At 45.8% G+C, this 144,179-nt stretch overlaps 2 protein-coding genes across 2 annotated transcripts; both read right to left on the reverse strand.

Annotated features, from left to right (window-relative positions):
- Positions 1-1,103: 1,103 nt before the first annotated feature.
- On the reverse strand, positions 1,104-58,632 carry TEX26 (testis expressed 26). The gene is made up of 9 exons (XM_040426160.1): positions 58,538-58,632; positions 55,751-55,952; positions 47,644-47,725; positions 44,914-45,076; positions 37,267-37,423; positions 24,601-24,777; positions 8,281-8,442; positions 6,990-8,192; positions 1,104-1,114 (listed from the first exon to the last, which is right to left on the reverse strand). The coding sequence occupies exons 1-8, from the start codon at positions 58,550-58,552 to the stop codon at positions 8,101-8,103; spliced, it is 1,050 nt and encodes a 349-aa protein (XP_040282094.1). The 5' UTR covers positions 58,553-58,632; the 3' UTR covers positions 1,104-1,114; positions 6,990-8,100.
- Positions 58,633-87,873: 29,241 nt separating this feature from the next.
- MEDAG (mesenteric estrogen dependent adipogenesis) lies at positions 87,874-114,698 on the reverse strand. Its single transcript, XM_040426162.1, has 5 exons — positions 114,320-114,698; positions 101,841-101,953; positions 100,670-100,782; positions 98,995-99,286; positions 87,874-89,121 (listed from the first exon to the last, which is right to left on the reverse strand). Exons 1-5 carry the CDS (start codon positions 114,607-114,609, stop codon positions 89,027-89,029), a joined length of 903 nt encoding a protein of 300 aa, XP_040282096.1. The 5' UTR covers positions 114,610-114,698; the 3' UTR covers positions 87,874-89,026.
- Between the last annotated feature and the right edge of the window lie 29,481 nt (positions 114,699-144,179).

Raw genomic sequence — 144,179 nt, forward strand, 5'->3', positions numbered from 1 at the left:
GAAGACATTAGTCTTATCTTTGTGCTCGCATGTAGGAATATTTAGCAAAGAATTTTTTTTATTTGTGTCGATAAAATAAAGCATCCATTCGGGTTCCTGTATAGCACTGGACTTCTTCCCAGTCCCTTCATTATAGCTGTATGCAGCTTTTTCTAGGAAGAACCCAATCTATTACTATTTTGAGCAGTCTGAGACCCTGTGTGTGGACATCGATTTAAAGGCGTACTCCAAATTCCAAGTGTTTTTTTTTTTTTAATTGTCCCCCACCTACCCAGTGGCACCTAATAAGGGAAGCATCCCTAACACTAGGTTCTAGCTTTGTGGGTGCACCACTGTCTTCACTATGTTTCAGGAAAACGTATCTCAGCTTGTCACTAAGAAGTGATCCAGCTGATAGACGATATAATATATAATATATAATAATACATTTTGATGTATCCTGTACCGGGTTGTGGTAATTGCGCCTTATGATCGTCTATCAGCTGGATCACTTCTTAGTGACAAGCTGAGATACGTTTTCCTATATATATACCCGAGTGGCGACCTGGCCTTCGCCCCAAGGGGTCTCCTGACGCATCTGGCAGCACCGACCTGCGACTTTTATACCTTACAGCCCACCTGCAATACGGTTGCACTCAACTCCGGTGCAACCAAAAAGGTGAGTCTATCGTATCCACCAGCTCTTTGAAGGAAGCTGTTGTACCTCGATTTACTTACCCTATGAGCGCCTCTCTCACCCGAGTGGGCTCGGCCTGCATGTTGGTAGCTGCATCCCCTGGAAATAATGGAGGCCTTTATGGCACCAAAAAAGGCAGAGTGGACCCAGCATGCATGTGGATCCAAAACTTCCTGAACTTTATGGCGGCCATTATGGCACATAACAGGTAGTATTTAGTGTTAGGTTCCCGTCTTACAGAGATCGCCTTGACGTTTGGCAAACGAGCTCAAATGGTTTTGTACAAAATGCGTTAGCCAAGCTTCTCACTTTATACATAAGTGTAGTATTAGCACTTGAATGTTTTTTGTGACTATGGCATTATTGTACTTTATCTGGTTTGCAGGGTGCTGCTGCATTGTCTTTTTTCTCTATGTTTCTAGCCATGGCAGCGTGCACCTGCGCATTGGGATGTGCTGACTAACCCCCCCCCCTTTTTTTTTTTTAGGCAGGGGTAGCCGCAGGGCCATTTTAGGGACAGACCATCTCCCGACTCCACACTTCAAGGTGATTAATCCTCAGTCATTATCCTGTACCACGTTTTTTGCTGCATAATATTGCATTCCTCTACAATTACCAAATAAGTGAAGGTATCTGATATTTTTCAGTATATTGCGAAGTCACACAATTAGGGCTTGTTCACACGACCGTTGGTGTCCCGTGCCCGTGCTGTGAACCACAAATTGCGGTCCGCAATGTACGGGAACCTTCCGTGGGGCAGGCGCATGGAGATCGCAGACCCATTCACTTGAATGGGTCCGCGATCCCTCCCTTCCACAAAAAGATAGAACTTGCTCTATCTTTTTGTGGTGCGGAGGCGCGGAATGGAACCCCTGTAGTGCTTCCGTAGTGTCCCGTTCCGTGCTTCCGTTCCGCATCTCCGGATTTGCAGACCCATTGAACTTAATGGGTCCACATCCGTAATGCGGAATGACAACAGAACGGTGTCCGTGTATTGCGGATCCACAAATGCAGTCCGTAATACGGGAACGGGACACCAACGGTCGTGTGAACGAGCCCTTAGTCTGTGGGCAATTATTTATCTATTAACATATTATTTGGGAGGTATTTTTTGTATGCACATTAGATTTTTTTGCTGCAATACGGCAACGCGCAGCACACGTTCGTGTGCAGGAGGCCTAAGGCCTCTTGCACACGAACGTTTTTTTTTTCCGTTTACATTCCGTTTTTTGCGTTCCGTATACAGACCACATGCGGAACCATTCATTTCAATGGATCTGCAAAAAAAAAGGAAGGTACTCCGTATGCCTTCCGTTTCCGTATTTCCGTTCAAAGATAGAACATGTCCTATTATTGTCCGCATAACGGACAAGGATAGTACTGTTCTATCAGGGGCCATCATCCGTATTTTTTGCGTATCCGTTTTTTGCGGACCACAAAATACTGAAAAAGCCATACGGTCGTTTGCAAGAAGCCTAAATCTCCACCAGCAATGGAGCTGGTGTAGAATTTAGGTTGATTCTAAAATATAACTTTTAATATGTATAAATAAAATAGTCAATGAATCCCTCCAAGTAATAATTAATCAATCAATATATAAGGACAAAAGAAAAAAATATTAATAGAATACTAGGGTCAGGATGATATAGATTGTTTAATAATGGTTAGTAGTTGTTAATGAAACCTAATTAGGGAGGTAATAACCCTATTAAGGACCCTAACGTAGTAGCCCTACCTAATACGGAATAGCCGCCCCGATAGGGGCGATCCCGTTTCTCGTGCCTCCTAGAGTCCCTAGTTGACCCTACAGGGACAGATGCCTATATAAAGGGGACCCTATGGAGAAACCTGGGCTAATCTACACAAGAAAAATAATAAATGTACACAGATAATAAACCCCAGTGACAGACTACACCAAAATATGAGAAAAAGATATGTAAAGAATACAGAAATAAGATGTCCCACATCTTATTTCTGTATTCTTTACATATCTTTTTCTCATATTTTGGTGTAGTCTGTCACTGGGGTTTATTATCTGTGTACATTTATTATTTTTCTTGTGTAGATTAGCCCAGGTTTCTCCATAGGGTCCCCTTTATATAGGCATCTGTCCCTGTAGGGTCAACTAGGGACTCTAGGAGGCACGAGAAACGGGATCGCCCCTATCGGGGCGGTTATTCCGTATTAGGTAGGGCTACTACGTTAGGGTCCTTAATAGGGTTATTACCTCCCTAATTAGGTTTCATTAACAACTACTAACCATTATTAAACAATCTATATCATCCTGACCCTAGTATTCTATTAATATTTTTTTCTTTTGTCCTTATATATTGATTGATTAATTATTACTTGGAGGGATTCATTGACTATTTTATTTATACATATTAAAAGTTATATTTTAGAATCATGGTATTACTGTGACTATATAATCTGTTGACCATATTCTACTATAGAATTCCTTGAACAGGCACTTGTTCAACCTGTGAATAGTAGAATTTAGGTTGTCTCACTGCCTACAGGAGATAGCACCAAACTTATGTAGAAGCCTGCATCTCTACATAACTTTGGCTTTTCCTCTGGCAGCGCAGAGGGACTTAAGAGCGGCATGGAAAATGTCCCCGAGTCTTTTTAAAAAGTCACAAAATTGTTGCAATCTTACCCCAGTTAAAAGGGTGGTGTACAAAGTGGAGAAACATCTCAAGTGTTAGACTAAGGCCTAATGCACACAAACGTATTTTGTTTCCGTGTCCGTTCTGGTTTTTTTGCGGACCCATTTATTTCCGTAGCCCCGCAAAAAAAATAGAACATGTCCTATTCTTGTCAATTTTAGGACAATGGATCCGCAAAAAAAACGGATGGCATCCGCAGTTTGCAGACCGCAAAACACATACGGTCGTGTGCATGTAGCCTTAGAGGAACTTTCATGCTTTTTTTTTTAGACCTACTACCACATGAAGAAGCATACCTCCTGCAGATGCTATGTAATAGAGTATAGTACTTTGTGTATTCGCTTACATGGCCTGTACCTGTGAGATTTACCAAATCCCACGAGAACAGCTCGTCTTCTCCCTGGCTGTGGAAGGGTCCACAGCGACTGGACAGAGTCAAAGCCTGGGAAAAGGAGACGCTCGCTGAAGAGAGCTGAGGTCTCCTCCCCCCTGCGCTTATGGTACTAATTCACATATTGGGTGCCATAAAAACAAAGAGGGGCATAGCAGCGCAAGGGGTCTATCAGAAAAAAATGTGGAGTGTATGACTCCTATGGGAATTAAGTAATGTCATAGCCAGACCCTTATTTCTGATATTTGCAGACTCTATACTGACAGGGAATGTCCTACAAGATTGGCGCATGGCAAATGTGGTGCCAATATTCAAAAAGGGTCCAAAAACAGAGCCTGGAAACTATAGGCCGGTAAGTTTAACATCTGTTGTGGGTAAACTGTTTGAAGGTTTTCTAAGAGATGCTATCTTGGAGCATCTCAACGGAAATAAGCAAATAACGCCATATCAGCATAGCTTCATGAGGGATCGGTCATGCCAAACTAATTTAATCAGTTTCTATGGGGAGGTAAGTTCTAGACTTGACTGCGGCGAATCAATGGATGTCGTATATCTGGACTTCTCCAAAGCATTTGACACTGTACCACATAAAAGGTTAGTATATAAAATGAGAATGCTCGGACTGGGGAAAAATGTCTGTATGTGGGTAAGTAACTGGCTCAATGATAGAAAACAGAGGGTGGTTATTACCAGTACACAGTCAGATTGGGTCACTGTCACTAGTGGGGTACCTCAGGGGTCAGTATTGGGCCCTATTCTCTTCAATATATTTATTAATGATCTTGTAGAAGGCTTGCATAGTAAAATATCAATTTTCGCAGATGACACTAAACTGTGTAAAGTAATTAACACTGAAGAGGACAGTATACTACTACAGAGGGATCTGGATAGATTGGAGGCTTGGGCAGATAAGTGGCAGATGAGGTTTAACACTGACAAATGTAAGGTTATGCACATGGGTAGGAATAATGCAAGTCACCCGTACATACTAAATGGTAAAACACTCCCGTAACACTGACATGGAAAAGGATCTAGGAATTTTTATAAACAGCAAACTAAGCTGCAAAAACCAGTGTCAGGCAGCTGCTGCCAAGGCCAATAAGATAATGGGTTGCATCAGAAGGGGCATAGATGCCCGTGATGAGAACATAGTCCTACCACTTTACAAATCGCTAGTCAGACCACACATGGAGTACTGTGTACAGTTCTGGGCTCCTGTGAACAAGGCAAACATAGCAGAGCTGGAGGGGGTTCAGAGGAGGGCAACTAAAGTAATAACTGGAATGGGGCAACTACAGTACCCTGAAAGATTATCAAAATTAGGGTTATTCACTTTAGAAAAAAGACGACTGAGGGGAGATCTAATTAATATGTATAAATATATCAGGGGTCAGTACAGAGATCTATCCCATCATCTATTTATCCCCAGGACTGTGACTGTGACGAGGGGACATCCTCTGCGTTGGAGGAAAGAAGGTTTGTACGCAAACAGAGAAGAGGATTCTTTACGGTAAGAGAAGTGAGACTATGGAACTCTCTGCCTGAGGAGGTGGTGATGGTGAGTTCACTAAAGGAATTCAAGAGGGGTCTGGATGTATTTCTGGAGCGTAATAATATTACAGGCTATAGCTACTAGAGAGGGGTCGTTGATCCAGGGAGTTATTCTGATTGCCTGATTGGAGTCGGGAAGGAATTTTTTATTCCCCTAAAGTGGGGAAAATTGGCTTCTACCTCACAGTTTTTTTTTGCCTTCCTCTGGATCAACTTGCAGGATAACAGGCCGAACTGGATGGACAAATGTCTTTTTTCGGCCTTATGTACTATGTTACTATGGATGTTCATGCACTAAACTGAGGTCCCATATGAATTTTTCAGGTTTTGAGTGAGGATCTTTTACATCGTAGAAAATGGAACCCTGCGTTACATCACTCACAACCGTTCCAAGATTATTCTACTTTTCCAGTGAATCACTTCTCTTTGTAACCATGTAAAATTTCCAAATCTTATAGTATTGTGTAAGTTCCATTTCACTTCTGAACATCACAAATCATTACCACAAAGTGTTTGACAAATGCAAGATTTACAAGAATAATAACACTGCAAATCATTTTTATTATTTTGTCCAATTGTGAAGCTTCGGTTCAGTGATGTGGACATATCATAGTTTATACACTGACGGGCAGTCACATATCCAGTGAGGTAGCCGGGCACAAGAGTGACCACTGTAAGGTACAACAGCACAAGATGGGTAATCACACTATCTGTATACAACTATAGGATTCATCGAATGACAAGGAGAATTTCTTTAATATGGTAAAAATCATCAGGCTTTCTTTTTTCTGGGAAAGTTTGGTGACAACCAATATCACCTACCTTCCCCACAGCTCTGACTGGCAAATCTGCCCAGTTATACAATGATACAGGAGCAGAGGAGGATCCACTAACGTAGAAAACAGCACCAGTCCAGCTCACCTGAAGGCACTTGGAAGCACTGAATGGCCTGGATCAGGCTAAGGCCTCCTGCACACGAACGTGTGCTTCCCATTGCCGTATTGCGGATCCGCAATACACGGGTGCCGTTCCGTGGGCATTCCGCATCACCGATGCGGACCCAATCACTTGAATGGGTCCGCAAATCCGGAGATGCGTAATGGTACGGAACGGAACCCTACGAAAGCACTATGGAGTGCTTCCGTGGTGTTTCGTCCCGTATTTCATGTCCTATCTTTTTGCGGAACGGCCGGATCAAGGACTCATTCAAGTGAATGGGTCCGCGATCCACTGCGGCCCACATTTTGCGGGCCGCAGCACGACCACGGGGTGCAGGGGGCACGTCGTGTGCAGGGGGCCTAAGGCATGTGTTAAGGGCTCATGCACATGAGCGTGTGCCGGCAATTTGAGATGCCCAATGCACGGCACCGTCCGTGCGGTTTCCGCAGATAGATGCGGACCCATTCAAATTTAATAGGTCCGTGATCTGTCTGCACCACAAAAAAGAAAACATAGAACAGGTTTTATTTTTTTCGGTGCGGAGGCACGGAGAGAAACACCACGGAAGCACTCCGTCCTGCACCGCTCCTTCCGGACTGCGGACTTATTTAAGTGAATTTGTGGTCCGCAATACAGGCACGTCCGGGCAACGGCTGCGTGCATGAGGCCTAAAAGAGAGAAACTCCAGCTTCCATAAAATTCTGCAATGGATGTAAAAGCCAAATACTGTAAAATGGATGTAAAAGCCAATGTAAAAGTCTACTCGTTTCTGGTCCCCACATCAGACCCCTGCTCATGCCATGCTGGTCACCAGTAAGGGTCTGACGTGGTGACCTGATATGCGTAGACGCTGCTTGTCTTCTGTATTTGGCTTTAAAATACTTGGCACAATTTTATGGAAGCTGGAGTCTCTCTCTTTTACATCACCAGGAGCAGAGAACATGGGGGTCCTTTATTAAAACCGGTGATTTAGACGCCGGTCTTCATAATCCTTTGCGATGGGATTGGATCCGCAAAGATATATAGAGGTGTCGGCATCTACATAACTTCACCTCATCCACCGCTGGTATAAATGTAAGACAGCTTCCTTGCTGGCTTAAATTTAGACCGTTTTCTACACCTTAAACAGGCGTAAAATATTATAAATGAGACGGCCCTTCCCCACCCACGCCACGTCCCCTTTTTTTAGGCCTTACATGAGCGAAGAAAAGTCGCAGATTGCATCGCAAATAACCTTTGCACTGCAACCTGGGACAGATATACGCCAGAAACTAGCGTATATCAGATAGTAAATGACCCCCTATGTCACTGCATAACTAGCTAGATTAGAGATTGAGAAATAAGTGAAAGTTGTGCGAGTGGTACAGGTAGATATGTTATTCGCACCCAAGAAAACGCTAAACAGGAGAACTTGCAAGTGATTTCTGATATTGGAGGATTTTTTTTTTTTTTAAAGGGTTCGGTTCAGGACAACCATCGCTGTGATACTGCTAGCTTATGCCATGACTTTCTGAGGTTGTTACCTCCGCCAATCGAACTCTAGAAACATGGTGACCACTTCATCTGCTGTTGGCTCTGCTCGGCTTTCTCTGGAGGTTGGATGATGGCTCATAATAGTCAATGGGCGACCATGCGACATCCAGGAAAAACCAAGCAAAGCTGACAGAAGAAAACGTGGCATGGGGCTTTCTTAGCACCACCACCACAACTTCAATGTCGTGGTGAGCAAGAACAGAGAACTAAGACCCCCACCGACAGACATTGATGGCATATCCTAACCATATACGATCAGTCTGTCTTGAGACAACCCCTTTAACACAGCATTCATTTACTTCACAGCAGCAAAATCAGGGTTGTCGGCTCCTATCTTCTCACTAGCGACCATTTAACTTGGTCCGAGTTGACTCCATATGTTGATGGTCACCCCCGGGGAGGGTTTTCAGCAGATTTTCCAGTGCTCTTCTTTCTGCCAGTAGGAAGAAATTGAAGTCACATAATATAAGTAGAGATCAGAAATTCTCACAGCACAGACGGGTGATGGAGTCACGGGTTACCTTCATTAGGAACATTCGGCAGATAGCGCGCCAGTTCCTCCGGACTCAGTGAATGGGCAAGTGCTGAAAGGTCAAGCAAGCTTCTTCCGAAATGTCTCTGGTATGTGGTCAGCTGCTTCTTATTTTCTTGGTTTCGGATGTGAGAATATGTCACCGAAGGAACTGAAATGTCAGGGGAAATTAAATCACGCCACCTTTAGGATATGCGCCGTCTCTGGGAAGGATCTTCACTTCAATTATATGCGGAGAGGTCATTAAATAGAGGTTATATTCAATAAGCCCTCCAGCTAAATGGACTGGATTTATCAGACATGAGAGAGGAATGCGTCATCTAATGTCCGTACCTGTCCTCACAAAAAACGTAAGACCTGAACAGTTCTGGTTTCCGTATCCTTTAGTTTAGAGACTTGCCGTTTTTTAAAACCTATGTTTGCATTTTACTTTTAGTTTTTAAACCAGCCCCTGGATCTGAATACTTTTGTAACTGCATGTAATACAAAAATTTTGTATAGCTGAAATCTATCTGTATAGCGCCACCTGTTTGCTCTTTTTCTGATTTTCCTGAGGTGGACGCACATGCTCAGTTCCAACCTTCAGCTGCCTCCAGTTGCAGTAGAAAGGACACGTCCCTTGAAAGTTCACGCCTCCTAAGCTGCTAGTTTGAATTAAAGGAAATGTGTCACAAAAAAATGTTGTTATCTGCCAGCTACAACCAGATAGCAACACATATTCTTTTTTATTTTCTGATTGCAGATTTCCTAAACATGATTTTGGGGGCGGCCATCTTGCCTCAGCTGTTCTTAACAGCATTTACACAGCATTAAGAAAATGGCTTTACAGCAGCCCCATGGGCCATAGACACAATAGTTTGGAGGGGACCTCATTGACTTCTATGGGTGAGTTTTCTAGACATGCTCTGTCACCTGTGCAGAGGTCATTGTACAAGGAAAAAGTAGATAACATTTGTATCACCTATTGTGAATGGTGGATCCTGTCTTATCTGTACACAGAGGTGGTATCATTACAGGCAGGATTAGAATGGCAGATAAGCAGATAACTGCAGTACTGTGATCTGTACAGACCAAGAAGTGGCGTCTATTATTAGACTTAGTGGCCAGTGCGAAAACTGCAATATTTTAAGGTTTTTGTTTAAATATAGATAGTGACATGGAAAAATAAAAACAGAAATTCTTTCAAAAATATGTTAAACATAACATATTTCCTTTAAACATTTCCTTTAAATCTTGCAGAGCAATGAATGGGGAGATCTCTGGATCCATGTGAGGTACAGGGCCGGTTCTAAGTTTGTAAGAAAGAGACTGGCATGTACTATATGATGGCTGATTTTTATGTTTTACATTAAAAGGGTTTTCCGACATTTTACTTCTGATAACCTATACTCAGGACCCCCGCCGATCAGCTGTTTGAGAAGGCACCGGCGCTCCTGTGAGCACCGTGGCCTTGTCTCAGCTCACCAAGCACAGCGCCGTACATTGTATAGTGGCAGTGCTTGGTATCGCGCACAGCCCGATTTACTTCAATGGGGCTGAGCTGCGCCTAGGCTACGTGACCGATAAACGTGCGGTCACTGGCCTAGGAAAATTAAGATAAGATGCCTTTATTGCCACTGTACAATACAATAAATACAATGCACAATACAATGAAATGTTGTTTGGAGCAATCCTAGATGCCATGGACAGAGGAACAAAGAACAGACATTTAAATTAAAGTATTATAATAGAAAAAAGAAACACATTGCCCCAAAAAGCATTACTATTCACAGTTCACAGCATATATATATGTATGAAGATGTCATCCAGTGATGGTAACTGAGTACCAGTGATTCTTCCAGACATTCTGATGATGCGCTTGAGGGTCGTCCTCAGAAGAGCAGCCAAAGTTGTGAGAAAGCTGCGGGGCTGATCGGCAGGGGTCCTGGGTGTTAGACCCCCCACCGATCAGATACTGATACTCTATCCAGAGGATAGGTCATCAGTAATGAAATTTCAGAAAACCCCTTTAATCATGGGATAAACCCCTTTAAAGCGACTGTGTTAAGAATCCGTGTTTTAATATACCCAATATATGAAATACATAAAACACTATAAATAAAACTAATAAAGTTTTTTTAAGAAACACAATGTAAGCAGCATTCATAGCAGAAGTTCATAAAATAGAGTGATTAATCGACTATCAATTATATGCGTAAATGCATTTTGCCCATTATCAAATAATATATGATCAAAAAAATATAAACATGATTCCTATTTTCTGAAATATATATAAACAGTTATATATGACTGATAAGAAAATATATGAAAAAATAATAAAAATACAAATATATATATATATATATAGCAAAAAAACCACTGGCAGCACCACCCTGGATAGTGTGGAAAAATAGACGGGTGCAATGTCCAAGTATGGTAAAAAGGTGCTTACCCACTTTAGAAGACAAAAAATCGGACTGCACTCCAAGCATTTCTTCAAAAAAGTTTAGTTTTTATTCACCCATAAGGTGGCAAAGCGACGTTTCGGCTCAAGCATGAGCCTTTCTCAAGCATTGGTGAACAGTGAATAGCCAGTATATAAAGGTGTGCCAATACATATAATCAAGCAACATAATTGGTACTTTAAAAATAATACATATATACAATGTACAAATATGTGCAAAAACCGTATAATGGTCATGATTGTTAAAGTGACTAGTGCATTCCATACAATAAATCTCCAAAATACAATAGATTACATATAAAAACACCATAGGACATATAATTGGTTACATCTGTAACTCATCAATACGTCATTCATGCATCAACTGTAATAGTGCACATGTGCAAATAAGGAAAACTAATGAATTGCTACCTGGAGGGATGATGGCGCCCACATATACAATAGCGCTGCTCAGCGCGTCCTCAGGAGACCAGCGCGCATGTCCCAATCGTTTGACGTCATCTAGGGAGACCGACCGGTGCATAACAGTGCCGCCTACTGATGACATCAGCGGCGCACCCGATAACATGTCACCGCCTTCTCCCATCAATGCCTCCACATAGCGACGCATGCGCAATAGTTCCGGCAAGCTGTTTTCCGCCATATTGGGTAAGGGAATCAGAGCAGATAAATGACCATACAATCTGTCGCTTATCGTCCTATTCGTTCTGCACATACAGTTGTTGTGGTTGAATGCCACCATGCTGCAGGGTGGATAAGTGACCATCTTTTCCAAAATGGCGAAACTTCCACAGATTTTAAGACTAGGCTGAATAATCACCGTTACACAATCAGAAAGGGACGCAAAGATTTGCCAGTGCCCAGACACTTTGGGTTACTGGGTCATAAAGAAAAAGATCTCAGATGTTGGATCTTGGATCAGGTTCCAATGCCACGGAGGGGTGGAGATCGAGTATCTCTACTCAAAAAAAGAGAAATGCATTGGATCCAGACACTACAAAGTCTGCACCCCAAAGGTTTAAATATAGATTATAGATATGGAGGAGGTCTGTGATGAGGTTGTTTTGCCCCTATGTTGCATTGGTATGGGCTCCATAATACCTCCTGTGGTTGACAGATTCATTGGTTTTTAAAAAAAGAAAAAGAAAAAACAGAAAATGTAAACATATAATTTTGAGTAATAAATTGATTTTAATATAAATGTAATGGGTAATCTCACTAATTTATGACACTGACACTTTTGTATTATCTTTCCAGATACATCTGCACAGATGGCACCTCAGAAAACTGATGAACCTGATTGGTGGATGATGAGCCCACGAAAAAATAATTGTGTTGAGACATATATATTTTTTTCTCTGGATTCCATGCGTATGTCCCCGTTAGGACGAGTTTGTAAAAAATTGGGAATGAGCGATGTATTTTATATTGAGTAACTTATATCTTTTCTATAGTGTACACTGTCGCTTGTTTTTAATCGATCTATTATAATGAGGAGTACCCTCACAGTTGTATATTTAAGCAGGATATGATCCTACAATGCTGACGACACTGACGTGCCGCTGGTATTGAGGTGATGAGTGGATTTAAGTGTACCATTTTGGAAAAGATGGTCACTTATCCACCCTGCAGCATGGTGGCATTCAACCACAACAACTGTATGTGCAGAACGAATAGGACGATAAGCGACAGATTGTATGGTCATTTATCTGCTCTGATTCCCTTACCCAATATGGCGGAAAACAGCTTGCCGGAACTATTGCGCATGCGTCGCTATGTGGAGGCATTGATGGGAGAAGGCGGTGACATGTTATCGGGTGCGCCGCTGATGTCATCAGTAGGCGGCACTGTTATGCACCGGTCGGTCTCCCTAGATGACGTCAAACGATTGGGACATGCGCGCTGGTCTCCTGAGGACGCGCTGAGCAGCGCTATTGTATATGTGGGCGCCATCATCCCTCCAGGTAGCAATTCATTAGTTTTCCTTATTTGCACATGTGCACTATTACAGTTGATGCATGAATGACGTATTGATGAGTTACAGATGTAACCAATTATATGTCCTATGGTGTTTTTATATGTAATCTATTGTATTTTGGAGATTTATTGTATGGAATGCACTGGTCACTTTAACAATCATGACCATTATACGGTTTTTGCACATATTTGTACATTGTATATATGTATTATTTTTAAAGTACCAATTATGTTGCTTGATTATATGTATTGGCACACCTTTATATACTGGCTATTCACTGTTCACCAATGCTTGAGAAAGGCTCATGCTTGAGCCGAAACGTCGCTTTGCCACCTTATGGGTGAATAAAAACTAAACTTTTTTGAAGAAATGCTTGGAGTGCAGTCCGATTTTTTGTCTTCTATATATATATATATATATATATATATATATATATATATATATACATACATACACACACACACTCACCTAAAGAATTATTAGGAACACCTGTTCTATTTCTCATTAATGCAATTATCTAGTCAACCAATCACATGGCAGTTGCTTCAATGCATTTAGGGGGGTGGTCCTGGTCAAGACAATCTCCTGAACTCCAAACTGAATGTCAGAATGGGAAAGAAAGGTGATTTAAGCAATTTTGAGCGTGGCATGGTTGTTGGTGCCAGACGGGCCGGTCTGAGTATTTCACAATCTACTCAGTTACTGGGATTTTCACGCACAACCATTTCTAGGGTTTACAAAGAATGATGTGAAAAGGGAAAAACATCCAGTATGCGGCAGTCCTGTGGGCGAAAATGCCTTGTGGATGCTAGAGGTCAGAGGAGAATGGGCCGACTGATTCAAGCTGATAGAAGAGCAACGTTGACTGAAATAACCACTCGTTACAACCGAGGTATGCAGCAAAGCATTTGTGAAGCCACAACACGCACAACCTTGAGGCGGATGGGCTACAACAGCAGAAGACCCCACTGGGTACCACTCATCTCCACTACAAATAGGAAAAAGAGGCTACAATTTGCACGAGCTCACCAAAATTGGACTGTTGAAGACTGGAAAAAAGTTGCCTGGTCTGATGAGTCTCGATTTCTGTTGAGACATTCAAATGGTAGAGTCCGAATTTGGCGTAAACAGAATGAGAACATGTATCCATCATGCCTTGTTACCACTGTGCAGGCTGGTGGTGGTGGTGTAATGGTGTGGGGGATGTTTTCTGGGCACACTTTAGGCCCCTTAGTGCCAATTGGGCATCGTTTAAATGCCACGGGCTACCTGAGCATTGTTTCTGACCATGTCCATCCCTTCATGACCACCATGTACCCATCCTCTGATGGCTACTTCCAGCAGCATAATGCACCATATCACAAAGCTCGAATCATTTCAAATTGGTTTCTTGAACATGACAATGAGTTCACTGTACTAAAATGGCCGCCACAGTCACCAGATCTCAACCCAATAGAGCATCTTTGGGATGTGGTGGAACGGGAGCTTCGTGCCTTGGATGTGCATCCCTCAAATCTCCATCAACTGCAAGATGCTATCCTATCAATATGGGCCAACATTTCTAAAGAATGCTATCAGCACCTTGTTGAATCAATGCCACGTAGAATTAAGGAAGTTCTGAAGGCAAAAGGGGGTCCAACACCGTATTAGTATGGTGTTCCTAATAATTCTTTAGGTGAGTGTATATATATATATATATATATATAGGATTTTAGAACAAGTGCTCTTACCCAGACGGGGTGGAGACAGGACTACACGTCTGAAGAGAAGGGAGCTCTATTGGATTTTTGAGTTGCAGACTCTCAAACCAATGGGGCTCAATGTGGATTTTAGGGTGATTTGATTCTTTTAGTATTGTTTCATTTCCCTATCCTTTTATGTATCGCATGTCATGAATGTGGGTGACCCTTCTTCCCTTCCCCTTCCCCTCCCCCTTCCTCCCCCCCCCCCCTTTTTTCCTTTTTGTTTTTGTCGTGTGGTCTATATGTATTGGGGTTCTGGGAAATTCTACTTACCTCGGGAGTAAGGCTGTATTTAAGTGCAAGCATTTAATAATAGTGAACAATAACATTGTTTCTTTATTATTTTTTTAGATCAATATGAAACTAAGCTTCACAATTGGATTATCTCTGGAAATACTGGATGAAGGCAGGATCGATCGGCTACTGTATAGTGATTATGTTTATATATTTGTACAATGTTATATTTTATATGATCAGATTTCTGAGACCGGGGCCAGGGAGGGGGCGTGGTCTGATGGCGATCTTGGGCGTGACCTTTCCCGACTGACAGGTATACGGATCAGGGACGGTGACATGAGATACGTGTAGTGAATGATTGTTCTGATGCATCTCTCTCTGGGACAGCTGTGGCTTGGGGCCCCTGACTGGTGGCATCCATGCCTGCAGCTGCCGCACAAGCCCGGGGTCTCCGATCGAGGTTCGGTTGCAGACCGCGGGCTTGAGAGATTGTCATCTGTTTGTATGAACCACTTGGACGTTAGTATAATGCCTTGTTGATTATTGGGATGAGGCGGTATTATATATAGGTGGTGGATGCCACTGCTTTGGAATACACCGCTGGACCCCTGCTTTGAGTTGACCTATTATAGTATTTGCAGCGTATGATCGCTGGATAGTCCATGACGTGGTGGATTGTTTACACCTTATGACAGGACACATGACTGCTACGCCGGCTATGCTGATTCCGCCCTGGGTCGGGAATGGACATGCGCAGATCGCTTCGGCTCAGGTGCGGCCATCTTGGTTGTGGGCCTCTGAATTCTGTGCAATATTGACGGTCTCGCGGGACTGATGAAGTTCCGCGCATGCGCGTTTGCGATTTCCGGACGCCGTGTGATTCCTGCTCTCCTCCAGTATGTGAGTTTCCTTATATGTTTTTAAATATCACATAATCACAGGCACCTGAATGTAATTATTATGAATTATGTATTCACACCACAATCTAGTGAGTTGGGGACACTGTTCAATTTTAATAATGAATATGAATTTTGCAGTCGATGTACTACAAGTATGTGACACCTATTTGAGAAACCAGGATGAATTTTTCATGGACTATTCCTGTATAATTATGTAATTTTCTGTACAATCATGTAATTTACACAATAATCATGTATGCTATTTAAACATTTGAGTTTGCACTGATTGTTATGGCTTGACAAAGGCTCCATTGAGAGAGCTGAAACGTTGCTGTCTGCACATGTGGGAATAAACACCACTTTTTTTCACCGTTATTCGTGTGCTGCCTTGGATTCTTCTATATATATAACTTATTGGATCAAGTCCGTGATCTACCCAAGGGATTGCACCTCTGCAAAGTGTGTGCTGCTCATCTTTTTTTCTTTTTTCTATATATATATATATATATATATATATATATATATTAAGGCTGGTTACAGCCTGTATTTGTGGGCGGGGCTGCTGACTATATCTTCCCTCGCGTCCTCACCCTGAGGACGGTCGCTTCATGCTTCTACCTCCAGCCCGTTCCGTCACTTCCGAGGGTTCCCAGCCTACGTCACTTCCGGGTAAGGTACGGCTCTCCAGCTTCATCGGCCGGGGGCAGCGTCTGCCCGGCCTGCCCAGCTGGGCTCGGCCGGGGCTCCCTCTCTCCTTCAGCTCCTGGGAAGCCTCCTCGCAGCGTGCAATCCTCTTTTTTTCTGTTTAGGCCCTGTCGGCAGGGCCGGCGTCCTCGGCGCTTCAGGTAGGGCTGACTTATCCCGCACATCAAATCTTAAAACCGCGTGCACAGCAACGCCCGACCGGGTTTCGCTCTCGCGTTTCTTCAGGGGCGTCAGTCAGTGTACATAAATGCGAGTTTTATTATAGATAAGAGTGTATTTGCATCGGAGCTGTGTAATGTGTCAGCTGTGCATGCAGCAGTACTGAGTGCGTGTATATATAATGTGTTTGTGTGCATGTACATGGTGTGTGCTTCAGACCTATGTGTATGTAACATGCGTTCTGCACTGCTGAGTGTATATAACATGCTTACTGCAGAGCTCTGTCTATAATATGCATACAGCATAGCAGTGGCATAAATAAACTTAAATGTGTCAGCTGCCCTCTAATGAGGTTACCTCCCAAACAGTTTCGTTATCATTGCAGGTGTTCTTACATTCTCATTATTCTTATTCAGTATCTGACATGTCAGATGTCAGTGGACAGTCATCAGAAGTCCTGTGCAGGGTTCTGCCTTCATGTGTGCAGGTGCAACCAGAGTGTAATTACTAGGTGAAGGGTCCACCCTGTGTCATAGTCATTACAAAGCTTTTCAAGAGGGCTTTGCAGGTTTCCATTGTTTGCAGGGGTATTCACCCGTAGAGCAGTGTGCGTTACATATATTATTTGTTTTTAAAGGGGCTTTACTAGAGTTTTCATGGATTGGGTCCTCAGCATTGCTCCGGTGGGTCTCTGACCCATCCCATGCTGGGCCTGGGCTTAGGTGGAGGTGCTACCGTACACTTCAGGGAGTTCTCCGGTCGCCTGGCGAGCAGCATCTCCGCTTGGCTGACGCATATGCGGGGGATGGGATGTCCCTTAAACAGGTCCTTCTCTTTCCAGGTTGGGGGAGATGCTGTTTTTCCGGTTGTCTAATGTACCATTTCGGGCTCAGAACTTAATTTATTAGCTTGTTGTCTTTATCTAGGTGCTCATAAATTTTCCGATATGAACAGGGCTGCAGTACCGTCTGATATCCAGTCTTCCCGTTCAGCCAAGTAGCTGCTCAGCTTCCTGAATTTCTTCAGGTATCACGCACACGTCTTTTTGGTCTGTTTTCCATGCTTCCCCAGGTACACACTGCCTCTGTCATCCTGGATCGCCCGGGTACAAGCTGCCTCTGTCATCCTGGATCGCCCAGGCTCATTCTGCCTCTGTCATCCTGGATCGCCCAGGCTCGTTCTGCCTCTGTCGTCCTGGATCGCCCAGGCCCGTTCTGCCTCTGTCGTCCTGGATCGCCCAGGCCCGTTCTGCCTCTGTCGTCCTGGATCGCCCAGGTCCACGCTGCCTCTGTCACCCTTTATTGCTCCCCGTCCACTCGATTCACTCAGGTCCACCTAATTGGTTCAAGTACTTCTTCAGTGCACCGGACCTGGGGGTATCTACAACTGTAATTAGGTATAATTGCATGTATTGTTTTCTATTTTTATTTTATTTTGCAGTACATTCCAGCCGAGAAGCCATGGTCGGCAGGCACGGGGCTTGCCGGCCTGTGTCTCCATTCAGGTAAAAATAAAAATAAAAAATAAATAAAAGTACGCAGCGGAGAGTCCAGACACTGGTGTGATCAGTAGGGTGCTGCCTTGCGGACACTGCTGCGGGGTCAGGGACTGCTGCTCTGATTCCCGTCGCCTGTGCTACCGCTAGCCCAGGTTGAGTTTAGGTTGGAGCCTTCGGTGGACCCCTATACCCACGGGTGCCAATCAATTGCTGCACAATCGCTCTATGCCTCCTCGACTGGGGCCAGAAACTGCACCTTCCACTGCTGCTAACAGATATAACAAGTTATCCCCTCCAGTGTAGCTAACTCCATGAATGTTGTTTTAGTAGTGGGGTTTTGTTGCTGTGCTATTTTCCGGTTTCCTAATGTGCAATTTTGGGCAATCTTTTCTTAAAACAGACAGGGCTGCGGTACTCTCTGATATTCAGTCCTCCCGATCAGCCAAGTTGCTGCTCATTTGCTTCCCGAATTCTTCAGGTATCATGCATACGCCTTCTGTCTGTCTTCCCTGCTTCTTGACCCACTCTCACGTCATCTGAGGTCCTTGTCATCCTGGATCGCCTAGGCTCGCCCTGCCTCTGCCATCCAGGATCGTCCTGGATCGCCCTGGATCGCCCAGGCTCGCCCTGCCTCTGTTTTCCTGGATCGCCCAGGCTCTCTCTGTTTCGTTATCCTGGCTGGCAAAGGCTCGCTCTGTCTCTATCATCCTGGTTCGCCCAGGCTCGCTCTACCCTTGTCATCCAGGATCGCCCTGGCTCGTTCTGTCATCCTGGATCGCCCAGGCTCGCTCCGGCTCTGCCATCCTGGATCGCCCAGGCTCGCCCTGCTCCTGTCATCCTGGATCGCCCAGGCTCGCCCTGCCCCTGTCCTCCTGGATCGCCCAGGCTCGCCCTGCTCCTGTCCTCCTGGATCGCCCAGGCTCGCTGCTCCTGTCATCCTGGTTCGCCCAGGCTCGCTCTGCTCCTGTCATCCTGGTTCACCCAGGCTCGCTCTGCTCCTGTCATCCTGGTTCACCCAGGCTCGCTCTGCTCCTGTCATCCTGGATCGGCCAGGCTCGCTCTGCTCCTGTCATCCTGGATCGGCCAGGCTCGCTCTGCTCCTGTCATCCTGGATCGCCCAGGCTCGCTCTGCTCCTGTCATCCTGGATCGCCCAGGCTCGCTCTGCTCCCGTCATCCTGGATCGCCCAGGCTCGCTCTGCTCCCGTCATCCTGGATCGCCCAGGCTCGCTCTGCTCCCGTCATCCTGGATCGCCCAGGCTCGCGCTGCTCCTGTCATCCTGGATCGCCCAGGCTCGCGCTGCTCCTGTCATCCTGGATCGCCCAGGCTCGCGCTGCTCCTGTCATCCTGGATCGCCCAGGCTCGCTCTGCTCTTGTCATCCTGGATCGGCCAGGCTCGCTCTGCTCCTGTCATCCTGGATCGCCCAGGCTCGCTCTGCTCCTGTCATCCTGGATCGCCCAGGCTCACTCTGCTCCTGTCATCCTGGATCGCCCAGGCTCGCTCTGCTCCTGTCATCCTGGATCGCCCAGGCTCGCTCTGCTCCTGTCATCCTGGATCGCCCAGGCTCGCGCTGCTCCTGTCATCCTGGATCGCCCAGGCTCGCGCTGCTCCTGTCATCCTGGATCGCCCAGGCTCGCTCTGCTCCTGTCATCCTGGATCGCCCAGGCTCGCTCTGCTCCTGTCATCCTGGATCGCCCAGGCTCGCGCTGCTCCTGTCATCCTGGATCGCCCAGGCTCGCGCTGCTCCTGTCTTCCTGGATCGCCCAGGCTCGCTCCATCTCGGTTATTCTATGTTGCCCAGGCTCGCTTTGCCTCTCTCATCCTGGATCACCCAAGCTTGCTCTTCCGCTGTCATCCTGGACCGTCACGTTACTAACTACCCAGTGCCTTCCCGAATCGCTCAGGTCATTTAACAACCCAGCTCCGGCCTGAATCTCTCAGGCCCTTGTTATCTCCCGTGGCGTTCGGTTCAATTAACTATTTCCCTCCTACAGCGTGGGTAGTCTTCTTGCCCACTTATTCAGGCCTACCCCGCACTGGCTCCAGGCACAGTTCAGCCAGATAGATCATGGAGGGTGATAGGCATCCCTCCCGACTCCACGCCAATGTACACCTCAGCCCCTGCCACAAGTATTAAGGCTGGTTACAGCCTGTATTTGTGGGCGGGGCTGCTGACTATATCTTCCCTCGCGTCCTCACCCTGAGGACGGTCGCTTCATGCCCCACCCTCCCGACCCTTCTTTCTTTCATTCCACTCTCTTGGGTGGCCCACTTATTCAGGCCTACCCTGGACTGGCTCCAGGCACAGTTCAGCCAGATAGATCATGGAGGGTGATAGGCATCCCTCCCGACTCCACGCCAATGTACACCTCAGCTCCTGCCACAAATATATATACACACACAGTACAGACCAAAAGTTTGGACACACCTTCTCATTCAAAGAGTTTTCTTTATTTTCATGACTATAAAAGGCATCAAAACTCTGAATTAACACATGTGGAATTATATACATAACAAACAAGTGTGAAACAACTGAAAATATGTCATATTCTAGGTTCTTCAAAGTAGCCACCTTTTGCTTTGATTACTGCTTTGCACACTCTTGGCATTCTCTTGATGAGCTTCAAGAGGTAGTCCCCTGAAATGGTCTCCCAACAGTCTTGAAGGAGTTCCCAGAGATGCTTAGCACTTGTTGGCCCTTTTGCCTTCACTCTGCGGTCCAGCTCACCCCAAACCATCTCGATTGGGTTCAGGTCCGGTGACTGTGGAGGCCAGGTCATCTGGCGCAGCACCCCATCACTCTCCTTCATGGTCAAATAGCCCTTACTTTGAAAGTTTTCCCAATTTTTCGGCTGACTGACTGACCTTCGTTTCTTAAAGTAATGATGCCACTCGTTTTTCTTTACTTAGCTGCTTTTTTCTTGACATAATACAAATTATAAAAACAGTCTATTCAGTAGGACTATCAGCTGTGTATCCACCTGACTTCTCCTCAACGCAACTGATGGTCCCAACCCCATTTATAAGGCAAGAAATCCCACTTATTAAACCTGACAGGGCACACCTGTGAAGTGAAAACCATTTCAGGGGACTACCTCTTGAAGCTCATCAAGAGAATGCCAAGAGTGTGCAAAGCAGTAATCAAAGCAAAAGGTGGCTACTTTGAAGAACCTAGAATATGACATATTTTCAGTTGTTTCACACTTGTTTGTTATGTGTTAATTCATAGTTTTGATGCCTTCAGTGTGAATCTACAATTTTCATAGTCATGAAAATAAAGAAAACTCTTTGAATGAGAAGGTGTCCAAACTTTTGGTCTGTACTAATATATATATATATATATATATATATATATATATACACACATATATACATACACACACACACACACTGCGTGCAGAATTATTAGGCAAATGAGTATTTTGACCACATCATCCTCTTTATGCATGTTGTCTTACTCCAAGCTGTATAGGCTCGAAAGCCTACTACCAATTAAGCATATTAGGTGATGTGCATCTCTGTAATGAGAAGGGGTGTGGTCTAATGACATCAACACCCTATATTAGGTGTGCATAATTATTAGGCAACTTCCTTTCCTTTGGCAAAATGGGTCAAAAGAAGGACTTGACAGGCTCAGAAAAGTCAAAAATAGTGAGATATCTTGCAGAGGGATGCAGCACTCTTAAAATTGCAAAGCTTCTGAAGCGTGATCATCGAACAATCAAGCGTTTCATTCAAAATAGTCAACAGGGTCGCAAGAAGCGTGTGGAAAAACCAAGGCGCAAAATAACTGCCCATGAACTGAGAAAAGTCAAGCGTGCAGCTGCCAAGATGCCACTTGCCACCAGTTTGGCCATATTTCAGAGCTGCAATATCACTGGAGTGCCCAAAAGCACAAGGTGTGCAATACTCAGAGACATGGCCAAGGTAAGAAAGGCTGAAAGACGACCACCACTGAACAAGACACACAAGCTGAAACGTCAAGACTGGGCCAAGAAATATCTCAAGACTTTTATGGACTGATGAAATGAGAGTGAGTCTTGATGGGCCAGATGGATGGGCCCGTGGCTGGATTGGTAAAGGGCAGAGAGCTCCAGTCCGACTCAGACGCCAGCAAGGTGGAGGTGGAGTACTGGTTTGGGCTGGTATCATCAAAGATGAGCTTGTGGGGCCTTTTCAGGTTGAGGATGGAGTCAAGCTCAACTCCCAGTCCTACTGCCAGTTTCTGGAAGACACCTTCTTCAAGCAGTGGTACAGGAAGAAGTCTGCATCCTTCAAGAAAAACATGATTTTCATGCAGGACAATGCTCCATCACACGCGTCCAAGTACTCCACAGCGTGGCTGGCAAGAAAGGGTATAAAAGAAGAAAATCTAATGACATGGCCTCCTTGTTCACCTGATCTGAACCCCATTGAGAACCTGTGGTCCATCATCAAATGTGAGATTTACAAGGAGGGAAAACAGTACACCTCTCTGAACAGTGTCTGGGAGGCTGTGGTTGCTGCTGCACGCAATGTTGATGGTGAACAGATCAAAACACTGACAGAATCCATGGATGGCAGGCTTTTGAATGTCCTTGCAAAGAAAGGTGGCTATATTGGTCACTGATTTGTTTTTGTTTTGTTTTTGAATGTCAGAAATGTATATTTGTGAATGTTGAGATGTTATATTGGTTTCACTGGTAAAAATAAATAATTGAAATGGGTATATATTTGTTTTTTGTTAAGTTGCCTAATAATTATGCACAGTAATAGTCACCTGCACACACAGATATCCCCCTAAAATAGCTAAAACTAAAAACAAACTAAAAACTACTTCCAAAAATATTCAGCTTTGATATTAATGAGTTTTTTGGGTTCATTGAGAACATGGTTGTTGTTCAATAATAAAATTAATCCTCAAAAATACAACTTGCGTAATAATTCTGCACTCCCTGTACTTGTCGCAGTACACTCTTGCACTGCTACTATTATATGTAATTGTATCTTGCCATATCATGTAATTATTTATTCTCTTTTAATTAATAAAGATTGAATTATACTATATTGTGTGCTATTTTATGGGTTCATTGTAAGATTTGGAGACATATTCTTGATAAGACAGTGTTCATTTACTTGTTATTACGGTAGATGTTATTCCAGACAGCTGTGTGTTGTAAAGCATATAGCAAAAAAAAAAAAAATCTGCGTTTTTGGTGGATTTTCCATGTTTTTTGTTTTTTTTAAGAACAAATTTCCTATTAACTAACATTAGAAATGAAAATAGGTGTTTTTAACTTAAAGATTATTCTCAAGGACATATCTTTTTTATTTTTCTCTTTTTTATTTTATTATTTCTTTTTCTTTATATTCAAATATATAATGGAGCAAGAGAGGTTGTCTGTTAGTCCTTTTACTTTCTATATATTTAGTAATTCTGGTTTTACTTTTTTAAAAGTCTTTATTTTTTATTTTCTTGAGCATTCCGTTTTGATGGACAGAGATCTGGAGATAAAGAGATGAGCGGAGAGCAGAACATAAAAGGATCGGGGCCTCACATGGAAGGGAGTTCGAGGTCCTGGTAAACAGCCGGACCTCGATGGCGCTCCCTTGAAGGGCAACCATCCCAAGTCTACAGAAATCCAAAAAGTTCCATTTCTGCATTTAAACCGTTTGGCATTAACGTGTCGAACTCAAAGATTCTTCTAGACTCTATTCGTGACATACAGGCTATGTGGTCACCTCCCCTCCATTGTTTCCTGACTTTTTCAAAAGCTGTAAAAGTAAGTGTTGATGGAGAATCCATTTCACATTTTTTACTAGACCTTTATTTGATAATGGGCAAAATGTATTTACACATTTAATTGATAGTCGATTAATCACTCTATTTATGAACTTCTGCTATGAATGCTGCTTACATTGTGTTTCTTAAAAAACTTTGGATAGGCCATCAGTAACTGATCGGTGGGGGTCCGAAAACCTGTGGGCACCGCAGCCTTCTCTCTGATTTTCCTAGGCCAGTGACAACACGTTCATCGATTATGTGGCCTAGGAGCAGCTCAGCCCCACTCAAGTGACTGGGGCTGAGCTGCAATAGCAAGCACAGCCACCTTACAATGTATGGCACTGTGCTTGGTAAGCTGCGAGAAGGCAGCGGCGCTCACAGGAGTGCTGCTGCCTTCTCGAAACAGCTGACCGGCGGGGGTCTCAGGTGTTGGAACCCCACCAAACAGATACTGATGACCTAGCCAGAGGATAGGTCATTAGTAAAAAAAAAAAAAAAAATCTTGGAAAACCCTTTTAAAGGGTCAAATTGACATATCAAAGGCTTTGATCGGTGGGCATCTGAGCACTGAGAACGGAGAGAGAAGCGCTCACATAGCATGCTCCGTCTCTCACTGTAGGAGACCGAATTGAGATAGGCTCATCAATTTTCTATCGAGTCCGTCTTGCTTCGTTTGCTGAAGCAATGAGAGAGAACACACTATGCGAGCACTTCTCTCTCCTCGTTCCGATGATTAATGAGAGTCACCCACCGACCACAGCCTTTGCTAAGTCGCTGTGACATGTCAAAACTTTTGAGAAAGCTTAGTGATCCTTCAATTTGATGGAAATTCTGTACCTTCTTTAAGTTGGGAAAGAAGTTAGTAAAAGTTAGGAAATGCTTACCAACTCCTTTAGCCGAAAGATGTCGATTTGCATAACACCCATACTTGTGAGTGAAATCATCCAGTTTAGGACAATGAGGCTGGACTTGATAATTGAACCTCGACTCCGTGGCCAGAGGCTGCGGAACATCTTTCCTCCAGTTTGGAGACGAATCAATTGCATATTTCACCTGATAACCTGTATGAAAAAACACATAGTAGAAGAGGATAAGATGAATACGTAATTAGGACATCATCTGGTGAATCATTTATTAAAATGTTAGGCAAATGAACAAAATTAGGTTGAGTGTGTTGCTGTCGGAGACAGCCGGAGAGCCCCGAAAAGACAGAAGGTTATCGCTGCTTGTGTCGTCTCCATCTGTACAAGGTGCTCGGTGAGTGCTGGGTATAGTGCCCGTCCTTTACGGCAATCAGGAAACACGTGACCATTCACACAGTGGCCATGTAGCCGTTGCATGATAGACCCCCATGTTCATCCTGAGTTCCTGTGGTTGCCCCAGATACAATCATAAACCGTATTGAGAGAAATAAGTATAACACAGGAATAAGAAAAAAAACTTGGTGCAGTACTGCACGGCGGCCATTGTTGCTTTGGTGCTGCCCTGGTGGGTTGGTGGGGCCCAGTGCCAGGGTGGCTTTGCCAGACAGCGGGGGTCCCGCGGCATCAGTGGTCGCCGTGCAGCGCTGCGCCAGATTTAGGATAGGGTCCCATTCAAAGATGCAACCTTGTCGCGGTGAGTGGGCCTATGCTTTTTGATCGGTTTGTATACTAATGCCTCATGTACAGCATGCAGCATAGGGGTCGGTATACGATAAATTGCGTTGAGAAGCGATGTTAATTATGCTGAGAAGCAGTTACATAAAAGCATAGTATTGAGGATGTGCGATCCAGTTCTTTTTCTTATATTTTACATAACACAGGAATATCCCCAATGTCTTTTTTTTTTTACCACCTAGGAACGTAGATCTCGTTTTTGTAAGCCCAAGTGCCGCAAAAAAAGTGCTCACAAGAAAGATCTCTCAGAAGTCCTCTCCAAATGGCCCCTGACCTATTCTCCAACCCAGAGGGCCCTGCAAGGATCAACCACCAGTAGCCTTCCTTTGTCGAAGCTTAAAGGGCTTATCCCTTGGGTAATGTAACAAAATAAAATTTGATATCGTATACTATATGACAATCTCTTAGAACCAGCCCTGTACCTCACATGGATCCATAGATCTCCCCATTCATTGCTCTTCTGGCAGCTCAGAGGGGGTGCATTTTCTCAGGCGGTGTGTCCTTTCTGCTACAGTGGGTGGCAGTTGAAGGATGAAACTGAGCGTACAGTATATATCAGGGCTTATGCACATGGCCACTGTTTTTGTCAGCATCCGATCCGCATTTTTCACGCGTCAGATGCACACCCATTCACTTCAATAGGGCTTTAAAAGATGTGGACAGCACACCGTGTGCTGTCCGCATCTGTACGTCTGTTCCGCGGCCCCGCAAAAAAAAAGTCCTATTCTTGTCCGAATTATGGACAGTTCTATTATGGGCCTTACATTCTGCTCCACAAGGAAGGACACTGCACCCTGGAAATTCCTTGTGACAAATAAAGATGGACTGTGAACACATAATAAATGAAAAAGTGAAATTAATAAGTAGATAAGATTTGTCTCATGTCAGTGACATTCAGACGACCATAATGCAGCCGCAATCTAGTGTCCGTATTACGGCCTCAAGTCCATTCTAGGGATCTATAGTTTGGGTCATTGACAAACTGCATAGTATTATGTAGAAAATAAATATCTGCTGTGTTTTCTATGTATGTGTGTATGTATATATAGAAAAAAACATCATCACAGCCTACCCAAACCATGCCCATAGCCTGCCCCAATCTTCATACATTAAAGGCATTCTGTCACCAGATTTAAAGCTATTTTTTTTTTTTTTATCAAATCATTTTTATTGATCACTTATAATAAGCATTTTCTGCAATCACATTGACATTTCACCATGGTGAAAAATAAAATAAAGGACGACATGTCCATTCCAACATTAGGCAATGTACACAGTCATGAGTAACTGCAATGGTATACAATGTACATCATCAAAATTAAATATGGCAAACTTTTAAGGCACAAAGCATATCAAATTAAAGCCCAGTCCCCCCTCCCCACCCCACCCCAATGGATAGGAGTAAGAAAACCTCTGTCATAATTTATAACACGATAGGAGTATGAGACAATCACTCATTCCACAATTTCTCAAACTTCTGAGGACAGCCTCTCTTAACAAACACACTTTTTTCCATGATCAACATGTCATTCATCCTCCTCACAAACTCATCAATCGTTGGCGGACTCCCCTGGATCCACCTCTGCGCCACCAGTTTCCTGGCCACATATAACAGCCTTCCCACCGCCACCTTGACCAATTCACTTCCTCCAAGCTCCGACATATATCCCAACACACAAACCTTAGGATCCTTTTGCAATCTCAGCCCCAATTTGTGATTAATCATGGTCAGCACCTCATCCCAATATCTACCTATCACTGGACACGACCAGAGCATATGCACCAGATCCGTTCCCTCCTCCATGCACTTCGGACACTTATCATTCCTAACCCCAATTTTTTGTAAAAATACCAGTGTTTTATGTACTCTGTGGATGATGAAAAGCTGTGACAATTTAGCCTGCTCGCTTAAAGACACTCTGGGAACTGCCTCCAATATATCTTCCCACTGATCTTTAGACACGGCACCCAAATCACCCTCCCACTTCATCATCCGCGACAGAGGGAACCCATCTAGAAACTTGTCCAGCAATAGAGTATACACCTGCGATATCAGTCCTCTCTTCCCCCCTTCGGGAGAATAAGTTTCTGTACCACACCCATTTTAGCTATATTACACCCTTTCCTCACCGTGACATCATAAGCGTGCCTCAGTTGCAGATACTGATAAAACCACACCTTGGGGACATTAAATTCTTGCTGTATTCCCTGAAAGGATTTGAATACATTACCCTCTGTCAGTTAACCTATCCTCATTACCTCATGAGATTCCCAATTCCTAAGTCCTGACAAAGACGTGAATTCTGGCAATAGATTATTGTTCCATATTGGGGAAAGCTCTCCAACTCCTCCCACACCTCTGATCAGTTTCACCTTCGCCCATACCTTCTTCATAAGTTCAATAAGCAGGACCTTCTCTCTCCCCACGTGCATTCCCGCCCCCTCCAGTATACACATAAGGTCTCGACTGCCCAACCAGTGCTGCAGTATCTTGCCTGTCACATCCGGTGACTGAAAATCAATCCAGCCCTTATAGTGCTGACACTGAGAAGCCAAGAAGTAGATCCAGGCATTCGGGACTGCCAAACCACCTTCTGTCTTAGGGTATTGCAGCGTCTCTAGTTTGATCCTTGCTTGGCCATACTTCCAAATGAGATCCCTGAATATGGAATGTACTTTCCTGAACCTATCTAGAGTGATCCAGACAGGAGCATTATTAAGTAAATAAAGCAGCTGAGGCATCATTACCATTTTTAAAAGGTTCACTCTACCCACTACAGATCGAAAGAGCCTACACCAAGTCCTTACCTTAAGTCTGAAAGTAACAAGCAAGCAGATTTAGTTCTTCAAAGTCCGGCAATCTAGGCGTTATGTACAACCCTAAATATTTGAACTTGTCCACCCAGGGAATCCTACTATCAACTCGCTCAGCTGACAAGGCCTGCCCATCCACAGGCATCAAAGCAGACTTTTGCCAATTAATCTTAAGTCCAGAGAAGTTCCCGAATCTATCTATCAGTGACATGGCTGCATCCAGAGATGTCCCAGTATCGCCCAAGAAAAGCAAGGTGTCATCAGCGTACATAGCCACCTTGTTCTGTACCTCACCGTATCTGAACCCCACAATATGAGGTGACAGGCGTATTAGAGCTGCTAGTGGCTCGATGGCCAGAGCAAATAATAAAGGCGACAGTGGGCATCCCTGCCTGGTGCCCCTAGCCAAAGTAAAATTGTCTGACAGCCCCCCGTTGGCTCTAATGCGGGCCCTAGGACTCGAATACAACACCTGTACCCACTGTATAAACTGAGCACCAAAACCCACAGCTCTCATCGAGCGGCATCGAGAGTAAGTAAGGCCCTGTCTCCACAATTATCTGCCGGGATATTCAAACTAGCATATAGCCTGCGGATGTTTATAGCAGTCCACTTCCCAGGCATGAAGCCTGTCTGATCTGAGTGTACAATAGTCAGAATCACCCTGGACAACCTGTTCGCCAGCACCTTAGCTAGGAGCTTTACATCAGCTGTTAGAAGCGAAATCGGCCTATATGAGTCTGGAAATTTGGGATCCTTCCCAGGTTTGGGAATGACTACAATTATAGCCTCCTGCATAGAGTGTGGTAGCGAACCCATCTCCAGTGAGAGTTCCAGCACCTTAAGCAATTCAGGGAGAAGCACCCCCTGTAATTTCTTGTATACCTCCACAGGTAGGCCATCTGCCCCCAGGACCTTACCATTCGCCATACCTCCAAGTGCTGCTTTCAGTTCCTCAAGTGAAATCGGCTCTTCCAGTCTCTCCCTATCCTCATCTGACAACACCGACAGCTGCGCCCCCTCTAAAAAGACAGTCAGAGAATCCCCAGAACTATGGACAGTGGATTCATATAGGGACACATAAAAACCCTTCAGTATATCCAATATTCCTTTTGTATCTTGCCTACTGTTCCCAGTTCCATCCCTCAGTTCCTGTATACAAGAAGATCCCCGTTGAGCCTGAGAGACGACAGACAACAGATGACCTACCTTCTCACCCTCCTCAAAAGATCTTTGGCGGTAAAAACTACGCTTCCGCTCCGCGGCCTGCATTAAGTGGCACCTCAACTGTTAATGAGCAACCGCCAGCGCTTCACTATTAACCAGGGAAGGCAACCTGCCAAACACCCGTTCGGCTTCTGCCACTTGTAAATGTGCCTTAACATCTGCTTCTCTAGACTTGGATTTGTGCTTACTAATTTATTTTATCAATACTCCCCTCAAGAACGCTTTCATAGCATCCCAGACACCGTGAATTGAAGCCGTCCCTACATTAACAGTAAAGTATTCCCTGACCGCCAGTGAAATCTCAGATAAATCACCCAGCACGTTAAGCCAATGTGGGTTGCATTTCCACAACCTCGATCCCTGTCTGAGCGCCCCCAAGCACAAGTCAATCTGCACCAAGGAATGGTCAGACAACGACCGAGGGTGATAGACAATACCCCGAATCAGAGGCAACATAGAGTCATTAACAAGCGCCAGATCTATGCGTGATAATGAATGATGCGTAGCAGATCTGCACGAATATTCGCGCCTATTAGGGTTGCGTACTCTCCACACGTCAACCAAACCAGTTTCAGTCATAATATTCTTCAAAGCTGCACTTCCTGGCGATCCGCCTGACCCCTCCACCCGACATCTATCCAAGGAGTCGTCCGGCGTGCAGTTGAAATCCCCCACTAGTAGCCATGGTAACCCAGGGAAGTCCGCCACGAAGGACATAATTGCACGCACCAAAGGAGAAGCAAACGGCGGGGGCACATACACTAACACCACCTGGATCCCATCAATCTTACATACAATACAGACATACCTGCCCTCAGCATCCACACACTGCTGCACATGTTCATATCTAATACTCTTATGCACTAAACACACATACTCCCCTGGAATGTGAGGTATGCGTCGCGTGTACCACCTGTCCCACCCAGTTTTTGCTCAGCCATTGTACAGTATCACTAGTCAAATGCATTTCCTGCAGGCAACAGATGGCAGGCTGAAAACGCCTCAAGTAGTGAAAAATACTCTGTCTTTTTCGTGCATCAGCCATACCCCTCACATTCCAGCTCAAAACTTTAATCACCTGTGTCATGGTAAAACATATTGACATACCTGCATCTCACACCCCACTCAAACCTCATCCATTCAGAGTTCTCACCCCTTACCCTACTCCTACCTAACTCCCTACCCTCCCCCCCATCATCAGAATACTACAAATGAGAACAGCTGTCCCCACCTCTTCAACTCTAAACCCAAAAGCCGGGCACTCTATGAGCAACTTGCCCACTAATGAACAATAATCATCATTAATTCTACCAATACGCTCTCTCGGGCAGAGAATCCTCTCCACAATTGGGAAACACATCATTGTCCCCTAACCGCCTACTCCCACCTCAGAATCTACCATGTGGTAGCATTGTAAAGTACACTTCTTAACTGGTGTAACATTAAAGTGACATTAAAGTGCAAACATATATGGAGATTAAACCAGACTACATATCTGCCTCCTTCAAGTGTCCAGGGCCCCATTTCTCAATTGCCGTTCGTGGACGTCCAGCCACTGTGCCGCCTCCTCTGGATCTTCAAAGAATCTAGTGGATCCCAATGCCACCACACGTAATTTAGCAGGGAACAACATGGCATATGGAACCTGCAACCCTCTAAGCCTCTTCTTGACATCCATAAAACGACTCCTCTGCCGCTGCACCTCATTCGAGTAATCCGGGAAAATGGACACTTTGACCCCGTTCAGGACCATCTCTTCATCATCTCTGGACTGACGTAAAATAGTGTCCCGATCCTTAAAATGCAATATCTTCGCCAGAATAGGGCGAGGAGGTCTGCCTGGTGGAAGCGGCCGCATGGGCACTCTGTGCGCCCGCTCCACCGCGTACAGGGAAGATAGGCCTTTCTCATGAAACAACTGGTACAACAATTTCTCCACAAATTCAGTGGCATTGGCCCCCTCTGTCTTCTCCGGCATTCCTACAATTCGCAGATTGTTCCTTCTCGATCTGTTCTCTAAATCGTCCGTCTTGGCATATAAGGCAGCAATATCCCTCAAAGACGTCTTGGACGCCATCTGCAAAGGCTGGACTACATCCTCCAATGATGACACCCTCTTCTCCAATTCAGAGGTACGTTCAGATATCTTGTGTAGATCGGGTCTTATTATGGAGACATCAGACCGCAAACTGCCGACTTGTACTGTGAGCACTTTAAGGGTGCTATTACAACTTGCCACAGCCACCATTATGTCCTTCAGAGTGGGCTCCTCTGTAGACACGGCCCGAGGGCCCCCTATATCATTTGCAGGGATTACAGGAGCTGGCAAAAGGCTGATCAGCCATATCCAAGCCGTCGCCATCTATGGAACCGTCCTCTTGATCAGAAGAGGTAAGTATGTCAGTCCCTTTATCAGTGGCCCAGTCGCCCACTCCGCTATCTGTACGGGCATATTTGCTGAGCTTAGCAGCCGCGCTCTGGCTCACCACCTCCTGCAGCGCCATCACCTCACCGCCATCGGCGCCATGTTGGCCCGCCTCAAGCCTGTCTTGTTTAGTGGCTTTGCTCGACTTCCTCGGCATATTCAGGCTTCCAACTTCGACACAGCAGCCACCGGACACTTTCCTCTCACCAGGTAAGGTTATTTCAAGAAAACGAAGTGTGCTACCGACAGTTTAGGACAGGATACTAGCAGGAGCAGTGAACGGTGCGTCTCACTCCATGCGCTTACAGGCCACCCCCCCCCCCCCCCCCGATTTAACCCTATTAAGCTAGCTGACATTAGCGATGTGCTAATATCAGCTAAACCTAACTAGCCTATTCCTACTTTTATCTATGCCCACGTTACACCACAAATCTAAACTTTTATAATATGATAATTAGCCTCTAGGAGCGAGGGGGGGGCGTTGTTCCTGCTCCTAGAGGCTCCGTTCTCCCACTTTTGTCGCCTCCATCCAAGTCCTGATTGACAGGGCCAGGCAGCGCTCGCATCTGTCTGCCAGACCTGTGCTCTGGTGAAATCTCACGCCGTTCAGCATTCAGCACAGGCGCGGTGAGGAAGCTGGCAGCCTGCGAGCGTCTTTCCCTCACTGCGCCTGCGCCGAATGCTGAACGGCGCGAGATTTCACCAGAGCACAGGTCTGGCAGACAGATGCGAGCGCTGCCTGGCCCTGTCAATCAGGACTTGGAGGGAGGCGACAAAGGTGGGAGAACGGAGCCTCTAGGAGCAGGAACAACCCCCCCCCCCCCCTCGCTCCTAGAGGCTAATTAGCATATTATAAAAGTTAGATTTGTGGCATAACTGGGTATAGATAAAAGTAGGAATCGGCTAGTTAGGTTTAGCTGACATTAGCACATCGCTAATGTCAGCTAGCCTAATAGGGTTAAATCTGGTGACAGAAACCCTTTAAAAGGAGTTGTCTCCTCTTGCCGTTACTAAGGCGAGACGAGACACAGTCCTGACAACCTCCTGGCCAGGAAACAGCTGAGCGCTCCAGCGCTCTTCCATTCAGTCGCTCCCATTGCGGTGCGTGAGAGCTACGGAAACGGCATAGCACAGCAAGCTATACAGTGTCCCTAACTCAGAAAGCGCATAGCTTCCTGTGCTACACTGTTTCCGTAGCTCTCCTGTTTCCCGGCCAGGAGGTGGTCAGGACTGTGTCTCATCTCGCCTTAGTAACAGCAAGATGAGACAACCCCTTTAAAATTAATTTACTTCAGACAGTTATATCGCAAAATGTACTCATTTTAATTATTTGAATCGGTCACCAGCGACCTCCCTATGCAAATGTTTGCATAGACACATAGCTGTGATTAAAACGCAGTTTTTTTTTTTTTTTATTAGTCTGAGGCTCCGTTCCTAATTTATGATACTTTAGTGCAATGAGGACATCACCATTGCTTTTGCTGCACTCAAGCTCCACTTGTTTCTGTGGCCAGCTCCTCTCTGGCTGCTTTCATTGACAGGGCCAGGAGGTGGCAAAGCAGCGAGGGAGGGACTGGTCACAGAAAGGAGCGCAGCTTGGGTGCAACAAAAGCAATGGTGATGTCCTCATTGCACTAAAGACCTCATTTGCAAATTTTGAAAAAAGTATAACTCAGGAATGGAGCCTGAAGAAAAACAGCATTTAAAATCAGGTGAACTACAGCTATGTGTCTACGCAAACAGCTGGATAGGGAGGTCGCTGGTGACAGGCTCCCTTTAAAGAAATATCAGTTGAAAGAAACCGGATTTCTTTTTTACTATTTTTTGCACAATTTAAAATAAAATCACCATAAAAATTATATGAAAAAAAAAATATAAAAACCAGCCCTATAAATCACAAAAAAAGTTCTGCATGGAGTTTGCATGTTCTCCCCGTGTTTGCGTGGGTTTCCTACGGGTTCTCCGGTTTCCTCCCAAACTCTAAAGACACACTGATGGGGACCTTTAGATTGTGAGCCCCATTGGCGACAGTTGGATGGTAATGTCTTTAACAGGTTGCCGACCTGGGACGAGAATGCTCGTCCTAACTGGCCTGTACTTAACGCCTTAGGACGAGCATTCTCGTCCTAGGGTTAACCGGCTGCCCCACACGCCGATACTGACATCCAGGCCCCTGATGTATCTGCCAGCATCGGTGAAAACACCAATGCCGGCGGATTAACCCCCCTGCATGCCGCGGTCACGCTGATCGCGGCATACAGGGGATTTGCGGCAGCTTGTACATCACCATCGGGTCCCCGTGCTGCGGTGACAGGGACCCGATGGTTGCTATGGCAGCCCCAATGCCTTGCACAGGCATCGGGACTGCCAGCTACAGAAGCCCAAGAGATCCAGCCCCAGGGCTGGGTCTCCTAGGCATCTGTCAGCGTCTTATAGTGTAAGACACTGACAGTTTAATACAGCACTATACAGATGTATTGTGCTGTATTGAAACAGGGATCAGACCCTGAAATGTTGAAGTCCCATGGTGGGATAAAAATAAAAAATAATAAAAAAAAGTGTTTTTAACAATAAAAAAAAATATTTAAGTTTCAATAAAAAGAAAAGCCCCTTCCCCATAAAAAGAGACATAAAATTGTAAAAAATAGAAAAAAAAATAGAAAAAAACAACACACATTAGGTATCGCCACATTCGTAACAACCTGCCGTCACATGAGCTAACCCGTCTGGTGAACATCGTTAAAAAAAATTAAAAATAAAAACCGTGCCAAAAAATATAATTTTTTGTCACCATACATCATAAAAAGTGTAATACCAAACGATCAAAAAGTAGTATGCACCCCAAAATAGTACCAACCAAACAGTCATCTCATCCCGCAAAAATTTGACCCTAACTGAGACAATCGCCCAAAAGATAAAAAAAGATTTGGCTTTCCGAAAATGGAGCCATAAAAACATGATTGTGCACTCTACCGTGTTTCCGTACAGCAGTTTACGACCACATATGGGGTGTTTCTGTAAACTGAAGAATCAGGGTAATAAATATTGAGTTTTATTTGGCTGTTAACCCTTGATGTGTTACAGGAAAAAATTAATTAAAATGGAGAATCTGCCAAAAAAGTGAAATTTAAAAATGTTATCTCTTGTTCCTTTAATTCTTGTGGAACACCTAAAGGGTTAAAAAAGTTTGTAAAATCAGTTTTGAATAACTTGAGGGGTGTAGTTTCTACAATGGGGTCATTCATGGGTGTTTTCCACTATGTAAGCCCCCACAAAGTGACTTTAGAATTGAAGTGGTCCTTAAAAAAGTGGGTTTCGGAAATTTTCCTAAAAATGTAAAAATTTGCTTCTAAATTTCTAAGCTTTCTAAGATCCTAAAAAATAAGATTACATTTACAAAAATGATGCAAACATGAAAGTGGACATATGGGGAATGTAAGGTAATAACTCTCTTATGATGTATCACTATCTGCCTTAGGCCTCATGCACACGACCGTTGGGTGGACGTATTTGGTCCCGCAAACGGCGGGTCGGCAATCCACGGCCACTGGCCGTGTGCACCCCGCATCATGGATGAGGACCCATTCACTTGAATGGGTCCGCAATTCCAGAGATGCGGAACGGTGCTTCCGTGGTGTTTCTTTCCGTGGTTCCGCACCGCAAAAAAAATGACGTCATATTTTGGGTCCGGCCCACTGTACGGATGTTGCCCGTGTATTGGGGACTGCAGTTGCGGTCCCCAATGCACGGAATGGCCGCACAACGGCCGTGTGCATGAGACCTTAGAAGCAGAGAAATTCTAATTTTGAAAATAGCAAATTTTTCCACATTTTCAGTAAATTTTGGATTTTTTAATAAATAAAAGGTGAATTATACAATGTGTAAATGTGTACAATGTGTAAAAAAAAATATATATCACAATGGCTTGGATAAGTAAAAGCATTCCGAAGTTAACACATAAAGTGACACATGTCAAGTTTCCAAAAAACGGACTGGTCCCTAAGGTGAAAAATGGCAGGGTCCTTAAGGTGTTAAAGCGCTGCGGAATTTAGTAGCGCTATATAAGTTCATAAAATAGATAAATAAATAAACTATAGTTCGGTCCTGTAAACCCTTCCCCCACATGGCTGCTTTGCAAACTTTGACTACAAGTTAAGCAACTGATAATGCAGAAACTATGTGCGGCAGAGGATTTACGTGTTACCACTCCCAGCCAGAGCTGCATTCCATTCTGTTGGTTTCCACTAAGCAACTTATTCCAACTTCTTGCCGTTTGGTGTCATTCACTGCTTTCTTTATACCGGGCACCGTACAGTAGAAGAATAAAACACCTACGATACATCAAATGTACTGCAACCTAGTGGGAGCCCACAACCGTTACTGTATGCATACCAGAGTACCTATAAAGGAGTAACAAAACCTTTGAGTAAAATTTTAATAAGATGTCCCTAATAAAAGTTTTTCTAATATACTTTATTAATTCATTTTGTATTTTTATTAGACTTTTCCCTCCCTAAAGCGCTTAAAACTCAGTTCTCTGTAAACCGCTGACAGCTCAGAGGCGTACGGAGTGCGGACTGTGAAGTTTATGAATTGGGCCGCCGTGGCGCGGGGAGTATGGGCGGGAGCGCATATTGCTGCTCCTGCCCGTGCTCCCTGGACGATTACTAACTTTATACCCGTGTCCTATGCCAGGATTAGCTGAGTGGAGCGGGCTCATGCTTCTGCCTGCTCCGCTCAGCTAAGAGTCCTGCATGTCATCTCTTAGGTTAGCGGAGCAGGCAGAAGCAGGAGCCGCTTCACTCTGATAATCCTGGCATAGGACATGGGTACAGGGTACTCATGTGCTATGCCAAGAGTTAGTAAACCTCCGGGGGCATAGGCAGGAGCAGCAATGTGCGCTCCTGCCCGTACTTACTGCGCTGCGGCCCCATTCATAAACTTCACAGTCCGCACTCCGTACGCCTCTGAGCTGTCAGCGGTGTACAGAGAACTGAGTTCTAAGCGCACGGGGAATGGTGCGCTTTAGGGAGGGAAAAGTCTAATAAAAATACAAAATGAATTAATAAAGTATATTAGAAAAACTTTTATTAGGGCATTAGGGACATCTTATTAAAGTTTTACTCAAAGGTTTAGTTACTCCATAACTCTGTATATTGGTTAGGTTATATATTTCTGCACAGTGTGTAAGGATTTCATATCACAACCAGATGCCCTTTAATGTATCTTTGGATGTAAAAGGAGAAGATGACAAAGAAACGCAAGATCTTGTTATCTGACGGACTACTTTAAAACAGTGCGTCATATCGTGCGTTAGATCACAAATGGTATGTATTACGTTTAGGAATGAACTCAAAAATGAAGAAAACTAGCCTCCTGACCAAGCAATAAGTAGTCTATCAAATTGAAACCCACCCGGCGCTTACCTTGTGGCGTTCCTAGATAGTCCCCTTTATACGTGGAGAGATATTGGGACCTCATTGCTCTTTGTACCTCTTCGATAGTTGGAGGCTTAATCCACGGAGAATAGCTGTCCTGGGAGATGGTCTTCTCTTCATGCGGTAACTTCCAGGTTGAAAAAGTCTGTTGATTTTAAAAAATATATATAATAATAAACTAATGGGGGTCATTTACAAAGACCGGCTTTTTACGCTGCTTTTTTTTCTCCCCCTTTGCGCTGGCTTTTCTTGTGGAAGATGCGCCTAATTTATGACAAGGCGCGTGCTCTTCAGCAGGCTGTGCGCCTGGTGGAAAAACTAGACTGGAGTAGTGGTTCACCAACGTTTCCGGGTATAAATGTTGGTAAATTTGTCAGGGGGCCAAAATCCGTCCCCTGGGACGCCCCCTCCAATTCTATGTGTTAAATGAGTTGCAAAAAACGCCTGTGCGACAAAATATTGTTGCGTGGGTGTTCAAAACATCGCAAAAGGGGGCCGTGTAAAAATGTTTACAGACACAGGGAACCTTCGTAAAAAAAATGCAACCGGCATGATGTATCTAACCTGAAGGCAGGGGCGGATTAGCCATAACGGTAGACCGTTCAAGGCCCTAAACAGCCCACTTCCTGGTCCTTTCAAAATTGCCGTCTCGATAGGCTGTTGCTGTAGGGAAACGGAAGTTCCTCTAGATGTGTACAGGACTGCTGGAAATTTGTGTGGAATTTCTACCCCCGTGGGCAGGCACCCTCAGCCTCACCCCTCACTGGTCCATCATGGAGCCCTTCACCACACAGACCCTTAGTTGTGGAAACGTGAGCAGAGCTGTGTGTGCATGGAGGCTGAAGCCGCAGAGATGGATGCGACAGCGGCATAGCCTCTCACACTTACGGAGTGCTGCTGTGGGGGCAGTGAATGGTTCTCGCTGGTGCCCACGGTGTGCGTCCCCCTGACAGATACTTTCCTACCTCATTACTGCTGTCCTTATAATGTGCCTGGGGTTAGACCGACTACTGTACTGGGCTTGGAGAGTTGTCAGTGGTGAAAGGGTGCTGCTCCAGTCATTGCTGTGGTAGAGGTGATGGTCAGACATTACAGGCCAGCAAGAGAGCATGTCTGTGTGCCGTCACTAGAACTGACTGGGCCCCACAGCAATTTTTAGAATGGAGCCCCCATCCAGCAACCTCCTGCTCCGATGCAACCCCCACTCCGGTGGCTAGTCGAGATCGCTCTCTCAGACCAGGCCCGGAAGCCGCTCAGTTTCCTACACATGTATACTGTATGTTCTGTACTGTATAATACTATTAAGGGGGTCCTGACAATAAAATCATTTAGTCCTCCTTCCAGGCGGGCCCTTCTGAGTTTGGGCCCCATAGCATCCACTTCCCCTGCTTCCTTTATAGCTAGGCCCCTGGCTGTGCGTTTACTACCTGGTGTATACAGCACTATCTCAGTTTGGGGAAGGCTGTTTAGTGAAAGCGCCAAGTACATGGCAACAGGTTCATCAGCAGCCAGGATATCTCCTCTATAAGAAATGCTGACAATATCTCCGTACATATGTAGTCTGACAGAATATAACAGGCAGGCCTCTTTCACACGACCGTATGGCTTTTACAGTGTTTTGCGGTCCGTTTTTTGTTTCCGTTCCGTTTAGTTTTTCCGTATGGTATACACAGTAATTACATAGAAAAAAAATGGGCTGGGCATAACATTTTCAATAGATGGTTCCGCAAAAATGGAACGGATACGGAAGACATACGAATGCATTTACGTACGTGTTCCATTTTTTTGCGGACCCATTGACTTGAATGGAGCCACGAAACGTGATTTGCAGGCAATAATAGGACATGTTCTATCTTTCAACTGAACGGAAAAACGGAAACGGAATGCCTACGGAGTACATTCAGTTTTTTTTTGCAGAACCATTGAAATGAATAGTTCCGTATACGGAACGCAAAAAAAACGCTCAACGGAGCCGCAAAAGATGCAAACTGTGTGCTGCCCGCATCTGTAGTTCCGTTCCGCGGCCCTGCAAAAAAGATAGAGCAGGTCCTATTCTTGTCCACAAACACTTACAGTCCCGGAATGAGCCTTATTTTGTGGAAGCTGACAGAAAACACGGGAGTTGTTTTATCAAACTGGTGCAAAGTAGAACCGGCTTAGTTGCCCATAGCAGCCAATCAGATTCTACCTTTTATTTACCAAAGGAGCGCTGAAAAATGAAAGGCTGAATCTGATTGGTCGCTATGGCCAACTAAGCCGGTTTTCTTTTACACCAGTTTGATAAATTTCTCCCAAGCTCTGCAGCTCTTTCTTGCACGGGTAGGTACTGAGTGGGGTTAGAGGTCAGCGCTCTGTGGACCCGGAAGGCAAATAACAGAGGGACAAATGCTGCAATCATAATGTGCCTGGGGTTAGACCGACTACTCCATCCAGGGCCGCTGATAGGCCAGTACAGCTGGCCCAGTTGTACCGGGCCCGGCTGGCAGGGGGGCCCGGCAGTGGCGTAGCTACAGGGGTCGCAGCGGTCGCAATTGCCCCCCCACCGCCACCTATTCAAAATCCCGGCTAAGGGCCCGCCCTGGGGGCAGTGCGCACGGCGCAGCGCTGTCTGTCTATGTCGGGTCTGACTAAGTGAGGAGGAGCCGGACGGAGGCGTGGTTACCGCGCATCTCCGGCTCCCAGTCAGACAAGTCACACTCAGAAGCAGGCGGCAGTGGCAGTGCGGACGTGCGGTGGCTGGCGGCGAGGTGAGTTTTGAGACTGTCAGTGTCTCACTCTCTAGTACTGTAACTGTACAGTGTCACTCTCTGACTGAGTGGCAGCATGGCAGGCGGCGGCAGCGCAGTCTCTAGTACTGACTACAGTGTCAGTGTCACTCACTCTCTACTGTCTGTCTCTGACTGAAGCAGCATGGCAGGCGGCGGCAGCGCAGGGCCCAGGCCAGCTTGATGATGGGGAATGGGATTGATTGGCAATGGAATGGGATTGGGACGGTCTTGGGAAGTTGGGATCATGGAGTGAGTGGTGGGACTGGGACTCTGAATTCTGTGGCTGAAGTGGTTACTGGGCAGTGGGCACACTACTTACTGTGTGTGTGGAGTGTGTGCCAGGCCCAAGGGTCAGACTCAGGCCGCAGGCAGGCAGTGTGTGGGCCTGCACCAGGCAGGGGCAGTGCACTGCAAGCAAGTGTGGGTGCATGCCACTGCGCCAGCCTGCCAGGGGCAGGCAGCGGCCCAGGCCCCCAACGTGATGCCCACTGTGACTGTCTGTTGCTGACTGGCGCTGGGCACTTAAATTAATGACAGTGTGTGTGTGCCAGGGGGCAGGCCACAGGCAAGCAGTGTGTGCGCCAGGCACGGGCACTGGCCCTGGGGTAGGCAGTGTCTGTGAGCCTTGTGTGCAATAATGCTGGACTGACCCATACATCGGCTATATACGATATTACCAGTCCGTCCGTATATAGCCGGTTGATGGGTCAGTCCAGCACACCATGTGCTGTCTGAAAAAAAAATTCACGACACTTACGGGGGGGATCTGTGGATGGCACCATTATGGAGGGGGATCTGTGGATGACACTGTTATGGGGGGGGGTCTGTGGATGACACTGTTATGGGGGGATCTGTGGATGACTGTTATGGGGGGGGGATCTGTGGATGACTGTTATGGGGGGGATCTGTGGATGGCACTGTTATGGAGGGTATCTGTGAATGGCACTGTTATGGAGGGGTATCTGTGGATGACACATAGCATAAGATGCTATATACGGTATGTGTCATCCACAGATCCCCCTCTATAACAGTGCCATCCACAGATCCCCCCATAACAGTGCCATCCACAGATCCCCCCATAACAGTGCCATCCACAGATCCCCCCATAACAGTGCCATCCACAGATCCCCCCATAACAGTGCCATCCACAGATCCCCTCCATAACAGTGCCATCCACAGATCCCCTCCATAACAGTGCCATCCACAGATCCCCTCCATAACAGTGCCATCCACAGATCCCCTCCATAACAGTGCCATCCACAGATCCCCTCCATAACAGTGCCATCCACAGATCCCCTCCATAAAAGTGCCATTCACAGATCCCCTCCATAACAGCGCCATTCACAGACGACCCCCCAGCGCCATAAATATCACTTGTAGACAAATCTGCATGTTGTTTCAAGGCGGCGTCTGGGGAGGGGCCAAGGGCGGGGCCAGGGGTGTGGCTGAAGGAGGGATCAGGGGGTGGAGCTGAAGGGGGCCCCGTCATGTATGCTGTACGGGGCCCCATGATTTCTATCAGCGGCCCTGACTCCATCTATCATAATTTCCTTCTAATCTCAGACACAACCTTTCATGAAAGGCATGCCGAAGGCTACTAACTGCAGATTCCAATTTCACATATTTAAACAATAGACTCTACATTTTGGAATGTTAAGTTTCTTTTTCCCTATATATACTGTATATATAACGAAAAAGAAACTTAACATTTCAAAATGTAGAGTCTATTGTTTAAATATGTGAAATAGGAATCTGCAGTCAGTAGCCTTCGGCATGCCTTTCATGAAAGGTTGTGTCTGAGATTAGAAGGAAAGGTTGGGGGGGGGGGGGTCAAGAAAAAGGGCCATGCATCTAGAATTAAAAAAATTTAAAAAAATGAAGCAACTTTATCAAAAATAATAAAACTCCTACCCTGTTTGGTACACAGTTCCTATGCCGGCTCATCAGGGCTTTTTTTCCTCAGAGAAAAGGTGGTAGAACTCACCCCCCCTCCTCCCCTGGCCACGCCCCTACCCACCCCAGGACCGCCCCCTAAAACCGCCCCTTTAGAGAACAGGGATGCAAGTAAAATTTGGGGGGGGCTATAAAAGTCCAGCCCAGCAAAGAAACCCCCCAGATGGGGATGGCACTGTTAATGGGGGATGGCACTGTTATGGGGTGGAGGATCTGTGGATGGCACTGTTATGGGGTGGAGGATCTGTGGATGGCACTGTTATGGGGTGGAGGATCTGTGGATGGCACTGTTATGGGGGATCTGTGAATGGCATCCACAGATCCCCCATCCTATAACAGTGCCATCCACAGACCCCCCCCACCCCATAACAGTGCCATCCACAGACCCCCGCACCCCATAACAGTGCCAGCCACATACTTCCCCACCCCATAACAGTGCCATCCACAGACCCCCCCCACCCCATAACAGTGTCATCCACAGACCCCCCATTGCGGCTCCAGTACAGTTATAAAATGTGTAATTCAATTAATAATGATTCATGCTGCCCCCTCTGTAGTATAACATTCAATATATCCTACTCACAGGGCTACTGATATCGTAATGCAGGCTGGCCAGACGAGCGGCAGAGTGACTGACTGACGTCACGTGCCTGCGCCGCCTACTATATGAATGAAGCAGGCGGCGCAGGCACCTGACGTCAGTCACTCTGCCGCTCATCTCCCCGGCCGGCCTGCATTACGATATAACAGTAGCCCTGTGAGTAGGATATATTGAATGTTATACTACAGAGGGGGCAGCATGAATCATTATTAATTGAATTACACATTTTATAACTGTACTGGAGCGGCGGGGCCGGAGCACAGTGAACGCACCGGCCCCCAGCTCCTCTTCCCAGTCCCTCCCCGCTGATACATTGCAGCCTGCGATGCTGGAGTATGGCAGGCTGCGATGTCAAAGGGTGGCGGAACGCCGTTCCGGTGCGTTCCGCCAGAAAAATAGCCCTGCGACTCATGCATCTTCAGGATTACAGACTGCATGTGCCAGGAACACACAGCATTCATCTAGCAACCATCAGCGAAAAACAGCCCACACGCGGCTGCCATCATAGGGACATATCAAAAAGTTTCACCAAAAAAATGATTTAACATTCCAAGGCCTCCTGCACACGACCGTATGGCTTTTTCAGTGTTTTGCGGTCCGTTTCCACTGATCCGTTGTTCCATTTTTTTGTTTCCGTTGTGTTTCCGTTTCTGTTCCGTTTTTCCGTATGGCATATACAGTATACAGTAATTACATAGATAAAATTGGGCTGGGCATAACATTTTCAATAGATGGTTCCGCAAAAAACAGAACGGAAACGGAAGACATACGGATGCATTTCCGTATGTGTTCCGTTTTTTTTGTGGACCCATTGACTTGAATGGAGCCACGGAACGTGATTTGCGGGCAATAATAGGACATGTTATATCTTTAAACGGAACGGAAAAACTGAAATACGGAAACGGAATGCATACGGAGTACATTCCGTTTTTTTTGCGGAACCATTGAAATGAATGGTTCCGTATACGGAACGTAAAAAAAACGGCCAGTAAACGGGGAAAAAGAAAAAGGTTGTGTGCAGGAGGCCTAAAATGTACAGACAGGTGTAAAAGGTGTGAAATAGGAATCTGCAGTCAGTAGCCTTCGGCATGCCTTTCATGAAAAGTTGTCTCCAAGATTAGAAGTTTTTGTTTTTTTCCAAAAAAGAGGGCCACACAATCTGACCTTGACATTTTATTATTTTTTTTTGTAATTTGCTTAGTAATATTATAAAATGTAGTTTGATGTTGAGTGATGGAATATGAATAAAAAAAAAAAAATTAACCATACACCTAGAATAAAAAGTGAAGCAACTTTACAAAAAGTTTATAAAAAAAAACAAACAAAAAAAAACAACTCGTACCATGTTTTGTATACAGCTCCTATGCAGACTCATGTGTCTTCACGATTCCAGGCTGTGCATAGACGAATCCTGCAGTCATGTGGTATTCCTTTCCATCTGCTCCCTTCTAGTCAAGCCACACCTTCCAAGGGCCATAACGTTTTTATTTCCCGTTTATATGTCTGTATGAGGGTTGGCGTTTAGCAGGACATGTTACCGGTATATTTTTAATGGCACCAATTACCAGTAATTTTGAAAAAAAATTCTTTGGTGAGTGAAATTGAAATAAATTCCACCACTTTTTTGTTTCCTTTTCACACCTTTCACTGTGCGCTAAATGGACATGTTACTATTATTTTGTAGGTCAGAAACATTACCACGATACCAGATTTATACCGTTTTTATTAAGTTTTAGTACTTTTATAAAAATAAAAAAAACTTTGGATAAAATGTTTTGTGTTGTCATTTTCTAAAAACTATCATTTTTTTGGTATTTCTTTCTACAGGGCTTGTTTTTTACAGGACGAACTGTAGTTTTTATTAGTACCATTTTGGGGCATGTATGACTTTTTGATCATTTTTTATTTTTTCAGAGGGCGAGATGACTAAACAACAGCGATTCGTTTTTTTTTGTTTTTTTTTCCATCGCAGCATTCGGGTGATCACTGAGGGTCACAGAAACAGAACATCGTGCAATCAACTTTTTTTTATTGGGGGACCCTTCTATCAAAAAAGGGTATTGCCCGGCCCCTTGGAGTGCTTGCTTGTCCTGAAGCCCCACTGCAGAGAAAACAAAAGAATTCTCTCAATGAAATAAATGGAGCTTGTCCATTGTTTTCAAGACGCCCTCAACAGCTGAAAGCCATGCAGGATATCACTCAGGGCTTTAGCTAATGCATGGCGAGACTATGCAGATGTATATGATATGTAATGTATTATCAGATGAAAGGATATGCATGGTGAATATAACGTATGGATAATGTATGGCGAACCTGGTCAGGATGAGGTCTGTTGTTTCTGGCTCCTGATGCTGTTGCCGCTCTGATAGGCTCTGGCTTGGAATATGGTTTCCAGCAAAACTCATCGCTGTACATGCTGATCCCAACAGGGTCACACAGATAGTAAGGGTTTCTGTAGCTTTTAGATGTCTTGGGTCTGTGAGATAAACACAGGGTCGGTCCTGTAGACTATGCATGCTGCTAACGATTCATATGACATTCAATAGACAAGCGATGTAGCTGAGTGCAGTGTGCGGATGGATGTGACACCAACACCTGTAATGTGACCTTACCGATGACATTTTCATTAAATGATTCAACGACGGCAGCGGTACATTATAAACCGCTCTCAACATAATCGCTATATTATGTTATTACAGTCTAAACGACCTACACAAAAATAATAGAGGCCGCAGCATACAGCGAGAGGTCATCTGCCCACCGTCTTGGTTTTAAAGAACACTCTGAAACAATGGACCCCTGTTTTCAACATCAGATGTTGGGGTAGTAGTAGAGCCAGTAGTGCCTATAGCAAGCAATGAGATTGCAGCGCTCTTAAGCCCCTTTCACACGGGCGAGATTTCCGCGCGGGTGCAATGCGTGAGGTGAACGCATTGCACCCGCACTGAATCTGGACCCATTTTCACGCATCACTTGTGCGTTGCGTGAAAATCGCAGCAAGCTCTATATTGAAACGAATGGGGCTGCGTGAAAAATCGCAAACATCCGCAAGCAAGTGCGGATGCGGTTCGATTTTCACGCACGGTTGCTAGGAGACGATCGGGATGGAGACCCGATTATTATTATTTTCCCTTATAAAATGGTTATAAGGGAAAATAATAGCATTCTTAATACAGAATGCATAGTACAATAGGGCTGGAGGGGTTAAAAAAAATAAATAATAATCTAACTCGCCTTAATCCACTTGATCGCGCAGCCCGGCATCTCTTCGGTCTTCTTTGCTGTGCACAGGAAAAGGACCTGTGGTGACGTCACTGCGCTCATCACATGGTCCGTCACATGATCCGTCACCATGGTAAAAGATCATGTGATGGACCATGTGATGAGCGCAGTGACGTCATCAAAGGTCCTTTTCCTGTGCACATCAAAGATGAAGACAGAAGAGAAGCCGGGCCGCGCGATCAAGTGGATTAAGGTGAGTTACATTATTTATTTATTTTAACCCCTCCAGCACTATTGTACTATGCATTCTGTATTTAGAATGCTATTATTTTCCCTTCTAACCATGTTATAAGGGAAAATAATACAATCTACCCAGCACCTAACCCAAACCCGAACTTCTGTGAAGAAGTCCGGGTTCGGGTCTGGGTACCAAACATGCCGATTTTTCTCACGCACGTGCAAAACGCATTACAATATTTTGCACTCGCGTGGAAAAATCGTGCATGTTTCCGCAACGCACCCGCATCTTTTCCAGCAACGCCCGTGTGAAACCAGCCTTAGGCTATTTTCAAATTGCATTTTGAAGAGTTCATCAAAGGGATGTGCCAGGAGGACCTCCAATGGTTTTTTACTGGATGCTTCTGTACGGATTAGCAAGGTCTGCAGCACTATTCCATACATTCTGATGTATACTACAGCTCCTACGGAGACCTATACAAGGAAACAGTGTAGTCTGATCCATTGGTCCCTTACTTCTGACTTACCTACCAAATGTGTGGTAGTAAGAAGTAGTGGATATATGGAATAAAGTATTGCAACTGTATCAAACTATATAGGGTTTGTTTGTAGTCTGTAGACAGAAAATGACTGGAGATTTTTAATTACTGTAAGATAATAACCCGCATGATTCTTTGACCAATTGTGGACCACGGCCAATATTATGAGTTAAAGGGTAGGTCATCAATATCTGATCAGTGGGGGTCCGACACCTAGGACCACTGCCGAACAGCTGTGAGAGGAGGAGGCGGCACTCCATGCGAGCAGCGCTTCCTTGTCATCACACTACGCGTTGTCTCCAATGGAGCAGTGGCGTAGTGTAATTCACTTGAATGGGGCGGGCACCTGTATTACACCGCACTTCCGAGACAAAGTGCGATGTAATTATTATTATTTATTATTATTAAAGCGCCATCCATTCCATTGCGCTGTACATATGAGAAGGGGGATACATACATAATACAGACAATTGCACTAAGCATAAACAAGACGAGTTACAAACTGGTACAGAAGGAGAGATGTAATGAAGAGGAAGCGGTGCTCACATGGATCGGCGGGTGTGCCGGGTGTCGGACCCTCCCCCATCTGATATTGATGACCTATGCTTGCAGTGTAACAAGCACAGCGCCGTACATTGTATAGTGGCTGTGAACGGTAATGCAACTCAGTCCCATTCACTTGAAGAGCTATACAAAGGCCATCTGGCGGATGCATATGACATCACATGCCAGGGAAGAGGCCGCAGAACTTGCCATAGTGCAGCGGCCCCTTTCAGCTGATTGACTGGGGGGGGGGTTGAGTCGGACCCCCTCCAATCAGATATTGATGTTCTATTTTGAGGATAGGAAATCCATATTTAAGTCCCAGAAAACACCTTTAAGCAACTTTTTGTAATCACTATAAAGATGAACTCTTGAGGACCAATACCATACTAGCTAGATCTACCTGACCGTAATGGAGAAGGACCGTAGGACAGCCAACATTGTGATTAAGAAATGGGATGATGGGAGGTATGGAGAGATAGTGCCAAGTGTAATGACTTACCGTACGGCCACTGGTGGAGAACACACGTTATGAGGGTAGTCTCTATTCATAGTTGTCTCGTAAGGATCCCATATGTTTCCTCCTTCAAAAAGAGATAAATAAGGGACTAATTTTGATTCTGGATATTAGAAAACATTTCAACACCATAGCCGGACACATATTCAATCACTTGTCCCTCAAAACATCTCTAGAATCCCTGTTCTTACTATGGAAACAGACACAACGCTGAGGGTCTGTTCACATGGCCTACATTTCATGCAGATCTTGGCATATATTTCACACTTCGAAGGGTTTGTGGTCGGCATTTTGCAGCCAAGTACAGGACATGTTCTACTGTTTATGCAACAGGCATATGGATAGGGAAAGAACTCCGATCATTCATGTGCTTTCCACATCCATATGTCTGTGAAGGGTCCGTCTTTGGTCCGTGTGTCAGTTTTTCGCCCTCCATGTGTCATTCGGCTGAAGAAGAATGTTCTCCTACCAATGGTCCATTAAAACTACTGACAGAACACAGATGACATCATTGTGTCTGTAGTTTTCAAGGTCCCATAGACTTCAATGGATGTGTTTGGTCTGCATCTACGGTCATTGGAAAACCACTCATATGTGACTAAAGACGATACAGACGTTGGATCCGTGTGCCGTCTGTGGAGAACATGGACAATACACGTCTGTCATTCACTGACATGTGGATGAGGCCTTAGGCCTCATGCACACTAACCTGTGACGGCCAGACCCGTATTGCAGCCCGCGAACAGCGGGTCTGCAACATACAGGCCCTGGCCGTTATTGCATCGCATCACGGATGCGGACCCATTCACCTGAATAGGTCTGCCATCGGGAGGGGTTTCTCTTTGTGCCTCCGGAACTTTTTTGCAGTGTGGACGGACCACAGACCCTTTCAAGTTGAATCTGCATGGATGTTGCCCGTGCATTGGGGACCACAAATTGTGGTCCCCGATGCACGGATCGGCTGGCACACGTTCGTCTACATGAGCCCTTAGGCCTCTTTCACACGACCGTTTTTTTTTTTTCTCCGTTTACAGGCCGTTTTTTTGCGTTCTGTATACGCGCAATCAAAACTGACTGCAATTGGGTACCTACTCGCGTGGGTTTGCCACAATGCACCCAGGACGCATCCGGACATGCTCGTCTGCAAGGGGCCTTAGGGCTCGTTCACACGAACGCGTGAAGCCCGTGCTGTGGACCGCAAATTGCGGTCCGCAATGCATGGGCACCGTCCGTGGGGCAGGCGCATGGGGATCGCAGACTCATTCACTTGAATGGGTCCGCTATCCCTCCGTTCCGCAAAAAGATAGAACTTGCTCTCTTTTTGCGGTGCGGAAGCATGGAGCGGAACCCCAGAAAGCACTCCGTAGTGCTTCCCTATTGTTCTGTTCCGCATCTCCGGACCCATTTAAATGAATGCGTCCGCATCAGTGATGCGGAATGGCCACGGAACGGTGCCCGTGTACTGTGGTTCCGCAAATGCGGTCCGCAATATGGATACGGGCAGCACACGTTCGTGTGAACAAGCCCTTACACTGGCAGCACTGACTGGATAGTGTTAGACTGCGCAGGGTTACTCCCCAAACCGGTAACACCGTGTTGTGAATTCAGGAATAAACTTCTAGCAGCAATAACTGAAGGACGGAACAACATGCAGTTCTAAGAACAGATACCCCAGAGTGGTTACTGCATGGCGGAATGCAAGTAGTGACTTAGACATGGCTGGATTGGTAGCAGGTCCTCTGCAAGTGCTGCCTGATGTAGTTGGCGAGCTGTCCGACCATCACTATGTGAGCCACAAGAAGGCAGGGTCACAAATGCTGGAGGTGGGAAGAACATGACCCATAAATAGGTAATCCACCGTGTCGAGAAGTCAGGAAGGCGTTCAATGGAGAAATGTCCTCTGGTTAAGAAGAATGAATACCATACAGTGAAAGCCTTTCATACGGAAGGTAAAAATACACATACTGTAGGACGATGAATGCAGTGATGGCGAGGTGCGGGCTGTCTAGACTGTGTGTCCGTGTATTCATGCTGTGAACTCTGCGAGAAGGGCAGATGTCTCCGGAGACTATTCGGAGATCTCCTTACAGTTCTACAGAAACACATGCTATGAGAGGGCACAGATGGCGGAGGTTTATCAAGATCAGCGTTTTCACAGCATCACGTATGCAATCCAGAAGGTCCGATGCAGAACAGAGCCCCTGTGCCTCCGCACCGCAAAAAAAAATGTTTTGCCCTGCGGACTGATCACGGACCCATTCGAGTTGAATGGGTCTGGATCTGTCGGCGGAATCCGAATGGATGTTGCCTGTGCACTGGGGACCCGCAGTCCCCAATGCACAGAACGGCAGAGCAACGGCCGTGTGGATGAGCCCTAAATTAGTTGCTTCCGCCGGCAGTCTGAGCGCCTAAACAGAAATCTACGGCAGCTAGGAGCTGCTGGCTTCATGGGCAACAGACAACTGGCGTAAATGAAGATAAATTTGTCGCAGCTGCTGGCCACGCCCCCTGTCTGAAATGTGGCGACGGCGGTATAAAAACTAGAAGATGCAACAATTTTGTAAAAAAGTTGCAGATAAAAGGAACGCCCTTTACGCCGATACTGTGGCATTAAAAAGTCGCACTCTATATGTTCACGATAATTAGCGACATTTTGGGCTGGCAGGGTTTAGCGGAAGGACTTTGTGCGGCTCGGGCTATAACTTTTGTCAGAGACTGGCATACACCGGCCTGTAGCTGACGTAGGCTTCAGTTTGTGGTGTACGGCAGGGCAGAGACGTGTCTAATTTATTAAGAGGCATCTGCCTTAGGCCTCTTTCACGTGACCGTGTGCGGGCCGTGCCCGTGCTGCGGACCGCAATGCACGGGCACCGACCGTGGGGAAGCCGCATGTGGATCGCGGACCCAATCACTTGAATGGGGTCCGAGATCCGTCCGTTCCGCAAAAAGATAGAACAAGTTCTATTTTTTGCGGAGTGGAAGCACGGAACGGAACCCCACGGAAGCACTCCGTAGTGCTTCTGTGGGGGTCCGCACCACATCTCCGGATTTGCGGACCCATTCAAGTGAATAGGTCCGCATCTGTGATGCGGAATGCACATGGCCAGTGCCGTATGCCAGCATGGCCACGGTCGTGTGCAAGAGGCCTAAATTAGGCACATCTCACGCCAGAGCAGGGAGATCAAGACTGGCGTATGGGTAAATATAAATATAGATAAATCTCCCCCATAGCTTGCGTCTTTTTAAAGCCACTTTTCAGGTGCTTCTCCGCGCTCATTTTGTTCATCATTTCCCGAATTTTGCAAGTGATGAGAAGACTCCTAAAATGTTATACTGCTGAAATGTTGTAAGGTTGTGACTTTTTAGTGGCACAATGGCAGATACTCGCACAAACAACTGCATACGTGTTGGTTACCTTTCTTAATTTTTTTTTTATTGTACCTATTTTTTATTTAAAAAATTTCCCAAGGGGCAAAATGGAGAAACCAGCAGACAGAGCAGCTCATCATCTTGTCGTGGGATGCAATACAGGCGACGTGACCGGCAGTCTAGTGGAGGAAAGCAGAGGATCTTGGATCTGCTGGAGGCTACCAGGCCTATCACAGGTACAGTCTTATGAATGCCTGCTGCAGGTGGCCGTGCTCCATAAGAATATACACTACTGTATAAACTCGTTGTATTAAACCTGAAGATCACAGGTTTAGGTCCCCTAGAAGGGCTTAAAAAATAAGAAAAAATGAGTTTTTAGATAATAAAGATCATTTGCACTGCTGCCTCCCCAAATGCCCGAACTATTAAAGCATAAACGTATTTATCTGGTACGGTGAACACTGTAATGGAAAAAAATTTAACAAAATGGCCGATTTGTCTTGGCTTCTGTCTCTATGGAAAGCCTTGGAAGGCTTCACAGTGTGAACTGTAACAAACACAGAATCGGTTACTAGGTGTCAGGCTGTATGTGTAATACTTGGATACATTTGGGTTGTTGTGTAGCAACAGGCGGAGAAGTGACATGCTGGATTACCATGGATTACCAGGTTTCCGTGGTGACACCGTTATCAGCCAGTCCTCAGAACTACAGATGACGCCCCTACATCTCTATAAAAGAGAACCCTGAAAAAGGTTATAAAATATCCCTACCGTGATCTTCATTGTTTTTTTATTATTTAAAAACTCTTTTTTACTTTTTGTAAGCCTGAAAAAGACATACATCCACATAGTTCTGCCTGATATCATGCAAGGTGATCCAGAGGAAGGCAAAAAAAAAAAAAACTCTAAAATTTTCCTCATTTTAGGGGAAAAAAATTCCTTCCCGACTCAAATCAGACAATCAGAATTAACTCCCTGGATCAATGACCCTTCCCTGTCCATATCCGTATGTCCGTTCCGTAGCCCCGCAAAAAATATAGAGCATGTCCTATCATTGTCCGTTTTGCGGATAATGATAGGCATTGTTACAATGGATCCGCAAAAAAAAACAAAAAAAACATACAATACGAATGTCACACGGACATCATCCATATTTTTTGTGGACCACAAAATACATATGGTCGTGTGCATGTAGACTTAGGCTACTTTCACACTAGCGTTCGGGGCTCCGCTTGTGAGTTCCGTTTGAAGGCTCTCACAAGCGGCCCCGAACGGATCCGTACTGCCCCAATGCATTCTGAGTGGATGCGGATCCGCTCAGAATGCATCAGTTTGGCACCGTTTGGCCTCCGCTCCGCTCAGCAGGCGGACACCCGAACGCAGCTTGCAGCGTTTTCGTGTCCGCCTGGCCGTGCGGAGCCAAACGGATCCGTCCAGACTTACAATGCAAGTCAATGGGGACGGATCCGTTTGACATTGACACAATATGGTGGAATTTCAAACGGATCCGTCCCCCATTGACTTTCAATGTAAAGTCAGGATTATACCATCAGATCGGAATTTTCTCCAATCCGATGGTATATTTTAACTTGAAGCGTCCCCATCACCATGGGAACGCCTCTATGTTAGAATATACTATCGGATTTGAGTTACATCGTGAAACTCAAATCCGACAGTATATTCTAACACAGAGGCGTTCCCATGGTGATGGGGACGCTTCAAGTTAGAATATACTGAGAACTGTGTACATGACTGCCCCCTGCTGCCTGGCAGGTGCTGCCAGGCAGCAGGGGGCAGACCCCCCCCCCCCCCCTGTATTTAACTTATTGGTGGCCAGTGCGGCCCCCCCTCCCTCCCCAGTATTAATTGTAACCAGTGCGGCCCCCCTCCCTCTATATTCATCTGTGGCCAGTGCGGATATTAAATATGAGCAGTGCGGTCTCCCCCTCCCTCCCTCCCCAGTATTAAATATGAGCAGTGCGGTCTCCCCCTCCCTCCCTCCCCAGTATTAAATATGAGCAGTGCGGCCTCCCCCTCCCTCTATTCATTGGTGGCCAGTGCGGATTCAAAGTATTGTGATCAGTGCGGCCTCTCCTCTCCTCTCCCTCCCCCCCCCCATCATTGGTGGCAGCGGAGAGTACCGATCGGAGTCCCAGTTTAAATCGCTGGGGCTCCGATCGGTTACCATGGCAGCCAAGACGCTATTGCAGTCTTGGCTGCCATGGTTACTTAGCAACAAATAGCAGCATTATACTTACCTGAAGAGCTGCGATCTATGTGACCGGCCGGGAGCTCCTCCTACTGGTAAGTGACAGGTCTATAGGCAATGCGCCGCACAGACCTGTCACTTTACCAGTAGGAGGAGCTCCCGGCCGGTCACATAGATCGCAGCTCTTCAGGTAAGTATAATGATTCTATTTGTTGCTAAGTAACCATGGCAGCCAAGACTGCAATAGCGTCTTGGCTGCCATGGTAACCGATCAGAGCCCCAGCGATTTAAACTGGGACTCCGATCGGTACTCTCCGCTGCCACCAATGATGGGGGGGGGGGGGGGGGAGGAGAGGAAAGGCCGCACTGATCACAATACTTTGAATCCGCACTGGCCACCAATGAATAGAGGGAGGGGGAGGCCGCACTGCTCATATTTAATACTGGGGAGGGAGGGAGGGGGAGACCGCACTGCTCATATTTAATACTGGGGAGGGAGGGAGGGGGAGACCGCACTGCTCATATTTAATATCCGCACTGGCCACAGATGAATATAGAGGGAGGGGGGCCGCACTGGTTACAATTAATACTGGGGAGGGAGGGGGAGGCCGCACTGCTCATATTTAATACTGGGGAGGGAGGGAGGGGGAGACCGCACTGCTCATATTTAATACTGGGGAGGGAGGGAGGGGGAGACCGCACTGCTCATATTTAATATCTGCACTGGCCACCGCACTGGCCACCGATGAATATAGAGGGAGGGGGGCCGCACTGGTTACAATTAATACTGGGGAGGGAGGGGGGGCCGCACTGGCCACCAATAAGTTAAATACAGGGGGGGGGGGGGGGGGGGGGGGGTCTGCCCCCTGCTGCCTGGCAGCACCTGCCAGGCAGCAGGGGGCAGTCATGTACACAGTTCTCAGTATATTCTAACTTGAAGCGTCCCCATCACCATGGGAACGCTTCTGTGTTTAGAATATACTGTCGGATCTGAGTTTTCCGAAGTGAAAAATCAGATCTGAAATAAACTGTTATGCAAACGGATCCGTTCTGAACGGATGCAAGCGTTTGCATTATAGGAGCGGATCCGTCTGATGAAACATCAGACGGATCCGCTCCGAACGCTAGTGTGAAAGTAGCCTTAGAATGTCTTCTTTTTTTTTTTTTTCCCCCTTCACATTTACTATTGATATTGCTCCTGTTTTGGAGGCTTTTGCACCTTTTTTTGGACTAATTCAGAAGTTTTCTTACTTTTGCTACTTTTTTTCAACCTATTTATGCAGGTGTGGCTTTTTTTGCACCTAAAAGTGAATATGAACCCGTCTAACTGATAAACAACCACCAGAGGTCAGACTGACACCTAGTCTAATTCATGAACTGCTGTATGACTTTTAATAAATAAGCGACAAAAGAAGGACAATTGAATGAAATCTGCCTGTTTCATTTTATGGCCAAAAAACAGCGAGCTTGGTAAATGTGCTCCACTATTTTTTTACACAAAAATTTGCCATGTTTTGTCATTTACACCAGTGTCACCACTTTACAAAACTGGGTGGGAATGTTGGCCCCATCAGCTAGGTGATTAGGGATACACCAGATTTTGGCCTCTTGCACATGACCGTATGCCCTCCGAGACAGTGGGCCATATGTCCCGGAGCGCACAGCATCATAGGTTACAATGATGCTGTGGACGTCGGGCCGCCCGCGGGGCTATTGTCCCGCACTCATATGATCATATAAGTGCAGGACAATACCCCCGCGGGCGGCCCGACGTGCACAACATCACTGTGATCTATGCGCTCCCATGCGCATGATCAATGCCGCTCCGGACATATGGCCCACTCATGGACCGTATGTCTCGGAGGGCATACGGTCATGAGCAAGAGGCCTTATCAAATGCGATTTTTAAAAAATATCACACAAAAAAAAATTCTATTTTGCTCCAGTGAGGGAGTGGAGCCAACCAACAAAAGTGTGAACAGATACCTGTAGCCGGCAATTAAAAAAAACGATTCTACAGCGCCTGCCGATGAAACTTTATAGAACTTGCAAGTGGCAGTCAGATAGGCGTCAGCTATAAGGGCTTTGCTTCATCCATGGTCCTTTGTGTGGACAGAATAATGAATTTGTGCCTTCATCTGACGTAGCTACGCGGTTCTATGACCTTCAGATGTTCTATGGACCAGAGCAAGCACCAAGGCAACTGTAAATGGCCCCAAACACTTCAGAATTTCATTTTTAGTAGGCGATTTTCAACATTTTAGAAGTTTGTCATCTGCTAATTGTTTAAACCTGGCCCATCCCTCCGAGTACAAGAGCAGACCTCATGAGTAATACCATTTCATGAGGCTCACAGTTCTACTGTACCACACAGACAAGTCTTTCCACCGGCCGCGCGGCTGACTCAGCTCTCCCACCTGTACTCATACCAGACAGGACAATGCCTGCACCTGCACACCTCCTCCTCATCCATCCTCCTCCTCACCCACCACATTTCCTTCTGTGACACCTTACCAAGAGAAGCCATGGCCGTCTTGGGTCTTTGTGGAGTTCTGTCTGCTGCTCCAGGAGGCTTCTTGTGGCTGCTGAACTTGGAGGATATGAGCAGACAGGCGGCCAACTGGTCACATTTTTCTTTCTCCGGCAATGATTTACTTTTATCTCTCAGATAGTTCAGCTGCTCCATGAACTGTGGCTTCAGAAGGTCTCCATCCAGCTATGAAATGATTGAGAAGACATCTGAGAGTCAGGGCTGCAACTGTGACATAACCTTAAAGGAATTGTCCGTGTTTTTTTTTCCAAAAATACATAAACTATTAAAATAATACAACAAAACCCATGCACCCCTCCTGACCCCCTCCGCTCCAGCGCCATCATGTGTTTCCTACCTTGCAACCCAGATGCAGCTCCAGAGGTCTTGTGGAGCCCGTGCCCTGTTTTGGTGACATAAGGGAGACCTGCCTAACATTAGGCAGGTGGTTTCAATGACCTACTTAAAGGGGTTCTCTGGGATTAATATATTGTTACCTGTGATTGGTGGGGGTCCGACTCCCCGCACCCCGTTGATCAGATGTAAGAAGCCACGGCGCTCTGGTGAGAGCTGCGACCTGTTCCTAGACCAGTGGTGTCATGTTCATCGGTCAAGTGACCTAAGCACAGCTCAGTCCCATTCAATGTGAAAGGGCATGGGCTGCAATACCAAGCACAGCCACTATACAATGTAGGCGCCGTGCTTGGCAACCTGCTCACCTGAGCGCCTCTTTAAACAGCCGATCGGTGGGAGGGCCGGGAGTCGGACCTCCACTGACCGGAAAATAGGTCATCAGTATTGTAGTCCAGGAAAGCCCTTTTAAATGAGATGAACTTCCCCTTTAAGCAGTCCATACATGCATTAGTAAGGCTTTAGGTCGGCGTCAAACATGCCAGAAAAGAGAAACCTACAGGAAGAACTGCTTGTCACGTTTGTATCCGCTCCTGTGCACGGCTCAAAAAGTACATGAAAAAACTGCATGTGTGAATTCAGCCTTAGCTGGGGCGTTTAGTGCGGAAGCAGCTGATATGGAGGGGACAGCGGACGTGAGCCAGGCCTCTCCCCCGATAAATGGCCAATCGTGTACCACATGATTTCAGAATGGGGGACACTCTTAAAGGGGTATTCCCATCACAGACAATGGGGGCATATCGCTAGGATAGTCTGATAGGTGCGGGTCCCACCTCTGGGACCTGCACCTACAATGAGAACAGCGCGGGGAAATGAACGGAGGATGCACTACGCATGCGCAGCCGCCCGCCATTCATTACTATGGGGCTGCCGAATATAGCCGAGCGCTGGCCCGGCTATTGCTGTCTGCCCCATAGAAATGAATGGGAGCAGGGGTGGTGCGGTCCCATTCACTTCTATGGGAGCAGCGGGTCCCACCTCTTAGCGATATGCCTGTGATGGCACCTTTAAACAGCACCTAGCAGCAGGATCAACCCTTTTGAACCATGTATAGTCTGGCACAGCTAATCCTGCTGATTAAAGTGATACCTGTCTTCCCAAGAAGAAGAAAAAATACTTTTTTGTTTTTGCCTCAAGTGCACCAAGGGGCGGGGCCAGCACGGGAAATCTGGTGCGCTGATGCTAGGCTCCGCCCATCTGTGCACTGAAGCCCTCATTTGTATAAGGGCTCGTTCACACGAACATGTGAAGCCCGTTGCCGTCTTGCGGACCGCATTTGCGGATCCTAAATACACGGGCGCCGTTCCGTGGCCATTCCGCATCATGGATGCGAACCCATTAATTTCAATGGGTCCGCAAATCCGGAGATGCGGAACGGAAGAACGGAATGGAACACTACGGAGTGCTTTGTGGGGTTCTGTTCCGCGCTTCCGCACCGCAAAAAGATAGAACTTGCTCTATCTTTTTGCGGAATGGAGGGATTGCGGACCCATTCAAGTGAATGGGTCTACGATCCCCATGCGCCTGCCCCACGGACGGTGCCCGTGCATTGCGGACCGCAATTTGACATCCACAGCACAGGCTTCACACGTTTGTGTGAACGAGCCCTAAAGCAGGGATGCCCAACCTGCAGCCCTCCAGCTGCTGCAAAACTACAACTCCCAGCATGCCTGGGCAGCCTACAGCTATTAGCGCATTCTGGGAGTTGTAGTTTTGCAACAGCTGGAGCATCCCTGGTATAAAGCATATGTCTCATTTTGGGGGGGAAACGTCACAACCACTCTTCACAAGACAGTTATCATTTTAATCAGCAGGGTCAACCCTAACAGGCAATATGGCTGGTTTAATAAGGTGGATCCTGCTGATGGGTGCTTTTTAAGCCGGCCACACACAGATTTCATATAATGGACGACCAGCTAATATGTGCGTCCTGATGTTGGGGAGTGACGGATTGGGCTGTTGGATTTCAACATGTCTGATCCTTATGTATTCAGTGAGAGAAGTCTGACAATGGCCTACTACTGCCACCTCCCCCTGAGCCGAGCATGCATGTGTACAATGACCACAGCAGGATTGCTGAATATTTCCATACATTCCATTGAGATCATTAGGCTGGATTCATCCCCCTATGGACTTTACACGGAGAATTTGTGGATTCCATGCACTTGAATCTACATGCAAAAAAAAAAGTACCAAAAAGCGCTGCAAGTGTGAACACAGTCAGACAAGAGGAAACGGCTCTGCCCCTGGCAGCCAATTACAAGAAGTGAAGCTGCGGATGGTTCATGTCAGCCACAGACAGGAAGGTGTAGATATCACCCACAGTTACACACCTCCCAGTACAGCAGCCTGTGCCCCACCTGAGTGCCGATCATGGTGAAGGAGCTCGGGATGCCCCCGGTCTCGGGTGATGGGGTCGGGGAGCGGAGGCAGGACGTCCCCGGCTGTGCCCTGCACCGAGCAGCCTTTACAGCCCGGACGCTTCCATCGCTAGGCAACTGGGAGACCACGTGTTTGAGGGGGCGTGGTCATCTGCTGAGCGTGCAAGGGCAAGCAGGAGAACTGTTATAACCCACCGTGCCCAGCAGGGGCGCTCCCGAGTCTCTGCCCATCCCCATAGACAATGGACGTGCAGTCAGTGACTTCCTGAAATAATTGACCCATACTGTACACCTTATAATGCTGCAGTATGGTGCCCACACACAAGGCAGCCATATTCTACCCATAAATAATACTGACATACCACCCAACCATCTGCGGACTGGAAGCTCAAAGTGGCCCTAGAAAACAAAACCTAAAAAGTGGCCCGGTGTTGAAGGTGGGTCCAAATTGATAGAAGGTTGGGCAAATACCGCAGTGCAGCACAAAATACCGCCACCCTCACTACAGCGTGATACTGCTGAGTTCAGGAGGACGCCCGGTGCTTAGAGCATTATGTACCCGGCCATGAGGAGATTTCCCTGTGGAGTCTATGGCCAATCCGCCCCTGCACCCAACTTTTTGGATGGTCAAAGAGGGACACTTAGGGCTCATTGTGTTGGGTGATGGCTGCGCCCAGTGATTGGCTGTGCAGCATTCACTGCCATTTCCCGCTATGTCGAGACAGTATCATGAAGTGGGGTTCAGCGGGGACCTGACACCATCAGAACCGCAGCGGGGGGAGTGGTGTTTACAGCATGTGCAGCCCCAAGGACAGCTTTATTCTTGCACTGGAGTACCCCTTTAAATAGCACAAAAATCATCAGATTATAGACCTTTTAAAGGGGTTGTCTCACTTCAGCAAATGGCATTTATCATGTAGAGGAAGTTAATACAAGGCACTTACTAATGTATTGTGATTGTCCATATTGCTTCCTTTTTCATTTTTCCATCACATTATACACTGCTCGTTTCCATGATTACGACCACCCTGCAATCTATCAGTGGTGGTCGTGCTTGCACAATATAGGAAAAAGCACCAGCCTGTGTGCGCTCCCACGGTCCGGGCCACCAGAGAGGTTGACGCTTTTTCCTATAGTGTGCAAGCACGACCACTGCTGCTGGATTGCAAGGTGGTCGTAACCATGGAAACGAGCTGTGTATAATGTGATGGAAAAATGAATTCAGCCAGCAAAGGAGGCAATATGGACAATCACATTACATTAGTAAGTGCCTTGTATTGAAGTGAGACCACCCCTGCTGCTTCTGTCTATGCACGTGCCGTCTCCTCATACAGCTGATCATGGGGGTGGCAGGTGTTGGACCCCCGGTGATCTGATATCGATGACCTATATCAACCCCTTCCCTCCCAGCACTGTGTGCAAGAGGCCTTACTTTAAATGCAAATTAAGAGTAAGGGTCCATTCACACATCCGCAATTCCATTCCGCATTTTGTGGAACGGAATTGCGGACCCATACATTTTCGGGTCCGCAATTCCGATCCTGAAAAAAATAGAACATGTCCTATTCTTGTCCGCAATAGCGGACAAGAATAGGCATATTCTTTTAGTGCCGGCAATGTGCGGTCCGCAAAACACACACGGATGTGCGCACTAGGTATATCCTGATGCTCCCGTGCGGACTACTGGCAGCGGCCTCGTATAGCGAAGTGCGCATGCGCCGGCCCGGCGCACTTCGCTCGAACCTCCACTGACTGTCCTATTACAGCCCATCCCAGCCATCCAACCTCCTACAGCCTGGTTCAAAGCTCGCGGGATCTGGATGAAGCGAGCGGTGGTTAGAGAGGCAGTGATGACGTAAGGTAGGCAGATCGCATGAAAGGGAGGGCGGCGATTTCACCTCAGAAGGCGGCGCTGGGCACCTAAACGACATGGCTGCAGCCGGGCACCTTTCACCATGAGACGTCCCCTTGGACACATTTTGAAGTGATTGACAGGTGATATAAACAGCTTTTTTAGGAGCCACAGGGGCATTTGATAAACTCACTTTAGGATTCTGTGTTTTACAAGGGACATCGCCATATGTTTAGCTTATAGGGCTCATTTCTGATGACAGAATCCCTTTAAGATCTCCTTCAGTAGATCATGCAGAGATCGGTGAGTTTCTATAGGCACTAAGGAGCACATGGACTTTGCTTCCTCTCTCTATGAACTCCAGTCTAGACTCTCAAACTAGGGGTCCACCTAGCCTCCTACAAAGGCTGAACCGGAATTGTTAACCCTGGCTGTGCCATACATACACAGTTCTAGTGGGTTCAATACGTAAGATAACAATATAAAACAAACCATTTGCAGATACCACCTGCTCGGGGGTACTGCATATGCCATAAATGTGGTTTTGGTGCGGATGTAATGCTGATTTTCCGCAGATCTCCGCCTTCCATTGAAAAGTGTGACATTTGCACAGGAAAAACGCAACAACAATTGATATGATGTAGATTTCAGAATCCACACAAGAAAAAAGCGTACATGAGAGTTTTTCTGCACGAAAATCAACGTGAAAAAAAACTGCATGTAAGGCAGTTGTGCGGCCATTCCGTGCATTGGGGACCGCAATTTGCTTGAATGGGTCCGTTATCCATCCGTACCGCAAAAAATGTGCACAGGCATTAATGTACGACCATACGTTCAAGTTTCTTGATGGCCTCTTGCACACGAATGTGTGCTGGCCGTGCCCGCGCTGCAGCCCGCAAATTGCATTCTGCAATGCACAGGCACCGACGGTGGGCCAGCCGCATGCGGCTCTCGACCCCATTCACTTGAATGCGGTCCACAATTCGTCCGTTCGGCAAAAAGATAAGACAAGTTCTATCTTTTTGCGGAACGGAAACACGGAACGGAACCCCGCGAAAGCACTCCGTAGTGCTTCCGTTCCGTGATTTTGTTCCGTTCTGCACTGCATCCCTGGATTTCAGGCTGGATGAAACTGATTTTCAGGCCTATTGCACGCGCATAACAGCCATGCAGACATACGGAAAAGGAATGTACACGGAGTCATTTCCGTTTTTTTGCAACCCCATTGAAGTGAATGGTTCCACATACAGACCGGAAAAAAACGGAACAGAAAAATAAAACATTCGTGTGCATGAGCCCTTAGCTAACAATCCTAGATTTTCCCACTTAATTAAAGGAGATGTCCACTATCGGGCTTATTTATTACCCTACTAGGGCGCTACCACACATTTGTGAAATTTTAAGCCACAAAACAGACATATCTGATTTGATAAATGACCATGGTCATGGATCTGCAAAAACGCTTCCGTTACCATAATACAACCGCATGCATTCATCATGAACGGATCCAGTTGTATTATGTCTTCTATAGCCATGACGGATCTGTCATGAACACCATTGAAAGTCAATGGGGAACGAATCCTTTTCTATTGTGTCAGAGTATTGTCTCTTGCCCCGCACCACATGGCGGACAGAAAAACACTGCAGGCCGCCTCCAGAGCGGAATGGTGACTGAACGGAGCCAAACTGATACATTCTGAGCGGATCCTTTTCAATTCAGAATTAGGGCATTTTAAAATCCGCATGGCAGGTGAGTTTCCGCACAAAAAATATAAGTGTAGATGAGATTTGTTAAATCTCCATCACTTTGCTAGTACTGCATTACACAGCTTTTTCTGCGCATAAACATCTGTATGGTAAAAACATACATAATCTGCAACATGTCGACTAAGGACGAGTTGTCTGAAACGCGTTAACAATCACTGTATGCAAAGTGGATGTGTATGCTGTACTATTTATTACATAAATAAAGGAGACGTTTTAGAGGACGTACATTGAATCTGAAGCCGTCTTTCTTCATACCTTCTGCACATGTGCAGGTACCCTTAGGGCACATGAACATATTTTCTTTCCGTGTCCATTCCGTTTTTTTTGCCGACCGTATGCTGAACCATTCATTTTAATGGTTCTGCAAAACGTAAGTTCTGTTAGGGGCCAGCTGTTTCGTTCTGCAAAATATGGAATGCACACAGCCGTCATTTTTTGCAGACCACAGAATACATGCAGTCGTGTGCATGAGCCTTTAGTGTGCCTATTTTTGGGCTGTAAAAATGCCATAACAACTGATTTGCCTTTTTTGCGAATTCGAATATTTCCTATGCCGCTCATCACTATTCATTTACACTGTGTTTACACAGCACTGTAGAAGGAGTTAATGAATACTGAGAGACTTTTGGGACTTTCTAGCTAATAATGTGAAACTGGTAATTTTCCACAGTTGCTATAAAAGTTAAAGAAGAATATGTTTTGGTGGTAAAATAAGACAGACTTGTTTACCACCTAAACCAGACAGACAGACCTTTTGGGTGTCTGATTTAGGGCTCTTTCACACTTGCGTTGTTCTGTTCCGGCATAGAGTTCCGTCGTCGGGGCTCTATGCCGGAAGAATCCTGATCAGGATTATCCCCATGCATTCTATATAGAGAGAAATCCGTTCAGGATGCATCAGGATGTCTTCAGTTCTGGACTGGACCGCTAAAGTCCTGTTTGCCATGGTAAAGTGTAGTGAGGAGCGGGGGAGCAGTATACTTACCGTCCGTGCGGCTCCCGGGGCGCTTCAGAGTGACGTCAGGGCGCCCCACGCGCATGGATGACGTGATCGCATGGATCACGTCATCCATGCGCATGGGGCGCTCTGACGTCATTCTGGAGCGCCCCGGGAGCCGCACGGACGGTAAGTATACTGCTCCCCCGCTCCCCGCTACTACTATGGCAACCAGGACTTTAATAGCGCCCTGGCTGCCATAGTAACACAACGCATTTTGAAGACGGATCAGTCTTCAAATGCTTTCAGTTCACTTGCGGTGTTACGGATCCGGCGGGCACCTCCAGCAAATGGAGTACACGACGGATCCGGACAACGCAAGTGTGAATGAGGCCTTAGCTACCATATTATGTCCGAAGACGTGTTTTTGTCCCATTAGGTATTATTGAAGTTCTAATTTAAGTCTATGGCAGATGGGAAGTTGTAACTTTGTATTTGTTTGGGTTTTGTTTCTCCACTCGACCCCTCCCATTAGTTCAGCTAGAAACAGTATATAAGAAGAGTAGTCAGAGACCCTAGTGTTCTGCAGTTTGGGATTAGTGCTTAGAAAAAGAGACTCTGTCAGACTGCGTAGGTAACCAAAGGAAGACGTTGAGATGGGGATGCTGAGTCACAGACTATGGGTCAGCAGCCCTATGACTAAGGCCTCTTTCACACTTGCGTTGTCCGGATCCGTCGTGCACTCCATTTGCCGGAAGTGCCCGCCGGATCCGTAACACCGCAAGTGAACTGAAAGCATTTGAAGACGGATCCGTCGTCAAAATGCGTTCAGTGTTACTATGGCAGCCAGGATGCTATTAAAGTCCTAGTTGCCATAGTAGTAGTGGGGAGCGGGGGAGCAGTATACTTACCGTCCGTGCGGCTCCCGGGGCGCTCCAGAATTACGTCAGGGCCCCCATGCGCATGGATGACGTGATCCATGCGATCACGTCATCCATGCGCGTGGGGCGCCCTGACGTCACTCTGAAGCGCCCTGGGAGCCGCACGGACGGTAAGTATACTGCTCCCCCGCTCCCCACTACACTTTACCATGGCAAACAGGACTTTAGTGTCCTGGCAGCCATGGTAACCATTCAGAAAAAGCTAAACGTCGGATCCGGTAATGCGTCGAAACTACGTTTAGCTTAAGGCCGGATCCGGATTAATGCCTTTCAATGGGCATTAATTCCGGATCCGGCCTTGCGGCAAGTGTTCAGGATTTTTGACCGGAGCAAAAAGCGCAGCATGCTGCGGTATTTTCTCCGGCCAAAAAACGTTCTGTTCCGGAACTGAAGACATCCTGATGCATCCTGAACGGATTTCTCTCTATTCAGAATGCATGGGGATAATTCTGATCAGGATTCTTCCGGCATAGAGCCCCGACGACAGAACTTTATGCCGGAACAGAACAACGCAAGTGTGAAAGAGCCCTAAGGAGCCAGCCAGATTACTGAGCCACAGACCTTGGCCAGGGTACCAGCCTTCTGAGAGAGAGAGGGACAGCTAGCTCAGGCCTTTCCTCAACATCAAACCCTTCTTCTGCCCTGGAGGAAACTGGAGAAGCCAGCCCAATGTCTTGCCTGTATTCTTTTGCACTTGTGTTCCTCTAGTAAAGAAGTACACTGGTTCACTGCAGCCCCTGACTCTTTGGACTTATTTCCCATTGGGGTACACCACGCCTTACCATCCCTTGTGGAGAGCAGCAACACCTGGTGACACCCTCGGGTGCCGGCTCTGAGGGGGGTGCAATGAGCGCTTCCATCAATACAGATGGAAGTGCTCATTGCTGGAGGGCTGACACGCCCACATACTGCGGCGGGGCACGGGAGCGCATAGTTCTCTGCCCCGCCGCCGATCACCGCCATAGGGTTCAGGCCTAATAGGCCTTTGGCCTATGCGGTAGTGAAATCCTGGCGCAGGTGTGCGTGATGACGTTATCGAGCGCGCCTGTGCCGGGATGCAGCAGCACAGTGAAGTGTGCGCGCCTTCCTCTGCGAGCAAGCGCGGGTGAGTATTTATCTTTTATTTTTTTATTTATTTTTTATGTGCCAACTTTGGGGGACATGGGGGGGGACACAGGAGGACATGTGGGGAAAAAAATATCATGGTAAGATACTGTGTGGGGGTAAATTACTATGGGATGGATTACTATGTGGGGGCAAATTATTATGGGAGGGATTACTATGTGGGGGGGGCAAATTACTATATGGGGCAATGTGGGGTAAACTACTGTGTGGGTCAAATTACTATATGGGGCAGTGTGGGGGAAACTACTGTGGGGGCAGTATGGGGAAAATTACTGTGTGGGGGCAGTGTGGGGGAAACTACTGTGTGGGGGAAACTACTGTGTTTGAGAAATTACTGTGTGGGGCAGTGTGGGGAAAAGTACTGTGGGGGCAGTGTGGGGGAAATTACTGTGTGGGGGCAGTGAGAGGTAAACTACTGTGTGGGGGAAACTGCAGTGTGGGGGAAACTACTGTGTGAGGGCAGTGTGGGGTAAGTTACTGTGTGGGGTAAATTACTGTGTGGGTGCAGCGTGGGGGACACTACTGTATGGGGCAGTATGGAGGAAATTACTGTGTGGGGGAAACTACTGTGTGGGGGGCAGTGTGGGGGAAACTACTGTATGGGGGCAGTGTGGGGAAAATTACTGTGTGGGGCAGTGTGGGGGAAACTACTGTATGGGGCAGTGTGGGGTAAATTACTGTGTGGGGTAAATTACTGTGTGGGTGCAGTGTGGGGGACACTACTGTATGGGGGCAGTGTGGAGGAAATTACTGTGTGGGGGAAACTACTGTGTGGGGGCAGTGTGGGGGAAATTACTGTGTTGGGGCAGTGAGAGGTAAACTACTGTGTGTGGGGAAACTACTGTGTGGGGGCAGTGTGGGGGAAACTACTGTGTGAGGGCAGTGTGGGGGAAACTACTGTGTGAGGGCAGTGTGGGGGAAACTACTTTGTGGGGGCAGTGTGGGGGAAACTACTGTGTGAGGGCAGTGTGGGGGAAACTACTTTGTGGGGGCAGTGTGGGGGAAACTACTGTGTGGGGGCAGTGTGGGGGAAACTACTGTGTGAGGGCAGTGTGGGGGAAACTACTTTGTGGGGGCAGTGTGGGGGAAACTACTTTGTGGGGGCAGTGTGGGGGAAACTACTTTGTGGGGGCAGTGTGGGGGAAACTACTGTATGGGGCAGTGTGGGGGAAACTACTGTGTGAGGGCAGTGTGGGGGAAACTACTTTGTGGGGGCAGTGTGGGGGAAACTACTGTGTGAGGGCAGTGTGGGGGAAACTACTGTGTGAGGGCAGTGTGGGGGACACTACTGTATGGGGGTAGTGTGGAGGAAATTACTGTGTTGGGGCAGTGAGAGGTAAACTACTGTGTGAGGGCAGTGTGGGGGAAACTACTGTGTGAGGGCAGTGTGGGGGAAACTACTTTGTGGGGGCAGTGTGGGGGAAACTACTGTGTGAGGGCAGTGTGGGGGAAACTACTGTGTGAGGGCAGTTTGGGGGAAACTACTGTGTGAGGGCAGTGTGGAGGAAACTACTTTGTGGGGGCAGTGTGGGGGAAACTACTTTGTGGGGGCAGTGTGGGGGAAACTACTGTGTGAGGGCAGTGTGGGGGACACTACTGTATGGGGGTAGTGTGGAGGAAATTACTGTGTTGGGGCAGTGAGAGGTAAACTACTGTGTGAGGGCAGTGTGGGGGAAACTACTGTGTGAGGGCAGTGTGGGGGAAACTACTTTGTGGGGGCAGTGTGGGGGAAACTACTGTGTGAGGGCAGTTTGGGGGAAACTACTGTGTGAGGGCAGTGTGGGGGAAACTACTGTGTGGGGGCAGTGTGGGGGAAAATACTGTGTTGGGGCAGTGAGAGGTAAACTACTGTGTGGGGGACACTACTGTATGGGGGCAGTGTGGAGGAAATTACAGTGTGGGGGAAACTACTGTATGGGGGCAGTGTGGGGAAAATTACTGTGTGGGGCAGTGTAGGAGAAACTACTGTATGGGGCAGTGTGGGGGAAATTACTGTGTGGGGTAAATTACTGTGTGGGTGCAGTGTGGGGGACACTACTGTATGGGGGCAGTGTGGAGGAAATTACTGTGTGGGGGAAACTACTGTGTGGGGGCAGTGTGGGGGAAATTACTGTGTTGGGGCAGTGAGAGGTAAACTACTGTGTGGGGGAAACTACTGTGTGGGTGCAGCGTGGGGGACACTACTGTATGGGGCAGTGTGGAGGAAATTACTGTGTGGGGGAAATTACTGTGTGTGGGCAGTGTGGGGGAAACTACTGTATGGGGGCAGTGTGGGGAAAATTACTGTGTGGGGCAGTGTGGGGGAAACTACTGTATGGGGCAGTGAGAGGTAAACTACTGTGTGGGGGCAATGTGGGGGAAACTACTTTGTGGGGCAGTGTGGGGTAAACTACTTTGTGGGGGCAGTGTGGGGGAAACTACTGTGTGGGGGCAGTGTGGGGGAAACTACTTTGTGGGGGCAGTGTGGGGTAAACTACTTTGTGGGGGCAGTGTGGGGTAAACTACTGTGTGGGGGAAACTACTTTGTGGGGGCAGTGTGGGGGAAACTACTTTGTGGGGGCAGTGTGGGGTAAACTACTTTGTGGGGGCAGTGTGGGGGAAACTACTGTGTGGGGGAAACTACTTTGTGGGGGCAGTGTGGGGTAAACTACTTTGTGGGGGCAGTGTGGGGTAAACTACTTTGTGGGGGCAGTGTGGGGGAAACTACTGTGTGAGGGCAGAGTGGGGGAAACTACTTTGTGGGGGCAGTGTGGGGTAAACTACTTTGTGGGGGCAGTGTGGGGGAAACTACTGTGTGAGGGCAGTGTGGGGGAAAACTACTTTGTGGGGGCAGTGTGGGGGAAACTACTGTGTGAGGGCAGTGTGGGGGAAACTACTTTGTGGGGGCAGTGTGGGGTAAACTACTTTGTGGGGGCAGTGTGGGGGAAACTACTGTGTGGGGGAAACTACTTTGTGGGGGCAGTGTGGGGTAAACTACTTTGTGGGGGCAGTGTGGGGGAAACTACTGTGTGGGGGAAACTACTGTGTGAGGGCAGTGTGGGGGAAACTACTGTGTGGGGCAGTGTGGGGGAAACTACTGTATGGGGCAGTGAGAGGTAAACTACTGTGTGGGGGCAATGTGGGGGAAACTACTTTGTGGGGCAGTGTGGGGTAAACTACTTTGTGGGGGCAGTGTGGGGGAAACTACTGTGTGGGGGCAGTGTGGGGGAAACTACTTTGTGGGGGCAGTGTGGGGTAAACTACTTTGTGGGGGCAGTGTGGGGGGAAACTACTGTGTGGGGGAAACTACTTTGTGGGGGCAGTGTGGGGTAAACTACTTTGTGGGGGCAGTGTGGGGGAAACTACTGTGTGAGGGCAGAGTGGGGGAAACTACTTTGTGGGGGCAGTGTGGGGTAAACTACTTTGTGGGGGCAGTGTGGGGGAAACTACTGTGTGAGGGCAGTGTGGGGGAAAACTACTTTGTGGGGGCAGTGTGGGGGAAACTACTGTGTGAGGGCAGTGTGGGGGAAACTACTGTGTGAGGGCAGTGTGGGGTAAACTACTTTGTGGGGGCAGTGTGGGGGAAACTACTGTGTGGGGGAAACTACTTTGTGGGGGCAGTGTGGGGTAAACTACTTTGTGGGGGCAGTGTGGGGGAAACTACTGTGTGAGGGCAGTGTGGGGGAAACTACTTTGTGGGGGCAGTGTGGGGTAAACTACTTTGTGGGGGCAGTGTGGGGGAAACTACTGTGTGGTTGAAACTACTGTGTGAGGGCAGTGTGGGGGAAACTACTGTGTGAGGGCAGTGTGGGGGAAACTACTGTGTGAGGGCAGTGTGGGGGAAACTACTGTGTGAGGGCAGTGTGGGGGAAACTACTGTGTGAGGGCAGTGTGGAGGAAATTACTGTGTTGGGGCAGTGAGAGGTAAACTACTGTGTGGGCGCAGTGTGGGGGAAACTACTGTGTGAGGGCAGTGTGGGGGAAACTACTGTGTGAGGGCAGTGTGGGGGAAACTACTGTGTGAGGGCAGTGTGAGGGAAACTACTGTGTGAGGGCAGTGTGGGGGAAACTACTGTGTGAGGGCAGTGTGGGGGAAATTACTGTGTTGGGGCAGTGTGGGGGAAACTACTGTATGGGGGCAGTGTGGGGGAAATTACTGTGTTGGGGCAGTGAGAGGCAAACTACTGTGTGGGGGAAACTACTGTGTGGGGGCAGTGTGGGGGAAACTACTGTGTGAGGGCAGTGTGGGGGAAACTACTGTGTGAGGGCAGTGTGGGGGAAACTACTGTGTGAGGGCAGTGTGGGGGAAACTACTGTGTGGGGGCAGTGTGGGGGAAATTACTGTGTGGGGGCAGTGTGGGGGAAATTACTGTGTGGGTGCAGTGTGGGGGACACTACTGTATGGGGGCAGTGTGGAGGAAATTACTGTGTCAGGGAAACTACTGTGTGAGGGCTGTGTGGGGAAAATTACTGTGGGGGGCAGTGTGGGGGAAATTAGTGTCGGGGAACTACTGTGTGGGGCAAATTACTATATGGGGCAGTGTTGGGGAAATTACTGTGTGTGTGGGAAATTACTGTATGGGGGCAGTGTGGGGGAAATTACTGTGTGTGTGGGGGGGCAAATTACTATGGGGGGATTACTATGGGCGCAGTGTGTGGGAAATTACTATATGGGGCAGCGTGGGGGGCGTTGCTATTGGGGAGGCACCGTAGGGGCAATTCTATTATTTCTGGGGACACTATACAGGGATTATTACCTGGAGCACAATATAAGGTGTTATTATTACTGGGGTCACTCTAGGGGACATTATAACTGCTGTAGACACTATAGGAACATTTGGGATAATTTATCAAACTGGTGTAAAGCAGAACTGGCTTAGTTGCCAATAGCAGCCAATCAGATTCCACCTTTCATATTTGACAGCTCTTTTGGAAATCCAGTTCTAATTTACACCAGTTTGATAAATTACCCCAATTATGTCTACTGGGGTCACTTTTTTTTCAGCAGTATAGTACCTGGGGCATTGGGGGGCACAACGGGCACAGGTATTGGGGGTGGCAGCAGGATGACACTGTGGGGACACCAGGATGGGGAGGTTGATGGAAAAACTGAGAAATCGAACGTGTCTGTGTTACAAACTGTAGAGACGAGATGCGGCTGAAAGAATTTGTCATGGCGGTCTAACGGAGGAGAAGAGGAAAGAGAAGGTCTACATGACAGGAGATGTCCCTGGATGTAAGAGGTATGTGGTCAAGTATTGGGGAGGATGGGGTGCCAGAGAAAGTACCCTCCCTGGGTGCCAAACACCCTAGGCACGCCACTGCATCGATGTTAAAATAAAATAAAAGTTATAACTCAACTAACTTAACTATGAGAGAAGAAATCTGGTCCTGAAGTCCTGAAGGGGTTAAGTAGAGTTTACAACTTTCTGTATGTTCCCAGTGGTATTCTGAGGTTAGACAATTTGGTTATTATTATTTTTTTGTTCCTGTACAGCAATAAATTCCAGACAGTGGGTGCAGTTGTAAGAATTCTTGCAGCATGATGACATCATGTCAGCGCAGCGAGGGAGGAGAAACATGCAGAAAGGCAGCAGTAATAGAACACTGGATGTTATAAGACAGCAGGATTTGAGACGAAAATAAAATTGTCCGTGAAAAGTTAAATAGATTTTTATATAAACAAAATATACAGTATATCCTATAGGATAAGTGATAAATGCATAATCGTTGTCTGACCGACTGCTGGGACTGTTGCTGAGAACAGAGTCGCTGAGAACCCACCTGTATAAATGGGTCGGTAGTGCGCATGCGTGACTGACCACCATTGCATTCATGGTCTAGGGCAGTGGCAGATCCAGAGCCTGGTCTCGGGAGGGGCACTTCCAGATTATTTTCTGTCCGCCGCCACAAGACTACACAGTGTAGCGGTATACTGTATATTGTGGGGCACAGTGTATGCTATATGTGTATAACATAAACATACTCCACATGAAAACTTACAATTACTTGGCTTGGCCATTGAGGATCTCGGACACCACTTCCACACTTTGGCCGGGGGCTCGGCGGAGCTGATGTTGTGCTTTATCCTAATGAGAAAGATTTCATAATAAGGATTTGGAGAAGGGGCAGAGGGATAGCAGAGCAGGGAGAGGCTGGTGCTGCTACTAGGGGGGTCATACCATGGGGGAGTAATAAAGCCCACCATAATGCCCCCCCCCCCCAGTAGTAATAATTCCCCTTATAATAGACAGTGCAAAAAATACCCCTTGTAATGCCCCAAGTTGAGCTAATGTCCCCTTAGTGCCCCCAAAATGTGCCAGTATAAAATACCACTATATAGTGCCCCCAGTAAATGCTGCATAGTGCCCCTCTCCCCCATTCCTCCTAGTGCCCCCATAATGTACCAGTATAAAATGCCCCATATATAGTGCCCCGGTAGATGCTCTGTGTCCCTCATAATTTGCAAGTATAAAATACCCCTTCTCAGTGCCCCCGTAGATGACCCCATAGTACTCCTCTCCCCCCTTCTCCATAGTACCCACCATAATGTGTCCCAGTATAAAATGCTACTGTACAGAGCCCCCCATATAAAATACCCCTTCTTTGTGGCCTCAGTAGATGCCCCTATAGTGCCCACCAATCATGTGCCGGTAACAAGAGCCCCCCCAATCATGCGCCAGTAACAAGAGCCCCCCCAATCATGTGCCAGTAACAAGAGCCCCCCAATCATGTGCCAGTAACAAGAGGCCCCCAATCATGTGCCAGTAACAAGAGGCCCCCCTAATGTGCCAGTAACAAGAGGCCCCCCTAATGTGCCAGTAACAAGAGGCCCCCCTAATGTGCCAGTAACAAGAGGCCCCCCCTAATGTGCCAGTAACAAGAGGCCCCCCCTAATGTGCCAGTAACAAGAGGCCCCCCTAATGTGCCAGTAACAAGAGGCCCCCCTAATGTGCCAGTAACAAGAGGCCCCCTAATGTGCCAGTAACAAGAGGCCCCCCTAATGTGCCAGTAACAAGAGGCCCCCCTAATGTGCCAGTAACAAGAGGCCCCCCTAATGTGCCAGTAACAAGAGCCCCCCTAATGTGCCAGTAACAAGAGCCCCCCCGTAATGTGCCAGTAACAAGAGGCCCCCCTAATGTGCCAGTAACAAGAGCCCCCCCTAATGTGCCAGTAACAAGAGCCCCCCCTAATGTGCCAGTAACAAGAGCCCCCCCGTAATGTGCCAGTAACAAGAGGCCCCCCTAATGTGCCAGTAACAAGAGGCCCCCCTAATGTGCCAGTAACAAGAGCCCCCCTAATGTGCCAGTAACAAGAGCCCCCCCTAATGTGCCAGTAACAAGAGGCCCCCCTAATGTGCCAGTAACAAGAGGCCCCCCTAATGTGCCAGTAACAAGAGGCCCCCCTAATGTGCCAGTAACAAGAGCCCCCCTAATGTGCCAGTAACAAGAGCCCCCCTAATGTGCCAGTAACAAGAGCCCCCTAATGTGCCAGTAACAAGAGCCCCCCCGTAATGTGCCAGTAACAAGAGGCCCCCCTAATGTGCAAGTAACAAGAGGCCCCCCTAAAGTGCCACCAGTAACAAGAGGCCCCCCTAATGTGCCAGTAACAAGAGCCCCCCCCCCCCCCCCCCCAATGTGCCAGTAACAAGAGGCCCCCCTAATGTGGCAGTAACAAGAGGCCCCCCCTAATGTGCCAGTAACAAGAGGCCCCCCCCCCCAATGTGCCAGTAACAAGAGGCCCCCCTAATGTGCCAGTAACAAGAGCCCCCCTAATGTGCCAGTAACAAGAGGCCAGTCCCAGCACAGCAGAAGATAGACAGAGCAGAAGATATAGATTCCTGCCATATTCTCCAGGCACATGATAGATGCAGAAGAAATATTGATCCCTGCCATATATTGCCAATACCTGCTGGGACCCAAGACTATTGCTGTAACTCATATGGATTACTGCTGCCTCCAGTAAAGACAAGTTGAATTATATTTCAAGTCTGGATCTCATTCATTGCTACCAAGTTCCTCAATTACTCCTACTAGCAACACTCATTTTATTGCAAGTGAGCCAGGATCCAGGAGTCCAGCCGTACCAAGGTAGGAGACACCGTTGACACTATTACTACTGCTACACAGAGACATTACCCCACTCTGGCATTCCTAACCTGGTACGTGAGTTGCAACACCTTAAAGGACCCTGAGACTGTACCCTGCGCACGCTGCAATTGGCGTCACGAACAAAAACCATAGACTATTATACACATATCCTGACCCACAGCACAATTGGTGTCCGTGTAACTGTACCCACGGTCCGGCTTATTGCATATTGTGTCCTGCGTTTTTGTATCCTTTTTTTCAAAAGTATATGTCAAACGAAGGTGTAAAATGTGATGTGAACCAACCCTTACCGCTAGCATTTTCTTCATGGTACCCTTTCCCTATAGAGAAAGTTTTGTTAAAATGCCTGAAAAAAAACCACAAAGAGCTACAGCATGCTGGGTTCTTGAAAATAAACGAGAAAGACAAAAAACACCACCTGCATTTGTGTCCTGCATTTCATATTTAAAGGGGCTCTGAACCCGGACATATCCCCATCTTCACCCAGGCAGCCCCCCTGACTTGAACTGCTCCGATGCTCTCCTTTGCCCTGCGCTAAATCGCGCAGGGTAAAGGCATTTTTTGGAGTCCCGGTGACGAATTGGGCTCTCCTTAGGGCTGCCAGGCGGAGCCTTCCACCCAGCAATGAGCCTGGTGACATCACCGGCACTAATGGACGGGCTTTAGCGCTGCCCTAGCCTGTAAAACGTCTAGGGCAGCGCTAAAGCCCGCCCACCAGAGCCGGTGACATCGCCAAACACACTGCTGGTCGGAAGCCTCCGCCCGGCAGTGTGTTATTGTAAATAAAAGAGCCCTTGCCCTGTGCTATCCAGCGCAGGGCAAGGGAGAGCATCAGAGCATAAAATGCTCCAATGCTAACATCAGGGGTGCTGCCTGGGTTCTGCCAGCTCTGAACCCGGAGAACCCCTTTAACGTAGACCTTCAGCCAACATCTGGAGATGGTGTTTTTGCAGCAAAAAAAAAAAAAAAAAAACTGTATGAAAAACACTGGTACAAAAGTGCAGAAAAATTCCAGAAATAAAATCTATGTTGGAAAGCAGCCTTAAGGCCCTTACACATATGAATTTTGTCTGGTGTTTTTTTACCACTAAAAAGGGCCAGAATAACCGCACTTTTTTGTCACCTATTGTCACGGATGGTGTACAGGAAACAAGATGATACAAATAACAAATGATGACTCACTGGATCCACAACTAAGGAACATAAAGGGAGACCCCTGCAATCGACCTGCCGCTCTCCCTTAATGCTCAGCCTATGCGACCACTCTAAAGGTGAATGGGCGCATATCCACGTACCTCGGCTATCTTAACCTGAAGGCCCTACAATAGTGAGGGGACACGACCACCGGCTCCCTACACAGACACGGAGGAAGTCAGGGTCACCTGGATCCAGACAACAGAAAATCATAAATACAAAACAGCACTTATCTGAAGACGACTGTGAACTGAGAACTGGGAGCTGAAGTCAGCATGCACACTCATTCCAGGAAGTAGTATCAGCCACACCCAACTACCTTATGGGGGAGAATATAAAGGGAGGTAATGAGTCTGACTGCATGACAGCTGAGATAGCCTAACGAGGTGAGGAACAGAAACCAAAACAAAGAAACTCAAGGGGGAGGATCTGAACGGCTCCTGTCAGAGCTTCTCAGCTGTCTGCTTGTGACAGTACCCCTCCCTCTAGGAGTGGACTCCGGACACTCAGGGCCCACCTTCTTAGGATGGGACCTATGGAAAGCCCTGATGAGGCGAGAGGCCTTAATGTCCGTCACTGGGAGCCACATCCTCTCCTCAGGACCATAACCCTCCCAATGAACGAGGTACTGGAGGGAACCGCGGACAAGACGAGAATCCACAATCCTAGAGACCTGAAATTCAAGATTCCCATCAACCATAATCGGAGGAGGAGGCAAAGGAGAAGGTACAATAGGTTGAACATACGGTTTCAATAAGGACTTATGGAAAACATTATGGATCTTCCAAGTCTGAGGAAGATCAAGACGGTAGGCAACAGGATTGATGACAGACAGGATCTTGTAAGGCCCAATAAACCTAGGACCCAACTTCCAGGAGGGAACCTTCAATTTGATATTCTTGGTAGACAGCCACACCAAATCACCAACATTCAGGTCCGGACCAGGCATACGTCTCTTATCCGCCACACGCTTATATCTCTCACTCATATTCTTTAGATTATCCTGAATATTTTGCCAAATAGATGACAAAGACGAGGAGAATCTGTCCTCATCAGGCAAACCAGAAGAGCCCTCTCCAGAGAAAGTCCCAAACTGCGGATGAAACCCATATGCACCAAAAAATGGTGACTTATCAGAGGACTCCTGACGACGGTTATTTAAAGCAAACTCAGCAAGGGACAAAAACGAACACCAATCCTCCTGATTCTCCGCCACAAAACAGCGCAGATATGTCTCCAGATTCTGATTGACACGCTCTGTCTGGCCATTCGACTGCGGATGGAAAGCAGAAGAGAATGACAAGCGAACCCCCAAGCGAGAACAGAAAGCCTTCCAGAATCTGGAAACAAACTGCGTGCCCCTATCAGAGACTATGTCAGAAGGAATCCCATGCAATTTGACAATGTGGTCAACAAATGCCTGCGCCAGCGTCTTAGCATTGGGCAAACCGGGAAAAGGGATAAAGTGCACCATTTTGCTAAAACGGTCCACCACCACCAGAATCACAGACTTCCCCGAGGAACGAGGCAAGTCCGTTATGAAGTCCATGGACAGATGTGTCCAAGGACGGGAAGGAATGGGCAAAGGAAGGAGAGGACCTGATGGCCGTGAGTGAGGGACCTTGGCACGAGCGCAAGTCTCGCAAGCTGCCACAAAACCCTCAACTGACTTACGAAGCGCAGGCCACCAGAATCTCCGAGCAATGAGATCCAGTGTGGCTCTTGTCCCCGGGTGCCCAGCAAGGACCGTATCATGGTGTTCTTTAAAAATCTTGTGTCTCAAAGCGAGAGGCACAAACAACCTCCCAGGAGGACAAAGATCAGGAGCTTCTGACTGGGCTGCCTGCACCTCTGCCTCCAATTCAGGAAAAAGAGCAGAGACCACCACACCTTCAGCTAAAATGGGACCCGGGTCTTCAAAATTCCCACCTCCCGGGAAACAACGTGACAGGGCATCTGCCTTCACATTCTTAACCCCAGGGCGGAACGTAACAACAAAATTAAACCTTGAAAAGAACAAAGACCATCTGGCCTGTCTCGGGTTCAGACGCTTGGCTGACTCCAAGTAGGCCAGATTTTTATGGTCAGTAAACACGGTAATAGGGTGTCTGGCTCCCTCTAGCCAATGGCGCCATTCCTCAAAAGCCAACTTGATGGCCAACAATTCCCTATCTCCCACATCATAATTTCTCTCTGCGGAGGAGAGCTTCTTTGAGAAAAAGGCACACGGTTGCCATTTGGCAGGAGAGGAACCCTGAGACAAGACCGCCCCCACCCCCACCTCAGAAGCATCAACCTCAACTATGAAGGGTAAGGAAACATCAGGTTGTACTAGGATGGGAGCGGAAGCAAAACTCTCCTTGATATCAGAAAAGGCCTTACGCGCCTCTACCGAACAGGAAGAAAAATCTACCCCCTTTCTGGTCATATCCGTGAGTGGTTTAACAACAGAGGAATAATTCAAAATAAATTTCCTGTAATAATTAGCAAAGCCCAAAAAACGCATCAGCGCCTTCTGATTCTCAGGAAGCTCCCACTCAAGCACAGCGCGGACCTTCTCGGGGTCCATGCGAAAACCAGAAGCGGAGACAAGAAACCCCAGAAATTGGATCTCTGGAACCGCAAACACACATTTTTTCCAGTTTCGCGTATAATTTATTCTCCCGCAGGATGAGTAAGACCTGACATAAGTGTTCCTTATGAGTTTTGAAATCAGGAGAAAAAATCAAAATGTCATCCAAATACACTAATACAAATTTTCCCATTAAATGATAAAAAATGCTGTTGACGAAATGCTGAAAAACGGCTGGGGCATTCATCAAACCAAAAGGCATAACTAAATTCTCAAAATGGCCCTCAGGGGTATTGAAAGCCGTCTTCCATTCGTCTCCTTCTCTGACCCTAACCAGGTTGTATGCCCCTCTTAGGTCTAATTTGGAAAAGACTTTCGCCCCAACAACCTGGTTAAACAAATCTGGGATTAAAGGAAGCGGATACGGATCACGAATAGTGATACTGTTCAGCTCCCTGAAATCCAGACAAGGTCTTAAAGAACCATCTTTTTTCTTAACAAAGAAAAAACCAGCGGCAACAGGTGACTTTGAGGGTCGTATGTGTCCTTTTCTCAGACTCTCAGAGATATAAGCACGCATCGCGACCCTCTCAGGTTGGGAAAGATTGTATAAACGAGATTTAGGCAGCTTGGCACCTGGGATGAGATCAATAGGGCAATCATACTCCCTGTGCGGAGGCAAATCCTGAACTCCACTCTCAGAGAAAACATCCAAAAATTCAGAGAGGAAAGGTGGTACAGTTTTAGTAGAAACCTCAGAAATAGATGTTATGAGGCAATTCTCTCTGCAAAAGTCACTCCAACCATTTATTTGCCTCGCTGGCCAATCAATGGTGGGGTTATGTTTAGAGAGCCAGGGTAGCCCCAACACTAGAGGAGTAGGCAAACCGCTAAGGACGAAACATGACACATCCTCAACATGAGTATCATTCACAATTAAACGGATATTGTGAACTATGCCCTTTAATGATTTCTGAGAAAGTGGAGCTGAATCAATAGAAAAAACAGGAATATTTTTTCGCAAAGTGCAAACCTGGAAACCATGAGTTATTGCAAATTGGTTATCAATGAGGTTGACAGCTGCTCCACTATCCACAAAAATCTCACAAAAAATGCTCTTGCTCTCTAGCGCCACCCTAGCAGGCAGGACAAAACGGGAACTACAAGCAAAAGACAATTCTTCAATTTCCGCCTCAACCCTGCCAATAGTAACAGACGGAATATTCTTAAAAGATTTCCTCCTTTTTGTCTCTTTATTACTCCCAGAAAACTGCCTGAATCTCCTAGAGGGACAAACATTTGCCAGATGATTTATACCTCCACAACAAAAGCAAACCCTCCCCTGCGGGCTGAATCCTCTATTGTCAGAGGCAATCAACCCCAGCTGCTCAGAAGGGGCTGACAGCGACTGAGACCCCTGTGCACAGAATGACACCGGTGCACTGTCCCGGGACTGAGCATGACAAGAAGGAGAAATCTCTCCTCTTTCTCTAAGACGCCTGTCAATACGAACAGCCTGAGACATAGCAGAATTCAAGGAGGTAGGTCTTTCATGAAAGGCAAATGCATCTTTCAATCCCTCAGAAAGACCATAGCAAAATTGACTTCGGAGTGCAGCATCATTCCAACCCGTATCTGCTGCCCATCTCCGAAATTCTGAGCAGTATATCTCTGCGGATTGTTTACCCTGGCATAACAGACGTAGTCTAGACTCAGCCAGAGCAATACGATCCGGATCATCATATATCTGACCCAGGGCTAAAAAGAATTCATCCACTGAACGGAGGGGTTGTGCCCCCTCCGGCAGGGAAAAGGCCCAGGACTGAGCATTACCCCTGAGCAGCGATATAATGATCCCCACCCTCCGTTCTTCATCACCGGAAGAATGGGGAAGAAGGCGAAAATGGAGTTTGCAAGCCTCTCTAAAACGTACAAAATTCTCACTACCCCCGGAAAACGTATCCGGGAGCGAAATCTTAGGCTCAGCACAAACTCCATGAACGCAAGCTGAACCGGTCACTTGAAACTGAGAAAAAGTCTTACGGAGATCAGCTACCTCCAATGAAAGACCCTGGAAGCGTTCAGCCAAAAGTGAAACCGGATCCATGCTTGAGACGGTTTTGGTGGCTGATAATGTCACGGATGGTGTACAGGAAACAAGATGATACAAATAACAAATGATGACTCACTGGATCCACAACTAAGGAACATAAAGGGAGACCCCTGCAATCGACCTGCCGCTCTCCCTTAATGCTCAGCCTATGCGACCACTCTAAAGGTGAATGGGCGCATATCCACGTACCTCGGCTATCTTAACCTGAAGGCCCTACAATAGTGAGGGGACACGACCACCGGCTCCCTACACAGACACGGAGGAAGTCAGGGTCACCTGGATCCAGACAACAGAAAATCATAAATACAAAACAGCACTTATCTGAAGACGACTGTGAACTGAGAACTGGGAGCTGAAGTCAGCATGCACACTCATTCCAGGAAGTAGTATCAGCCACACCCAACTACCTTATGGGGGAGAATATAAAGGGAGGTAATGAGTCTGACTGCATGACAGCTGAGATAGCCTAACGAGGTGAGGAACAGAAACCAAAACAAAGAAACTCAAGGGGGAGGATCTGAACGGCTCCTGTCAGAGCTTCTCAGCTGTCTGCTTGTGACACCTATGTGTTTTGCCATGTTTTTTTCTTTGCCCACTAGTTTTTTTTTTTTCTTTTTATGGCATTATTCCCTCATAGACAAGGAGACGTGAAAACACCTGCAAAAAATAAGAACTACAGCATGCTGCATTTTTGGAATAAGCTAAAATGATAAAAAATGTCACCTAATTAACAAAAGTGCCTGTACCAGAAAACTCAGAGCGGTGTGCGCCCGATCAGTGCAGGCGCCCATCTGTGACTGACAGCCAGGCCCCTACTGTATCCGCCGGCATCGCTGCATACTTCCCAACTTTTGAAAAGAAGAAAGAGGGACTTTATGTGCGGCAAATTTTTTTCATACTCTGCCACGTTTCTAACTCTGCCCAAAATATAACTACACACCTAATCCCACCCAGTCCCTTAAATGCCCCCACATAGTAATTATTCCCCCTTTGTGCCAACACACAGTAGTTATGCCCACATTGTGCCCCCTTTCATGGGTTATGCCCAGATATGTGTCACCACACAGTAGTTATGTCCAGTTATGTGCCCCCTCACAGTAGTTGTGCCCAGGTATGTGCCCCCTCACTGTAGTTATGCCTGCATTGTGCCCCTTCACAGGTTATGCCCAGATATGTGCCTCCTCACTGTAGCTATGCCCAGATATGTGCCCCTCAAAGTAATCATTACCAGATATGTGACCCCTCTCAGTAGTTATGCCCACATTGTGCCCCCTTCACAGTAATTATGCACAGATATGTGCCCCTTCAAAGTAATTTTGCCCAGGTATGTGCCCCTTTCACAACAGTTATGCCCAGATATGTGCCCCCTCACAGTAGGTATGCCCAGATATGTGCGACCTTAAAAGTATTTATGCCATATATGTGGCACCTCACAATAGTTATGCCGAGGTATGTGCCCTTCATAGTAGTTTTGCCCTGATATGTGCCCCCTCACAGTAGTTTTCCCCTGATATGTGCCCCCTCACAGTAGTTTTGCCCTGATGTGTGCTCTCTCACAGTAGTTTTGACCTAATAGGTGCCCCTCACAGTAGTTTTGCCATGATATGTGCCCCCTCACAGTATTATGCCCAGGTATGTGACCCCTTCACAGGAAGTAAAAAAAACGAAAATAAAATAAACAAACACTAAATACTCAACTGGTTCCTCCGATGATCTGTGCTCCCCAGCAGGCAGGATACACATCTGCTGCTCTGGTCTGTGTAGAAGGAGGAGCACAACTGACTGCCGGCCTGCTGGGGTGGGCAGGAATGGTGAAGTGGGGAGCTCCCAGCTTCATCATTACAGGCAACTGTCTTAGCGTCCTATGAAAGCAGGGACATACCTCACTCGCTCTGGGACACCCACTACAATCCGAGACTGTTCCGCTGGATCCGGGAACAATTGGGAGGTATGTCGCTGTAAACAGCGATGTTGGCGGATAAACCCCTTGTATGCCACGGTCAAAGCTGACTGTGGCATACAGGGGGTTTGTGGGGGTCTGTGGCTCCATTGAGATACCCATTAGGTCCCTGCGAGGCATCAGAGATCTAGCCCCTTAGGTCTCATGCACACAAACGTATTTTTTTTGTCCGTGTCCGTTCTGGTTTTTCTGGCCCATATATGGAACCATTCATGTCAGTGTGGCTGAAAAAAAAAAGGAAATGACTCCGTGTGTTCCATATCCGTATGTCCGCAAGTCCGTTTCGCAAAAAAATAGAACATGTCCTATTCATGTTACAATGGATAAAAAAAAAAAAATATGCAACACGGACCCCAAAATACATATGGTCGTGTGCAATACAGGATGTATTGTAATGGATAAGTTGAAGTCCCACACTGGGACAAAAATAAAAAGTAAGAAAAAGTTTTAAGAAAGTGTCTTTATGAAAAAAAATCCCATTTACCCTAATAAACACATATAAAAAAACAACAACACACACACATATTAGATATCTGTGCATCCATAACGACTGGCTCTATAAAAATCTTACATAATGCAACCTGTCAGATGAACGCTGTAAAAAAAAAAAAAGTAGAAACTGTGCCAAATATATATTTTTTTGTCACCTTACATCACAAAAAGTGTAATACCAAGCAATCAAAAAGTCATATGTACCCTAAAATAGTACTAATTAAACCATCACCTCATCCCGCAAAAAATTAGCTACTACCTAAGACAATCAAAAACTTAAAAAAATATGGCTTTAAGAAAATGGAGACACAAAAATGTGATTTTATTTTTTCAAGAATGCTTTTATGGTGTAAAACTTAAATAAATGTAAAAAAGTAGACATATTAGGTATTGCTGTTTCTGTAATAACATGCTGTATAAAATATCACATGATCTACCCCTTAAGGTGAATGCTGTGAAAAAAAACCTGTGCCAAAAAAAAAATTTTTTGGTCACCTTGCCCCATAAAGTGTAATATTCAATTATCAAAAAATCATATGTACCCAAAAATGGTAGCAATAAAAACATAAACTCTTCCCACAAAAAAACAAGCCCCTACACAAGATGATCGTCAGAAAAATAAAAAAAATATGGCTTTCAGAAAATGGAGACACAAAAACATGATTTGTTAACAAAAAAGCTTTGGTATGTAAAACTGAAACAAAAAAAAAGTAGTCATATTTGATATCGTCGCATCCGTAACAACTTGCTCTATAAAAATAGCACATGATCTAATTTGTCAGGTGAACATTGCAAAAAATAAATAAAAAATAAAACCTGTAGCAGAACAGCCATTTTTTTTGTTACCTTGCCTCACTAAAAGCAAATCTAGAGCGATCAAAAATCATATCTACCCCAAAATGGTACCAATAGCAGCTAGGCCTGGATGCTGGGATCAGGGAGCAGGTCACCTCCTATAGCATCCCTAGTCCTCGCCCTGACCTCCTAACCGCATGAGCGAACCCAGATGGCAGGAGGGCTCATGCACAGTAACCTCGGACCCTAACTGGCCCTGATGATCCCTGGGATAAAGGTCAGGAAAAGGAGATGACCAGTTCATCCACAACACGGATGAACCATAGTCTCCAAAAGGCCTAGGTGCAAGGAGAGGAGCAGACAGTAAGCAGAGAAAAAACTCGACAGGTAAGTGTTCTGTGGCAGACAACAGACCACAGGACCACAACGTCACTTACCTGCCCACTATAACAAAAGGGAACGAGTCGTCCGCACCACAACCACTGGATCCTGTAAAGAGCACTGAAGCCCAAACACACAAATCTGGACTCAGTACCAACACCAAACACAGGAGCAGTAGTAACTGCCTGGACCACCCTGCGGCAAGATGCATGGCGGACCCAGACAGCGCTGCTTAACTGAGTTGTAGTTCCCCCTTCGGGGAACTCCAAGGACCCCCTTCCGGAGGTACAGACGAACAGGGGAAAAGTCAAACAACCATGCTGGACTACAAACACCAAATAGACCAGACATGGAACACCAAATGACATACAACAAACACCCTGTACATCACACACCATACTCAAAACAACAAGTAAGGATAGGTAAAGAAATAGAAACAAAAGGAAGACAAGGGGATGACATTGCAGATGACATCGATGTCAAACTAAGGCTCCTCGGTTTCTTTACCTTCGGAAGAGGGTGCAGCATGTATCGCCATCCGATTCGGCGTACATGCTTGTCCTCCAGAGGGAGGGCGAAAGGGGTATGACCGCTTACGGCGCGGTTGGTGGTTATTGGTGTTGCCATTTGTTGTACCGTTGCTTGTGCTGGTTGGGGAATGCTTGCTGGCTGTGATCTGGAGTGGGAACTGTTTCTGAGTTGGACGCTGTGTTTAGTACGATTTCTCCTGACTGTTTGGTGGCTGCTGCCTAGTTGTCGTCCTGGTGTGCTGGCGGCAGTTTTGGAAGGACATGCTGACACCGATTCATACCTTCCCCCCCTCCCCCCCGTTATGTTTTTTTTTGGGGGGGGGGGATTTGAGGGGAGGGAGTGTCACGGCTTGGAGGTAGTTTGCTGTGACACTTTTTCCGCGCATGCTGGTTCCCGGTGGCAACGTGTTGTTGTATTGCATGCGTGTGTGCTTTCCCTTTAGGGCTGTTGCCCTTCCTTTCTGGTGTGCATGGGGTTAAGGTGTGAGCAAGGTGGAGCTGGGTGTGGTCTCAGGTCTCTTCATCCTAGTTTGACATACTGTCACGATAGGGAGTGGGGAAACCCTCACTGTACAATGTGGGGAAGATGGGATAGCAACTAGGCCTGGATGCTGGGATCAGGGATCAGGTCACCTCCTATAGCGTCCCTAATCCTCGCCCTGACCTGCTAACCGCATGAGCGAACCCAGGTGGTAGGAGGGCTCATGCACCGGAACCTCGGACCCTAACTGGCCCTGATGATCCATGGGATAAAGGTCAGGAACAGGAGATGACCAGTTCATCCACAACACAGAGGTTGTGCAAGGAGAGGAGCAGACAGTAAGCAGAGGACAAACTCGACAGGTAAGTGTCCTGTGGCAGAAAGACAACAGACCACAACGTCACTTACCTGTCGAGTTTGTTCTCTGCTTACTGTCTGCTCCTCTCCTTGCGCCTAGGCCTGTTGGAGACTCCGGTTCATCCGTGTTGTGGATGAACTGGTCGTCTCCTTTTCCTGACCTTTACCCCAGGGATCATCAGGGCCAGTTAGGGTCCGAGGTTACGGTGCATGAGCAATCCTACCATCTGGGTTCGCTCATGCGATTAGGAGGTCAGGGCGATGATTAGGGACGCTACCCCATCTTCCCCACATTGTGTTTCCCCCACTCCCCATCGTGACAGCGCCCATACAGCACTTTACCACCACATGTGGAGTGTTTCTGTAAAATGCAGAATCAGGGTATTAAATTTCGAGTTTTGTTTGGCTGTTAACCCTTGCTGTGTTACAGAAAAAAGGATTACAATGGAAAGTCTGCCAAAAAAAAGTGAAATTGTGAAATTTCACCTTCATTTTCCATTAATTCTTGTGGGAAACCTAAAGAGTTAACAAAGTTTGTAAAATCAGTTTTGCATAACCTGAGAGGTGCAGTTTCTAAAATGGGGCCATTTATGGGTAGTTTCTATTATGTAAACTGTGCAAAGTTACTTCATAACTGATTAAAAAGTGTTTTTTGGAAATTTTTTACATTTTTTAAAGATTTGCTTCTAAAATTCTAAACCATCTAACGTCCTAAAAAATAAAATGACATTTTCAAAATTATGCCAACATAAAGTAGACATATGGGGAATGTTAAGTAATAAATATTTTATGAGGTATCACTTTCTGTTTTAAAAGCGGAAAAATGAAAAAAATATTAATTGCAATATTTGCAAATTTTGGGTACATTTTTAATTTTTTTTATAAATAAAGGTGAACTATATCGACTTATATTTACCACTGTCATTAAGTAAAATGTGTCACAAGAAAAGAATCTCAGAATGGCTTGGATAAGTAAAAAACATTTCAAAGTTATTACCATATAAAGTGACAGATGTTAGATTTGCAAAAAATGGCCTGGGTAGGAAGGTGAAAAATGTCTCTGTCTTGAAGGGGTTGAAGGGATATTCTGTTTATATCGTTATTATATGGTACTATTAGATTACGCAGGTCCTACCACTCAGACCCCACCGATCACAAGAACGGAGGCCCTGTAGTGGAGCTTCCCCCAAAATGAAGAGAGTGGCTGGTCAGGCATGTGCTCAGCTACCCTACACATTTCTATGGGTGTACTCTGCACCTCCCATGGAAATAACAGGAGCGGCTGAGCGCATGTCCAACCTGCCATTTCGGGGAGTTCCCATTCTCATGATGAGTGGGGGCTGCCTCATCCAATGACTGGCTTCAGCAGTGACGTGCAGCTTGTGGCCCAGGCTACACTGAAACTGTTTATAGGAAGCTTTTTTTCTACAGAATTCAAAGCTTGTCATAACTGTCCTGCTTCTTGAATTAGATAAGGTCAGTATAATATGCAGCGTCCCCTGCAACAAAAATTTCTCAAAACTTTATGGTATTACAGCGTGTAATTTTTTATTTTATTTTTTTGCAGACTGTTGACCTATTTACCCACAGTCATCTAGTTTATGGAAGCATTTACTGTCAGTCCTTCCAAACAGTAATTGAAGATATTAAATAACAAATTCCGTAATCTTTAATTTAATGAAATTTCATTTTAATGAAAAATATACAAATGTGCATATAAAGAGAAACAATGTGACATATCCTCTGTTATTGAGTCTAAATATATCTTTCTTTTAGGACCACTAAACCCAAAGACACAAGAAATGAAATTATAGCAGAGCAATTGACTTTTATAACCGTACGGCCACACAGTCAGGTTTCGTAAAGCAGTTCTGGAAGCCAGAATCCGGAATGGATCAGAAAAGAAGAGAAAGTATAAGGCCAGTTTCTCACGAACATATTCGGTATGGGAAACACGCTCTGTGTGTGGGCAGTATTTCCCACACTGAACACTGCTCCTCTGAAGTGAACTTGAAGCATCTTAATCATTTAGGACGCTGTGAATTCCGTCTCACTGATGGTCTACTGAACTTTATTCACACCATTATGTGAGTAAGGTTCAGCAGACCCGCGGTGAGATATGAATTCAATCATTATGATGCTGCAAGGGTGAAGTAATGTTCAGTCCAGGAAATACTGCCCCATGCGGAGCACGTTTCCTGGACCGAATGCGCTCATGTGAAACTCATGTGAAACTGGCCTAAAGGACAGATATGACTTCTCCCTTTTGAATTCATTCCTGGTTTTGGCTTCCAGAAACCTGACCATGTGGCCGTACCCCAAGGCCTCATGTACATGACTGCGAATAATGTCTGTGTGACGGCTGTTTGAGTAACGTCCGTCACACTGCCATTTTTTGCACCAATGAAAGACTATGGGGCTATTCACATGGCCGTTCTTTTAATGGACAGTAAATGGCGTCTGTCCAAAAATAGGAAATGTCCTATTTTTGGACGTTTCCACGGCCAGATGAAACCCATTGAAATCAATGGGACCATTTTTAAAGGCCAATTGATAGGAGTGCACCTGTCTAACGGACGTTAAAAACGGGTACACTTTATCTATATGGCCATTTAGAGGTTAAAAAAAAAAACCTCACCTAATCCACTTGCTCGCGCTGCGGCAGTCTCTTCTCTCTTTATTGAGCAGGACCTGCCGAAGGACCTGCGATATGCGTGGTGATGTAACCACATGGGAGCGCTCAGTGACGTCATCGCGCACATTGCAGGTCCTTCGGCAGGTCCTATTCAGTGAAGACAGAAGAGACTGCTGCAGCGCAAGCAAGTGGATAAGGTAGGCCATTATGGGGGCATTATTTAAACCATGGGTGGAAATTGTTTAAGATGGGGCCCTACATTATGGGGGACATTATTTTACCAGGGGGCCTACATGAGGGACATTAATAAAGCTGGGGACAGTGAAAAAGAAAAATTCCTAAACCTTGGAAGACATTATTTTAGCTGGGGCCAAAATAGGGGGCATTATTAAAACTGGGGGTAGTAAAAAAATAAAAAAATCACTATGGGGGACATTATTTTAGCTGGGTCCTACCATCCTGTGGGTGTTCTCAGAAGGGTGGGTCTCGAAATAACTGCCAATCAAAATGGCCACAAAAAACTGACAATGTGTCTGTAGTGTGCATGTAGCCTAAAGAGAAGTTAATAATTACATTTACACAATAAGTAAATGTTTTCAAGATATTTGGGCAGGAAAAAAAGGAGAGTTTCAAATCAAAATAGGTCCACCTCCCCGTCCCCGGTGCAGGCCCAGAGTTAGCATCACCTGTCCCATCCCAAAAATAAACTTTCAAAGAGTATGTTAACATGTGGAGTAAACACTGAGAATTTGCAAACCCCTAGTACAGGCTGTAGATTTTAATGGTGAAACTCGAAAAATTAGAATATCGTGCAAAGTATAGTATTTTCAGTCTAACATATGAGATAGACTCATTACATGCAAAGCGAGATATTTCAAGCCTTTATTTGTTATAATTTGGATGATTATGGCTTACAGCTTATGAAACCCCAAAGTCACAATTTTGAGGTACCCTTTGCTCAGGGGATATGGATTAATTAGCTGACTAGAGTGTGACACTTTGAGCCTAGAATATTGAACCTTTTCACAAAATTCTAATTTTAAGCTGCATTAATGCAATTCCTTTTAATTTGCATTACTGAAATAAATGGACTTTTGCACGATATTCATATTTTTCGAGTTTCCCCTGTATTTTGGGATGCATATGATTTTTTTTATTACTTTTTATTCAAAGGTGACCAAAAATGTATGATTTAGATGTACCACATGAAGGATGAACACTTTTATATTTTAATAGTTTGGACATTGTCGGACAGTATGTTATTTTTAATTGTTTATCTTTATATATCAAATTGGGAAAAGAGGATAATTTAAATTTTTAATACGCTGAATGGGAGGTATATTTTTACTTTTTTTTTTTTTTACTTTTAGTCTAGGGAACTTGAACATGCCACCATCCAATGACTGGGTTTGAAGTTCTCTCTGATCCTGGTCACTCTGGGCTGCAGATGTCACCAAGGGGTTAGAAAACCAGAAGTGCAATATATTGTCACTGTATATTTGCTTTAAAAAGTTACTTAACAAAGATTTTCATATTTAAGTTTGTGCAGTTTGATAATCTAAATTAAAAGTAATATTACCTGTTAGGACATATGAATATAACCCTCCCTACACAGAGCGTCTCTCATTCTACAGGATTCTGCTTATCCTTGCATTATGCTGGCAGTGCATTCAATGTGCATTTTGTAATGCTTAATTTCCCCTGTAGGGGCACTGTAGGGAAATAAAATACTTGCTGCCTGATCTCCCCACAGATGACATCAGGGAACTCTGCAGGAGGACACCCGGTAATCACCTTATCATTGGAGAAACTCTTCTAATAAAGAGGGGTTATCCAAAGCAGACAACCCCATTAAGTGCTTTTATAATACAACATGGTTTATCAGTTTATGAAAAGTACACACCACAAACCCTCTCCCAGAATTACCCACTTACTGATGTACATACAGGGTGGAAAAAAAGAAAAGTTTACCCATTACCAGGGTTACTGCACCAAACAAGTTTCTGAAATGGACCCTGGCGTGTAGGTGTGTCAGGGCTGGTGACTGCTGACATAGTCCGAAACTTCTGATGGATCATTTCAGACCAAGCTCATCAGTAATGGTTGTGCCTAATTGAACTGCCTCGACTTTGTCGGTAACATAAAACGTTAACTAAAGAAAATCTGTAACATCAAAGCCAGTTGGCCAGTTTTATGATAATTTCAATATTAGCCATAATGTCCTCTCTCTGCATTCAGCTCAGTATTTATCCAGCTTGTTCTATTTCCGAGTTCAGCTGCAGAACAGGGGCCGTATCGGTGACATCTTCTTCTTGCATAAAAGGATCTTCGGTGATTATGTCTGAGAAGATGAGAACAGGTAATTTTAGCATATAGACTGACATTCAAAGTACAGATATTTAAATGGGTGCATTAGAGGTGTCCCCAGTTCATAGCTTTCTACATTAGTGACCACACTGTCTGTACATGTAACAGACACAATGGGGGTCATTTATCAAACTGGTGTAAAGTAGAACTGGCTTAGTTGCCCATAGCAACCAATGAGATTCCACCTTTCATTTTCCAAAGGAGCTGTCAAAAATGAAAGGAGGAATCTGATTGGTTGCTATGGGCAACTAAGCCAGTTCTACTTTACACCAGTTTGATAAATGACCCCATATAACTGTGGTCACCACTAGTGGCAGCTGGAGTATTTCCATACAAACTCCTGGGAGACTCACAGCAGGACTTTCCAGCTATCATTCTGTAACTGTGCATGGCCTAGTAAAGAACAACAAAGGATCCTCAGAGTTGTGTCATTAAGGGCTCATTCAGATGACCGTATCAGTTTTTCGTTCTGCAAAACACAGATACCGGCCCTGTGCGTTTCGCATTTTGTGGAATGGAACGTGCAGCCCTATGATAAAAAATGTTTCTTCCATGTTGTATCTATTTTGCAGGCCGATGAAACGGAAGTATGGATGACGAAAGCACACTGTGTTCTGTCTGCATATTTTGCAGCCCCACCGAAATAAATGGGTCCACATCCATTCCGCAAAATTGCAAAAATTGCACAGACATTGCAAAAAAATAGCAAAAAAATAAAATTTTATAACAATAAAAAATTGCACAAAATTGCACAAATATACGGTCGTCTCAATTAGCCCATAGGAAGATGAAACATTGCTTCTGCCAAAACACTTAGGGTCACATTTATTTATTTCTTAATAAGCCCCATATCTGGTCGTGGATCCGCCAAAATTATGTAGACGTGCCGGCCTCTACGTAACTTCGGCGGATCCATCGCCACTTCTAAATGTAAGACAGCTTCCTTTTCTAGACCTGGCATGAGTGGGGAAAAGTCACAGATTGCGGCGCAAAGGACATTTGAGCCGCAATCTGCGCCAGAAATACGCCTAATACAGGAGTATTTCTGTTTTATAATTGAACCCCCTTGTTTTTTTTTTATCACTCTGTATTGCATTTTCTTTCTGTGCTTCTTCCTGGAGCTGGTTCAGTAGGGGGGCTACCATTATGTCCTGGGTACAGATATTGATGACCTATCTTCAGTATCAGATTGGTGGGGGTCCATCACCCAGCACTCCCACAGATCAGGTGTTTTGGGCAGCAGCCTGTGTCAGAAACTATGTAGGATACTCCAGCACTGTGCGTCAAGGCTTGTTTATTTGGAATGCGGCGTCGTAACAACGTGACGTTTCGGCCAGAATGGCCTTTATCAAACTACACGTATGTGACAAAAATTCAAAGAAGCAACAATTACAATAGTGCATACAATCCAACACATGGTGAAAAATATAAATCATGGTAATTTTGGGTGATAGAAAATACAGATGCCATCGAAAGCGTCATATACAAGAAAAAACTGTAAAACACACAGAAAAAAACAGAAAAAGGCAGAGGAAAGAAAGTTAATTTCCATAGCAGGGTAAGTATAACACTCATAGAGTCAAGGGAGACCTGTGGGGGATGTGACGTGCGGTGCGCATGTCAGGAAAGCATTTGGTCTCTATGCTGATCCGGAAGTGGTGCGTTCCACCACTTGCGTGTCAAGGCCTCTCCGGGCCTGGTGGTGCGCAGGCTCAGTATGTTGAAATTTGTCTAGATAGCGCAAATGTAGTACGGGCATTGGAACTAGTGGCGGTAATGAGGTATTGTTTAAGAAGAAAGAGGAAGGGAACCTTGTATCTAGGGGGAAAAACAATGTAAAAAGAGGGATATGTACTGAGGAGTCGGTATAGGGAAAAATATATGGTACCTAGGGGGCTGTATGTGTAGAGTCTATAATTATGATGAAAAGGATATCAAACCATGAAACAAGCCCGATATTCTTTAAATAACCTGGGGAGAAATGAAGAGATACGTTATTAAAAGGACATAATGATATATACATACATATACAAAAAGCATGATGTTATCCTTAGGAGAGAATCAGTATGTGACATAATGGTTACGTGAAGCTCTGTATTTCGTAGTCTCTATTGAGCCCCTTTGGTTCCAGACAGTCCGACTTGTGGATCCAGAAAGCTTCTCTCTTTTTTAGTTGTATGACCCGGTCGTATCCCCTTCTGTGTGGTAAAATTTGCTCTATTACCTGGTATTTAAGTTGTGCTAAGTTGTGGCCCGCAGCCTCAAAATGGGCCGGTACTGGGAGTAGGAGATTCTTATGTCGAACGGATGATTTGTGTTGACATATACGGTCTCGGATCTTTTGTGTTGTTTCTCCCACGTAGATTTTACCGCATGGGCATTTCAGTAAGTATACCACGAACGATGATTAGCACGTAAAGAAGCCTTTTATGGGGAAACTTTTTCCTGACTGGGGGTGATGAAAGTGGGTAGCCTTAAGAACATTAGTGCATTGTAGGCAATGAATGCATGGAAAGGTTCCTGTTTTTTGTACTGTAAGAAATCTTTGTTTGGGAATAGTCTGTGTTGGACCAATGTCGGCTTTAACTAAAAGGTCTCTCAAATTCTTGGGTCGTCGGGTACATGCTAGGATGGGATTTTTAAATTCTAGCTTTCTGTAAAATGGACCAGTGATCTCTAATACTGTTAAGTATATTTTTAGTGGTGGGGTGATAAGTATGGACGAACGGTATACGGTTTAGATTAGTTTTTGGTTTCCTGGACGTTGTGGTCATCCCCTCTCTGAGGAGGTGTTCAGGGTAGCCTCTCTCCTTGAACCTATCTTTCATTTCGGTTAGACGGGTTTGTAATTGTTCACTGGATGTGACAATGCGTTTAATCCACATATATTGTGAGGTTGGGAGAGATTTTTTGGTATTGAGTGCATGGAAACTTGTGTAATGCAACAGATTATTGCGATCAGTGGGTTTTCGATAAAGGTCTGTTGAAAGCATACCAGATGCTTCTGGTAACTGTTGTGTCCAAGAAGCTGATGGAAGTAGGATCAAAGTGGATGGTGAATTGAGTTCCTGGTATATACTGTTGAGATAGGTGTGGAAGTCAATAAGGGAATCCTTGTGACCCCTCCATATGCAAAAGACATCATCAATGTAACGTTTCCAAGTAAGGACATGTTTAGAGAAACGAGCGTCTGGGTAAATGTAAGATTCCTCAAATTCAGCCATGTAACAATTTGCATATGGAGGGGCCACATTAGACCCCATCGCGGTCCCTTGGCATTGTAAGTAAAAGGTGTCTTCAAAAAGAAAGAAGTTGTTAGTAAGAACAAGCTCCAGGATATCCATATAGAAGGATATGGTGTCTAGGTTGCTTAAATTGGCTATGAGACATTTGGAGACGGCCTGTAGTCCCTTGTGGTGTTGAATCGATGTGTACAGACTAGAAACGTCCCAAGTAACAAGTAACGTATCCGGGGGAAGTGGCGGGAGATTGTGAATTATGTGTAGAAAATCTGATGTGTCTAGCACAAATGATTTGGTTTGTTTAATCAAAGGAGTAAGTGAATTTTCCAGAAGAATGGAGAGTGGTGATAAAATGGAGTTGGTAGAAGCCACTATTGGTCGGCCAGGGGGGTTGTGTAGATCTTTATGGATTTTGGGTAACAGACTATTCCCAAACAAAGATTTCTTACAGTACAAAAAACAGGAACCTTTCCATGCATTCATTGCCTACAATGCACTAATGTTCTTAAGGGTACCCACTTTCATCACCCCCAGTCAGGAAAAAGTTTCCCCATAAAAGGCTTTTTTACGTGCTAATCATCGTTCGTGGTATACTTACTGAAATGCCCATGCGGTAAAATCTACGTGGGAGAAACAACACAAAAGATCCGAGACCGTATATGTCAACACAAGTCATCCGTTCGACATAAAAATCTCCTACTCCCAGTACCGGCCCATTTTGAGGCTGCGGGCCACAACTTAGCTCAACTTAAATACCAGGTAATAGAGCAAATTTTACCACACAGAAGGGGATACGACCGGGTCATACAACTAAAAAAGAGAGAAGTTTTCTGGATCCACAAGTTGGACTGTCTGGAATCAAAGGGGCTCAATAGAGACTACGAAATACAGAGCTTCACGTAACCATTATGTCACATACTGATTCTCTCCTAAGGATAACATCATGCTTTTTGTATATGTATGTATATATCATTATGTCCTTTTAATAACGTATCTCTTCATTTCTCCCCAGGTTATTTAAAGAATATCAGGCTTGTTTCATGGTTTGATATCCTTTTCATCATAGTTATAGACTCTACACATACAGCCCCCTAGGTACCATATATTTTTCCCCATACCGACTCCTCAGTACATATCCCTCTTTTTACATTGTTTTTCCCCCTACATACAAGGCCAACTATTCCCTTCCTCTTTCTTCTTAAACAATACCTCATTACCGCCACTAGTTCCAATGCCCGTACTACATTTGCGCTATCTAGACTAATTTCAACATAATAAGCCTGCGCACCACCAGGCCCGGAGAGGCCTTGACACGCAAGTGGTGGAACGCACCACTTTCGGATCAGCATAGAGACCAAATGCTTTCCTGACATGCGCACCGCACGTCACATCCGCCCCACACCAACCCAGGAGAGGTCTGACACGCAAGTGGTGGAACGCACCACTTCCGGACCGGAAGAGAGCCTCATCGCTCTCCAGACATTGCACCGCGAGTTACATCTGCCCCCCTGACCCGCCCCCCACCCTATTTAAGGGCGCCATTTCCACACTTGGTTGCGCTTCTTCATCCAGCGTGTGGATACACGCTATCTACTTTACAGCGCAGCATCCATTGGCGTTTTTCCTTACAGCGGCATTTGGTAAGCCTATTGCATATTAACATATTAACATACTGCCCTAGCCAGCTTGTCCATCTACTGACTCCGCTTCTCACACATATAGTTACTATAGCTACTAGGAACTCCATTGAGATATACACCCTCTATAGCCCTACTCCATAGACGGACACTCCTACCTACTATGGTCAGCCCGACACCACCAGTAGTTATGCCCTCAATAGTATCATGCAGTATTTGCACTTCTATAGGTCTTCCCCGACCCTATGTTCTATATATACTCATTGTGTGAGATATACTTATCATGCTAAATACATAGAATTTGTCCTTAACAACAGTATACTGATTTCCACCCCCACAGGTTTCTCTTGACTCCATGAGTGTTATACTTACCCTGCTATGGAAATTAACTTGTTTTTTTTTTTTTGTATATGACGCTTTCGATGGCATCTGTATTTTCTATCACCCAACACTACCATGATTTATATTTTTCACCATGTGTTGGATTGTATGCACTATTGTAATTGTTGCTTCTTTGAATTTTTGTCACATAGTTTGATAAAGGCCGTTCTGGCCGAAACGCCACGTTGTTACGACGCCGCATTCCAAATAAACAAGCCTTGACGCACAGTGCTGGAGTATTCTCTTTATTATTATATATGGGGTGGGAACCCGACTCCAAACAACATTCTTCCAGAGTGCCAGGAGGTTCACATCTCTAGAAACTATGTAGGGTTTGGAGCCTTCTGTTTCTGCTCCATACAATGAATAGTTTCTGGCACCACAGCTGCCCAAAACCCTAACACTTCCTCTGCTCATTTTGCTACCCTGTATACGGTATTCAGTTAAAGGGGATGTCCAAGATTTTGTTAAAGAAAAACTACAGGGAGCAGGGGGTTGTATGAAATGCAGAAAAAAAACCCTCACCTTTTAAATGTCCCACTACTCCTATGCCACGCTTTAATCTCTGTTGGGCCTGCAGTTGTTACGTGCCATTCATCTTCCATATGACCGCTGCAGTCAGTCACTGGCCTCAGCAGTCACAAGTGCATGAAGTCCACATGACCTCTGAGGCCAATGGTTGGCTGCAACAGTCATGTGAATGATGAATGGCACATAACCGCTGCATGCACAACAGGGATAGGAGCAGTGGGACATTCGACCCTCCCGCAGCACGGTGGCTCAGTGATTAGCACTGTTGCCTTGCAGCGCTGGGGTCCTGGGTTTGAATCCGACCAAGGACAACATCTGCATGGCGTTTCTATGTTTTTCCCGTGTTTGTGTGGGTTTCCCCCTGGTTCTCCGGTTTCCTCCCACACTTGAAAGACAAACTGATAGGAATCTAGACTGTGAGCCCCATTGGGGACAGCGTGAAGCTAATATCTGTAAAGCGCTGCAGAATATGTCAGTGCTACATTCACACGAACGTATTTTGTTTCCGTCTCCATTCCGTTTTTTGCGGATAGGATGCAGACCCATTAATTTCAACAGGTCCACAAAAATGCGGACAGCACACCATGTGCTATCCACATCCGTAAGTCCATTCCGTAGCCCAGCAAAAGAATAGAACATGTCCTATTCTTGTTCATTTTGCTGACAAGGAAAAGCCTTGTTACAATGGATCCGCATTGTTTGCGGATTCGCAATTTGCGGACAGCAAAACACATACGGTCGTGTGAATCTAGCCTAAGTGAGTATAATAAATAAAAAATAAATAAATCCCTACCGCTATGACCCCATAATCACAAGAACGGGGTCTGCACACATTCCATTTAAACTCTATGGGACTGCTGGAGATAGCTGAATGCTGTACTTGGCTGCATCTGGAAGTCCCATAGCAATGAATAGAGCAGTGCAAATGCACGATTGCTGCTCCATTCACGTGAGGGGACCCAGGACCTCTGTTCTTGTAAATGGTGGGGGTCTCAGCATTTGACCACTGCCAATCTAACAGTTATCCCCTATCCAGTGGATACAGGATAACTTGTTGCTGAAATACTCCTTTAAAAAGCCTCTGTTAGCATGAAGAACTGTATTAAACCAGGCATACTGCCTGGTAGGGTTGATGATGCTAATTAAAAATATACCATTCATTAGTTTGTAGCTTGAATGGCTGCAGACAAATCATTACTTGTATTGTTATGTAAATTAGTTAGTTGGAGCACCAAGAGGCTGACTGTAGCACTAGGAGCACTACTACAGCCAGGGGCGGATTGGCCATAGACCTTACAGGGAAATTTCCTGGTGGGCTGATGCCCAGGGGACCGCCTGAGCCCTCCTCACGGCCGGCCAGTGGAAGTTTTTGGGGATGTATTTTGTGCTTGTGGCAGTATTTTGTGATGGACTGTGGTATTTGGCTCTGTTGTGGTGGTATAATGTGCCACAATATGGTATTGCTGGCCCTGCCTTCCATCAATTTGAACGCGACTACAAAATGGGGCCACTTTTAGTATTTTTTCCAGGGCCACTTTAAGTTCCCAGTCCACCCATGACTACAGCTATGCCTCAGTGCTCAATACATTCCCCCCTCACATATGATTTATACGGCAAGACACCTCGTCTTTCCCTGTCTTCTGGCGCCTGTGCTGTGGCTCACAAACTTGGTGTCTGTGCTCTACATCTGCTGCAGCTTGCTGAGCAACGCAGATTCACAATGTGCAGGCGCCAATGACATCATTCCACCCAGAAGTGGAGGTGTCAGCGTATTAAGAGACAGAGGGAACTTGAACCATAGAAATCAATGAGTACCCTCCAGACTCTTTATTGTGTATATGTGTAACACCCAAGAGTTGTGTTACTACATGCCTCTACGCCACTACTATCTTCTAAGTTCCTTTACATTGTCATCTGATGTAATTTACAGTATGTCTTCACAAATATGCATATAAAACCATTTTAAATTCTATAGTTCCTGTAATTTTATTAGGTTCACTAGCAGGTGGCAGCAATGCATTGGCCAGGTACAAGCCACAGTTTAGTATATCTGAGCTGGAATGAATTATTACAGCTTAGCTCCCCCCCCTGTGGAGGTGTGGACTGTTCCCACATCCTGCAGCATGGGTGGAGAAGGAAGTTAGTCAGTGTAGCCCACTCCCTGCTAGGGGTAGGGTGTGTGTGTGTGTGTGAGGAGTTCCCCTGCATAGGGAAGACAGCAAGGATCTTGTCTCGGCTGAGACCTGATCACATCCCCAGCCTGAGCAACTTCAGCCTCAGCTGGATGAAGAAGCAGAAACTGCATACAACCTACAGAGTTCCAGGAAGAAAGCATCCCCTGAGAATCCATCTGTGAGTTAAGTCCAGAGACCTAGGAGAAGCCATTCCCTCCTCAGCTATTCTGTCCCTGAACAGCAGAAGTTACAGAAGAGCGCAGAAGATTAGTTCCTGCCACAGTTACAAGCAGACGACTTATCCTGCAAGTTTACATTTAAAGTGCAGAAGTATTTATTCCTGCCAATCATTGCTAAAACCTGCTGGGACCAGAGACCAAAGCTGTATACTGCTTGGATACAAATTATCTTCAGTAAAGAAACCCTTGAACTTCATCTAAAGGTCTGGACATCATTTCTGCTGCAAAATTCCTCTATCACTCCTACTATCACTACACTCAAATTTATTGCAAGTGAGCCAGGAGCCAGGAGTCCAACCGTACCCAGGTAGGAGACATCGTTGACACAATTATCACCACCTATAGAGACATTATAGGCCATTACACCACTCTGGCATTCCTAATCTGGGACGTGCGTTATAACACCTTGGAAGGGCCTTGGGGTAGTACCCTGCGCTCGCTGCAATTGGTGTCACGATAAAATATAGACTATTATCCAACCGTATCCTGGCCCACTGCATAAGTGGTGTCAGCGTACCTGTTCCTGGTCAGGATGGCTGCCCTCATAATTATGTTCAGAAAAAATAATAAAAAAAATAATAAAGATTAAAACTGGAACAGATTAGAAAAAAGTATTTGTATCACTATTTTTGATCGGTGGAGGACCAACACCTGGGACCTCCACCAATGAGGTGTTTGAGAAAGCTCTGGCGCTCGCAGTAGTGCCGCAACCTTCTCAAGGTTTCCCATGTGACGTGACTTTCATCAGTCACATCATGGCCTAGGTGCAGCTCAGCCCCATTGATGTGAATGGGGTTGAGCTGCTATACCGAGCACAGCTGCTATACAATGTACGGTGCTGTGCTTGGTGAACTGAGAGAAGGCCACGGCACTACAGTGAGCTCCGGTGCTTTCTCAAACAGCTGATCGGTGGTGGTCAGGCGCCCACCGATCAGCTACTGATGATTTATCCAGGGGATAGGTCATTAGTATAAAATTCCTGGAAAACCCCTTTAACTGATAGAGAAAAATATTGGCAATGCGTTCCCTTTAAGACAGAGTTAAGGGGGTTGTCTCACTTCAGCAAATTGCATTTATCATGTACAGAAAGTTAATGCAAGCCACTTACTAATGTATTGTGATTGTCCATATTGCTTCCTTTGTTGGCTGGATTCATTTTTCCATCACATTATACACTGCTCGTTTCCATGGTTACGACCACCCTGCTATCCAGCATCGGTGGTCGTGCTTGCACAGTATAGGAAAAAGTGCTGGCCTCTCTGGTGGCTGGGACCATGGGAGCTCACATAGGCTGGTGCTTTTTTTCTATAGTGTGCAAGCACGGCTACCACTGCTGGATTGCAAGGGTGGGCGTAACCATGGAAACAAGCTGTGTATAATGTGATGGAAAACTGAATCCAGCCTGCAAAGGAGACAATATGGACAATCACAATACATTAGTAAGTGCCTTGTATTAACTTTCTCTACATAAATGCCATTTGCTGAAGTGAGACACCCCCTTTAAGCAGTTCTTCTATGCGAGGTCAAAGCAACTCCCTAATCTTCAGCTTCCTGGACCCAAGCCTTAGCTGCTTTAACACCAGAGTTTTGAGGTTTGAAATGCTGTAACATATATTAATCTAATATTAATGCACTCATCTTACCCAAAGAGAATATACTTGGTCTCCGATCATGATCCAAACTGCTGCCTAATCTGATTAATGGTGTGGTCATCTTTGACAGGAACAGTCTCACTCTCTCTTTCCTGCTATTGTTTGTACAGTGCAGGTTCAGAAGCTTCCCGTGCAAATCGCACGTTTTCTTGCTCAAACCAAACCAGTAGAAGAAATCCACAAGGACATCAAGCTTGAAAGTGTATGAAAAACTCAGGTTGTCTTCTGTCAGGACAAAGTCTTGCCTCTGAAGGTACTCTCTTACATCGTTGTAAAGGTTAAACTGGTGAGAAAGAGAAGAGACGTCAACCATGGCAGTCTTCCAAATTCTGGGTGCAGTCAAGAAGCCATATAGAAGGTGCAACATAAACTGGAAACAAGCACAGTGTGCGAGGTGTGTTCTGTCCACTGCGGTTTCTCTATCCCCGATCATGTCGACAGGTGGGTTTGTGTTTTTGGGTGGGAGTTCTTTTGCTAGTATGATATTTTTATAGCTACATTACTATATAGTTTGAGGGTTTATGGACGCCCCCCCTATATTTTAGAACATGAGATGATTTATATGTTGCTACTATTTAGGAGTATGATTACATTCAACTTCCTTATAGGGGAATATAGCTCCCTTCCCCCCTCCATATTTGACATGTTTGACATCTTTTTCGGGTGTATTGGAATCAGTGGTCAGTGATTCGGTACAGCTACACTACAGTGTCTTTGATGTTTTGTCCCATGGTTTATCATTTTAATCATGTATTTTTGATTATTCATTCAATAAATTGAGGATATGTTTATTATATTCCTTTGGGCATTGTGTCTTTGTGAGCAATTTATATAGGTTTGGGTAACAAACTGTAGCCTGACTCTTCACTATACCCCTTCTTTAGGGGGAAAAGAAAATCACGCATACAGCAGTGGTCTGTACAGTAATCATTGCAAAAAGTGTCATTCTGAAAATAGATCTAGGCCGCTGAATTTCTAAATTTATGATACGACTTTTTAAAATTGTTTTGACGTGTGAAAAATCAATGCCAATACTGCACCAGTAGGGGCTGCTGGAAGATGTGACATTAGTTACTTGTAATGTGAACTTTCATACATTATTACTAGCACTACATACAGAAGATCCTAAACTTTGTAAACTTACAAGACTTTGGCAGTCATTCATTAACCAGAAATACGCCTATATTAGGCGTATTTCTGGCGCAGATTGCGGCACAAAGGTCCTTACCATTTTCTACTCCTGGTTTAGGCATAGAAAATGGTATAAATGTAAGACAGTACGGAAGCTGTCTTACATTTAGTAGAGGCGGTTGATCTGCCGAAGTTATGTAGAGGCCGGCGCCTATTCATAACTTCGGCGTATCCACCGCCAGCTATTGGGAATATTGAGATTGGCGTCTAAAACGCTGGTCTTAATAAATGACCCTATTTGTGTTTAGTTATATACCGGTAGCTTCATTTGAAGTCAAAGTAACAATGACATTCTTTCTAAGGAACTTTACTAAGGAAAGGATTCAATGTATCCATTTAAAGGATTAAAACATATCTAGTAGAATGTATTGCATGTAACGGGATGTATTTATTATCTTCTAACTTAATTCTATTGCTTTCTTTACCTCAGTTACCAAGGTCAGTGCAAATTATTGGAATAGAATTGCAAATTCACCTGTAGTTGATAATTTTCTCCCATAACGGAGGATATAACATCGTTCATACCAGCTTCCAGCCTGGTTCTGATCTGTGGATGTCGTGTATTTACAATGACGGCAAATGTTTTAGCTGCAAGAAGTAAGATATTTTAGGCACATCTATTACTTGATGTAAAGTGCAAATAAAATTCACTGCATGCTTCATTATAAATCTTTATCATCTGGATAAAAGGTGGTCTTCTCAAAGAGGTGGTTGAGTGGTTTCACTTTCCAGAATCTAGCTAGACAGTTTCCCAAAATGGTACAAGGTTAGTACAAAGGGGTTAGAGAAGTCAGACCTGTTCTGAAATCTTGATCAGAAAGACTGAAGATGAGTCATCTGAGACTTCTTGGCAGGTCATGACCCTGAAAGTCCACCATTTACTTGGACTGAAGAACATGGACTAACAAACTTAGGACTGTTTTCCTAGGGGTCATTATACACCAAAAAAGAACAGATCTAGGCTACATTCAGACAAACGTATTTTGCTTCCATGTCTGTTCCGTTTTTTTTGCGGATAGGATGCAGACCCATTCATTTCAATGGGTCTGCAAAAAGTAATATCCGCATCCGTATGTCCGTTCCGTAGCCCCGCAAAAAAGATAGAACATGTCCTATTCTTGTCCGTTTTGCTGACAAGCATAGGCATTGTTACAATGGATCCACCCAAAAAGCGGATGCCATACGGAACGTCATCCGTTTTTTTGGCGGACCGCAAAACACATACGGTCGTGTGAGTGTGGCTCTAAGGACAAGGTGGAATGGAAACATTCCCAAACTTTACTTGTAGGACTGTCATCCCTTGTAGCAAAGTTTATCACTGTTTGACAGTGCAACTGCTCTTTGTAAAATGTGTTGTGCTAAATGTTCTTCATTTTTGTGTAATACTGATGCACGCCCTGAAAGCAGGACCTGTTTTTTTTTTCTGTTCCATGAAATTTCTAAAGAAAGGTACATCTTGTGTTGTAACTGGTGTTTGGGTCTGGTCTTACTGTACGATATGACCTTCTCTCTAGAATAACAAGTCTACACGAAGTCAAAGATTCATTGATCAATTTAAAAAGCTCAAGCTCCAGTATTGTTTTCAAGCCCTGAGTCACCTGAGATGTTTTAAGAACCAGAGTAAACTCCATAATGTATCATTGTACCTGTGGTAGAGGTGCTGTTGACTTTTTTGGCATTTGTTATAAATAACATGGGCTTTGCTAACATCGTTTCTCTGTAATCCTTATAATCTGCATGACTGCGTAGAGTGACTTTTCTGAAAAGATAAAAGAAAAATATCAGCTATTGTAAAAAAAATATATATACAGTACAGACCAAAAGTTTGGACACACCTTCTCATTCAAAGAGTTTTCTTTATTTTCATGACTATGAAAATTGTAGATTCACACTGAAGGCATCAAAACTATGAATTAACACACGTGGAATTCTATACATAACAAACAAGTGTGAAACACTGAAAATATGTCCTATTCTAGGTTCTTCAAAGTAGCCACCTTTTGCTTTGATTACTGCTTTGCACACTCTTGGCATTCTCTTGATGAGCTTCAAGAGGTAGTCCCCTGAAATGGTTTTCACTTCACAGGTGTGCCCTGTCAGGTTTAATAAGTGGCATTTCTTGCCTTATAAATGGCGTTGGGACCATCAGTTGCGTTGAGGAGAAGTCAGGTGGATACACTGCTGATAGTCCTACTGAATAGACTGTTAGAATTTGTATTATGGCAAGAAAAAAGCAGCTAAGTAAAGAAAAACGAGTGGCCATCATTACTTTAAGAAATGAAGGTCAGTCAGTCAGCCGAAAAATTGGGAAAACTTTGAAAGTAAGGGCTATTTGACCATGAAGGAGAGTGATGGAGTGCTGCGCCAGATGACCTGGCCTCCACAGTCACCGGACCTGAACCCAATCGAGATGGTTTGGGGTGAGCTGGACCGCAGAGTGAAGGCAAAGGGCCAACAAGTGCTAAGCATCTCTGGGAACTCCTCCAAGACTATTGGAAGACCATTTCAGGTGACTACCTCTTGAAGCTCATCAAGAGAATGCCAAGAGTGTGCAAAGCAGTAATCAAAGCAAAAGGTAGCTACTTTGAAGAACCTAGAATATGACATATTTTCAGTTGTTTCACACTTGTTTGTTATGTATATAATTCCACATGTGTTAATTCATAGTTTTGATGCCTTCATAGTCATGAAAATAAAGAAAACTCTTTGAATGTGAAGGTGTGTCCAAACTTTTGGTCTGTACTGTATATATATACAGTCCTGATCAAAAGTTTAAGACCACTTGAAAAATGGCAAAAATTCATATTTAGCATGGCTGGATCTTAACAAGGTTCCAAGTAGAGCTTCAACATGCAACAAGAAGGAATGGGAGTGAGACAAAACATTTTTTGAGCATTCAATTTAATGAAAACAACGAATAAACTGACACAGGCTGTTTTTCAGCTGATCAAAAGTTTAGGACCACACCTCCAAAAAAAAACTAAACCCCCCCCAAAACAGAAATCTAACTTCCAAACATGAACTCAGTAATGAGTAGCTCCGCCGTTATTGTTTATCACTTCAAAAATATGTTTCGGCATGCTTGCTGCAAGCGTTTCCATGAGGTGAGTGGGAACATTTCTCCAAGTGGTGAAGACGGCCGCACGAAGGCCATCCTCTGTCTGGAACTGTTGTCCATTTTTGTAAACTTACCTTGCCATTCTTCCCCAAAGGTTCTCAATTGGATTTAGATTGGGGGAACACGCAGGATGGGCCAAAAGAGTGATGTTATTCTCCTGGAAGAAGTCCCTTGTCCTGTGGGCATTGTGTACTGTAGCGTTGTCCTGTTGAAAAACCCAGTCATTACCACACAGACGAGGGCCCTCAGTCATGAGGGATGCTCTCTGCAACATCTGGACATAGCCAGCGGCCGTTTGATGCCCCAGCACTTCCTGAAGCTCCATTGTTCCACTGAAGGAAAAAGCACCCCAGACCATTATGGCGCCCCCTCCACTGTGGCGCGTAGAAAACATCTCAGGTGGGATCTGCTTGTCATGCCAGTAACTTGGAAACCATCAGGACCATTAAGGTTAAATTTTTTCTCATCAGAGAATAAAACTTTCTTCGACCTTTGAATGTCCCATGTTTGGTGCTCTCTTGCAAAGTCCAAACGAGCAGTTCTGTGGAGTTCAAGGAGACGAGGTTTTTGAAGAGGTTTTTTGTTTTTGAAGCCCTTCAGTCTCTGATGCCGTCTGATGGTTATGGGGCTGCAGTCAGCACCAGTAAGGGCCTTAATTTGGGTTGAGGATCGTCCAGTGTCTTGACGGACAGCCAATTGGATCCTCCGGCTCAGTGCTGATAAAAAATTTTTGGGTCTTCCACTTGACTTTTTTGTTCCACAACCCTCCGGATCATTTAAGAAATTCCAAATGACTGTCTTACTGCGTCCCACCTCAGCAGCGATGGCGCGCTGTGAGAGACCCTGCTTATGCAGTTCAACAACCCGACCACGTTCAAAAAGGGAGAGTTTTTTTGCCTTTGCCATCACAACGTGTGACTACCTGACAGAAAATGACAATGAATCCACATCTTTGCACAGATTTGGCCTTTTAAAGGCATGTGGTCCTAAAATTAGGATCAGCCGAAAAACAGCCTGTTTCAGTTTAATCGTTATTTTCAATTAATTGAATGCTCAAAAAATGTTTTGTCTCACTCTCATTTCTTCTTGTTGCATGTTGAAGCTCTACTTTGAACCTTGTTAAGATCCAACAATGTAAAATATGATTTTTTGCCATTTTTCAAGTGGTCTTAAACTTTTGATTAGGACTGTATATATATATATCCTAAATAAATGTATTGAAGACATCTGTCTAGAAGAGTAAAGGTGGATTCAGACGAACCAATAATTGTCCAGATTATCGGGAATGACCATTCCTGTGAACGCCTGTTCCCAATAATCTGGCAGTCTAAATGTGCTGCCGAAAATGCTAATTTATTGGGTGATCCTGTTGTTTGTACAGGCACCACCGATCATCATTTCTGGGCAGCAGATTGTGCTCTCTAAACAGCGATGTATTGCCCAGAATAGCGATCAGCTAAACAGCAAAAGCAATCAATCGTCCTTAAACTGTGAAGGAGGACGCTGCATGTATATACAGCGATCTCCTTCACTGAACGAGCAGCCGACTGTCGGGAAGGAATGATTCCTTCCCGACAATCGGCCGCTCCATCGGCTCGTCTACACCTGCCTTTAGGTGCCATCCTAGGGTTTGTAAGCAATCATTTTACTAATGTTTAATGACATCCTAAAAAACTAGTCTGGGTTGTTATAACATGTACATCTTCCCAATTCCTCATTTCTCTGTCATTTGGCCTGTTTAGTATGGGGCAAGGGAGAGCTTTATTATGTATTTCCATTTTGGAACCAGTGCGCGGCCAGTGGTGTAATATGGACCAGGGCCCAGTTCTGCTATTATGACCATTAGCAAGGAAGAGAGTTTGGGAAACTGGAAAGTTTCAATTATTTATGTGTTCTTTTTATTAATTTCTTAAAAGAATCTGTCACCAATTTTATACTGCCCTATCTACACTGGCGACAGGGAACCTGACTCATGCTGGGTCAAGTTCTACAATTGACTCAGTTATTTTGCTAAAATCGCTATTGAGCAGTTACAGCACAATATAAGGCATGAGATTGAGAGTCCTCATATTCGTGAGCTCCTAGCTCTTCCTGCCCCCTGCCACTGATTCACAACTCTCTTCCTATAGCGGCATGGGGACAGGATGAATCAGGAGCTCATGAATATGAGGACTCACAAGCTTGAGTACTGTAATGAGCGGACTTCAGCACTCGGCTCATGCTGGAGCTGCTTAATACTGATTTTAGCAAAATGACAGTGTCAGGTCAAGGAAGTGACCAAATGTTATGCTCAGGGTCTGTGCCACCAGTATATGCTGCTATTGCATAGGGCCACATACAAATGGTGACATATTCCCTTTAACCACCTCCTCCATGTTTTCTATTCTAATCTGGCTTACACTTTAGAAAGCTTTTGGTTGAACATTCTGTTAATATCTATTCCTCCAGACACCAATATATACATCCATGTTCAGCAAGTTTTTTTTTTGTTTTTTTTACATGGGGAGAGTGGGGAGGCTCCTCTGGCATTGGCTTATCCCTCGAAGGGAGGTCTCCAAATTGGTGGGTTCAGCTGACTTTTATCTGATAGGTGTCTATGGGCATCATTAAGCTGGTCATACACTTAAAGGGGTTATCCAGGAAATGATAATGATGACCTATCCCCAGGATAGGTCATCATTATCACATTGGCGGTGGTCCCTTGATTCCTGTCCTGCCTGATGAGGAGGCCTCCCCTAGAAGTGTATTGAAAGAGCTGCCTCTCCTTTGATTTCTGCTTCAAGCAGTCAGGGAACACAGTACATAATAAGATAATGGATATAGCCAGCATTATTCACCAAGTGTCTTAAATCAATGAGTCTTTCCAGAAATCTTCCCATCTTATTACCATACACAAAATAAGAGGTGAAACACATAAATAAATAACAATTATACTAACTAATAACTAACTACTAACTTTGTGAAGAGTTATAAAGATTGCAGCCAGGAAGCTAGGATGATGAATTTCAAACTATTTTCTTCACTCACTCAGCTGCTTATCTAGAGGACTTTCTTCCCTTTCTGTAGGCAGGCAGCAGCTCATCAAGCAACTACTGTATGTCCCCCAAGATGCATTACAATTAGCTTTTGTTATCCCCTACCTCAACTGCATAAAAACAGTCCCTTACATATAGCCCCGGAGATACATGGTATGCAATGCCCCACAGTTTCCTTCCCCACTGTCTAAACAAAGGTATAACTATATTTGTCTATGGAATTTAGAAGTAGAGATGAATGAAAGGTGCCTGGGTTGCTTTACCTTCTTCACTATGAGATGAACACTCTAGCTCTAAGGTGAGGGGAAAGGAGCAGGGGAGCTACTGAGCATGCTAGTCAACCTCTGAATGCAAGAACAGGTGGAACAGAATGATAAACAGCAGAGGTCGCTACCAGAGAAGAAAATATAATGTACATAAAAAAGAACAATATTTGTATTGCATGTGTAACACTGTGCCTGGTAAATTACTGGAGGGGGTGCTGAGATGGGTGAGGTAAAAACAATTCAGAAAGCTGGGATGTTTCAACGAAGTGTAGTTTGCTGAGGAACCTTGTTCAAATTGTTTTATGGGCTGGATTTTTTGGAATATCAGATAGATGTTGGTAGTTGGACTTGCCATTTCCTCCCCACTCCAGTACACCACTTTCACCTAGCAGGAGGCAAACCAAAGTGCAGCTGCTGGGCTCATTAACGGGATAAATACAGGGCTGAAATGCTCATTCAGTGTCAGTGCCTGAAAGCTGTAAGACCTGCTTGTTGAGCCATGCCTGAACTAACACTAATGCTGAGAGATAGGTGAGAAAACCTTATGTATAGTTAGCGCACAGACGGACAGGTATTTTTTATTTTTTTTGTTTCTGTTATGGTTTATTGTTCACGTGGGTTCAACCAAATGAATGTTGGGATGTAACTGCTTGGAAGAGAAACGATATTTGGACTTTTAACTTGTTGGAGCCTGTGGATCTGTTATCGCCAACCCCATCCCCAAAACCAGATAGTGACAAATATATTTCACAATAATACTTCATTTGAAATATATACTATTCATTGCACAGTAATATGTTTCATGGGATAACTCTTTAATAAATAATCAGAACATAAAGTAAATGAGAAATTTTTTGTAAGATTTTTTGTCAAGAAAAAAAAATATTTCTCAACGAGGTACAGACTTGGAAAATTCCCTAAATCACTGTTGGATCCTTTCTATGTGTCATTAGTCATTTCTACTGAGCTCACATCCTTTCTGCCTTCTGCTTCCTAGATGTGATTGACTGACTTTGGAGTATTTTGTCCACTCCTGTCTTCATATGTCAAATTGAAGCCAAATATGATGTCTGTAGTGCCCGACTGCCAAAAAATAATGGACAGGACATTAAAAGCAAACAGGCGCATTTCAAAACTGTTACCAACGCCTGGTTTTTACTAACACAGGCTAAAATTTAATTTAAATATCTAAAAATGTTCATTTAATATACAAGATGTTTATTTTTCTTTTTTTTTTTTTACTATAAACTACCACAAAACCAGAAATCTGTAACGTACTTATTAAATAGTTCTCTTGGATGGCTCACAATTGGCATGTTATATGGGCTGATCCCTGACTGCAGGAGAAGGAATGACATCAGCCCTGGTTGTGCCAGTAATTTCTGATACATTTCCATTTAGTTTCCCACAGCATCACATCTTTAAAAGGAACAGTGGAATTAATCATTTGTTTAATTGGAAATCCAATAGAGTTATTTTTTTAAATTGCCAAAGATACTTGCAAAGTCATCTCATGCAAAACATCGCGTCTATATGTGCTTTCCAAATCTATGGTCATCAATAGTGTTGAGCAAAGCGAGCCTAACATAATAGATCCGAAGTCGCTTCGTTCAAAACTTCGTTTGACTGCTGTACAGAGACAAATTTCCGTACAGAATTCAAACAAAGTTTTGAACAAAGCAAACGGCAAATGTAAGGGCTCCGGTGAGGCAAATTTGTTATTCCCAAAGTCTCGTGGGACTTCAGTGAATAACGTCAGGATTTGATTTTTAAACTTTAAAACTATTTTAAAACGTAGATCTGTAATCGTCGGCACCATAGCCGACTTTGGATCCATGTTTTAAATTATTTCAAACGTTAAAAATCAATGGCTGAAGTTAATCACCAAAGTCTCACGAGACTTCGGAAATAACTCACTTTGCCTCTCTGGAGCCCATACATTTTTCTGTTGTACGAAGACCCGTCTCCATACAGCATTAAAACAAAGGTTTGAGCGAATCAACTTCGGATCTAGGATCCAAAGCTTGATTCGCTCAACACTAGTCATCAATATTGAGTTGATGCTCCATAGTCTAGTGGCTGTGCATGGTATTACAGCCCAGGCCCATTCCCTTGAATCGGACTGAACAGCACATAGGCCATGAGGCCAATGAACTTCAAACAGTTGATCATCGGGGGTGGTGGGAGTCGGACCCCCATGTATCCTGAGGATAAGTCATCAATATTTTACTCACAGAAAACCCCTTTAAAGGGTTTCTGTCACCCCGCAAAACTCATTTTTTTTTTTTTGGATAGTTAGATTCCTCATAGTGCGATATAGCAGAATATAATGCTCTTACTTACTTTCATGCGGCCGATTCTTTATAAAACGAACTTTTATAATATGTAAATGAGGGCTCTACCAGCAAGTAGGGCGTCTACTTGCTGGTAGCTGCTGCAGAAATCCGCCCCCTCGCCGTGTTGATTGACAGGGCCAGCCGTGATCTCCTCCTCCGGCCGGCCCTGTCAGTAATTCAAAAATCGCGCGCCTCGCGTCATTCGGCGCAGGCGCTCTGAGATGAGGAGGCTCGTATCCTCAGCACTCCCTCAGTGCGCCTGCGCCGATGACGTCTTCTCTTTAGGTGATGTCATCGGCGCAGGCGCACTGAGGGAGTGCTGAGGATACGAGCCTCCTCATCTCAGAGCGCCTGCGCCGAATGTCGCGAGGCGCGCGATTTTTGAATTACTGACAGGGCCGGCCGGAGGAGGAGATCACGGCTGGCCCTGTCAATCAACACGGCGAGGGGGCGGATTTCTGCAGCAGCTACCAGCAAGTAGACGCCCTACTTGCTGGTAGAGCCCTCATTTACATATTATAAAAGTTCGTTTTATAAAGAATCGGCCGCATGAAAGTAAGTAAGAGCATTATATTCTGCTATATCGCACTATGAGGAATCTAACTATCCAAAAAAAAAAAAATGAGTTTTGCGGGGTGACAGAAACTCTAGATTTGCCATTTACACCATTTTATAGGTGTAACTAAAATCCAATGTCTAAGAACAGAAATACAGTTTGAAGCATGTTCCTTATAAATCGTTATTATACTCCAAGCCACAACCTATTATATCTTCTATAGGCTTTCACATCTGCGTTTGTACTGGATCCGTCATGGTTCAGCAAAAACGCCTCTGTCGTGATAATACAACCGGCTGCATCTGTTATGAACGGATCAAGTTGTATTATCTCTAAAATAGCCATGACAGATCCGACTCTAAAACCATTGTAAGTCTATGGGCGCCGAATCCGTTTTCCGTTGTGTCCGAGAAAATGGATCCGGCACCATTGACTTACATTGTGTTTTATGCCGGATCCCTCTTGCTCTGCATCCCGCGATGCACTCGAAAAAGCTGCTTGCAGTGTTTTTCTGTCCGGCATGGGAACGCAACCAAACAGATTGAAATGCATCCTGGTGCACTCCATTCAGTTCAGTTTGGTCCCCGTGGATAATGAATGGGGACAAAACTAAAGCGTTTTCCTCCGGTATTGAGATCCTATGACGGATATCAATACTGGAAAGGAAAAACACTGATGTGAAAGTAGTCTTAGCCCAGTGCATGTATTTTTTATATTTTTGCAATAACATCAGCAGTGATTCATAGTAAGGCCAGTATCAGAGGCATAGCTTGTGATTCATAGTAAGGCTGGTATCAGAGGCATAGCTTGAGCGTCCTGAGTACTAATGCTCTATAACAGGCCCTAACATATCTTATTGTGTAGCAATGGGGGCTCTGGGCCCCTTCAGGCATCAGGCCCTGGTGCCTTTGTTACTTCTGCACCCCTTATACCTAGTCCTTGTCCAGATTCACACAGGGCAGTACAATGCAGGTTACTTTTCTTGTTCAACCAACTCCATGGTCCTAAGGCCTCTTTCACACGGGCGAGATTTCCGTGCTGGTGCAATGCATGAGGTGAACGCGACGCACCCGCATCTTATCCGGCCCAAAACCATGACGCCCGTGAGAAAGAGGCCTAAAAGGGCAGAAAAGTATTAAGGAAAGACAGGCTAGATTCACAGGTATACATATTTGCTTTAGGCAAGGATACAGGACTGAATAGAAAGTCTGCGTCAAACACTGTGAACAGAGCCCTGAGGCGAATTCAGACATGACAGGTTTGTTGCAGAAATGTTTGTGACTGAATATTCGCTCCATCCATGTAAATGGGGCTGTTTCTGCAGCATGTGCAGGGATATTTACAGACCCCATAGAGATGAATGAAACTGTTGTGGAAATGCCAGGAATCCCAGCATACTGGGTAGCGGTCAGATCTCTGCCGGACCCTATTATGGTCAATCGGGCCGGCGGGCATTCCGGTAACATCCGGCAATGTCAGATCTGGAGAAATCCAGCAGGCTACCGTCTGCCGGAAGAGCCTGCCGCAGAGCTGTGCCGTCAATGTGAAAATAGCCTTATGTGAGATGAAAAGACTGGTGTGATCTGTTCTATTTAGGAGATCAGTTCTAAGTACTGTTACCTCTGCCTACAGAAGTCCCTACAGAAGTCCCCACAAGCTCTAATATTTTTATATATATTTTTTTTTTAATGTGCAAGGAAACACAGAAGCATAGACCAATTATGGCAGAAAAAGACTGCATTGTCCAACTAGTCTGCTCTTATATGGCTTCCTTTTTATTTTTCTCTAAAGGTATATGTTGATCCCATGCATGTGTACAGTATATACACTTACTGATGATTTTCCAACCACATCTGCTACCCCTAACTAATTCCTGATTGTGCTCCCTTGTTCTCCTGTTCAATTTCTCGTTAAAAACACTTTCATTCTGCACCTTACATTTTATCGTAAAGTAGTTTGTCCAGGATTTGTATATTGATGGCAATCAGTATCTAATCGGCAGGAGTTCAGCTGTTTCAGAGTTGCTCCGGCACTGGAACTACACAGGTCCATCCATTGTGCAGTGGACGGAACGTGTAACTGCACACTGCTTCCATTCGCTTCAATGGTCAGCGTTGCAGTGACCAGCTCCCTCCATTGCACAATAGACAGAGCTTGTAGTTTCGGCGCTGACTTCCAGCACTAGAGCTGCTCTCAAACAGCTGATCACCATGGGTGTGGATTGTCCAAACCGCGCTGATCATATATCGATGACCAATCCAAAGGAGAAGCCATCAATATTTAAATCCTGAAATACCCATTTGAGACCCTCCGCCATTTTTGTAGACCATCTTTGCACCCGTTCTACTTTACGAATGTCTTTTGGTAGGTGAGGTCTCCACAACTGTACACACTACTGTGGTCTCAATATTAGCATTCTCATTATTGACCAAGGGTGCACAACCTGGGGGACACATTCTCGATACCATTCTGTGCAGCCCTCAACCATTTGGTAACAGACGTGTATATCTATGTCTTGTGGATGCTCACATGTATCTTTCATGTATTCTCCCATAAGATGGGAGTCCTGGAAGTGTAACTAGACATTTCTGATATATACTGTATGTTCAATATGCCATAAATACAATATTTCAGTTGGTAATACCCCTTTGAGTTTTATTTTCGGCCTTTGGAATTGGTTCAGTCTGACAGTGTGGCCCCCCAACCAGAAAAGGTTGTGCACCCCTGCTTTATGCAGTGGGATCACAATCTCCCTTTTGCTATACCTCTAGCTGTACAGCCCAGTATCTTACTTAAAGTAACATAGGGAGTCATTTATGATGCTGAAATACGCTGAAATTAGGTGTATTTCAGGCGCAGATTGCGGCGCAGTGGTACTTATGCCAGGTCTAAATAAGCGGGCGAGGAAGGGCCGTCAGGCCCATCTCATTTACAATCTTCTACGCCTCTTTCAGGCATAGAAAATGGTCCTTATGTAAGACAGCTAGGAAGCTGTCTTACATTTAGAACTGGCGGAGGATCCGCCGAAGTTATGAACAGGCTGGTACCTCTTCATAACTCTGGTGGATCCACCGCCAGTTTAGGGGTTTATTAATACTGCAAAAAAATGCACCACACGGATAAGCCACTGACTATACTGGCTAGTCATAAATGCAGATATTAAAAAGCTGAGACTTTCGCCAATATATTCCTGTCAGGAAAATATCGGAGCCCTTCATGCACCACCGTTTTGTGTAGGATGTCCTTGTGGTGCATGTGGACCACGCCGACATCCTCCACCGTATGCATTTTTTGCTGGGGATAGTCGTTTGCTGCGGTCCACATGCGGTGGGGCTGCTCCCCCAATGTAAAACACGCTACAGTGTTAGGGGTTGAGCCGCTCCTCCAGTATTGCCACTATATTTCTGTGTTTTTGTCTTGTATTATATTTAGTGTATGTGCCTTTACCTGGCACTCAAACACTCTTTTGCACCTGGTGACCTCCATCACAGGGTCTGATATGGGCGTGGCTTGCAGTCTTGGCTTTGTTCACATTGCACTAGTTGTCCTGCTAGGCGTTTGTGTGGAAGCTTGGCTGTGAGCTGGATTACATCACCTTCAGACCCTGTTCACACCATAGTTAGCGTAGTGGTAGGACCCTTTGCCATGCTGAGTGACCGTGACGTGGTGCATGATGGGCTCCGATATTTTCCTGACAGGAATATATTGGCGAAAGTCTCAGCTTTTTAATATCTGCATTTATGACTAGCCAGTATAGTCAGTGGCATATCCGTGTGGTGCATTCTTTTGCTATATGATTGTATTTACATCCGCACAATGCTCCGTTTTGTGTAGGATGTCCTTGTGGTGCATGTGGACCGCGCCGACATCCTCCACCGTATGCATTTTTTGCTGGGGATAGTCGTTTGCTGCGGTCCACATGCGGTGGGACTGCTCCCCCAATGAAAAACACGCTACAGTGTTAGGGGTTGAGCAGCTCCTCCAGTATTGCCACTATATTTCTGTGTTTTTGTCTTGTTTATTAATACTGCGTCTAAAATGCCGGTCTTAATAGTTTGTAGGTCTGAAAAAAGACATGCATCCTTCCAGTTCCACATGTTATCCTCTAAAGTTTATCCAAAGGAAGGCAAAAAACCCTTATGAGGCAGAAGCCAATTTTGCTTATTTTAGGGGGGGAAAGTTTATTCCTGGCTCCAGTCAGGCAATCAGAATACCTGGATCAATGACCCCTCTCTAGTAGCTATAGCCTGTAATATTATTACTCTCCAGAAATACATCCAGGCCCCTCTTGAACTTTTAGTGAATTCACCATCACCACCTCCTCAGGCAGAGAGTTCCATAGTCTCACTGCTCTTACCGTAAAGAATTCCCATCTATGTTGGTGCACAAACCTTCTTTCCTCCAGACGCAGAGGATGTCCCCTCATCACAGTCACAGTCCTGGGGATAAATAGATGATGGGATAGATCTCTGTACTGACCCCTGATATATTTATACATATTAATTAGATCTCCCCTCAGTCGTCTTTTTTCCCTAATTTTGATCATCTTTCTGGGTCCTGTAGTCCACCCATTCCAGTTATTATTTTAGTTGCCCTCCTCTGAACCCTCTCTAGCTCTGTTATGTCTGTCTTGTGCACTTTCCTTCTGCCTGTCCTCAGAACCTCTAGGTCCTTTACTTTCGAAGCCCTGACAAACACGGAACTGCCAATACGATACTCAGACGGGGATATTATATTTTACATGTCATAACATGGATACATGCGAAGAAGACAACAATGTGTTTAGTAGAGAGTGTCTATGACAGCAAACTCACCTCTGGATATAATTATTAATCTTGCATTGACAACCATCAATGAGGGCAGAGCCGTCACTAAACAGGTTGAAGCCTCCTGTGCCGTTATTAGAGGTCAGCATGTCATCCTCCAGGGTCAGGTAGTTGGATTGCAGATCTACGAGCAGTTTCAGGGGTAGCAGAGCTATCTCACAGTTGGCAGTGGTGGCTGTGGACAGGATGTCTGAGCCCACCGATGAGAAGCTCAACATGGAATTGTTGCTGCTAAGTCGCTCCAGATGGGACTTGTTTGTTTCTTCCCCTGTAGCCATTGTGTTGTCTCCAAAAAGTCACAATGTAAAGTTCTGCAGCAAACACTGAGACCTTCTCTTGGTGTGGATGATGCAAAACTGCCTGCTCCCTCCAGCACTGATTTCTTCCTAAGAGCTCAGAGTCAGGGTGGGACAGTAAGCCCTTCCTTCTGGGAGGTCCATACAGTACTTGCTCCAGGCCTGACTAACGTGTTGTGCTCACTTCTCACAACAGGTATTCTGCAAGGAGGAAGAACTGCAACAAAAATTCTCAGAGCGATCACGTAAAGAAAACAGGACTGAAAATTGTAGATAATCAGGAAAGTCTAGAAAGATTAATCTTGTCACTACCAGATGTCCTTTATGCACCTTAAGATCTATCGTGTTTATATTTATTTTTTTATCTTTTCATACTTTTTAAAGACAGATTAGATTTCAATCTGGTGTTATGCATTTGCTATACTTTGTATAGAAGTACAGTATAATGCAGTTTATGCTGAGAAACTGTAGTACTTGGGTGTAACAGTGCTGTTCCCTAGCACTAGGGGACATATGTACTGTATTCAGGTGTAGAACTATTTTCGTGTACCTCCTTTTGGATGTGTTGGTTACTGACACAGAAGAAGATACCCCCTTTGGAGATATCGTATTTTTCGCCCTATAAGACGTACACCAAAAGGTGTGCTTTTGGTGGGTTTGGAACTAATGGTGGTCTGTGGATGGCACTATTACTGGGGATCTGTGAAGGACACTGTTATGGGGGATCTGTGGATGACGCACTGTTATGGGGGATCTGTGGATGACGCACTGTTATGGGGGGATCTGTGGATGACGCACTGTTATGGGGGGATCTGTGACGGACACTGTTATGGGGGGATCTGTGGCTGACACTGTTACAGGGAATCTGTGGCTGACACTGTTACAGGGGATCTGTGGCTGACACTGTTACAGGGGGATCTGTGGCTGACACTGTTACAGGGGGATCTGTGGCTGACACTGTTACAGGGGGGGATCTGTGGCTGGCACTGTTACAGGGGGGATCTGTGGCTGGCACTGTTACAGGGGGGATCTGTGTCTGACACTGTTACAGGGGGGATATGTGGCTGACACTGTTACAGGGGGGATCTGTGGCTGGCACTGTTACAGGGGGGATCTGTGGATGGCACTGTTACAGGGGGGATCTGTGGATGGCACTGTTACAGGGGGGATCTGTGGATGGCACTGTTACAGGGGGATCTGTGGATGGCACTGTTACAGGGGGGATCTGTGGATGGCACTGTTACAGGGGGGATCTGTGGATGGCACTGTTACAGGGGGATCTGTGGATGGCACTGTTACAGGGGGGATCTGTGGATGGCACTGTTACAGGGGGGATCTGTGGATGGCACTGTTACAGGGGGAATCTGTGGATGGCACTGTTACAGGGGGGATCTGTGGATGGCACTGTTACAGGGGGGATCTGTGGATGGCACTGTTACAGGGGGGATCTGTGGGTGGCACTGTTATGGGGGATCTGTGGGTGGCACTGTTATATATGTGCCATCCACAGACCCCCCACCCCATAACAGTGCCATCCACAGACCCCCCAGCCCATAACAGTGCCATCCACAGACCCCCCACCCCTTAACTGTGCCATCCACAGATGTTCCCCATAAAACTGTCATCCCCAGCCCCCCCCCCCCCCCCGCCGCTCCAGTGCTGCAGTATACAAATATAAAATGTCTCATTCAATTAAAAGTGATTACACATGCCCCCTCACTCCTAATATTACCGTACATCCTAACAGCTTCTGTACAATGCAGGCAGGCAAGCCGGGCGGCGCGTCACTCACTGACATCACGTACCTGCACCACCTGCTTCATTCATAAAGTAGGCGGCGCAGGCACGTGACATCAGGGAGTTACGCTGCCGCCCGCCAGGCCTGCCTGCCTGCATTCTACTGAAGCTGTTAGGATGTACAGTAATATTAGCAGTGGGGGGGCATGTTAATGTCAATCACTTTAAATTGAATGAGACATTTTATATCTGTATAGTGCAGCAGTGGAGCGGCGGGGCCGGACTACAGTGACTGCACCGCCCCGCCGCAATTGCCGGCCCCCAGCTCCTCCTCCCAGTCCCTCCCCGCTCGCATATACATCGCAGCCTGCGATGTAAAACTGTCAGCATTCGCCCCATAAGACGCATTTTTCCCCCATTTTGGGGGGGGGGGAGTGCGTCTTATGGGGCGAAAAATACGGGTAAGTTAGTCGAATTCATTTGCCAAACAAATCTAAAGTTTTGGATTATTAGCTGCATCGGTGTACCAAACCAGTGACTTTACATTTATATAGGCCTCAGAGTAAAATGTCTGGTAAATAGAAGAGTGGAATAAAAAGACCCAGACCCCGTCATCTGAGAGTCTGAATGTGGGTGGCTGTAATAGTGCAAACAGCAGGAGCAGCACCAGCCTTCCGGCCAGTAGTAGTAGTAGTAGTAGTAGTAGTAGTAGTAATAGCGCACAGTTCTCCTTGGCTTCCAAATAGGCGCCACATTGTTATTGAGGTCAAAGAGCTTGCAGACTGGATTGCTCATGATGAACAGTCTTCATTTGGACTGCCATGAAGAGGAGGTCCAGGGGGAGGTGAGAACCTCATATATAGCTGTAATGGTGGCAGTAGTAGTGGCACTTGTAGCCACTGTGCTTAAGGTGTATCTGTACAGTATGTGTGTAGCAGAGCTGCATGTATGTATCAGAACTGTATGTGTGTAGCAGAGCTGTATGTGTGTATAGTAGAGTTGTGTGTGTGTGTAGCAGAGCTCTATGTGTGTATAGTAGAGCTGTGTGTGTGTGTGTAGTAGGGCTGCATGTGTACAGCAAAGCTGTATCTGTGTGTAGCAGAGCAGTATGTGTGTATAGTAGAGCTGTGTGTGTGTAGCAGAGCTCTATGTGTGTATAGTAGAGCTGTATGTGAACAGCAAAGCTGTATCTGTGTGTAGTAGAGCAGTATGTGTATGGCAGTGCTGTGTGTGTGTGTATAGCAGAGCTATATGCATGTAGCACAACTCTGTGTGTGTGTGTCACTGACAAATACTTAAAAATAATATAACAGAACAAGAAGCATGGGCGGACACAACAGAGCAATGACAGGTTCTATACTATGTTTGTATTGCCATACACTGTTCATATTGTATTAGAAGCTGTTATCTTTCCTGTTTCTCTACAGCCTGGATTAGAACATGTCAGCCTACTGTATGTCGTTATTCATGATTGCACCTTTTGTAACGCTGCAGTCTAATGGCATGTACGGTATATTCTTATTAGTCCCTCAGTTTCAATCCTACATCCGGTTAATAAAGCAACAGACTTCCACCCAGTCTCTTTTATTGGCTAGTACCGTAGGAAGGTGTTTAAAGGGGTTCTCCAGACTATGACTTAGGCCTCATGCACACGACCGTTGTTTTATTCCGTGTCGGTTGTTCCGTTCTTCGTGATTTTCTGTGGACCCATTGACTTTCAATGGGTCCGTTGAAAACTCGGCTAATGCACCGTTTGTCATCCGCGTCCGTGATCCGTGGTTCCAGTCCGTCAAAAAAATATAACCTGTCCTATTTTTTTCATGGAAAACGGTTCGCGGACCCATTCAAGTCAATGGGACCGTGAAAAAACGCGGAGGCACACAAGATTGTCATCCGCGTCCGCGTCCGTTTATTTCCTATCATTTGCATGGCAAACTTGACTTAGACTTTTTTTTACTTTCCTTCATGTCTGGTGATCCTCCAAAAATAAGGGAAGACACACGGAAACAAAAACGGAAACGGATCACGGAACAACGGAACCCCATTTTGCGGAACGGAACACAACAACGGTCGTGTGCATGAGGCCTTAATAGGATGTAAGATTCTCACGGCTACCTATGACCCCTTAATTACCCAGCCCAAATATACTGATGAGCGGCAGGGGCGAAAATGTGAGAATTCACGATTATTTTCTTGACTGTGAAAATCAGCAATGTAATATGCGCGTATTGCGCGCACAATACAGGCGTGGGTCACTGTTGCTACATTTTTCAAGCTGCTAGAAGTTTCCTGAGACTGGAGAAAATGGTTGGCACGGCAGAACATTACAATAGCTTTATATGCAGATAGAATGCTCCAATATATTCGCGATTGCGCAAACCGGCAATTAATGATGCGCATATTTTTGCGCAATACGCGCAACTTCACATTTTAGCAGGACTGACTACTTATTAGTGATTGGTGCACTAAGTATTGTTGTGACATCACAGCATTATGTATGTAGCATGTATGTATGGACAGCAGAACCTATCACACTACCTAACACACTGCACTGGAACCTGTCAGCTACACTATATCAGGATCTAACCTACACTGACTATTTCCCACTAACTATCTGTATTATATATATATATAAGCTAACTAACTAACTATCTAATGTAATTAAACAGCAAAGCACAGAGCACAGCAATGACACTGCTGTCTCTCTCAGAACTCCATAAAACTACAGAAAATGGCTGCTGGGTAGACAACTCTCCTATTTGTTGCTAGGGATGTTGCAAAGCTCAGACAAAGACATTGCAGCCTTCTTATTGGCCCATAAGCAAGAAGCAGGGAGGGATCATGTGTTCAAGTAAAAAAAAAAAAAAAATAGAATATTCGCGAATACGAATATATAGCACTATATTCTAAATATTCAGGAATTCTCAAAGTGGCGATATTCGCGATTAAAATTTGCGATACGAATATTCGTGCCCAACACTACCCAATAATACTCAGAGACTTACATCTTGGTGAAGGGCCGTAGCAGCCAATTTATTAAAGAAATAACAGCAATATAAACCTTCAACACACATAATAAAGTGCAATAACATTTTAATCCAACATAAGCCGACCTACCCATCCTTATAACCTCCCCTATCTTGAAGGATCCTAGAAGGTAACCCAAGCCAACTGAATATATAAATCACCACCTCCACTTGTATTGCAACATTACCCTTGGCCGCACTCACCGACCCAAGGGCACCGAATCCTCCAATATATAAACATATATTCCCGCCATATATAGCCCAAACAGGAGCCCCGATCCTTTCGCTTACCAAAATTCATGAGATGCACGCTCCAATGTATCGTTCACCTGTTAACCCTTGTTTTGCCTCACAGGATCCCCCATTTACCTGCCACCAATGAACATAGGTGACACCTTACCTATGTACGTCCTACCACACCTAAAGAGCTGTCTCTAAACCTTCCTGAAGCCCCAACGCCAACAAATCCATTCCCACTTCGTTCAAGTGTACACCATCAGCTCGCAAGAAATGAGGAGATGCCGCCTCCAACTCTCTGTCTTACCACAAAACCACCTTGCCTGCGCACAAAACGCCCCACTTCTTTGTTTAATTTCGCCTGAGCCTTATTAATACGCTCTACTGACCTCAGAATTCTCCATGACCGCTGGGCCACCACGTCAGACCACACAACTAACAAATCCGGGAACTCTGTCAACAGTCTCATTAAATCTAACTTTATATCCCTAATAACATCTTTAGATCGGCAAACCCCTAAATCATTACCACCTACATGCAACACCAGGATATCAGGTGGCCAATCAAGTGAAGCATAAACATAAAACTCTGGTAACACCCTTCCCCATAAGAGCCCACGCATACCAATCCACCGAACTTGCAACACTTAGTGGTGAAAACCCAATTGACGTCCGTTCGGTTGCATGTCAGCTTGCAAAGCCCCGCAGTACACATAGGAATGACCGAAAATCCATGCCAGACATGAAGCGGATCCTGAAACCAAAGAAACACAATCATGTGTGTTAAACCATATCCCACTTAAACCCCACGCTACTCACTACAGGTGAGGACTAGTGATGAGCGGCAGGGTTCATATTCAAATTCGTGATATTTTGCGAATATTTGGTAGAATATTCGTCATATATTCTCAAATTCGTATATTCGTTATATTCTACATTCTTTTTTTTACGTGAAAATCAGCAAGGTAATGATCGCATAATATGCGAATATTGCACGCTCGATACAGGCGTGGGTCAAAAACGAATATATAGCACTATAGAATATAGTGCTATATATTTGTTTTTAGAATATTCATTATTTTTTTTTCATCTGAACACATGATTCCTCCTTGCTTGTGGGCCAATGAGTCATTGGCCCACAAGCAACTTAAGCAGGGAGGAATCATGACTTCAGATGGAAAAAAATTATGAATATTCTAAAAAACTAATATTTAGCACTATATTGAATATAATGCTATATATTAGTTTTTTAGAATATTTGTCATTTTTTTCCATCTGAAGTCATGATTCCTCCCTGCTTAAGTTGCTTGTGGGCCAATGACTCATTGGCCCACAAGCAAGAAGGAATCAGGTGTTCAGATGGAAAAAAATGATGAATATTCGATATAACGAATATATACACTATATTCTAAATATTCGCGAATTCTCGAAGTGGCAATATTTGAGATAAAAATTCGCTTTTCGAATATTCGTGCTCAACACTAGTGAGGACGAATGTAAGACTGAAAAAAAAGCCGACTCCCAGCGGCCAATACACTTGATTGCCTCATCCCCCAAACCCCATTTGGCAGCCTCAGTCGCTTCACCGATCCAAAAAGAGTGTGACGCAAACTCCTTTTCCTGCAAACCCGCCGCCCCCCAAACATTTTATAAAAACAGCCACAAACTGGTAGCGAGACAAGACCGTACCATCCTGATGCATTAGCAAAGAGCCCGCCACATCCAAACAAAGCATAAAAAATTCCTCGAAACAACGCACCGGACACAACACAGAACCCGCTAACGGACGCAACACAATACATACACCTCTACCCTCTGGGTCTGTTTTCGACTTCTGTATCACACACCGCAAACCTTTCCCACAAACATGTACATCCTCCCGCAGCAAACCCCACCTCGTACATGACTACTGGCAACCAATTCAGACACCCTGAAGGCTCCAAAAAATGCTAACGAAAATGCTGCCCTAAACATACGAATTTCATATTCCGAAGTGAACACAAACCCCACTTGTTCCCAAAGTGTCTGCAACACTGAAAACGAAACAGGGCAACGAGTGTATTTTTTGATTGCACTACGACAGTAACCCTTCAATGCGTGGTGTACCAAAAAACACTTGGACACATCCACTAAACCACGTAGTCTCAACCAAAACGCTATCGCTGCCACTCTCTTAGATGCAACCTAAACCGATATACCCGAACTGAACACCAGCCCGACAAAATACACTAACAACAACCGAAAATCCTCCACAGAATTGCAACCCCCTACCTGATCCACCAATCGTTCCCACAGAGACCCAACGGAAGAATACGCAGACCACATACTGTTACTCACGGACTGCCTAATCAATTCCGAAGAGACTCCAAGGCCACGCTCCAGAGCCATCGGGGACAAGGAAGACCCTGCACGTCCGCGCCCGGCACCAAATTGCGAAAATGGTCCCACTGGAAACGAGAAAAAGAATCAGCAACTGCGTTATCCACACCTGACACATGCATAGCCACAAAACCCGACCCTGCAAAACAAAATGACGCAGCAAACGCAACACTGGCGGCGAACTTGCCGACTGCCCATTAATCGCATGAACCACACACCCTTATTTCACAACCAATTCCCCCACAGTTCAGTTGCCAAAACAATCGGAAACAATTCCAACAAAGCTAAATTACTAAGAAAACCTGCCTAACGCAACTCCTCCAGCCAAGGACCTGCGCTCCACTGCCCTTGACAAAAGGCGCCATAACCGCAGGAGCCCGAAGCGTCCATATAGAGCTCTAAATCAACGGTAGAAATGGGCGCCTCCATCCACACCGAGTGGCCATTGAAGTCCTGTAAAAAACAACTCCAAATTTCCAAGTCCGCATGTACTTCAGCAGACAACCTCAAAAAATGTAATGGGGACACCACCCCCACTGTAGCCATGGCCAATCGACAACAAAAAACCCGTCCTATTGGCAAAATGCGGTTGGCAAAATGTAACTTACCTAACACTGACTGCACTCACCGAAGCTGCACCTTCTTAACCTTGCACAAAAAAGCCACTTCCGCATGAAAATCCGCTACCTTATCCTCCGGCAATCTACATTCCATGGCAACACTATCTATCACTATCCCCAAAAACTTAACCGACGTTGCCAGCCCCTCAGTCTTCTCCAAAGCCAAAGGAACCCCAAACCTGGCCGCCACCCGTTCCATCGTATGCAGCAAAACCGAGCATACTCGAGACCCCGCTGGCCCCAGAAACAAGAAGTCGTCAAGATAATGCAACACAGAATTCCAACCGGCCTCCTGTTTCACTACCCATTCAATAAAGGAACTAAACGTCTCGAACAACGGGCACTAAATCGCACAACCCATCGGCAAACAACAGTCTACATAAAACTGACCGTCCCATTTAAAACCCAACAAACGAAAACTGTCAGGATAAATTGACAATAAACAAAACGCCGCTTCAATATCCGTTTTCGCCAACAGAGCCCTGTATCCAAAACGATGCACCCACCTGACCGCCGCATTAATTGACGTATATTACATGGAACATAAATCCCTATCAATGCCCTCATTCACTAAACCCCGCTTGGTCCCACAATCAAACGCATCCGCAAACCTATGTCCTTGTGGTCCCACCTAATACTAGGCCTAATACTAAAGGCCTTCCTTTGCCAAAATTGCTCATCATATCTAAGCCAGGCCACACCCCCATATGTCAGATAAGCCTCCCCAATGTCCATATAACATAATAAAGCTGAACAGTGGCCTGGCTCTTTTTTACCTACCACGCTTGCTAAAATAGCGAACACCTGTAACCAGGGCCGTCTTTAATATTGATTGGACCCTGGGCAAGAATTTACTTGGGCCCCCTGGATCCCGCCTTCCCACTACTGGACAAACTGTGCATGTGTGTGTTTTGGGAAATCTGGAGAATCGCTGGTTTGGCTGACAGCTATTTAATGGTATTTAAATAGAGACAGAAAAATTATTTGCTGATTTGCGTTTTTTTACGCTGATTTTGGATGCGGATTTCAAAATGCGCATGGTTTTGACAGAGTTAGACCTCCACTAAGTGGATTTTTCAGCCATCCAATTTTTAGCAGCATGCTGAAAGAAGGTATCATTTAAACAGCGCAGATACCCATTGAAATGAATAGGAAGCAGATTTTCCACGCAGATTCTGATGCAGAAAACTCAGTGTGAACATACTCCAAGGTGTTGACTATACCGCAGTCATGCTGAGTCGGCCTTACTTGACATCATACATGAGGCATAAAGGGATCCATCTTCTTCTAGCAGTGAAGTTCAGGGAGTGACACCAGACATCTCACTAGTCGCTGCAGGACACACAATCACTTTCCATTGTGTCTGTTGTTATGAAGGACTCCTGCTTGGGTGCAGAAGAACTTCTTCTTGATGTTTCTGGAGATAAATGGCTCTGAACTAATAGGCGGTCAGCAAATTACAGTGACTCCTGTAATAATGAACAGGCTAAACAGGCACATGAGGAGCCTTCATAGCAGTACATGCCCAACCTAGAGACGGCTGCTCCTGACATAGCTCAGGGGAGAAGAATCATCTGCTGCTGTCAGAAATCTTCTAGATGCATCTTCTCTGCTACTTACAGTGTGGAAATGGACACCTCCAGTATTGTCCTTGTAGGCTCAAGTGTCCTTCTGACCTCTCTATATCATTCTGACCTCTATCTGACCACTATATATTCACCTGGTACTCGAGTCGAAGCTGTGTCTAAAGGTCACCATACACATGATTTGTTGGCCGAGTGCTCGTCTCATACATATACATTCTTGGCTCTGGAGAGAGGGAGAAAGTCAGTGTCAGAGGAGGCTTATCTTCCCACTAACAAACTCCCATAGCAGGCAGGCCGGCAGCGTAACGTCACTCACTCCGTCACGCGCCTGCTCCTCCCACTTTATTAATGAAGCAGGCGCGTGACGGAGTGAGTGACGTTACGCTGCCGGCCTGCCTGCTATGGGAGTTTTTTAGTGGGAAGATAAGCCTCCTCTGACACTGACTTTCTCCCTCTCTCCAGAGCCAAGAATGTATATGTATGAGATGAGCACTCGGCCAACAAATCATGTGTATGGTGACCTTTAGACAGTAGTTTTCGGGACACAGAGCCGGCGGAGCCAAAATATTTTACGATGTCATTGTGGGCAGTGGCCAGCGGGGCTCAAGAGGCAGCTGCCTTGGGCCCCCCAGGAGCAACTGGGCCCGGGGCAGCTGCCCCTTTTGCCCCGCGTTAAAGACGGCCCTGCCTGTAACCAGTTCATAAAAGTGTGAGATTGTGGATAAACTCTGCCTGTATAATGTTTATGTTTAAATTGTATTGGAGCTGTCATTTGGCTTTCCGGGCACTAGAGGCCACTGTTTTGCAGCACAGTCAGCAGACTCTGGGATCTGCATATGCAAAGCAGATGATGATTCATGCAGGCTGCTTCTGAAAACCAGGAAGTGTGAGCTGATCTGACATGGTGGAAGGATTGTGCTGTGAGGGACTGAATCCGATTCCATCCTGGCTTGCGGATGTCCTGCAGTGAATGGACACTCAAAGGAAGGAGAGGATCTGGATCCAGCTCTTTGAAAGAGAGGTTGTCCCAGGAAGACCAGTTCCAGTGTATGGACAGAAAGCCTTATCATCAAGCAAGGCCGCACGGTTGCTAAGAGCTTGGTGGCCATCCCGGGTAAGCGGCATCCTAGGGCCCAGAACGGACGCAGGTCAGTACACCTGATTACCAATTGTACTTTACTGTTTGGCGCCTAAAGTAACAGAGACTAGCCTAGTCCTTGTATTAGCTAGTTAGATAGGGTTATAGCTTTGTTAGGCCTTACTGTACCGGACTGCAGTGCAGTAATTGACTTGCAGGCTCTGCTACATCTGCCAGCGGTTAGGTGTGTCCTCTATAGCGGCACAGTACGACTTGTAGGCTCTGCTGTGTGCGCCAACGGGTTAGGCCTGTCCCTCGGACAGGGACGGTGACTGTGGGCCTGGGGTATTACTTTACTGTTTCTACTTGTGTTATTACTGTTTCCAAAGTAAAGTTTCTGTTCTTGCATATGAAGCTGGTGTCAGTGTCGCTTTCCTTGTCTGTGACTTCGCTGTATCCTGGGGAGCCCACCCGGTACATGGCTTACAACTTTCCGCGGGATAAACCGATACCGCCGCTTCTCCTCTTCCTCGTTTTTGCTCTCATCCGACTTAACCCTGTCCAGGTGGAACTTCTCTAACGGAAGCAACGAAAATATCTCCACATATTCATCCCTCCAAATCTTCTCCCTGACCTCAGGCTTCAAGTGAACCCCTAAAGGCCCCTTAAAGCATACATACACCTCTCCTCTTGCCGCATCAGCAAGCCTGACCTCTTCCACGGTTGTCCCTTTTCCGCCACCACTGGCAATCACCCCTACAGCCGATGAACTCGCTACCTCTACACCAGCTGCAAGTGAGTTAACCCGTTCCCCAGCCCCCACCGCCATTTTAGGGGCCAAGACCGCTGCAGGTGACCCTGCCGTATTTGATCCTAAACGCGACAACAGCGATAACATGCCCGTTAACAATTCCTGTGCAAGGACTTCCGTCCCACTAACACCCATTTGACCGCCTGAACTCCTCCCCCCAAAACATCTTCTCACCTGGCTGTCCCTGGGACGTACTCCCAGCCGCCGCAGCCCTCTGTAGAAGTCCTCCTGGCGGCGTCCCAGCCGGTGTTCCTGCTCAAGGATAGACTCCAGATGTGTCCAACTCGTCCGCTCTATCCCCCGCACTCCACGACTCCTGGCTCAGCTCCCCATCCTCCACATCCCAGACCGCCCGCGACCCCACCCTAGTCTCCAGGGGGTTGGGGTGACTCAGTGGATGTGGCCGCTGACCTCTTGCTCCCCTTCTATTCTCAAGCTCCCTGTCACTAGTACCAGGAGCCGTTACTGCACACATTGCGATCTCCTCCGCTAGTAACCGCCCACTGGGCGGGACTAAACCTGCTTCCCTTGAAGCCACTGTCCTGGCAAGCTGCCGACCCCCAGCGCAAGGTCGCAGCGCTGGATCTTTTTCCCTGCCGCATCCCTGCCTGCAGTGCCCCCTCCAACCACTAGAGGGCCGCTTCCACACCGGGACCCCTGTCTTCTCCTGCGCCTGCCTCTTCACACATCTCACCGCCGCTGGCTCACTCCTTACTACGGGCATCCAGTAAGGAGAACGGCATTCTCCTCCCACCCCCTGTTTGACAAGGGGAAACAGAATGGGAGGATACCCATCCCCTTCTCGTGGGATCGGTGCGCGCACCTGTATTCCTTCCACTGCGGCGGTGTGCTGAAGAAAGGCCAGACCCCGACGCTCACAGTGAAGCGCAGTGCTGGGGCTCCTTAAGCGCCTCCGTATCCTCGGGGTCACATTGGGGCTCAAACGCTCAGGAGGAATGGACTTCCTGGCGCGCACCCTACCAACCTGTCACAGCCACTAACTCTGGCTGTGACCTTCCGTCATTGCTTGTTCGGCACTCCTCGCTGAAGTTCCGTTCCTGTGTCATTTGTGGTTCTTTATGGGTTAATTCCCCTGTGTGCTTATTAGGAGTTAATCCTCTGTCTGCTCCATGGGTGTGGCTTCTCTACTGCACCCATGGAACCTGTATATAAGGGTGAGGTTTCCTCAGTTCTGTGTCAGCTCTCCTGGTGTGTGTTGTCTTGTCCTGCTCCTGGTTTGTACTCTCTCTCCCATGCTGCTGACCCATGGGATCCGTGTCTGTCTGCCTGTGCTCTGTGAGTTTCCCTACTTGTTCATTTACGTTCTTTCCCGTCCTCATTCCTGTGTTTGTTATCTGTTATTCCAGTTATGTTTGTTATGTTATATGTCTCTGTTCAGCAAGCTTTTGCAGCAAAATGGCATGCGCAAGGCCATGCAGTTTACTACTGGTGGAGCAAGTCCTTCTCTGCTCATTGCCACTCCTGCTCCCTTGCGAGAACTCCTGCTTGTATTATTAGTTGCCCTGTTTTGTATTTGCCTGTCTGTTACGTTTGCCTATATGCCGTCGGTACCTTTTGGTACCTGTTGTCCATTTGTTCCTGCTGTCACTGTCTAGTTCACGCTCCAGAGTGGACCGTGGCAACTTCCTGCGGCAAAGTCTAACCTTACCATCTAGGGCTCTAGTGAATACCAGGAGTTGCTTAGTCACGCCCCTCTGGAGTATTACTAGACAGTGGCGCAGTGGAGGTTTTCTCCCACTGTCCTGACGGTACATAGAGCTCTTGTTTTGTCTGTGCTGCCTTCCCTGTTTTGTTTGTGCAATAAACTCTTATGTGTCTGTACCTGATTTCCGTTTGTTTATTGCATGACGACGCGGTGGTCTCTCCTGGGACCTCCAACTCGTGACACAACCTTTACTTGTGGCACCTCAGGCTCGCCTCCCACTATCTGCAAGGACCTCTCCAGCCACTCGGTCCCATGCTGCTCCGCTGCCGCCCTAACTGCTGCCAACAACTGCTCCAGGGACGCCATGCTACAACTATCCAGGTACCCACTGCACTGAATAGACACACCCCTCCACACTAGTTTATATATTGCCCGCCAAACCCTGCAACTGACCCACCCCCCATGCAACCAATCAGACCCTGAACCTAAACATATTAACCCTTCTGTGCCTTCTAACTTCCCCCTAAGTCAAGCCGCCCCGCTCCATTGCTCTACTTAATATTGATGACCTATCCTAAGGATAGGTCATCAATTTCAGATCGGTGGGGGTCTGACACCCAGCACCCCCGCCGATCAGCTGCATGAGGCTGCATGCGCAGTGCGCATGTGCTGTCTCCCTTTCTGTTTGCTGCTACTTTTCCATAGACAGCATCAACTATTGAGAAACAGGCCTTAAGATGATCTGTGATAGACTCGATGAATGTTATGGCTCAGCAGAAGTTATAGAAAATGCATTATTCAAAAGAATTGAGGATTTCCCTAAAATAGCTAGTAAGGGCTACCAAAAACGTAGGGAACTTAGGCAGGCCGGAGAGGAAAGGAACACTGGTACAGATATACCAGCAGTTAGTTCTCAATATATTAAGGTCTGCAAAGGACTCACAGGTGACAGGTCCTGGTCAAAAATCTGCCTTGTAAAAGTCTACCCGAGACAAAGCTGTAATAGTCTATACTGTTCTAGATGACCAAAGTAACTGTCACGGATGTAGTAGGGGAAAACACCAAAAGAAAACAGGAAGGAAGAGGAAAGACACTAGGCCTCACCACTAGGGAAGGAAAAGGGTCACCACCTATAAAACCCTGCTCCTGGCCCTAACTCCTATCGGTATGGGGACCTCTCGATGGTAGAGATGCCCATACACAGGAACCTGGAAAACCCTGGTGACCCTCGGATGCCCTAAAGGTAATGACAGGGCAGAGACAACCCGTTCCTTCCCTGGTGAAGGAACCAGCATCTTGCTGAGGCCTAGTAAACAACAAGGGGGGGATACAAAACACAACAAGCGGAACACTTAACTTCTGAGGATGATGGATGAACAGGACTTCAACAAGAACCACACTCCAGCTCTTCCAAAACCAAATGAAGTTTAACCATGGTAGACCCAACACGAACGGAGCAGGCAGACCCTCCAACACATAACAAGAGATAGATTCCTGATGAAAATCACCCACTCTTAAATTAATGTCATTCACTACCTGCGACAGGCATTTTTGGGTTAGAGGTGCTGAGTCAATTGCAAATAATAATAATGGCTGAACACACATACAAACAATAAAGCTGAGAAATGGGGATCATTCTAAATTCAAATAGTATTATACCTACTATAAATGGATCAATGGAAGCTCTTAGCGCACATTTTGATCAAACTTGTGTCGGGCCCATCTACCAGGCGTCAAGGTGGCTTCTGCAGATGGGTCTCTATCACTAATATACCGCCTCTCTTGGACTTATCCGAGTCCACATTTCCAGGACAGTGTAGAAACCAGCTACATTTGTACTTTTCTCAGAAGTCCCAGGCAGATGGGCGTTTGCTCAGTCTAAAAGAGGTGCTACAGAAAGATTTAGACTAGCACATTCTTATTTATAGTCATAGGTGCATATCCATAAAGCAAATATGGGTAATAAAAAATAATAACAATGGCTTCACACACATACAAACAATAAAGCTGAGAAATGGGGATTATTCTAAATTCAAATAGTGCTATACCTACTATAAATGGATCAGTGGAAGCTCTTAGCGCACATTTTGATCAAACTTGTGTCAGGCCCATCTACCAGGCATCAAGGTGGCTTCCGCAGACGGGTTACTATCACTAATATACAGCCTCTCTTGGACTTATCCAAGTCCACATTTCCAGGGCAGTGTAGGAACCAGCTACATTTGTCCTGAAGGTGAGGACCCCTAGATCTCTCCCTCAGGCGTCTATCAAGACATACAGCAAGGGACATAGCTGCTTCCAATGACTCAGGATTTTCATGAAAAGCCAACGCGTCCTGCAGTCTCTCAGATAGACTCTGACAGAATTAGCTACGGAGAGCAGGATCGTTCCACTCTGTATCAGTAACCCATCTCCTAAATTCAGAGCAAAAGGGCTCCGCGGAACGTCCTCCCTGCCGCAAACCCCGTAACTTGGTCTCGGCCTGAGAGATCCGATCAGGGTCATCGTAGATAAGACCCAAGGCTCTAAAGAATACATCTACCAACCGGAGGGACAGTGATCCGGTCAGCAGAGAAAAAGCCCAAGATTGGGCGTCCTCTTTAAGCAGCAAAATAATCATACCCACACGTTGACACTCATCCCCAGAAGAGTATGGACGCAGCCTAAATAATAATTTACATGACTCCCTGAACCAGATAAAATTGTCACTACCCTCAGAAAACCTGTCCAGGAGAGCCACCTTCGGTTCAGGCCTGGGACCCACCAGCGGAACCAGTGGACTCTGAATCTGCAAGACCATCGCGCGGAGGTCTGCTGCCTCCAAAGTCAGATTCTGCAGCTGTTTGACCAGTGCAGAAATAGTATCCATAGCTGCACAGATAGTCTAGTGGCGGTATAGTCTCTGGATAGAGTCACGTATGTAGTAGGGGAGAACACCAAAAGACAACAAGAATGAAGAGGAAAGACTCTAGGCCTCATCGCTAAGGAAGGAAAAGGGTCACCACATATAAAACCCTGCTCCTGGCCCTAACTTCTATCCGTACCCTGTAACTTTTCTTGTAGTTCCCCCTCTGGGGAACCCCAGGGACCCCCTTCCGGAGGTACAACAAACAGGACATGTCTAGCAACCATGCGGAATCATCCACACCATAGACAAACCACACATGGAACAAATAACTAGACAAACATCAACCCATAAGTGCAGCACCACACATAACAACAATGGGTAAGGGTAGACATAGGCAAAGACCTCGATGTCCCACAAGGTGGCCCTCAAGGACAGGGCAGCTGGAAATTCCCAGAAAGGAGCATTGCATACAGCCCAAATAAAGGCTGAAGTGAATCTCACCTCAGGCTCTCAACACCAAGACTATAAGAGCCAAGAGGCCACACCCAGCTCCACCTAGCATACACCTTAACCCCGTGCTCACCAGAAGGGAAACAGCCTTAAAGGGAAAGTGCACACACATGCATAAACAGACACACGTTGCCACCGGCAACCAGCATGCACAGTGAAAGTGTCGTCACGGCAAACAACCTCCAAGCCATGACACAGCCCCCCCCCCCCAAAACATAACGGGGAAAAAAAAAAAAAGTACGATTCGGTGTCAGCACGTTCCTCCAAAACTGCCACCAGCACACCATGACCACAACTTGGCCCCTGGCAGCCAGCCAACAAGCAGTCAGGAGAAACCATACTGAACACCCCATCCATCTCAGACACAGTTCACATTCTGGGCAGCTGCCAGCAAGCATTCCCCAACCAGAACACAGCCAGTACACCAAAGGAATGCCCAAGAGCAAGGAACCACTGGGAACGGACGAGGGGACACACCAACACAAGCAACGGTTCAACAACAATGGCAACACCTGTTACCAAGAACCTCGCCATTAACGGTAACTCCCTTTTCACCCTCCCTCCGGAGGATAAGCATGTGCGCCATCCTGCTCCACCTAGCATACACCTTAACCCCGTGCTCACCAGAAGGGAAGGGAAACAGCCTTAAAGGGAAAACGCACACACATGCATAAACAGACATACGTTGCCACCGGCAACCAGTCTGCATGGCGAAAATGTCCAAGCAGTGACAGTAACAAGTCGGTAGCCAGATCTGCCATCTTTAAAAATTTCAACATTAAAATGACCCAATTCTCCTTTCTCCCTAAAGAGTTGTGCAGGCACTGTTGAGACAGCAGGGAGGAGACCTAATGGTTACCAAGTTAGGTGCATAGATGGTCACAAATGCTTGCCTTTACCTACTAATAATCAAATGTAACTAGAGCTCTGATAACAGGTATTAAATCCTGATAGAAGACACTGCAAAATACCACCCCCATTTGAAGCATATAGCTCATCTGATACCAGAATTAGATCCTCAAGCTTAGATAATCTTTGGGAGAAATATCTTTCGAGTCTACAAATTAATGGTCCTCAAAATGCTCCATATGCCCAGAAACTCGACCTAGGATGGGTAACATCATAGAAAAATTCTGTCTAGGAAGTGTGTAAGGCCGTAGCAGCCGAGTTTATTAACAAAATAAATCCTTATAAAATATATTAATAATAACAACTTATCTTAAAGTGCCATAACATTCTAGTCTAACAATGGCAAACCTACCAAACTTTATAACCTCTGATATTGTGGAAGGATCCTAAAAGGTAACCCAAGCAAACTACATTCTTAATTTGGCACCTCCACTTGTATTCCCAACCTTACCCTTGGCCGCACTCACCGACCCAAGGGCACCAAATCCTCAAATACATACCTCTGCAGTCCTTTTAGCCCAAACAGGAACCCCCAGCATTCAGCTTACCACACCTCATAAGATGCATGCCCCAAAATGTACTATCAAATGATTCTGAAGATCCAGTGACTCTTAAGCCTGCAATGTTGCTTACTCAGAAGACTGACACTGTTGATGCTGCTGCTGGAGAATTTGACCTTTACAAATGCCAATGGAGACAAATCCTCTCCAGTGCCTTTAGGGACAGGTGGAGGGAACAATACATCTCCACACTACAACCCAGTAAAAGGTGACAAACCGCCAAACCAAATCTCAGAACTGGTGACATCATACATTTATGTCTTGTCACCAAAACATTCCCAAGTGAGGATGGGAACATACTCAAAGTTGAGGTCAAGGTTCATAATCAGAAGAAGACCAAACTATTCCTTAGACCAGTAACAGAACTTATTCTACTGTTTTCATCTGGGGACCCTGATGGTGGTACCGATTGACGTCAGATGGGTAGTGTACTATCTATAGACATAGGGTGCCATCTAGTGGCAATTGGTAATTGCCTATTGTTTAATTCCTTTATTTCTCTGCCCCCCCAAAAATTAAATGCACTCTGAGAAGAAGGAGTGTGGTCATCTCCATGTCTGCACAGAAGGAGGACCTGTGCTTTCTAGTCCCTCCCTTTGTTGGAGTATTGCTGGTAAGCTGCTGGATAGGTTGTATTTCTGGCTATCAGCAGCCATAAGAGCACTGTTAGGACAGTTCTGACCCTGTTACATGGAGTTGTAATGTATCACTGTGTAATTGTGCAGCTTGGCCTAGCCACATGGTCAGCCATTATGGTTCTTTACTATGCTTGCATTGCCATACACTGTTCATATTGTATTAGAAGCTGTTATCTTTCCTGTTTCTCTACAGCCTGGCTTAAAACATGTTAGACTTCTGTATGTTATTCATGATTGTACTTTATGTAATGCTGTAGTCTGATGGTATGTATATTCTTATTTGTTCTTCAGTTTCATCCTAACTCTACATTCTGGGTAATAAAGCAAGAGACGTCCACCCAGTCTCTTTTATTGGCTAGTAGGCAGGCATTTAACTGCATGTTGAGCTCAACATAGACCCCGGGGGTATGTGAAGTGGGGGCAAGACATTCCTTCTGGAAAATTTCCTCCCATGTTCATTGGTCTTTATGAAATAATTGAGATTATTAATCATGTTTCATATAGTCTTCAGTTACCAGAGTCTTCTACAAAGATTTGCTTAAGGCTACATTCACACCAAAACACTGCAAGCAGCGTTTTGGTGTCCGCCTCCAAAGCGGAATGGAGGCAGAATGGAGCCAAACTGATGCATTCTGAGCGGATCCTTTTCCATTCAGAATGCATTAGGGCAAAACTGAACGGGTCTCACAAACGGAAACCACTACGCCAGTAGCCTAAGAAGTATGTGCCTTCTGATAATCATTTATGGTGTTATTTAGTATCTGGTTTACCTGAAATTGTATGGTTCAGAGGAAAGGTATTGGGTGCCGGCTAGAGACATTCATGCGAAAGAACTAGTCAGGAAATTTCATCACATGTACAGAGGTAAACCTTCTCCGTGGCATAGGGGTCTGGAGGCCCTTCCTAAAAGGGGGAGTACTGTCACTACTAGCGCAAGCAGATGCTATTCTCCGCGTACCTGTTGGCATCTGGTTGCTAGGGAGACAGTCTGATTGCCCACGTCAGATGTTCTGACATCATAGGTCCCATGATGTCGGGTGTGTCATGTGACCAGGCAGTACATCTCATTACCAGGAAGTGCGGGGCATTTAAACAGGCAATCGGCTGGTCACAGATTGCCTGTGAATGGTTTTATATACCTCACTAGCACTTTGGATTGTGGATTGTTCTGACCTCCTCCTGACTTCTGAATTTGGCTACTCCTTTTGACCCTGATTCTTGAATTCTGATTCGGCTTTTCTGCATCTCCTGGTTTGACCCTAGCATGGTTCTACCTGAAGTATTTGGACCTGGATTTGACAGCTGATGTATGACCTTGGCTTGGTATTGTTTAGTGATCTGCTTTCGGATTTGGCTTCATTGTTCTGTCTTGGTTTTGATCTGGTACTTTTGTTCTGGGTTTTTCTCAGAATTTGTGTGCCTAACCATCGCTTTGTTTAATGTTTTTTTCTCTCTGCTTTTCCCTGGTAAGCCCCAGCACGTAAGTAAGCAGGGACCATCAACTAGTTGTGGTTCACCACTTAGGGCGGTCATGCAAGATGGCAGGGGCAGAGGTGACGGTGAAATTTAGGGTTCACTTGTTCCCTCTGTGACAGAGTTATCAGTGGTTGTAGTTGTCTGCAGTACTATATATGAGTGAGGTATGTGGTACCTATCAGTTACAATGTATACGTTGACACTTCTAAGGTATGAGAATCAATGAGGCACTACTTCTGAGTTAAAAAGGGGAATGGGGGCACATGAAGAGAAAATTGGAGGACTTTCTTTTAGTCACTCCATTCTAGTCTCAGTGGACAGCTTTTATTGCAGTTCTTGTTCATGCTGTCAGGGGTTGAAGGACCTGTGATGCTGTCATCACAGGTCTTGGTATCTACACCTTCCATTCTCTGTGAAGTTCCTTTACTAGATTGTGCAGGACCTGTGATTATATCATCACAGGTCATTTAGCTTTCTAAGCTGCTGGACTGCATGGATGACAGGGACTCTGGATGGCAGCCTGTGTTAAATGTAATTAGGGGGTGGGGTCTTACGTCCATTGCCATGGGGCCCATAGTAGCTGGGTGATCTGCCGCTATTGGAAGTACACCACTGTCCATGTAGATGTTGTCTTTGGTCAGACTCGAACCTAGGAACCCAGTGAAGGAAAGGCAAGGTTTAACCCCTAGGCTACTAGCGCCGTACATGTACGCCGCTGGTGCGATGTGTAAACATGACACCTGCTCGCACGTGCAGTGGGCGTCATGGCCGGCAGATCTCTGCCGTTTCATACAGCAGAGACCTGCGGCTAATTACCGTGACCAGCAATAATGCCGATAGCGGTAATTAAATGTTTTAGATGCCGTGATCAACTGTCCAATCCGGGCATAGGTAGTTGCGCTAAATACTGGTAGCCTTACTGAGTAGGCTAACAGTATTTAAACTGCAATTCTTATTTTGGCTACCAGATGGCAGGCCAGAATAAGAAATGAGCAAAAGTGAGCAAAATAAGCTAATAATAAATTCCTGATAAACAAAAATGAAAAATAAAAATGTAATAAGCTCATATATGAGGCACATAAAGATCACAAAAAAAATTAAAAAAATGTAAAACAAAATATAAAAAATAAAAAATATATAAAAGTTTAAATCACCCCCCTTTCCGTATAAATTAAAAATAAATACCTAAATAACAATAAATATAAACATCATGGGTATCACTGCGATCAAAAATGCCCTATGCTATTAAAATAGAAAAAAAAAATCCAATACGGCGAATGGAGTAATGGAAAAAAGGGTAAAAATGGCCGATTTGCCATTTTTTCATTGCTTCTCTTACCCCAAAAAATTTAATAAAATGTGATCAAAAAGTCACGCATACTCCAAAATAGTATCAATTAAAAGTACAGATTGTTATGCAAAAAATGACACCCTGAACAGCTCAGTAGAGTTATGGGGGTCAGAATATGGTGATATAAAAAAAAAAAAAAATTCAAAGTTTACATTTCTTTTTACACTATTTAGACATAAAGAACCTATACATCACCTCCCTGTCTGCTTTAAACCCAGCAACACACTGAGGCAACAACTGGTTCACCCCAAAGACCCAACGCCTAAACACAAGATGGACAACATTGTGTACGCAGTCCAGTGCAATGAGGAATGCTCAGAACTGTATATCGGCGAAACAAAACAACAACTACATCAGCGTATGGCTCAGCATAGAAGAGCCAAAACCTCTGGTCAAGATTCAGCCGTGTACTTACATCTAAAAGAAACAGGTCACACCTTTGAAGACAGTCAAGTACGTGTTTTGGATAAGGAGGCCGATTGGTACAAACGAGGTGTGAAGGAGGCCATCTATGTAAAAATGGAGAAGCCAAGCTTGAATAGAGGTGTGTGGGGGGGGGGGGGTGTTAGACATCTATTGTCTGCCACATACAATGCTGTCTTGACACCTTTTTCTGGGAGGTCATTATCACCTACTGACTCCAATTAGGATAATAGAATCAACACCTTTGACCCCATGCTGGGTATAATGACCTCTGACCCCATGCTGGGTATAATTACCAGATGTTGATTCAGTTACATATTTATTCCCATAGAATTCTTGTACAGTCACTCAGAATTGAGAAAGCTCGTTGGAAGAACGAGTGAAACGTTTTCAAGAAATCTGCAGTACATCCAGTTGCCTTGATTTATTCTTTACAGCTATACATATGGGGTATCGTTGTAATCGTACTGACCCAGAGAATGATGGGCATTGGTCAGTTTTGCTGTAAAACAAAACCCTTAAAATGGTTGAGAGATTGCGTTTTTTTTTCAAATTCCACCCCATTTGGAATTTTTTTACTGCTTCCCACAACATTTTATGCCATAATTAATGGTGGCATTAGAAAATACAACTTGTCCCGCAAAAAAATAAGCCCTCATACAGCTAAGTGACCAGAAAAATAAAAAAGTTATGGCTCACGGGAAATAGACAAGAAAAATGAAAACGCAAAAACAAAAAAACCTCCGGTAGCCAAAGGGTTAAGGCTATTAAGCATTAAGTGATCAGGAAGTAATACTAAATTCAGGAAGAAGAGATGCATATTTATATTTACATTTTTGTCATAAACCTCTGATACAGAAAGGTATATTTCTTATGCAATCACAGCCCTATTGTCTATATAATCTTCCCATGTCTCCCCCATTTACGCGCTGAATTTATCTCTTTGATATGTTTTAAGCTAGAGCTACACGGCATTTTGCAGAAAAGTCTGCGAGCTTTAGAGATGTGATTTGGCTGTGAAAACACAACCAACTTATATCGAAGTCAATGGAGTGAATGTCACAAGCTACATGCGACTTGTGACACAAAATCCTATACACGTCTGGATTTTTTGCGACTGTTGTGATTCAGTTGCAGCGCCTCTTGAGAACAGTTTGATTTTTTTTGTGACCGTCATGTCGCAGTCACAGCATTTTGTTTGTCACATTGTGACACCGTAGGCATACATTACATGAAATGTCGCGCTATACAAGTCTTCGTGTAGCTGTAGCCTTACATATGAACCTGTGTTGCCAAACATTGCGAGTGAAATTCTTTTTTTTTTTTTTGCCATGTGCTGATATACAGAGGATAAAAAGTATCCGTCATCAGGCTCGGACTGGCCCACAGGGGTACAGGGGAATCCCCCGGTAGGCCCCTGACCAAGGTGGGCCCCTAGTTTCCCACCACCTGCACAAGTGGTACATAACACAGTAGACTTACTGCACTACATACATATAGTCAATGTACAGCACCTCAACCAGCCTATTTTCATATAAAAAACTTGTTAGATTATTTATTATATTTGAATGTATCCGTACAGTGGGCCCCCAAAATACATTTTACTGGTGGGCCCTAGGCTCCCCAGTCCAACACTGTCAGTCATGTCAACCACAACATTTTCCCCTTCTAAAATAACCTAACCTATAAAGGGAGTCTGTCAGCAGTTTTGAGAAGGAAAACTGCTAACACTGCTAGATGGGGCCAGGAAGAGAAGTATGAACATATGCTTTGAAGAGCTTTTATTATGGGGATTAGTGTGAATATGAAGTTTTATTCTGCCAAGCATTGCTCCTGCAAGTGCCCAGGAGGCAGAGCTTCACTATGTAGTGTTTTCTGCTCTCTGCATTCACCTGCTTCACCATCCCTCCACTTCCACTCAGATGTTGCACAATGTTTGATAAGATTGGTGCATCTTTAAGGGCTGTTTCACACGAGCGGATGCCGTGCGTGGCATCCGCTCCGTGAAAGAGTGCCAAGACCCGATGCAGACTGCAGAGGCACGGAGCATTAACATGACTGATAAGGCTCCGTGCCTCTCTGTGACCTCTTTACTACGAAATCACAAACTGTGATTTCGTAGTAAAGAGGTCACAGAGAGGCACGGAGCATTATCAGTCATGTTAATGCTCCGTGCCTCTGCAGTCTGCATCGGGTCTTGGCACTCTTTCACGGAGCGGATGCCACGCACGGCATCCGCTCGTGTGAAACAGCCCTAAGGGTGCCTGCACATGATGCAGATTATGTGCAGTTTTCCTCAAGGATTTTCGTACGGAAAAAAACGCAGCATAAGGCTACATGCACACGAATGTTGTTTGTTTCCGTGTCTGTTCAAGGTTTTTTTTGCGGATAGGATGCAGACCTATTCCTTTCAATGGGTATGCAAAAAATGCAGACAGAACACCGTGTGCTATCCGCATCCGTATGTTTGTTCCGTAGCTCCGCAAAAAAAAAATAACATGTACTATTCTTGTCCGTTTTAGGCATTGTTTCAATGGATCCGCAAAAAAAAAAAAAAAACGGATGGCATACGGATGTCATAGTTGGTTTTTTTTTGCGGACCGCAAAACACATACGGTCGTGTGCATGTAGCCTTATACAGTACCAGCAAAGTGTATGAGATTAGACAAATGTTTTAGTCAAATTTTTGGTGCGAAAATTGACCTGCCGTGCAGATTTTGAAATCTGCGGCATGTCAATTATTGGTGCATTTTTCTGGAGCAGATTTGTCCCTTTTCAGACACAGCGAATCAGGGTAAAGCTCACAATGTTTTTTTGATTGACAGGGCCAGGCAGCGTTCGTCTCCTCCTGCCGGCCCTGTGTGCTGGGACTGCGCAGGCGCGAGATTTATCCAGCACACAGGTCCGGCAGGAGAAGATGAACGCTCGCCCTGTCAATCAAGGACGGCAGGGTGTGACTTGAGGTAGGCGAACGGAGCCTCTAGGAGCAGGAGCAACGCCCTCCCTCCTCCTAGAGGCTAATTAGCATATCATCAAAGTTAAAATTGTGCAGTAACGGGGGCATCCGTTAGGAGAGTTAGGGTCTGCTGACATTAGCACATCGCTAATGTCAGCCAGTTTAATAGGGTTAATTCTGGTGACAGAAACCCTTTAACGAAAAGGAGGTAAAAAGATCCTGAAGATGTCTCAATCAAAAGAACTGTCTGAACTCCATTGGAACTCCAGAGAAGCCACGTAGTGTAAAATTTGTCCCAGTTGTCTTTCAAATATCTGATATCATTAATTTTAGAAAAACATCTAAAAAAACTACAGAGAAAGAGGTCTTCTCAGTATAGAAATGCAGGCCATTAATATATGACTCTCAATAATGGCAATGAGAGGGAATATTGTCGGTTCCAAGCACATCCAAGAGGCCTTCTAAACGACCATTTGGACAGAGGACCAGGAGTGCAGGGGTTTGCTTGATCAGAAGGTTGATGGACAATGCTTTTTTTTGGTTGGGTGGTTTAGAAGCCGGTGCTAAGACTACGAAATTAAAACTTTGCCTGTAGTGAGCAGAGGCGTATCTAGTGAAAATGGCGCCTATGGCAAGCACTGAAACTGCGCCCCTGTCAAAATATTTTAAACCCATCTTTCAGATAACCTTAACAAAAAAAAAAACACGATAGCTCTTTTGTAGAACCCCCATAAAAACTTACAGTTACTTGACTTGGCCCTTGGGGATCTCGGACGCCACTTCAACACTTTGGCCGGGGGCTCGGCGGAGCTGATGTTGTGCTTTAACCTAATGAAAAAGATTTCATAATAAGGATTTGGAGAAAGGGCAGAGGGATAGCAGAGCAGGGAGAGGCTGGTGCTGCTACTAGGGGGTCATACCATGGGGGAGTAATAAAGCCCACCATAATGCCCCCCCAGTAGTAATAATTCTCCTTATAATATGCAAAACATTTGTAATGCCCCCAGTTGAGCTAATGTTCCCATAATGTGCCAATATAAAATACCCCTTCTCAGTGCCCCCGTAGATGACCCCCATAGTGCCCCCCCCTTCCCCATAGTACCCACCATAATGTGTCCCAGTATAAAATGCCCCTATACAGAGCCCCCATATAAAATATCTTCTTTTTTAGCCTCAGTAGATGCCCCTATAGTGCCCCCCAATAATCTGCAGTAAGATGTGCCCCCATAGATGCCCCCAATCATGTGCCAGTAATAAGAGCCCCCCCACCATCATGTGCCAGTAGCCAGAGCCCCCCCATATCATGTCAGTAGCCAGAGCCCCCCCATATCATGTGTCAGTAGCCAGAGCCCCCCATATCATGTGCCAGTAGCCCCCCATATCATGTGCCAGTAGCCCCCCTTATCATGTGCCAGCCCAGTAGTCCCCCCTTATCATGTGCCAGCCCAGTAGTCCCCCCTTATCATGTGCCAGCCCAGTAGCCCCCCTTATCATGTGCCAGTAGCCCCCCATATCATGTGCCAGTAGCCCCCCATATCATGTGCCAGTAGCCCCCCTTATCATGTGCCAGCCCAGTAGTCCCCCCTTATCATGTGCCAGCCCAGTAGTCCCCCCTTATCATGTGCCAGCCCAGTAGCCCCCCTTATCATGTGCTAGTAGCCCCCTTATCATGTGCCAGTAGCCCCCCATATCATGTGCCAGTAGCCCCCCATATCATGTGCCAGTAGCCCCCCTTATCATGTGCCAGCCCAGTAGTCCCCCCTTATCATGTGCCAGCCCAGTAGTCCCCCCTTATCATGTGCCAGCCCAGTAGCCCCCCTTATCATGTGCCAGCCCAGTAGCCCCCCTTATCATGTGCCAGCCCAGTAGTCCCCCCTTATCATGTGCCAGCCCAGTAGCCCCCCTTATCATGTGCTAGTAGCCCCCTTATCATGTGCCAGTAGCCCCCCATATCATGTGCCAGTAGCCCCCCATATCATGTGCCAGTAGCCCCCCTTATCATGTGCCAGCCCAGTAGTCCCCCCTTATCATGTGCCAGCCCAGTAGTCCCCCCTTATCATGTGCCAGCCCAGTAGCCCCCCTTATCATGTGCCAGCCCAGTAGCCCCCCTTATCATGTGCCAGCCCAGCCCAGTAGTCCCCCCTTATGTGCCAGCCCAGTAGCCCCCCTTATGTGCCAGCCCAGTAGCCCCCCTTATCATGTGCCAGCCCAGTATTGTACCTATATAAAAAAATTAAAAAAAATAATACACTTATACTTACCTCCAGCAATGCGATGCGATGCAGGCCGCCTCTTCCGTCTGTGTGTCCCTCGCTATACGGCTCAGGCGACGACGCGATGACGTCATCGCGCCATCACCGGCCTCTGATAGGCTGCCAGCACTAAGCCGGCAGCCTATCAGAGGAACAGGAGGGGACACACCTCTCCCTCCTCTGCCGCAGCACAGACAGGCATCTGTATTGCCGTCCTGAGGACGGCAATACAGATGACTATGGAGATGAGCGCTTCCGCAATGGAGGCGCTCATCTCCTGCTCTGCCCTGCCGCCGGCCGCGGCCCGGCGGCCGCCCCCCACTTGTCACCAGGGCCGCAGCGCTGGGGTGCGGGGCCCGGGCACCCACTGCACCCCGTGTAGCCCGGCCCTGGTCGCCCCCCCCCCGCTTGGCGCCTATGGCACTAGCCATGGCTGCCATAGCTTAGATACGCCACTGGTAGTGAGGGCTCAGTACTGTTGTCTCACAGTCTGAGGGCCGCAGAGTAGAGAAGAGCAGGGATTTTCCCTTTGATAGGTGACTAATTCTAGCACTGAGCGGTGACATGCAAAAAATCCAAGCTATAATCTAGGAGGGATCATTTGTATGCAGAGCACATACTTGTGTTACTTTGTGTAAGGGAATACAAGAGATCGTTGTTTGACATGTTTCACAGGGAAGACTGGACTGTGAGCAACAAAAAAAGCAACTGCCGCTGATCTGCTGCCGGCACCCACCTCCTGTATTAAAAGTTAATTATCATTGGTGGCACAGTGCGCCCCCCTCAAACCCCCCAGTATTAAAGTCATTGGTGGCAGTGGCCACAGGGTCCCCCTCTCCCATCCCCCTCATTGGTGGCAGCGGCAGCTTCTGATCAGAATCCCAGCAGTGTAATCCTGGGGCTCCGATCGGTTACCATGGCAGCCAGGACGCTACTGAAGCCCTGGCTGCCATGGTAACATCCCTGATGCTGTGTGCACAGAGCACAGGGCAGCAGGGAGAGTGTGAAGTCCTATTCACCCTGATAGAGCTCTATCAGGGTTAATAGGACAAGGGATTAAAAGATCCCAGGTTCTAGCCCCTAAGAGGGAAATGGTTAATAAATAAACTGTAAAAAAAAGTTAAAAAGTAAAAAAAAAAAACACACCAAGTATAAATCACCCCCTTTCCCAATTTTAAATATAAAATATATAAACAATAAATAAATAAACAAACATATCACATATCTCCACGTCCGAAAAGTCCAAACTATTAAAATATAAAAAAAATCTATGCGGTGAACGCCGGAACAGAAAAAAAAACAAAAAAACTTGATTCGTCATTTTTAAAAATGCGGAATGCACGAAGCTTTTTTAGTGTTTTATTTTTTTCACGTGGTATCGAATATCACAATACTTTTTTATGGTATCGAAACCGAATCAAAATTTTGCCATTGCAACAACTCTAATAGGAACACTGAAAAGTGCATTTGCATTATCAATCACAGTATAACATGAAGCCTTTGAAGGCACTTGCATCAACACGGTATGTGGATTGGGGACAATCGGGGTCTGTAGGACAGTGACCTTGTTGACTTCCCTTAGGTCATGTACCATTCTATAAGTTATAGGCTGACCTTTTATGGCCTTTTTCTTGACCGGAAACAGGGGAGTATTAGCGGATGAGTTGGTTCAATATGCTCGGTGACAGACTGTTCTTGTGCGTGACTCAGAGGATACTGGCGGACCCGAGGTGGACTGCACCCGGGTTTCAAATGAACCATGAAAGGAGTGACATCCAATCTACCAATATCAGTTTTACCCTTTGCCCACAATTTGTCGGGGACTGGCTGCAGGGCCTGCTCCATTGTACCACACAGGATGTTTGGTCCGGCTCCAGGTGTAAAGCTAGAATCCGGGTTAAAACATCATCAGGGGTGTCAATATCTACATGTGTGGTACCATCCTCATTAAAGTGAATATGAGCCCCCTGTGCCTGCAGGACATCAGTACCCAGAAAATTGAATGGGATATTTTCTTTTACTAACAACTGAGTCACCACTGTACTATCTTTGATTTTCAACTTCATCGGTATAGTTTCAGGAACAAAAACAACTTCCCCCGTGAACCCTGAGGCGGGTACACGCTGTCCACTTATTTGCCATGGTTTCACATAATTTGGATTAATTACGGTTTTGGCAGCCCCCGTGTCAACTAAAAAGGGAACCTGCGGATTGCCCACCTGAATGGGTATTTCGATCCGGCAACCTTCGGTCGCCGTGGTCATGGCAGATAAGGACAAGGGGTTGCCATCTTCCTATTGTGAGGTCACCGGACCAGGGGTGTGCACTGAACCCTGGCTCTGTGAGTTCACCTGTTGTTCTTGAGGGGGTAATGGGCAATTTCTACGTATGTGACCAGGTTTGCCACAATTGTAACATCTGAAGTCACCCCTCCTCTGTTTGGTCTGTCCCTGTTGACCAGACCATGGTCTCTGTTGTTCTTGTACCATA

The sequence above is a fragment of the Bufo bufo genome, chromosome 3 (assembly GCF_905171765.1).
Source record: "Bufo bufo chromosome 3, aBufBuf1.1, whole genome shotgun sequence".
Lineage (NCBI taxonomy): Eukaryota > Metazoa > Chordata > Amphibia > Anura > Bufonidae > Bufo > Bufo bufo.

Excerpts from the sequence above, each read along its gene's own strand:
- MEDAG (XM_040426162.1), bottom strand. The coding sequence starts at position 114,609 with ATGGCTACAGGGGAAGAAACAAACAAGTCCCATCTGGAGCGACTTAGC. Across the intron at positions 101,954-114,319 it reads ATTAATAATTATATCCAGAG|AAAAGTCACTCTACGCAGTC; the intron begins GTGAGTTTGCTG and ends TTATCTTTTCAG. Across the intron at positions 99,287-100,669 it reads GAGAAAATTATCAACTACAG|TTTAACCTTTACAACGATGT; the intron begins GTGAATTTGCAA and ends CTTTCTCACCAG.
- TEX26 (XM_040426160.1), bottom strand. Across the intron at positions 45,077-47,643 it reads TCTCCACCAGTGGCCGTACG|ACCCAAGACATCTAAAAGCT; the intron begins GTAAGTCATTAC and ends TTTATCTCACAG. Across the intron at positions 8,443-24,600 it reads TCTTTCGGCTAAAGGAGTTG|TTCCTTCGGTGACATATTCT; the intron begins GTAAGCATTTCC and ends CTGACATTTCAG.